At 36.1% G+C, this 144,179-nt stretch overlaps 3 protein-coding genes and 1 long non-coding RNA gene across 5 annotated transcripts; 1 reads left to right on the top strand and 3 right to left on the bottom strand.

Annotated features, from left to right (window-relative positions):
• Positions 1 to 54,848: 54,848 nt before the first annotated feature.
• Positions 54,849 to 68,933, bottom strand: LOC130647734 (protocadherin Fat 4-like). 2 transcript variants are annotated; one of them, XM_057453691.1, is made up of 9 exons: positions 68,796 to 68,933; positions 59,302 to 59,458; positions 57,874 to 58,112; positions 57,374 to 57,529; positions 57,042 to 57,242; positions 56,517 to 56,721; positions 55,940 to 56,226; positions 55,658 to 55,789; positions 54,849 to 55,561 (listed from the first exon to the last, which is right to left on the bottom strand). In XM_057453691.1, exons 2-9 carry the CDS (start codon positions 59,366 to 59,368, stop codon positions 55,382 to 55,384), a joined length of 1,467 nt encoding a protein of 488 aa, XP_057309674.1. In that variant the 5' UTR covers positions 59,369 to 59,458; positions 68,796 to 68,933; the 3' UTR covers positions 54,849 to 55,381. The 2 variants fall into 2 exon arrangements, with proteins under 2 accessions (XP_057309674.1, XP_057309673.1); XM_057453690.1 differs by lacking the exon at positions 68,796 to 68,933 and having other exon boundaries at positions 59,302 to 59,775.
• Positions 68,934 to 80,933: 12,000 nt separating this feature from the next.
• Positions 80,934 to 127,740, top strand: LOC130648116 (double-stranded RNA-specific editase 1-like). The gene is made up of 9 exons (XM_057454141.1): positions 80,934 to 80,978; positions 81,070 to 81,128; positions 81,178 to 81,569; positions 122,025 to 122,231; positions 122,366 to 122,730; positions 123,431 to 123,602; positions 123,836 to 124,572; positions 124,675 to 125,089; positions 125,256 to 127,740. Exons 1-9 carry the CDS (start codon positions 80,934 to 80,936, stop codon positions 125,870 to 125,872), a joined length of 3,009 nt encoding a protein of 1,002 aa, XP_057310124.1. The 3' UTR covers positions 125,873 to 127,740.
• On the bottom strand, positions 96,920 to 101,287 carry LOC130647293 (uncharacterized). Its single transcript, XR_008982842.1, has 2 exons — positions 101,032 to 101,287; positions 96,920 to 97,513 (listed from the first exon to the last, which is right to left on the bottom strand). It is a non-coding gene; the product is annotated as an uncharacterized LOC130647293 (long non-coding RNA).
• A 1,409-nt stretch (positions 127,741 to 129,149) lies between the features above and the next one.
• LOC130647153 (uncharacterized) lies at positions 129,150 to 132,098 on the bottom strand. The gene is made up of 3 exons (XM_057452911.1): positions 131,125 to 132,098; positions 130,471 to 130,625; positions 129,150 to 130,064 (listed from the first exon to the last, which is right to left on the bottom strand). Exons 1-3 carry the CDS (start codon positions 131,704 to 131,706, stop codon positions 130,004 to 130,006), a joined length of 798 nt encoding a protein of 265 aa, XP_057308894.1. The 5' UTR covers positions 131,707 to 132,098; the 3' UTR covers positions 129,150 to 130,003.
• Between the last annotated feature and the right edge of the window lie 12,081 nt (positions 132,099 to 144,179).

Here is a 144,179-nt window from a genome sequence, read left to right as displayed (position 1 = left end):
GACCCTATGAATAAGCAGGCGGCTCCTCTAAGTACCGCTGACATACTGCGCAGATTGAAGTTTTTTGAGTAGTTCATCCTTGGCCTCCTCTCGACCATTCGCGACAAGCTGCTGTCTCTCCCGTTCATTGATCAAGTCCACGATTTTGCGTGTTCGTTGTCGGGCTTGCTCCTTCAGCACCATGTACTTTTGCTTTTCCTGCATGATTAGGCTGAACTCATAGTCGCTGATCACACCATTTTCCACGGCTTTGCTGATAAGGTCAATGATAGAGTTGAGCTTGGTCCCTGCCAGTAGTCTTATTCCTTCATGCTTTTTGCTCTTGGCGTCCAGTCTCTTCCCGGCGACCCTCTTGTCCCAGACCTACGGCGATAGTGATCCCACCCATGGCTATACACAAGGGAGCTCCGAGCCCTGAGGCTAGCGCCCCCATTCCAACACCAGACGTGATGATGATGATACTGAGCAAACCATGGTCGCAGAACCTCACCCAGGTCCCATGCATCTTGAACTTTTTAGCGAGCTTGTCACGCTCTTTAATCTCAGCTCGCAGGTATTGATTTTCTTGAGCCTGTAGGCTTGTGAAATGGCCTCCTCCGGAGGTGCAGAATGTAAAGGTAGGTAAAGCTTCGTAATGTCAGTCATAATTATTCTATAAGCAAGTGCATGGTTAGACCCACGAAAGGGTTCTTTTCGTCTTGATACTCGTTCATGAGCATGAACTCTAACCTGTCTGTTGAACCTTAAAGGGGGAGGTATACAGGCTTTTCAAAATTCCATGTCACCATGTCTCCCCAAGCGTTTAGCTCTTTGATAGGAAGCAGGGCTAGTATATTGGATTTCCCACCATTTAAAAGAAAATAATCCGGATCCAGCTGGGAGCATACGAGTCTCAGCCGCTGGTGAACGTCAGTCTTGTAGATGCTGTCGTAGTCACCCGCGGTAAATGTTACAATATTCTCAAAGCCCCGTCCCATAATGTCCTGCAGTGGTTGATCGATTATCACACTGTACCCCTTGTTAACCCTAAGCCTACAGACTCCGTTCCTAAGTACAAAGAGCTTGATCCTATCCCCTGCTTGACTGTTGACTATGGCCGCGAGATCCTCGATTCTATACAAACCTGGCGCAATCGAGATGAGGACTTCTAAATCACTGACTTCCATCGACGTAGACCCCACCTTATGAATGTCGATCTCGCTCTTATTGAAGAGGTTCACCCACCTAGGGCGGATACTTATGGATTTTAGAGCGATCCTCGTGCTTTCCCCTAGATGAGGTTTGAATATCGTGGGGTTCGCAATGTCTGTTATATACAGTTGCTTCATGTTTCTTTAAGAAAAGATGAGCATTTACAGCTATAACCCGAAGGCAAAGTATACTCCTACGCATGGGAGATATCTCGAGAGACTCAAGGAAGATGACCTTTCAACGCAAGACATCGTTATTGACGCGAAGGGGTCCTCGTTCATGGTAAAATTCCCCAACATTTTCATGGACTACGAATACCACTCTGGTGCGGTATTGAATACCTGGCAAAGCCACCCTTTCAGCCTCTGGTCTACCCAGCTCAATTTTGCTACCTTTTGCGCAACGTCTGCATGTGGCATTTCCATGCAACATTTTAACTTGACATCCCCCCTTGTACGTGCTGTCTATCGGTTCCACGTCTACTTTCAGACTTGCAAGATCCTAGCAGAGCTTGATATTCCTCTTCCAGGCTCCGATGGGTTTCGACGTTTCAACAACCCTTACAACAACCAAAAATTCCATGCAATAGCTCGTGAGTTTGGTGTATCTGGTAGTGAACAAGATGGAAGAGCGAGAGTATTTTTAGCTCTTGGCAGAGCCATCGCAAAGATTATCCAGGCTCGGGCCCCAGTTATTTTGATGAAGACTCTTGAAGTCGTTCGATCATCGAGAAAAGTCAAGGGCTTACTCGTATAGGTATTGAACGCCTATCGCAAAGCGTGAGGTTCTATGCTTACTTGATACTCCAAAAGTCAAGCTAATGCGCGATCTGGAGTCATCGGTAGTGAGGGAAGCGCTATCGACGCTCAGCGGTTGTACTTAACAAAATTTGAGGGCTTGATCACAAGGCCTACCGATACAAGCAAAGAGATTGGTGAGTTCCAAAATGTACTCAAGTATGCACGAGCAAGATCGATTTTAGTGTTGCACATTGTGTCTATATGATCCCGAGTGATATGAACCTTCGCATTGGGAACATCGCTAATTTCACGAACAAAATCCTGATCAGTAAGGAGTATTTCAATATTGGTGTAAACCCACAGATCAACACTGACGGGTCGACTAAAGTCGCAGATCCAGGGCATACACAATCCCCTTTCCAAGTACCAAGGCAAGAAAAGGGTACCATGCGTTTGCCGCACCCTCCAGCAGCCTCATCGAAAGCGGAGGTTCACGATGATGGCCTTGCCCGTCAGGACGGAGCCGCAGGCAATACGGCTCAGCATGATGATTCCAAAGCCACGGTGATAACAGTAGGAGTAGGGCTCATTCTCGCATACATATGGTTAAAATAAGGGGGCTCAGTACATTCTGGTAACCATTTAGTTTACCAGAACGCTCACCACTCTCATCGATTCTTCCCACCCTTACTCCTCTCTTTTCCCACATAGGCAACAACAATACCCACAGCACCAGCGATAACCAGGTACAGATGCCTAGCTGCATACTCTACAATTTTGGCAGCCACTCTGAAGAAAATTGAGACAACACTGCCAATGATGCCAGGTAGTGCAGCACCTGCCTTCCCTGCTAGGTACTTCAGGAATTTTCTGAGTCTTTCAAGCTGTTTCCGCACAAAACCCTTTCCCCTCCGCCACCAGCACTGCCTCCTGCTACGGCACCCGTACTTCCAGTAACTGCCAGGACGATGGTAGAGACCAGTAGACCAACAGCGGAAATAACGCTGGCGATAGTCAGGTCCTGCTCCCGGAAAAAGGTTTTAAGCTTTTCAAGCAAGGGCATGTCATCTCCAGCAATTTTCATCAGCTCGGACTTAATAGACCTCAGTTGCTTAAAAACCTCGGAGGAAAGTAGACCGTGCCTACCCATTTCAGCCTTCTTATCTTCCTTCAATTTCTTCAATTCCTTCTGAAGATCATCAATATCCTGAAGCCTTCGCACCCCGGGCTTCTGCTTTTTAAGTTCTTTCAACCTACCCTCTTTCGTATTTATCTCGCCATCATATTGTACAAGTTTATCCTTCACCTCCTTAATAGTCTTCTGCAGGTTTTCAATTTCGAGCTTTAACTTTCTCATATCAGGGACCTCGATCTCATCGTCGATGCCCGCGAACGAAGTATCTACCTAACCCTTTACGTCACGAGCAAAATTTTGAACACTATCAATTGATTCCATCTCAATCGTCTCACCCTCCTCCTCTTTACCCGAAGCCTTCTCCTCACCCCTATTCAATAAAATAACATTAACCTCTAGCGCGAGGTTTTTGGCCTCTGGTTTACTACCCTTGTTGGGTGTAGAGACATACTTGGTGAAGACCATATCTCGAATATCTTGAGCCGTAAGGACCTTTTGTAGTGTACTTAATGCTAGGAACACGGTCCCATTCTCCTTCGTAACCCTTACGGCTTTAAAAAAAGCTGCCTCCCTTTACGTTTGAAGCTACTCCTGGTTATATTTATATCTATCCAGGTTTTATCCAGAGGTCCCATGTTCCAGTTATTATTTAGATGTGTGTAGAAATCACTTACCTCTTCTTCTAGTAGGGATTTTGTCATGATCTCTATCGAATCCCCCTGCTGCTCTTCCTGCTGCTCTTCCTGCTGCTCTTCCTGCTCTTCCTCCTGCTGAACCTCGGTGCTTGAACCCTGCTGAGCCTTGGGGGGCGTTAGGATATCACTAGGGACGTTAACGGGTCCTAGATCATCCATCTGAATGTTCTCTTCTGGCGTAAAGTCTTCGTTATCGTATCCTGGATTATCAGACATTTATTCAACCCTCATAACTCTACTAATAAGCATGTACGGAACCAAGCTTGATCCTCACATTAAAGACTATGCTAGCAATGAATGGCAAGAAGCAGCGTGTCAAGGTCTCGCATACCCCCAGTACGATCAATCAGAACGAAGATTTGTATGTCGACGTTCCCAACATGGGACAGAATGATGTAATTTTCCCCGGCTCTCTCAAACTCCTCTTCGACCTTGAACTTACTGGCACCAACACCAAGCACACTATCGTCAGCAACATCGGCAAGGCTCTGGTTCAAAACCTTCGCATAAATCTGAATGGTCACGAGATACAGAACTTTAGCGATTTCAATATACTCAACCCCAACGATGGTACCATCAGGGCTCTACAAGTAAAAGCTAGCGACCATGTAGGAAATGATGAACAAAAGACGATCGTGGCGAGTTGACGAGGGATCTGCCTTTTTACCAACATGGACTATATGACAGGTTACAGTTTGTCATACATTTTGCACCCTATGACCAAGTCATCAAAGATGCTGGTACGGTTGCTTCAGGGTCTACAGCAGCTAAACCAGCTGATGCTGTTTACAAGATCTCCAACATTTGCTTGGAATTTGATAAAGTGACAAACGAGGGGCTTGGCAGTGCTATGATGTCACGATACTCGAGACTATCCCTGCCCTATGAGCGTGTACTCCGCAGCAAGATTGTTACCATAAAGAAAGCTGTTACAAGCTATAGCTTGCAAATCGATACTCCTGCCAAGAGCCTCAAAGGTATACTCCTGTTGTTCGTAGATTCCGGGAAAATGAAGGCTTACTCTGGTGCCAACGAGGTCTTCTACAACCCCAAGATCGAAAAAATCGTCATCACGGTGGAGGGTGAGCCTAATGAACTCTATTCGCACGCGATGTTGCCGAGAGATCATCTGGAACAAGTCTTTGAACTTTTCGGTGATGTAAATAGCAGGGTGACCTTCGGTCAGTTTGCAACGGAAAGATACGCGTTGTTCATTGACTTCAGAGCAACCCCAGAGAATAGCTTGCATGGTAGTAGGTGACCCCTGCAGATGTTGTCAGACGGTATCATTCTCCATATGACCAAGAGGACAGATGGAACCGGGGATATCAAGTGCTACGTGTACTTGTTGCAAGATGCGCCAGCTGAACATTCTGGATGGCAGATAGCATAGTACGGAGTACTAAATAAACAATGGCTATTCTGGCAGTAACGGCAGGAAGAGCTGTGATTAACGCGTTGGCCTTTTCAGGCAGCAATTTCATGTTTTCAAAACTCTCAGGGCACGGGGGATAGGAGCGCAAAAGGCATGATAAAGCAATCGAACAGGTACAAGCTGCTTAAGCTCAATGGGTAAGAGATCGTCAAGCAAAAATCGATTGGCACAACAAGCAACGAGAGCTCCAGCGTGCTGCAGGAAAGAGTCTTAAAGAATTCGATGAAGCTATGAGAGAGAACTATATCGCGACCATAGAGAAGGCCCCAAACAACAACAGGACGGTGAATTGACGTTCATTCTTAGTCCCTGGCCCTTTTGGGTTTTGTCGCCTACAAGTTCGCCTAGCAGCTCCGCAGGGGCTGGATGTAGACGGGAGCGGAACATTTTTCGACATGTAATTAACATGTCGAAAGCACATATCGTTACGGCTGAAGAAGCTGAAAAGCTACGCAAAATCTATTATACTCCGGAGCATCACTGGACTGGGCGAAAAGCTATTAAACTACTTGCCGAGGGGAGTAGTCTGTCTAAGAAGAAAGTCACACATTGGCTGACGAGACAGCTGCTCTGGCTCCGACATATTTGACGCCCCAAGCGCATCAATTACCCACATTTCACAATCACGAAACCCAACGAAATGCATCAGTTCGACTTGCTCTACATGCCTCATGATAAAGTCTACGGTAGCACCTACAAGTATATCCTCACACGCATCGACGTGGCTTCGAGGTATAAGGTAGCGAGACCTTCGCGCACCTCGAAAGCGATCAAGCTCGACGAAGTCCCACTTGTGTCAAATCAAGAATACCCCGAAGAAAATCCTCTACCTGAGGATGGTTTATACTTGTATCTGCTGCAACCTGGCGAAGAGCATGGTGATCAAAAACGACGTGCAACGGACGCTTGGTGGGGCAAGAAAACGTATAGACTGGACCGTATCGTGACTGGTACCCGTCTCCTGTACTATTTGAAAGGTGGGCCTGATCGAAGCTTTGTGTCAGAGCGGTTGATACTAATACCAGAGGATGTTGAAGTACCTCCGGAGCCTGTTAAAGAGTGGTAATTTTCTCGAGTCAGATGGCCATTTCATCAAGTCCCCCGTAGCGGGAACTTCCTCAGTTGCCAGCTCTTGCAGAGCTGGAACTATGTTTCGCGTTGCTGCTAGGCGAACTTGTAAGCGTATTTAATGTGAGCCACAGGTTCACATTAATACTTCCCTATACAAAAAATATGTTCGGTATCCCTGGAGGAGGTTAAGGCTTAGCAAAGAGTATTTTCAAGTGTACCTCTAAAGGTTCATCCTCCAAACCTGTACTCGGATCCCATAAATACAGGGCTCGGTATAGAACGGATACCCATAGACGATACCGCGAATAACATCAGGTTCGATATCAAGGTCGATTTCAACTAAGCGTCTATCTTCAATAGGAAATTTGAGTATGTCGCTTATTTTTGTCAGATCTGCCAGATCCGAGAGTTTTAATTCGGGATTCTTGATAACCTCGCAGCACAGCATACCCCACCTGTTTCTTTTAATATTAACAATATGCAGGCCCCGGTCCTCAATATCATCCTCGAGCACTTCATCTTCCTCCTCACATGCAATTGTTGCCCACGGCTTTTCACCGGATGCTACTCTCTCTAGAAGCTCGTCATCATCTGGATATACAAACCCTTCGTAATATGGCCCATTTCTAAACCTAAAATTTTCCAAACACTGCGAACAATAACCGGTAGTTGACTCTGCCTTGATGCAGCCTTTTAGGGCGGGCACCCGAATATCGTAAAAGTTTCTAAGTTGCTTGCTTTGTACGTTTGCTTCCATCTTTTTGTTTTTGATATTCAGTACCTTTTAACATACAGCCGAAGTGGGCAAGTAGCGTCTATCAGGCGTGTTTTTGTGGCTCGTAGGAGCTACAAAAACTGTGACTTAGTCCTCTAGTTCTGGGACACCCAGCTCGTACAAGTCGTCTCGACCAAGATCGATAAGCTTGAAGTGGCATATGTATCGCTCCACGTGTCCTTCTTCGATGAACCTATTGAAGGTGTGTACGCCTTTGGGATTGTCAATGACGACAATCTCTTCAGACTTTGGAATTCTTTTTGAACCAACTCCTCATCCCAGGGATGTCGTATGCTTACGAAAAATCATAATAACATTGTCCTGCCTTAGATCCTGCGCGCGGCACATTGTTCGAAGTGTCTCAATTTCCCGAGATTGTTCTAAAATATATTTATCCATCCATTCGAGATCACCCTCCTGTGCGAGGTCGATGTCCTTTTCTTTGATTAACTTGCGCTGCTCCTCAAGTTTCCTCTGTAATTTTGCAAGACAAGACATTTTATCTTACAGTTTTGGATCGGGGATCGTGTTGCGAGGACGGTGCTCACGCTAAAGTTTTCCAGACCCTAGGGTGTTCTAGTCTAATCCAAAGGCACGCATGCTTGGACTTTTTCAGATCAGCTTTGATAGTCTCCCAGTCACTGATCATGTTTGTTTCTTCATCTATGAGCTTCATGTCACTGCGTTCGTGTGGGTACCAAACAAATAGCTGCTTCTTTTGTCGGCGAATATTCTTAGGCAAGGCGTTAACACTGCGTTAACAGCCACAGACTGTGTTTTCTGTGCCTCCCACTGATGGCAAGCTCAAGTAAGGATTGACATTTTTTGTCTAGATTATCGTCGGCGATCATGTCATCGACGATAAACAACGTCCCCTCGCACGCTAGCAGCTCCGCGAATTTTTGAATCCAGTCAAAGAGTTGATCCTTGGGGTCTATCAGGAACACATAAGGGTCTTTCCAGAGCGAGGATCTCTCTAGGTAGGTGCTATTTGTCGGAAATACGAACGACGTAAACATATACTTTGACTTTATTTGATTGTATATATATTTAGGTCATATTTTAGAAGAACCTCTTTCGTTACAGTCCTTTAGTTCTGAGCTGTTGGTTCCCACATTTTGGTCCAACCGAGCCGGATCTTTTATCCGCCTTTACCTTTGGAATCAATTGTTTCTGGGTTTATGTTACATTTATTAGTTTGAGTATAACATTATTGACATGATGTCAGCTTCAATTTTAAAAAAGAAGCGACTTGCACAAGATGTATTAAGAAATGAGCTGAACGATGTGTTTCACGAGGTTGAAAACGCGACCGAGTTACATTTATTGGACAGTTATATTGAAACATTGACAAATAGTCGTACTTCATTGAATGAGCTTAATGGGGAAATAATTGACTTGCTGGAGAAAGATGTTGAAGTAACAGCACAGGTTAGTGACAACTTCAAATTTGAGCGAATCATTGGGAGCTCGATTAGTTTGGCAAGGTCTAAGCTAGCAGTTGCTCAAAGTGCTAAAATTGGGAATGCGGATTTAAACCTTAGTGTCGGACAAGCAAAAAACATTGCTACTGCAAAACTTCTAAAGCTGAGTTTCAAACCATTCGATGGAAATCCATTGCATTGGAAAAGTTTTTTTGATTCGTTTATGCATATGATTGACAAGTCGAATATTTCAGACATGAAAAATTTTCTTATCTTAAGTTATATTTAACTGGCCCTGCTGCTGAAATATTGTCTGGGTTAAATCTAACCAATGATAATTATAAAGTTGCTGTCGATTTACTGAAAAAACGTTTCGGTGATGACCAAGTATTAATCTCAGCACATATGAAGGCTCTGCTTAAGTTAGATGCTGTTAAGGGAATTAAAGATGTCAGTGGTCATAACATCATCAACATCTCTATGGACCTGCACATCAACTTTATCTCCAATCATAACAGATGGTGTTAATACCGACTTTGCATTTTCAGCAACTCCCTTGTTTTCTCCGCCTTCAGATTTAGCTTTCGGAGAATTCACTGACATCCTTCCAAACAAAGAACTAAGGTTATCCACTTCTTAACCGCAGAAATAAGTCAACCAAACAAACTTCGATAAACTCACAACCTCAACAACAAAACAAACCCCACCAAACTTATAACATCAACAACAAAACAAGCTTCACCAAACTCTTAACAACAACAAAACAATTTCCTCAAACTCTCAACCACAACAAAACAATTTCACCAAACTCTCAACCTCAAAAACCAAATAAATTTCAATAATTCTAGCTGGTAAACCAGGACACTTTACCACTTTTGTTGCTGCCAAAGTAAGCGACACAATTTAACAAAACTCGTACTTGTTTTCAACGGCTAAAATAATTATACAGAAACTACCTAATATAAAGAATCAATAAGCATAGAAAAACAAACAAAAGCAACAGGATGGAAACACACACACAAAGAAAACAAAAAGGGGCTGGTCACACTAACCACAACTAAAATTTGATCAGCCCAAAAAGGGGGTGTGGCAAAATGGCTGACCAAAACAAACTATAGCCTAAGTGTGACCAGAAAATGCAAAATGTCACTATATAAATTATATAATATCTAATAATAAATATAAACTTACTGGTAAGTTTATGCCTAACTTATGCAGTGCAACAACAAGAACAATGTGTTTGGTAAACACCAAGATTGACAAATACTTGGTCAACACCAAGAATGAACGAAAATGACAGAAACAATTTTTTATGTCATGTCTTACTAGTAAGAAGACTAATTTCCAACTGACTGCAAAATGCAAAAAACATCATATATATATGTGTCCCTTGAGACATACCTAAGGCCATTACCATTATGTAAAGAACAAAGGTATTGAAAATAAGCATGCCTCAATGCATAACAGTCCCTAAGGAACACAACTAAATAAAATGAATCAAAAACCTTTATACACATGGAGACTCAGTACACTCATAAACATTAAAATAGATACATGAACTTTACACATAACTTTACATATAAAAAACATAAACAAACAAAGATTGTTTCACAAAGCATTTGACAATATTGAATCGCAAATTAGAAGTCTTCAAAACTTGGGTATAAAATCCGAACAATATGGCCCAATGTTAATTCCTATTTTAAATAGTAAACTCCCAGAAGAGCTTAGCCTGATATTGTCTAGAAAAATGGGACGTGGAGTTTGGGACATTGAACTTGTTTTAGAAAATTTGACAGAGGATGTTGAATGTTTCTATTTAAAGAGTGAACAAAGGTTGAGTATTGCCTCGTTTCGTCTGAAAAAGTTTGAATGTAATGATCCTGATGTTGAAAGGTATGTTTATGAAAATTCACTGTTTGACAATCTTGGTCCCAATCAGTTTGATAATGATTGCAAAGTTTTAGGTGTCTGGTGGAATAAAAGTCAAGACAAATTGGTTTTTTACTTTGAAACGTTCACAGAACAATGTTTATCTGCAGTTACTAAACGTGACATTTTGCATTGTATTGCATCATTTTATGATCCGATTGGTTTGGTCAATCCTGTATTAGTTAAGCTAAAGCATTTCTTTCAAAAGCTTTGTATTTTGAAGATAGAATGGGATACAGAACTGTCAAGTGAACTTTTAAATGAATGGCTGGAGTTGTGTCAACCTTTCTCAAAGTCTGTGCCAATCTACTTGCCTAGAGTTTATTGTTTTAATTCACCCAAAGATGAGATAATTGATATTCAGCTTCATGGGTTTTGTGATGCTTCCTTAAAAGCATATGGTGCATGTGTTTATCTTCGATTCACTAAATTGTCTGGAGCAGTTAAATGTGTTTTAACTTCATCTCGATCGCGGATTTCTCCAATCAAGCCACAGACAATTCCTCGGTTAGAACTTATGGGTGCACTTTTATTAGCTGAATTGATCAATTGTGTTAAAAATGCACTTCATTCCTACCAAATATCATCTATTTATGCATGGATAGACAGTACTGTTGCATTCTACTGGATCGTAAATAATAGAAACGAGCAAGTGTTTATTCGGAATAGAGTAGCAAAAATTGTCAGGTTGTTGTCACAAGATAAGTGGTTTTTAGTCGGTACCAAGGACAATCCAGCTGATATCATTCCACGTGGCCTTGATCCTGTACAGCTAGTGGCAGTCAACGTTTGGTTTTCCGGCCCTGAGTTTCTCTATCGATCTACAGATGCGTGGCCGAAACTGCGTACTGATCATAAAGACTTGCCAATTTCCGTTAATCTTAATGCTGGAAAGAATGCTAACAATGAGGTCTCTGCTGTCATACCTATTGGCAAATACTCGACTTTACAGAGGTTATTATTTGTCGCTTCCTTTGTTTTAAAGTTTGTTGCTAAACTAAAATTGTGTTTGAATACTGCTGCAAAATGTACCGTTAGTCAGCAAACTCTGAATAATACTTCATCGGTTGCAGATTCTACTGTTAGTCAACCAAATGATGATTCACTTGTTATGGTTGCAGATTATTCTGTAAGTCAACCAGAACATTTATATACTTTTAGCTCACTAGCCGCAGATTCTACTGTAAATCGGTCTGGTTATGTTAGTGATGTGGTTGCAGATTATACTGTAAGTCAACCAGAACATTTATATACTTTTAGCTCACCGGCCGCAGATTCTACTGTAAGTCGGTCTGGTTATGTTAGTGATGTGGTTGCAAACTATGCTGTAAGTCAACCTGAAGAAGAATTTGTCATGGTTGTTAACAACTCTGCTCCTAAAAAGCAGTACAGTATGCATAGTAAAGTGCTTGCGGACCAACAGGATGAACAGCTTGTTGCCCCACAAGCACCCCCAATAATTGAGCCTAATAATGATTTGCACGAGGGATTGGCATCCATTCCTGAAGATGATGATCAAGCTAAAGTAATTACTGGTATCAATCCAACTGGTGTGGTTTATTACAATGACGATAATATTAAACAGACTAGCGTTCATAGTTTTGGTAATCTTATTACTTCCGGTGATATTACTTCAAGTTTGCATATATGGATCACAGATTTGCAGAACAATATTCCTATCAAACGCTTGGAATCTTTAAAAAAACAATTAAATTGCTTTAGTGATGACCATGGCATAATTCGGTGCAGAGGCAGGCTTGAACATTCAAACTTGAACTATGATCAGAAATTTCCTGTACTTATTGATGGTGCACACCCTTTAGTAAAGCTATTGATTTTACATGCACATGAGAAAGTCAAGCATGAAGGTCCCAAATCAACATTATCACAGCTTCGTTCTCAGTATTGGCTTCCCAAGGGCCGCAGCATTGTCAAGCATGTGCTCCACAGCTGTTTTAGATGTCGATATTTTAATAGTAAACCTTATCGTTATCCGCTTTCACCGCCTCTGCCTGCTGATCGAGTTGTGCTGGATAGTCCCTTTAAAACTATTGGTGTTGATTATCTTGGTCCTCTTAATGTAAAGGACACGCTCTTGAATAATTCACATAAAACGTGGATTTCATTGTTCACTTGTTGCGCTACCAGAGCGTTGCATTTAGAAGTTGTTACAAACAATACTGCAAGCACATTTATACTCGCATTCAGAAGATTTGTTGCACGACGAGGTATCCCATCAAAAGTGTATTCGGACAATGGGAGTAATTTTGTCAGTGAAGAAGTCCAAACATTCGTGTCATCTATTGTATCGTTTGCAACCAGTACTGGAATAACCTGGACATTTAATCCTCCTGCTGCCCCTTGGTGGGGAGGGTTCTATGAGAGACTGGTTCAAATTACCAAAAGATGTTTAGTCCGTATTTTGTTTAAAGCACGTGTTACATTAGACGAGCTTATTACCATTGTTGCTGAAGTCGAATCTGTATTGAACCATCGACCATTAATTTATGTTACAAGTGAGATTGGTGACGAAATTATTACACCGAATCATTTGAACTACAGTAGACGATTAAATGTCAACCCATCAAGCGAAGAAAAAAACGATGTATCTAGTCATGTGCGTTACGAATATGTTAACGAACTTATGAACAATTTCTGGACACGATTTAACACAGACTATTTGAGCGAATTACGAGAACGACATAAGCTAACCTCAAAACGTCAAAGTCGAGAACTTATCAACGTGGAGGATGTCGTATTAATTAAGGACGATAAACTGTCGCGTTCCAAATGGAAAATTGGTGTAGTTGAATCCGTTCAACTTAGCAAGGACGAACAAATTCGAGTAGCAACTGTTCGAATAAGATCCAATAGGAAGAATTTGTTGCTGAAACGCGCGGTGAACTTATTGTACCCTGTTGAAACTTAACATTCGCGCCTTAACTTTCGCGGCTTTCGCGAAAGGGGGGAGTGTCGGAAATACGAACGCCGTAAACATATATTTTGACTTTATTTGATTGTATATATATTTAGGTCATAATTTAGAAGAACCTCTTTCGTTACAGTCCTTTAGTTCTGAGCTGTTGGTTCCCACACTATTCCACTGTATTGTAGGGCAGAGAATGACAATGTTGTCGAAATGGTGCTTGTACTCGTTCTCCAGGAGGTCGAGGACTCGCTGCGTCTTGCCACACGAGGTGGGCCCCGTGAAGATTGTCGTGCACGGATCTTTAACGATATTAAGGGTCATATTTATTCTGTCTGCCGGTAGCAGATAGAACCTCGCGTTTATTCCGAGATGAAGCAGTTGCCTTCTGATCGATTTTCGCTTACCCATGTGGGTTGCATGTTGGTGTAGTGGAGCCTTTCTAATTGCACCTCTTCGCTAGGGTATTCTTTGTTCTCCCTATACCTTAGCGGCACCTTGTGATCAAACTGCCACTGACCTCGATTTCCCCAATTCATCCCGCCCCTAAACTGGGCCTGGATGTGCTTCATGAAGGTGACAATATCACACCCCAGGTACTCGGTAGAGCTAAGCTCTCTATCATGACTTAGAGCAGAGCGAATCCAGGTTAGAATAAGTTCATACATATACCCGGGGAAATTGCACTCCTTCCACCGCAGTTTCCGCTTTTTATGAGGGCATCTGTTACGTTCCCGTGACTCCTTCATATTATCGATGCATTTAATGCACCATTTTGTCAATTGACCATTTTTCATCGCCTTGAAGGAATCCGGCAAACTGATCCTTTTACATTGTGTGCATTTTTTAACCTCCTCCATATTAACTCGTGTTTGCCCCAGGAGGAGCACAAGTGTGGTCAGTCTATTTAGGCTTTGGCACGATAGATGCAGGGATCCAACCCTTGGATACAGCCATCTCTCTCGAAGCACGACCTGCTAAGAAGTATGCCACCATCTTCATCACGTCGTTTGAATCCATTTTGGTGCTGGGGCTCGTAATGCCTAGGAATTTTTTGCCAGCCATGGCAAACGCGAACGTGAATCCGAGCTCCACGACACTCTCGTACAGCATGTCGATGATTTCCTTCTCTTTGAGTGTCACGTTAGAACTCATTTATTAGAGGTTATTTCATCTTGAAAAGGTCAATTTGCTGGGGTGTGGGCTCTCGCTGAGGCGCACGTGCCCCTCCGGAGCCGCCAGGCGATGGCTCCGGGTTTTTGGCAGACTGCTGCTGCATAGGCAGCTTACGTATAATGTAGTAGACCCTGAGTACGGCAAACAGGCCTCCGCCAAGGTATACGCTGCTAGGAATCTGTGAAGTAACTTTGTCAGATTCCTGATCCTCTTGTGAAGTACCCGCGACCACGTTCTTCCGTAATTCGACCTTGTTATTCTTGTTCTATTCGGCAAGTCTCTTGCCAGAGGCAACGCAACCTGGGTGCTTCTTCTTGGTTATGACTTGAGTAGATTCCTCGCTCATTTCTTATAAGTCTTAGACTTACAAAAGCATTCCCTGTTTTTTTTACTCGCGCTTGAACTCACCATTTTGCTCATGGTTTTTACCATCTTGCTTCAAGGAGAGCTGAGTGTGATTAATCGTATGCGCGGCAATAAGCAGAGGTGCCAGGAGCTTACCGAAGGCCGAGTATACGAGGATGCCCAAATCTGTCATAGAGTTCTTGATGATCGGATCTTCCTCGATATCTTGTCTCAGACCCTCACCACTATCGATGGAAACTACACTCCCTACAGCTTTCGTGTACATGCCAAGGTCCACACCAAGGTCTGGTCACACAAATCAGTGACCTAAAAGAATATTTTACGTATAAAATCGATCAAACTCGAAAGTGTTTTTCTGATGATTTAGTGGAACAGCTTAGACAAGAAAATAGTTTTTTAAAGGACGAATTAAAAGAATATAGGAATCTTATTATTCAACTTTGTGAAAACAACAACAACGTAATACAAGCACGGTCAACCAGAACAGAAAAAATCGATAATTGGCATAAAGTCCCCAGAGGACCACCATCAACAAAGTCAGGTAGTAATTATTATGATTATACTTCGAGAAATAGATTTGATAATCTTCCTCATGAGGTTTTAAACTTTGAAAACAACAACAACGTTACACAAGCACGGTCAACCAGAACAGAAAAAATCGATAATTGGCATAAAGTCCCCAGAGGACCACCATCTACAAAGTCAGGTAGTAATTATTATGATTATACTTCGAGAAATAGATTTGATAATCTTCCTCATGAGGTTTTAAACTTTGAAAACCCTAACAATACAAACGTTAATACAGACTCTGACAATCAATCAAGTGGAAGGTTTTTGTCACAAACTAATGGGTCAACAAATGCACGTAATATAACGTTAATTATTATATGTAAACACGGTTTCTTGGGGTGTTCCGTAACTTTAAGTGATGTCTCAAATAAGGAGCAAGATGGTTTTTCTAATGAATGTGATTTAGAAAATGCTAAACATTTGCGGCTTAGGCATCCGAATAATCCTTTGCTTTGCTATTTAAACTTAAATAGCTTAAGGAACAAGATAGTAGATGTTCGCGAAGTTGTAACAAAAATATCACCAGATTACTTTGTTTTGGCAGAAACTAAATTAAACCTTGAATTTACGTCTGCTCAATTTGATATTGAAAATTATGAAATACGAAACAGAAGGGACAGGGATAAAAATGGAGGAGGACTTATTGAATACGTCAAAGAAAGGCTGATTTGTAAGTAATTATCAAACCTTGAGCCAAAGAAAAATGAAGTTATTTGTTCTGAGATTACAGTGAGAACTAAAAAATGGGCCATTTTTTAGTGTATATAGACCACCAGAATCTTCTAACTTAAGTAACTTTTTTATTGAGATAGAACGCTCACTTGATTTGGCTTTCAAAACTTATGATAATGTTGTAGTCATGGGCGATATAAATATTGATTGTGATGACTCAAGTTCGACACCTACACCTGCGAAACCTACAGTTTAAAAAATTTAATAAAACAAAAAACATGTTTCACAAATACTCGTGCATCGCGAATAGATGTGTTTTTAACAAATAAACATGCATGTTTCCATAATTCTAAATCTTTTGAAACTGGACTTAGTGACCACCACCATATGATTTCTACTTTTATAAAGACTTTTTTAGTACGTTTAAAATCGAAAGAGATATCGTATAGGTGTTTTAAAAAATTTGATGAGCAAGTTTTTCTTAAAGAAGTGAGGAGCACAGATTTTTGTTGTGATAACATAGATCCAAATGAAAGTTATGAGAACCTTGTACTGAAATTTCGAAATATAATTGATAAACATGCACCTATAAAAATTAAATTAGTTCGGGGTAACGAAGCCCCGTTTATGAATAAAAAATTACGAAAAGCAATTTACACAAGATCTCGTCTTAAAAACAATTTTAACAAAAATCGAACAGATGAAAATAGGGCAAAATATAAAAAACAAAGAAATAAGTGTGTTAGTATGAGACGACAGGTGATTAAAGAGCATTTTAATAGTGGTATGGAGGGTGGCATTATTCAAAATAAGAAATTTTGGAGCACTGTTAAACCTTTCCTTACTAACAAATCAGGTAAGAGCTCTAATGAAATTATGATTGTTCACGATGATATTATAGTAACGGATGAAAATAAAATAGCGGAAATTTTCAATGAAGAGTACATACATATAGTTGAAAAATATAGTGGAGTTAAACCAGTGTCGCTACGAAATTATCAATCTAAAAATAGAAATGAAGTTATCTCAAAGATTCTGGAAACATATAAAAATCACCCTAGTATTCTTGAAATTAAAAATTCACTAATTGATCAAAATAATGAAATGTTGTTTAACTTTAAGGAAGTCTCGGAAAATGAAGTCTCTAAACTTTTCGGGGATCTAAAAGTAGGTGTGGCATCTGGAGAGGACAAGATAACGGCTAAAATGGTGAAGTTAGCAAAACCTTATTTGATAAAACCCTTAACAAATGCCATTAACAACAGTATTTGTCTCTCTGTTTTTCCAAGGAGAGACAAACGCGCTACTGTATCCCCTATTGATAAAGGTGGGAAAGATAAATTATGTGTAAACAACTATAGACCAGTCAGCATTTTAAATATATTTTCAAAATTTTATGAGAGAATAATTAAATCTCAAATTGTTGATTATATTGATAATAAACTTTCAGAATTTTTATCAGCCTATAGGGAATCATATGGCACACAACATGTACTTATAAGATTATTGGAAGAATGGAAACAAAAATTAGATAAACATTACGTAGTTGGTGCAGTTTTAATGGATCTATCTAAAGCTTTTGATTGCGTGCCTCATGATTTACTTATTGCTAAATTAAATGCCTATGGCTTTAGCCAGGATGCCCTACTTCTAATTTTATCGTACCTTTCTGACAGAGAGCAATCTACCCGCATAAATAATCAGCATAGTCTTTTCCAATTAATTCTGTCTGGAGTACCCCAAGGATCAATTTTAGGACCTATTTTATTTAACATTTTTATTAATGACTTTATTTATTTTATTAAAAAAGCCAGTGTACACAATTATGCTGATGACAATTCCCTTTCTGCTTTCTCAAACTCAATTTCAAACTTAATTAAACTTTTAGAATGTGAATCTAATATAGCACTAGTGTGGTTGAAAAATAACAAAATGATGGCCAATCCAAAAAATTTCAATCAATCATTGTCACCAGAGATAAATGTAACAATTGTGATTTAGTGGTAAAAATTGGTGACAATTTAATTAAAACAGAAAGCGAAGTTAATTTACTAGGAGTGACCATTGATAATGGCTTGAATTTCGACTCTCACATTTCTAAACTTATCAAAAAATCATCAGCACAATTGAATGCACTGTTTAGACTTAGCACGTTTTTATCTCACAAAGCCAAATTAGCGCTGGTACAAAGTTTTATATACTCTAACTTTAATTATTGCCCTTTAGTATGGAATTTCTCTTCATATAAATCTTTGTTGAAGATTGAACAAATTCAGAAGAGAGCTTTGCGTTTCTTATTAAATGATAATGATAGTACTTACGACGAACTCCTTTTGAAAGCAGGAAAATACCAAATGAGCGTCTAAAGACTTAAAACATTATGTACAGAAATATATAAGACTTTGCACGAACTCAATCCGACATACATTAAAGATATCTTTAAATTTCATGGGAGTGGTAGACCAGTGAGATCACAAAATGTTAATAATTTAACAGTCCCAAATATAGATACCGTTAGCTTTGGAACAAAAAGTCTCTCTTCCCTGGGGCCAAAAATATGGAATAAATTACCCAATCACTTGAAATCCTCAGAGTCTTTTAGTACTTTTAAAAATGCGATCAAAAGTTGGAATGGAAGTAAATGTTTTTGTGAGGTATGTGAATTGTCCCAAACACGCTTTTAGTTAAATTTTACTCATTTTTGTATATATAAAAATTTAAAAATATTTTCTCTCATTCAATTAATATTATTTAATATTTTTTCTATTTGCACTTTAATTTCAGTCGGTTTTGATTAGCACTCCTTTTTGGAGAATTTTTCTTTTCACGAAACTTGTATATAATGTACCGACTATAAATAAATTTACAAACAAACAAACAAACAAACAAATGCTGATCGCATGCGAAGAGAGTGCCTTGGCGGTCTTTTCCCCTTTCTCGTGGATCTCACGTTGAACGAATTCGGTATACGCTTTCTCGACTGCCCCGTCTGATGCTTTGTCAACAAAACCTTCTGTACATTTTTTCGGCAAAAGATGCTGTTTACCTTTCAGTATAGCATCTTTCAAAGCTTGTCGTTTGTCGAAGGGTTTCTGCTGGTTTTTGCGCGAGGGCTTCTGCTGGGGTAACAACTACATCAAATATATTAGCGAGATGTGACATCTTTATTAATAGCATCCATTATTAATAGCATACCTACAAAAGCAGAACACGATCAAGACGTACGGAAGAATTATTGCAAGACATCATGTTTATTTTCAAAACAAAACCCTCGTAGGGGATCCCTCTTGGTGTTTTGTTGTTGTTGTTGTTTGAACCCAGAGGGTTTTTGATTCTGCGAGTATACCACTCAGAAGCTTTGGTTCTCCATATCCGAGGTGTTTTCAGTGCTGTCCTGCTTTGCAGGTTTAGCGTACTTGCTCTTTATACTATATACAGAATGTCGTGCTTGTACAACGCATTAACGAAACCCACCTTTTTAAGTGTGAACTTTCAGAGGCCGTTCCTAGCACTAACATTTAACCGGCATTTTGGCACAATTCTTTCCCGACTTGCACAATGTGTGGTAGAAACCTGGGCGAGACGGCCGCCTCCAGGTAAGGCATGGTCTCGCCCGTCCATCCGTACCCTTCAGCCAGATCTAGGCCTGCTACCACAATTATACTATATATCGAGCTTCGCATATAGCTATTCAGTATCACCTTGAGTATTACCCGTGTGAAAATTCACGCATCACCGGTTAGCTCGTTTACGCATCATACAGAAAACCTCTTGATTAGTCAGAAATGTTTTTCATTTCTGAATGGATGAGGCAAATGAGTTGCTACCGCTTCATACTGATGAGGAGTGACTCAAAGTTGTGAGAAAAAACACAATCTATTCAACGCGACTTACAATTCCAAAGTACCTTTCTAGTACCTTTCGCTTATCGTAGAACACTGATAGTCCCAGCTTGTTTTGCTCATAAGTCACCATCCCCTGCTTTCGCACCCGGAAGCCCACATTTTTCGCGGTGTCTACACTACCCTTTAACGTGCTCATATACCTAGACCACGTCACTTCATTTTGCCTCTTGGACATCCCTTAGCACGAGAATTTCGTGCCTTCTTTCCCTTCAACGAAATAGCACTTGGCTGTCAAGGCAATCATCCGAGATCCTATAAATTCAGGTTTGAACAACCCTCCCGTTCGCAGGCGCGGATTTAGACTAGGTCAAACCTGTCACGCGACCTAGTAAACAATGCTGAGGATCTCATAACGCGAATTGGATCAACCTATGTGGGCCTGACCTATTTTTAGTCAGAAATTCTGAAATCAGCCAGTCTTGGCTCTAGGTTATCCCGTAAAGCTTTCACCGTGGACTAGAATCAACCTATGTCGGCCTGACCTATTTTTAGTCAGAAATTTTTAAGTCAGCCACTCTTGGCTCTAGGTTATCCCGTGAAGCTTTCACTGTGCACTATAATCCATCTATGTAGGCCTGACCTATTTTTAGTCAGGCAGTCTTGAACAAACCTGTCAAAATAGTTTCGTTTCTATGTATTAATAAGGCTTGTAAGGCGCTTTGGTACATATATCAGTAGGGCATACGGAAGATTCTTTCCGTTCTCAACATGGCTTGCAAGAGCATGAGAGAGCGTGTAAAGTTAGTTTTCAAAAACGTATGTTTTGATGAGCTACCTCAAATCATAGTCATAAGAAAAACAAACAATCTTTTTCTTATGACTATGCTCAAATATACGCTAAATTAATTAAGTGTTGCAAAACAACTTACTTATGGTTTTATCCGAAGAAATTGATATGGAGAGTATACCTTCCTGCATGAAATCAGAGAAGGATAGTTGTACAATTACGTTGAGGTGAGTTGTTTATGTTTATCTTTTGTTGTTTCTATATTAGCTATGCGTTTTTGTTACTATGACCACCATATCGTAGTAGCTTTATTAATGTAGCTAGCTAGGGAGCTATATGCTTTTTTTTTTTTAAATTCATGCATTTTATCAGTTAGGAATTAATATATATATAAGTGGGCTGGCTGGCTAGCTAGCTAGCTGTCTCAGCTTTTGGTGCTAATTTGGATCTCTTTGTGATTGGTGCTGACTTTTTACTAGTTATCAAGCTAGCTACACAAAATAGTGCTCTGATTAGAGTGCCTTTTTTTCTTACTCGTCAGCAACAAAAGCCTTTTTTTTGCTTTACATAGTTTTCCCATGAGGGGCTGGACACCGAACTCCTGTTCTTTTTGGAAAAAGGGGGCTAAAACAACTTTCAAAACGACACTTTGTGATGCTACTTCTATCAGATAAAATGATATTCGTCACAGGATTTTTTTATATTTTCTGCAGAAAAGTTGTCAAAGCGTGGCAAAAGTTTATTGGTGCTTGCACCAAACAGTCAGGGTGAACTGATAATTAGCATGTAACAGAATGTATAGTTAGCCGATGCAGGATAATTAAACATCTTGTAAAAAATCTGACAATTTTATTAATTCTTTGTTTGCCTTTTTTTTGTTTCAATTTGAAATTTCAACTTGCTGGATTTGTCAAACAAAACAATGACTGATTCTTTTCTTCAAAATGAAAAACTGCAACTAATCAGACTCTCCAAAAAGAAATTCAAATTCAAGAATTTGGATAATAAACGATAAAATTTGTTGAATTTAATATTAATCGATTTCGACAAAATACATCCTGTGTATATCGTCCACAGGTTTTACAGTCATGTATCACCTGCTTAGTACGTTACTTGTATAATAAAGATATCAAAAGCCAGCTTGATTAAATTTATATACATGTATTTAATATATAATATAACTTGTGCATCACATGGCATTGATTTGTATCTTTTTAATTCCCTCTTTAAATCAAAGAGGCAAAGAGAGGTTAAAGAGATAATTAAACAACCCGGTGTTAATCCAGTTTATGGTAAAATTGTGTTTCTCATTTTTAAAACGTACTTTCTTTTTTAGATCAGCTGTTATCCAACCATGCGCCATCAGCATGTTCAAAGAATCGTTAACAAGAGAGTAAATTTTGAAGGCCTAAAAACTGAAATATTTAAATGCTAATATGTATTTATTGCTGAATTAATTGAATAATAAGTCATTAAAATTAAACTTGTTTTAAAGTTATTATATTCGAATCATGTTCATACATAACAAGATTTGTATTCTGGAATTTCCAGAGTTTTCCAGATCAGTATTGAAAATATCCAGTTAAAGTTTTTACTATTATTTTAGAATACTATATATATCTAAAAATTATTATTTTTAATTTTTTATATATTAAGTTGTATTTTAACATTGCAAGTTAGTTACAATAATAAATTAAAATTAGATACTTAATGATTTGTTTACCCAATTCTCCGTTTTCAAGGTCTACCTCAAATTTTAGAATCTTCCGGGCTAATGACGAAATCTTCAAGCCGCAGGGCTTTTTGTGTTTTATTTGAAGTGTTTATACGGGGCTGCGATATTTATGAAAATGTTTCGTTTCTGTTATCAATATCTAAAACGTCTGTATACGAGGTTGTTTTTTGTTCCCGTTTAAACCTATTTCAGGGTTCGCAAAGCCCGTTTTTGCGAAAATTTCTGGGACGCCGCCCCAGACCCTGCTTGGGCCGCATCTACCTCTTTTTCGTCTCTGGTAAAGAGCTTGTTGGAGTGCCTCGCCAAGTCCTCAATCATCTTCCCGTAGAAAGAGTTACCCTTCAACTTTGCCGTATCTGCAGCGATACGCTTGTCGTCGCGCATCGGCAATCTCCTCGGGGAACCACGCGAAGTGTTTACCTCGGTGACTTTAAAACCGTGCTCGAGGTACCATTTTAGCACGGGTATGTACAACAAGATCTTTTCGTCTTTCATTAAACCCAAGAGCTTTTAGGTTCCGGGAACACGCTTGCACCCCGTCTTGGTCAAGTACTCGTGCATGTGCTCGGGGATTTGAACGTCGGGTATCTCCTTAACCACAAATAGCGAAGACATTCCGCTGAACTTGTCGTACAGCTCTTGGGGGACTTCTATATCAACTTGTGCAAACCCGAATAGCCCGCCCTCTAGAACACCTTGCTCCAGAGCCTCCAAACCCTCAACGGGGTCTGCCATTTTAATCAGCTTTTCCTTTCCGCAAGGGAAAATCTTCCAGCAGGGTACCCGGATAGAGCATGTTCGCGTCGTATCCGAGAATGGTCTTGCACTTATGAGGTTCGTCGTATGGGTGCGATCTGATACCCGTCACATCCCTCTCGTGGTACCGGCAAAAGACGATCGCTGGACCATCAACCATCCCCGTTCGCAAGAGATCGTAGGCCTAATTTTTTGTGCACTCCATACAGGTTTTTTGAACCTCTTTACAGACCTTGCACCGGGTTTTGGAGCATTTATCCTTACACTTGCACTTGCAGGGATCCTTCGGAGCGTAAAGCTCTAACCCGGGGTTCAATCGTAGAGATTTGTTCAAGACGTATCTCATCGACACGCCCGGAATGCTAACAGCATCCTTTAGTATGTCAATCTCGTCGACGTAGTACTGCTGCCTCGTCTTGTTGATAGCTTCGATAAAGGGTTCTACGTTGGGTAGGTTGTACTCACGCAGCCAATCCAACATAGTTATACAGCTTCGCTTGTAAAACTCTCCCCGGAATAGCTCGTACCCCTCGGGCGAGATTGTGTTTCCCCCGCTAAGACTACTATAGAAGTCCTCGTGCTTGACGGGGCCTACGTGGTTCAGCTTGTCGTAGGCCGTTAAGCATTCCTAAGGGAATACGAGCTTTTCGAGCCCACATTCCAGAGACTTGCACCATCCGGCGTAACTCATCCCGGGTGCGAGATAAGAGAGTTTTTGATATGAAGGAATTTGAACTTCGGGGTTGTGAGGAACATGTAGTCATTATCTTTTTTAGCCACGTTAATTTTCTCATCGTCTTCAGTAATTTGCTCAACAAAATACCGCTTGATTAGGTTAATATCATACTTTCCGCTATTAAAACCAATCACAGCCACTTGTTAACCCACTCGTCCCAAGCTTCCCGCTTAAGATCGGGGAGCATCTCAAAATCCTTGGGCTTCGGTACACACCTCTCAACTTCCGCGACGATAAGGGTCCGTCTTTTCTCCAGCTCCTCAACGAACCGCTTAACCAAGACCTTGGGATCATCATGCTCGATGAATATTGGTCTTTAGCGCAAGCTATCGTGAACCGCAACACTCACGGGGATATGTTCCGAGATATATGTTAGATTGGCTGTTTGCCTTTGGTGCAAAGGTGAATAAAGGGCTTCAAAATCAAAACAGATGTAATGACGGTAGGGCCGAAATCTGTTCCCGAAGCACCTCTTGATTTTACTGTGGGTTGTCGCACTCCCAGGTACTGACCATAGTGTAGCCACGTTTTCGGATATAATCTTCTTTAAACAGCGTGAGCTTGAGATTATTCTTATCTACGTTGGTTCTTCTCGGTTGACAGGGCATCCGTGCCATTTACAGCCGAAATACTCGTAGACTGTTTTGGTCTGAGGCTCGTACCCGTCGATTCTGTAGAAATCGGTCTTGTGGTACCCGCACTTAATCCCGTGTTCTCCACCGTGCCCACAGAGCGCGTGGTGTATGTGTATGTCTCCCCGTCTTTTTTGACATTGCTTCTAACTATTGACACGCCGCTGAAGCCATCCTTTTCGTAAAAGACTTTCTCGGACTGGCTCGGCATGCGTTTGACTTTTTCGCCTTTGCATCTAATCGTCGTCTTGACGCCTTCGCATTCGTTCTTCTTGTGTCTCGTGAGGTGGCAGGCTTGTGTGAATATTTGGGTGCAGGCCTCGCATTCCCAACCCCAAATCGAAACATATATCTTTTTGATGTAGAAGCAGTGACCATCCAGCATACCGAGGTTGATCGTGTCCAACCCCTCCTCGTGCTGATTCTGACCATAGACGAGCCGCCATGGTGCTTTGTCGGAGTTTGTCTTGGGTTTAAAAACACTGATGTTGATCTTAAATCGTTTAACGATACCCTCAAAGTCCACGAGCTTCGTGGCACGCACCTCTTCACGCTTTAGCTTGGAGTCTTCGTAGTACTCGCGTGCCAGTTTGAGAGCTTCCCGCGTGATGTATTTTTCGCGCTGCTTTCGTTCTCCCCGATAGTGCACCGCGAGGCATCTCCATAAGCACAGGCTATGGGTTCTTTCGTCGTCTTTGTCAAAACTGTATATACACCTTTTACCCCGCAACCAATCCGGCAAAGATCCGCATCCCAGCAAAGGCTCTCTCGTAGAGATGAGCTTGACTCGCACGTGCAAAAAGACTATTTTTCCCTCATACGCTCCCGGGGTTTCTTCTTCTTAATTTATTTAACGTCGGAGAAATAACTATGTACATATAGCTTCCTGATATAAAAAAATAAATAAATACATACTTATAAATATACAGGAAACTAATCAAATCCGACAAAAATTTGTTTATAGTTTTATGAAAAATGTATAAAAATTATGAAAAATTATTTAAATAGACCGAGTGACTGAAATCATACTCCTTTAGTTTCGTTTTAAATTTTTTAAGGCTGTTACAACTTTTCAATTCGGAAGGTAAAGTATTCCAGATTTTAGGCCCCAATGAGCGAAGACATTTTTCCCCAAAATTTTTAGTATTAAAGTTCAATGTTTTAAGATTATTTAAATATTGACTTCGTACTGGCCTGTTTGTTTCGCTGCGTTGAAAGATGTCTAACATAAATGGCGGATTTAAATTATTAAGAGATTTAAAAATCTCTATGCATAGATTTCGTATTCGCATAATTTTCATGTAGTTACTTTTGTTCTTGCTAGAAATGTACTTTTCTTTTCTCTCTGAATATCCGCTATCTACAAATTTTAGGGCTCGCTTATGGAGTTTTTCGACCCTAGAAAGTGATTTTGAAGATGAGAAATTCCAAATAAGTGGACAGTAGTTAAAGTTTGAATACACAAAACTTTCTGCTAAGACACTCTTAGCTTTAAAAGGAAGTATGTTTTTAAATCTATACAAAGCATTTAGTTGCGCAGATGCTTTCTTGCAAACCTCATTAAAGTGCTGATCAAATCTAAGGTTATTGTCAATTTTAACTCCTAACAGTTTGACTGTGTCTTGCGAATATATGTTTTTATCTCCGATTCTTATCAGTTTACTACTTGTGTTTTCTATCCTATCTTTGCTGATAATAATGCATTGAAATTTGTCAGGGTTAGCAATCATTTTATTTTCATGTAGCCATGCTAATGCCTGCTCAGACTCACCTTCTAAAATTTTAATGAGGTTTGGAATTGAATTGGAAAAGCTTGACAATGTATTATCATCAGCATAGTTGTGTAGGTCACTTCTGGTTATAAAAAGAAAAATATCGTTGAGAAAAATATTAAAAATTATCGGGCCTAAGATTGAACCTTGCGGCACACCTGAAAGAATCATTTGGAAAAGACTGTAGTGTCCGTTTATACGAGTAGATTGTTCTCTATTTGTTAGGTATAACAGGACAAATTTCAGGGCATTAATTTCAAATCCATATGCCTCAAGTTTAGCGATTAGTAAATCATGTGGCACGCAATCGAAAGCTTTTGATAGATCCATTAAGACTGCACCAACCACGTAATTCATATCAAATTTTTTCTTCCATTCTTCTAGTAAACGAATTAAGACATGCTGTGTGTTATAGTTTTTCCGATAGGCTGACAAAAACATTGAAAGTTTCGATTCTATGAAAGACATGATTTGATCCTTCAATATGTTTTCATAGAATTTTGAAAATACATTCAACACACTGACAGGTCTAAAATTTCTAATGCTATGTTTGTTTTTGCCTCCTTTGTCAAGAGGTGCTACCGTTGCACGTTTGGCTCAATCGGGAAAAATATTCAATTTTATGCTGCTGTTTATAGCATTTTATGGGCCAATCAGATATTCACTAGCTAACTTCACCCGTGGCGCCGTAGATTAGTGGTTATAGCTCTCGTACTCTGTGCGGGAGACCGGGTTCGATTCCTCTTGACGGCGATTCAACATGGGCGAGTGAATGTTACCATAGCCCCGGGTTAACCCAAACCATGTGAGGGAAATTGGGAAGATGGCACACTGTGTGGGCCGTTGGATGTTGCCGGGAGTTGTCTAGTAGAGCGCGGGCCCTAATTGGGTCTGGTTCGCTCAAAATGAGCATTGAATACTCTAGGACTCTCCATCTAAGCCATGGCCCCTCCTGGAAATAATAGACAGGGTATATCCCTCGATATTTGTGAGGCTAGCCATGTAAAATATGCACATCTATCTATCTACAAGCTTTGGGGGTATTTTGTCTCTACCTGGAGAGGAATTTATGTTTAAATTAGTAAAAAGTTTTTTGATTGTGTTGTCATCTACCTCCTCAAAATTAAAAAAAATTATATTTTCGTTGCAGGCTTTAATTTTGACAATACTCGGATGACTCTCGTATGTCTTAATTATCTCATTAATTAGTCTCTCTTTGTCTAAGGAATTTCGATAATCAATTGATATTGGCTTGGTTCCACTACTTTTTTCTACAATGTTAATATAGCGTTCATTAAATAATTCAGCAAGCTCACTGTCATTGGTTATCTGAGCACCATCTTTGATAATCATAATGTTATCATTGTTCAAACCACTTTTATTGGTTATAAACGGCTTAATTTTAAAAGTTTTATTTTCTACAATCCCAGAATGTATAACATTTTTAAAATACATTTTTATGGCTTTCTTTCTGAGGCCAACACACTTATTTCGTTGTTTTTTATATTTAATCTTGTTTTCTTCAGTAGGATCTTTATTGTATCAATTTTTAAATTTTGACCTGGTATAAATGGCTTGCCTAAGTTCTTTATTCATAAAAGGTGCTTCATTTCCCCTGAGCAGTTTCTGTTTTAAAGGGGCATGCTTTTCAATAATAGAACTAAACGTTTTTGTCAAGTGGTCGTAATTTGAAGCAGGGTCATTTTCATTAAAATCAAAACGTGTATTCCTAACATCAGAAAGAAACTTTCTCTCATCAAACTTTCTGTTACTTCTATAAACAATTAGTTTTGGTTTCAATCTTACCAGATGAGATCTTAGGAAAGTTGTAATCATCAGATGATGGTCACTCAGTCCAGTCTCAGTAACCATAGTGTTTTGAAAAGACCTTTGTTTATTTGTTAGAATAACATCAATTGATGTTCCTTGTTCACTTGCAAAACATGTTTTGTCTTTGACTAAGTTTTTTAGGTCAAAAGTATCGCAAAGAGAAGTTATGTAATGATAATTTATTATTTCATTTTTATTATGAGTATCAATGTTTATGTCCCCCATCACAATGATGTTATCACAAAATGAGAGTGTTTTGTTTAGAATTTTCTCCAAATCTTCAAAGAAACTTTGAAGATTAGAATGACGTGGTGGACGATAAAGGGTGATAATAGTCCATTTTTTGTTTCTGATGTTTAGCTCAGAACATATAATTTCATTACTTGTAAGGTTAGCTATGTTTATTTGCTTACAAACCACTCCCTTTTTTACATTCTCAATTAGCCCACCTCCATTTTTATCCCGATCTTTTCTAGATCTTAATTCATAATCATCAATAGTAAATTGACTATTTGGAAAAGTACTATCTAATTTTGTTTCAGATAATACAAAATAATCTGGAGCAAATTTCACAAAGATTTCCCTTAAGTCAATTATTTTTTTCCTTAAACTATTTATGTTCAAATATCCTATCAATAGATTGAAAGGATTTTTGATTCTAATATCACAGACATTTTTCAGAGAATTTTTTTAATTATATGTAGAATCATGTGATTGGTCAGTCTCAAATTGATCATTTAATTCCTTATTGCATTCAGAAGAAGTAACCCCATATGGATGTGTTACACCCTGGGAGCAGGATGCCGTAAGTTCAGTGCTTATCCTATCAGAAATCAGTATACATTCGTTTCTATAAAATCCAGACCTAAAAAATTATTTATATAAAATAAGAAATTATTAGCTAACAAAACTTTACCACTTTCCATTAGATGTAATCCATCTTTCCATAAATTAGATTCCATAATATTACTTTTCGATGGTTCGTTTCGATGGTTCTGTCGGGTGGTAAGTAGGCCTTGGTCCAAAACTCCGCATCTTCCAGATCGAACCGCTTCATCTCGCATTTTTCCATAAAGGCTTCGATTTCCGCCATGCTCGATAGTGATCCGGAGCTCTTGACCTTGTGGTAAGCCGATACGTCACCACCGCCTCTGTATATATCGCAGCTGAAACTGTAGACTACCTTAACGCGCATGTCTACGTGAGGCCTGATTTTTCGCATGATAGCCTCCGTCAGTGGTTGGTTGAGGTTCTTGTTGAACTGGCATGTCTTGGTGCGATTTCCATCTTCCAAAAATTGCGCGTCATTCTCGTCAAATATGTTCTGGATGTCCTCGATTCCCTCTGGGTTCGTGGCCTGCTTCGATTCTTTCCCGAACATGTGTTTGAGGTCGGCGATTCCCTGGTATTCAGCTTCGATGATGATCCGTTGGACGATTTGCCACTACTGGTGCCGACATGGTGTCGTATATTTTGCTTCTTGCGTTCTTGAACCAACTCATCCTGTTTATTATAGGTAGAGTTCAACTTCGAATAGCAGTCACACCTTTGAATAGGGACTTTCTCCTACTCGATTGCACATGCGTAGGATTTTGTTGATGTCAGCATTATCGCTAAGGCCTGGGTTGGGGATTATCGGTTTTCGGATTTTAATGGAAGATTTGTTGGATTTACCGGTTTTGGAGGTGGAGGGAGGTGGTGGTGGAGCTTTGTTTTAGCGCGACTTTTTTATGTTGAAAATAAGGTCTTGGAGGTGGTGGAGGAGCATTTTTTAGTGAGGTTTCAAAGGTGTCAAAGGAGAAAAATCCGACTTAAATTCATCCCTTACTACTACTGCAGGCAGGGCGAATCGTGAAATGGCCGTCAAGAAAGGGTGGTTGCCGGCAAGTATCGTGCCGAAGCCTAAATAGAGCGCCCGGTGAAGTTTCTTTCTCCCATAGAGGAGATAGAAATCAATATGGAGGAGGGGCCAAAAAGTATTCAAAATGCTCAAGATCTCTGCCCTTGAACCAGTTCAAGATGAAGCGTAACAGTCAACCAACGACGGCATGCATCCCTTGCCTTGATAAAAAGAGACACTGTTAAAGGAGCTAAAGCGCCGCCCCGGCACGTACCCTCTGCATTAGGTTATAGCTGTCTGTAAGGACCATATTGAGGCCCAGTTCTCCGAGGGGTATACTTGGGAGCTCTGCGAATATTTACACGTTCACCATAAGATATCTTTTAAATATCAGGAGACGGCAGGTCTCCGACGCTCGCCGAGGTTGCCAAAGCATTACACAAAGCGTATACCGCAATAGTAAATGGAGATCAAACGTTGTAGAGGATGCAAAAAACTGCTTCCCCTGACAAGTTTAAAATTAGGGGCAATGGTCGAACCAAGAGTTGTATAGATTGCCTGGCTAAAGCGAAGGCGAAGCGGGGTACCAAATGCAAGGAACATGTTATCGAACATGAAGTAGACCCTCTTGCCATTTATAGGGAGATTCGAGGGTTTAAACAGGATGAAGATTACCTGCTTTTGTATACCCTGTTCACATATGGCATTATATCCCGGTACGCCGAACTCATCATGGTACCCTCCGATTGCTGGGAAAAGACACTGCTCGTCAAGCAGTAACGCAAGGCATTGCGATGCCTACAGAAAAGGTTAATATATAATTCGCTACTCCTGGAATATAAGACCCAGAATACCAAGATCTGCCCTGCCTGTCGGGGGTCTTTGGTGAACAATCTGATTTGTTCAGGGTGTGCCGCAGTATACCCAAAAATACATTATCGAAAGTGGTCAAACTATTGAATAAAATGCTGAACGTTATTAAATAGACCCATACAGCAATCTTCACAGGCCCTACTTCTTGTGGCAAGACACAACGTGTCCTGGACCTCCTCGAGCAGGAGTATAAAAAACACTATCACAATATCATCATCCTGTGCCTGACTATACGGTGGAACAGTACCCTACCTCGAGAGGGTCCCGCTCTGGAAAGACCCCTGCGTGTTCATAATAGACCCTGGGAATGAGATGTTTGAATGCATAGCGAAACTATCCTCATTGCTGGCAGGCGAAGAAAGATTCTTCATAGTCGACTATGTCATAGCCGATGAAAGCCTTGACTAGCGTCGACAATCACTCCTTGAGCTTGCTATCAGTGGTAGGCATCGTAAACACAGTTTGTGGTTCCTAATGCAGTCTTATACTGCCTTGCCAAAGAATCTGAGGAGGCCCTGCTCCTCTGGTACCCCCACGAACGCTCAGATATGAAAATGATAGACGAGGAAACCAACATGACCTCCGATTGGGATGACATCAAGGCTGATCTGAAAAAGTCAAGGCATGCGTGCTTGTATGTGAGATTGGAACACCCTAGGACTTGGAAGATTCTCGAATGACCACGGTGAAATCCTCTGGGTAAGCATCGGTATATAGAAAGATATCGTCACAACTCACCTTGTTCAACGCAATACTCGCAGGAGCCATTGAGACCTTGTTCGATAAACAAAATCAGCCTCTGTTCAAGCGTGCCGATCTCGAGAGATTCCTATGTATTCCAAATGCTAGGCAGTATAGTCTTGATCGCAATATGACAATATCAAGAGGAGAAATAGAGGGTATGCTGGGGATCATTGGTGACTACACACACCCGGGTATGCTAGGAGGAGGAAAAAACCGGCATGATGTATTTGTCACGTTGGACGGGGCCTTGGAGATTACGCACCGTTCTAGAAAACCCAAGGCAGCAAAACTAATTAATTGGTTAGCTCAAAAAGGTGTTGAGAAATTACAGGATGAACTCAAGGAGCAGCGTCAAGCCCTTGAGGATAAGGATAATGCTCTGGTCTTTCTCAATGATGAAGTTGAGGATAGAGATAGTCAGCTCATGGCGTTGGGGGATGAAATTGAGGAGCTGCAGCAACGTGCCGTGCCCCATCTTGAAGATCCTGGAAAGGATAACAGTATGGTCATTATCCAGAAGAACAACAACGATCCCTTCCAATACCTTGCCATTTGTGGTCAACAGGGGTATATAGCGCAAAAGATTCGGAATAAGCTTGTTGACTACTCCAAGGGTGAGATTGTCGTACTAGCAGAGACTCCAAATGCTATCGTCCATTACAATTGGCTCCGAGAACGTGGATGTATTGAAGTAAACCCCGAGAGGGTCAGACATTTTAGGCTTGGTGAACACTACACGCATGAACGTCTCTTGGAGCTAGCGGAATAGGTGGTCTCCAAGGTGTACTCAGATCCGAGTACACCCAACCAAACACAATTTTTACTCTTGCGGGTAGAAAAAATTATAGACATAAGTGAGGCACCCCCCATGGGCCCCTCTATTGACCAGTTTGGCTTTGAGATATAAGATATTGTAATATCAAAAAGATGGAAGCCTATGTATAAAAACAGCAATTTGCAAGGGATTACGATATCCGCGTACCTGTACTGCGATGCTGCATAAAGGCAGGATCAGTGACTGGTTATTGCCCTACCTGCTTGGAAATTTTCAGGTATTGAAATGGGAAATACTATGAAGGATTTGAATACCTTAGCGACCTAGACCTTTTAAACAAGGTTTGGTCAGGCAGGAAAGCGTGGGGTACATTTGCAAGAAGTGAGATTGACGAGGAACTCGAGGATATAATTCAAACCCTGGGGCTCAATATCAAATAAGTATGGGGTACTCTGTTACGAGGTTATCAAAGATAAAGGCTTGAAGCTATCGGATTTGGATGACTTGATAAAAATAGGCGATACCCCCAACTTTTCGATATCAGATAGACGCCCGGTCGATATTGATTTGGAAAATGAACCTGATGTTATCAAATGTATCGTTTATGGGTACCCATTCTATACCGAGCCTCCTTTGCTGTATATAAGAGATCCGAGTAAAGAGTTGGAAGATGAATCTTTAGAGGTACTCCTGAAGATACTCTTTACCAATCCTTCACGTAATCCGGAGGCACCTGAACATATATATATATATATTTATATATATCCTTGATCATGTCCGCAACCTCGCTGGCTTTCTTGGTGCGCAGGGGTCTTGCTACTTTGTATCTCGAGGCTACATCAATCCCTGTCAGGATGTACTTATACGTATTGCCATACAACCGATCATGGGGCATGTACAACAAATCGAACTGATACATTTCATTTGGTGTTGTAACGGTAAAATGGGGGTAGTCTATACGTTTCGGACCCCTGATATGCCTGAGAAATAAGAGTTGACGAGACAACCAGTGTGTTGTCTTCTTTTTGGATAGACCGCTCTCCTTCGCGAGTAATTTTATGGCTTTTCGCCTGGTCCACACATGTTCTGGCATATAGTAAATTTGGCTTAATTTTTCAGCTTCCTCATTGGTAACAATGTGTGATGCTTTAGACATGTCTTTATTACACATGTTAAAAACGCGTTCTTACAAAAATTTGTAAGAAACGAACCCTAGCAGGGATAAGGAGCCAACAACGAAGGCCAGTACCCCGTCTTGTTGTTCCTTTGAAGGGGTATAAAAGTCTTTCAATTACGGGGCCCTTTTCTCTGAGGCAATATAATACTAATACATATCATCATCCAGCTCTTTTAGACTATTTGCCAGCGTTGAGCTGCAGTTTCCTTTGCTTGGCGAACCAATCGATCTTATCTTGCCTCCTCCTTATTCACTCTTCCTGGGCTGCATTGAGCTTTTCAACGGCTTCATTATGCCGTTTACGCTCCGCTTCGTCGTGCCCTGAGAGCTTGCTAAATAGAAAATTTGTGTGGGAGAATGCTAGGGCGTTTATGACCGCCCCGGCTACTATAACAGCGATAGTGGCCACCTTTATTTCCATGCTCCACCGAGTGAAACCCGCCATCTAAGATGTTTAGCTGAGCGTCTTTAAGTAGGTACATATAGCATATAAAATCCCCGGTTCCATCAGCCTTTTTAGTCATATGCAGGGTAATGCCGTCACTCTGTAGGGGTCTCCCACTACCATTTAGGGTATCGTCGGGAGAGGCCCGGAAATCGATGAATAACGCATATCTCTCGTTGAAAAACTAGCCAATCGTGACGTTAGAGTCGTAGGCACCGAAAATGTTAACGATCTGCTACAAATGGTCTTTTGGAATCATCGCGTGACTGTGCAGCTCATTGGGCTCCCTCTCAACAGTAATACCAATACTCTCGCTCTTGGGGTTATAGAACACCTCATTTACGCCCGAATAGGCCTTCACTTTCCCGGGGTCTATGAAGATTAGCAGGACGCCTTTCAAACTCTTCGCTGGAGTATCAATCTGTAAATTATAACTGGTATCTTGTTTCTTCATATTGACTACCTTGCTACGGAGTATCCTTTCGTAAGGCAAAGCGAGTCTTGAATACCTTGACATCATGGCACTCGCGAGACCTTCATGAGTGATCTTGTCGAACTCCAGCTTTGTATTTGTAATCTTGTACACAGCATCAAACAGAAGCTTTAGGCTGCCCGGAAAATGACATCATTCTGGGGCATGTTTGGGATGTTCACATAGAGGTCTTGGTTTTGATTGATGGTTGAGGGTATATGGCTAATCTGAACCCTCTGTTTCCTACCCTTAATACCAAAAAGCTGCTTTGTTTCTGCGTAGGGGTCTAGGGTCGTTCCGAATGCACTCATATTTATTATATAGGAAATCTTCTAATTAAATAGCTGATAATCCGATTTTCGCATGAGGATAATCTTGATAGGGACGATAAGGGTGATAAGCAAGATACGCCATCGATGCAACAGGACAACAGTCGGGTACACGTAGGCGATTGGTATTGGGGCTGGGGGAACAGAATTTAGAGGATTATGTAGACGTCCTTTATGGTGAGCTTGGCAAGCATTTAAATAGGACGCTGAACGAGAAAAACTATGATTATGTTAGGGTAGATGAGGGCAAAAAGCTTATTTTTAGGTAGATGACGAAGGAGAAACAAGTCTATAAAGAGATAGTACTTACGACTAAGACCGGCGAGCTAAGAGTTATTACAGCTATAGAAAAGGATATAGGTCCTGCGCGTATCAAGGCCTCAGGTTTTACCGACTATCAAACACCCAACAGGGGTAGTAGGGTTGATGTTCTTGATTGAGTAGGGGTGAAGAGAAGGCTTTGGGTATAGAGGAGGCTTCGGGTAAAGAGGAGGAGGGTGAGATGATCCAGATGGAAACAATAGAGGGTATTCAAAATTTTGCATAATATCAAGGAATTGAAGGGTAAAATTATTTCATTTGGTAGTGATATCAAAACAAAAGAGAATAAAGTGAAAGAACTCAAAAAGCAGGCCGGGAGGCAAAGGGATAAGGACATTGACACATTTGAGAAGGATATTGAAAACTTGAAGAAGAGTAGAAAGGCTGCACTGCGTAGACACGGACTACTTTCCTCCGAGATATTTAAGCATCTGGGAAATATCAAGGCTGAGTTGATGAAAATCGCCGGAGATGACATGTCTTTGATGGAGAAGCTTAAAATCCTCTTTAGGGAGCATGGTAAAACTATAGCGAGTATATTGTCTGCAATTGGGCTGTTGATAAGCACCATCGTACTCTCCGTCACGGGCGGAAGTGCCTCGGTAGGTGCTACAGTGGGAAGTGCAGCGGGAGGTGGTGGAAAAGGCTTTGTGGAGAAGCAGCTTGAAAGGCTCGGAAACTTCCTCAAATACCTGGCAGGCAAGGCAGGTGCCGCGTTACCCGGAGTCATCGGTACCGTAGTCTCCTTCTTTCTGAGGGTAGCGTCAACTATCGTGAGATATGCAGCCAAGCATCTGTATATGGCCATTGCGGCTTTTGCCGGGTTTGTTGTGCTGTATGTTGGAAGGAAATAGGGCTATTTTTAAGCCATATATAGGCAATGATGAGACATACCCCCGTTGTGATAATTGCGGTCTTGGTATCCTCATGCTGATTTTGGGGGGGTTCTTCAGGTATAGTAGTCGGCATGGTATGTTTTGGAGGTATAGGAGGTGTAGAAGGCTTTGGGGGTGATTTGATAACTGACACATGTCCGATTGTATGCTTTGGAGGTGGTTTGATGACCCTCTTTGTATGAACAGGCTTGTTATTCACATCAACCTGTACCCCCACACTTACATTGGCAGGTGCGATCAAAATATTGTTATTATACCCCCACAATCTTGCCTATGCGCAGGTTCAAATCGGAGGGAAGCATGTATACGCTTGGCATGACAGCAAAGTTTACCAGCGTTCGGGCATATTGCAGAAACCTTTTGGAATTCTGTAATGTCATGGCCCACATTCTCCTGACGCTGTACCATGGCCTCAAATTTTTGCAATAGGATCTGCCTTGCTGTATAGTTGTCTGCCCCGGATCCAATAAGGGATGCTTTGGCCCCTGCCTGTGATCCAAGCAATAGGAACACGTAAACCCGGATAATTTCACTTAGCTTGGTCAGACCTTCCGATGTTATACCCTGACTTGTTGGTATGATGAACTTGGCCCAATTCCCATCAACTTAAGGCCACCACCTACCATTTGTCAACGACGACATGACAGCCTTGAATTTGTACAGAGTATTGGGATCTGCACCGTATTCGCGACACACCTGTGCGTACCCGGAGGTGGAGTAGGGGTTTTTATACTGAGAAAACCCGTCGTCATACGGCATTGGGACCTTCATTCTTGCCAATATACGACGCGTCTGGCAATAGGATGGGATTTAAAGGTGGAGTTGACAAGGGGTACGGAACCCGTCATGTGCTTAGCAGAGATACCTAATGCCGTGGTTGCGCAATGGGTGGCGAAGTTAACCTGAATGTCCAACCCCACCCTAACGGGATCATTTAGCAAATTTGTAGGGATTTTTATGGCATACTTGGTAAACTCGGGGAATGCCACGGAGATATGCGACTCCGTCGATACGTACAGACCCTGATGTTCAAGATGTGCAATACCAAGTGCCCACTCTCTCCTGTTGGACTTGTACCTTGTCTTGGGGTTGTATGAGTACATGTTTTTCTTTGTTTTAAAACAAAGATGAAGCAACTCTATATTACTGATATCAAAAAGCCCACGATATTTGAGGACTATCTGGGACAGGATAGTAGAATAGCTTTAAAATCCATCAGTATTAGACCTATATGGTTGAACCTGTACAGCAACAATGACTTTACCATCCGCAAGGTAGGGACAGTCAAAGGGTGACTCGGATCGCCATTATGAACGGTCTGTACAAGATAGAGGATATTGCAAGTATCGTCAATAGCCAAGCGGAGGACAAGATCAAACTGTTTGTCCTGAAAAAATGGATTTTGTAGACTCCGTGTCAGTGACGGGTACACAGTGATGATTCATAGACCATTGCAAGAGCTCTTAGGCCTACCCTATGACCCCGCGAAAAAGTACTATACGAGTGGTGACCACGATGCAGTCTACAAGACCGACGTCTATATTCGACTACGCCTTGTTTGCCCTCAGTTGGATGAAGACGACTGCCTACTTGAGGGCAAAAAGTCTAAATTTCTTTCTTTACTTCCCACCAAGGAGTTAAACGCTTGGGGGATATGCTTACTTGGAGTTTTGATACCCCAACGTACCTTCCCTTGAAGGGCTCGACGGATCGCCTCGAGTTCATGTTGACGGATGAATATCACCATGAGAAGAACGTTTCGTTCACCGACCTCACAATGCATTTGCTGATAGAATAAGTGAGCGATATAGCTAAGCTGTACCCAAATTTACCGAGTGCACCTGCACAAAGCGCCGATATACAGGAGGAAGGTCAGGTCTTTAGGCTAAAAAAGAACGGGGAAATAGAGCAGTTCCTGCAAAATGAAATCAAGGAGCGGAACAGGCTTGCAAAGAAGTTTAAAATGCATAACACATGGGTACGCTTCTGCGACCATGGTCTGCTTGGCATAAGCGTCATTACGTCAGGGCTTGGTATAGGGACCATGGCCTCTGGTCTGGGAGTTCCTTTGGCCATAGCGATGGGGGGACTCACGATTGCGGCTGGGATAGGGCAAGCCGGTCTCCGGAACGCAACGCTTCAAAAAGGCTCCGTGTCAAATCCAAGAAGCATGAAGGTATAAGGCTACTCGCTGAATCGAAATTGAACTCTATCGTTGATCTTATATCAAAAGCCATTGAGAACGGAATCATCAGCGACTACGAGTTTACCCTCATTACGCAGGAGCATAAAAAATATATGTTATTGAAGGAACAGATGTGACAACGTTTTAATCGTATTGTGAATGCCATCAACGAACAAGAGCGTGCCCAGCTTATAGCGAAGGGCCGGATGAAAGGAGGAAAGAGATGCAGGATGAAATTTTAAAAAACTTTCGACCTGCGCGGTATGTAAGCGGTACCCAGAGTGCCCATCTGAGTATAAGCCTTAATTCTATATATTTTATAGGCCCTATAGACCCATGAAATGTATGGTTTTTAATCCTCACTCAGCAATAATTCTTTCTTGAAGTCCTTATACCGACATTCCGTAATATGTACCTGAGGGTAGCAGTTTTTACCTTGCATATACACCGATGAAATAGCCAAGATGGCACTGGCTTGGCAGGGCTCATCGTAGGGTACCGGCATACCATAGAATTTAGTCGTGATTGCATCCTTTTAGTATTTGAGTTTAGCGTTTACGTAACGGTCCTTTCTCACGGGCTCTGTCGTCAATTGCTCAGATATCAGCTTTTCGATCTTGCACCAGATTTGGCGATACTTTGCAACCCAATCACGGTACTCTTCAAAATCGAGACTCATTGCCGGTACTGCATTGGAATTATACCTGGTGACTCCTTGCGGGGACCAGATTTCGGGTGTTTTTACCCTGAGGGCTACCACGAGGTCTCGTGTATGGTAGCCTATAATGTATCGATTATCCTTACCCCCATTGGCAGGAATTGAATGACACTGTTAGATAGTCCACGTTGACATCGTTGATCAACCTCGTCCCCAGGGCATCTTGTATCTTTTCTGACCCCGGGACGGCGATACGAACATGGCCCTGGGGGAGGCTGGTCCGATATGAAACCTGATTGGCGCGGATATGTCAAATAATTATTGGGTCATACAAAACATTTTGGCGAGGCGGCGAGTCTGTGACTAACAGGAGGAAGCTGTTCGTATTAAAATGGCGGAGGTGTATCAGCAGTATCAGGTTTTTTTCAAAGTGAAAAATTTAATAAAAAGCATTACTAAGCAATGAGAGTATAAAATAAGACATCATAAAGTAATTCTGCTTACAAGACAATATTTCAATAGCTGGGAATGTTTAATAAAGCTAGAAAAGTAGCTAGCTAGCACACTATACCTAGCAAACTATCAAGATAAGAACAAAAGAAAGAAACTCAACTTGTTTCCAAGTGGCCAGGTTTGATTTGCAGCTTTTTGCAAAGAATGACGTTGCATAAAATTGCCGCCCATGTCCTTTATAGACAAAATAATTTTGCACAAAATATCGAAAATGTTTTTTTTACAAAATATATATACATTACGTCTTAAATTATATCAGGTTGTTATTAGTGCGCATGTTTATTACCTTATATGCTTTGGTTACTATAAAAGATATAAAAAGCCAGTAGGTTAACCGTCGGAGCCATTCTATCATTAAATGCACATTTATCCGGCCTAATTCAAGAAAATTCAAAGTGCAAAAGCTTCAGTAAAAAGATAAAGTTATTGACTTGAAACTTGTTAAGGAGTACTTTTAAACCTATCTGATAAAATATAAAATTACACCAGGCATAAAAAATTTAAAAAGCCATTTTGAGGAAGAGAAAAAGGTAGGAAGATTTTCTTAAACTGATTCTTGCTAGGCCTTTTTTAACACGCTATGAAGAGATTTCAGAAAATCGAACTCAATCAAATTTGATTGAGCGCTCAATCAGGCATATGGTTAAATCCAGGATGTTCTGAAGATGGTGGTAGATATTTAACAGCTCACCACTGTGATATATTATCTCAAGAGTTTTAAAACAAATTACAAAACAGTGAACATAAAAAATAACAAAAAAAAAGTCTAAACCGAGTAAATAGTTTATATAGCGTCCCATAACTTCAGTAAAAATTAAAATATTGACTTGAGATTTGGTATGATATGGTTTTAGATTGGTTTGATGAAATTGAGCCAAAAAATAATTCTATTATCATCATACATTCTGAGTTTCAGAATTTAGCCCTTTTCAGAGACGCCAATAAGCTTTTGACAGCATATCAATTTTGACCAAGATACAGATTCAGAAAATTTTAAAAGCTATTCTAACCTCAGAAATAGGTCAGATAAGATTCAACCTAAAATTATGCCAGTAAACAAAAAAATTAGTTGCAAGGAATATCTCTTTGCTGATATCTTTTTGTGATAGAATGCTCTTATGAGAATACTAAATTAATCTTAACGGTTAGCTAGTTTGGCATTTCAAATATTTTCCAAGCAGAATGATAACAATAAATAGATGTATATATCAATAAAAAATCGATTTTTGAACAGCAGCAGAATTTTGATGAGCTCTAAAAAGTGCGAATTTATGAAACTAATTTTGGTCCAAAATCCCCAAAATAATTTCCTCAAAAAATTATTCCCAAAACATTTGTTTCTCAAGGTAGCAATACTTTGCTGTTGGTAAAGTCGTATACCAATACTTTCTAAACTATTAAGGCAGTGATACATTAAATCGAGAAAACAGACTACACCTTGTCGTTTTCAATTTTCAAACCAGCATAATGCTCTTGATAAAATTTTTGAATTATTTATGTTTTAAACAGAAAAAAACCTTGTTTTTGTATAAATTACAATGCCAGGGCCATAAGTGGGAGGGAGATACCAATGCCAGCCATAAAGATCATCAATGCTGCAGTTCCAAAGACATTGAATTTTGATTGCTGACAGTTAACGCACATTTATTATAGTAGTATTTTTGAATTCGTGTTGTCGCGCATGTCTTGCGTCCCGAACCCGTTGGGGATATACTTGAATAGGTAGGGATACTTTTCAACAGCCCTGCTGCACATGCCTCGCGTCTTGAACCTGTCCGGCACATATTTAAACTGCTGGTGCTCCTCCTTAACAGCCTTATTCCACATGTCTTGCGCCAAGGCATGGTCCGGAATATTGTGAAACCAACTCATTTATATATACAGATTTCAACAAAGTCAGAGGATTTCACTCTGCTCAACTAACGCATCTTGACTGCGCATGCGTTGATTATTAGCATACTGTAGAGGGAATTTCCCTACTAGGTGCGCTAGAACTTTTTTGACTCATTTGCTGTATGATTTGATTTGCGTCGACTACTAGGGGATTGCGCTAGAAGTTTTTTGACTCCTTTTTGTATGATTTTTGATGACGTCACTGCTATGTATGGATATGCACTGACTATTAGGGATACTGCATGGATAAGCACTACATGGTACTGGATTTGTTGTGGTTGACTGTGACGTGTGTGCGATGTGCGTGCGCGGCTGCGCTCGAAGGAACATTTTCCTATCTCTTTATGGAACCTTATCTAAAAACTTTATAAAAACTTTAATCGTTAAAATAAAAACGTATAAACTTTAAAATGTATTGAAATATTTTAAGTAAACATTATTTTCTATAGTTAAATTGTCTTCAAATTCTACAAACGGCTCGTATATTTAACCGGACTGATATAAACAGTATCATTATGAATAAGAAATTTCTTCTTACTGGGATGGCGCGAGCGAGATATCTGTAGGTAACGGCCTTCAAAATAAAATTCAACAGGAAGAATGACATGCCAATAGCGATCTTGCAAATTTTCGGTAGCTTATCCTTTCTTCTTCACATGGACAAAATAATCAGGTTCTGCTGACATAAAGGTAAAAAGACTAACATAGGTGGGGTTACAAAATCGTAAATTTAAAAACCACGATCACTTTGTTCATTTAACATGCATTCTTCGTATTGATCATCGTCATAGTCATCATTTCCGTATTCTTTCGACGATGAACCTTTTGTACAAGCTTCGTACTCCAAGTTAAGGCATTTATCACAATCACACAAGTATTTTTTCATTAAGATTTTGGCTGAGTTTGGCTTGTATACAAATAAGTGAGCCATCATGCAACCTTTGATTCGGATACCTGTTTTCTCAAGTCTCATCTTATCAACTGTTTCCGGCTCAATATGAGGGTAAACTATTCTGCCATCATTTCTGAAGTCTAGGTAGTCACACATTTTCTTGCTGTTTTCAAACCATTGATCCAACCCAATGATATCACGTCGAAGATATGATTTAACTCCGAAGCTTGACAAATGATATCACGTCGAAGAAATGATTTAACTCCGAAGCTTGACATAGCGTCAATGAGACCTTTTCCATGTCCCACAGCACTAAAGATTCAAATAATTGTTTTTGTTGGATTTTGTAGGGAAGGGAAAGCATACTTTTGTATTGCGTTGGAGCATTGTCACTTTTTATAATGATCGTTTTATCTTTTATGTCTATCCGTTCAAATAAATCAACTAAAACTTCGTGAACAAACTGTGGATCGCGCCCTGTATCGTCACTCAAATGATAAAAATACGTTTGTTCACCTGGTTCTACAATTGAACAATGTAATGAGTACTGATTTCCATAAAACAAACAAAGCATGTACGATCTAGATATCACAGAAGTTAAAAAAACCGCGATTGCTTGTGCAGGGAAACGTTCTTAAAATTTTACTCCAGGTATGCTCATTTTTACGTTAGATTAATGATAGCTCAACTATTGCTCTTTTTCACACATCCGAGTTAAAATAAACTTTAGAATTATTATTATCATAATAATAACAACATTCCTAATTAATGAATTAAAGGTATACTACGAATGGAGAAATAGCAGTCATGTTTAACCGGAATTCATTCATGCAAAATATTGTAACTGTTTTTCTTTTTTGGTGCTTATTTTCAAATAAAACTGATAACCTTTAGAACATACTAACTCTAAGTGAAAGGGAAACTCACTTCTCTCGACTTTGCAAGTCCATTTTAAACAAAAAACTTTTGAAAATAGTTAAAATTATCCAATCTAGTGACTATATTGCTCCATATTTGCTCATTTTTTATATGCTTTGCTTACAATCTGGAACATTAAAACTGACCTATATTTTTTAGCCATTGTGAACATTCTTTACGGCTATAATTGCTAACATCCTTTGCATTGTCCATGTTTATAAACTTAATTAATTGATATCATAAATAAACTATATATACTATTGCATACAACGTTATTCTTCGATTTATTGTTATTTATCTAGCCAAGTACACCAAAACAATCGCCGCCATTATTATTTTTTCCCCTACAAGTGAATTCAGACGAACTTGATCGCGCCGTATGAATTTGGCTAATATGAAACAACTTTAAACAGGCCTTCCTGCCATATTTTTAATAACAAATGTTTTATAAAAAAACTGATTACGTGTTGTGCTAGGTTATTAAAACCAAGCCAAGCCAAAGTAGCAGTTTAAAATGACTATTTTGCTCCAAATGTGCTCGTTTTTTTATAAAAAAAAGGGTAATTGTTTTTTAAATCAAGCTATTTGTAACCGCAGAAATCATTTTTGTATCCGTAAAAAATGAATTTTTGTAAGACACTATTCCATTACAGTTAGTCGCTAAATTTATTGCTGCGGACTGTTAGCTCCAAACTTGCTCTTTTTCTTCATATTTTTTGTGTAATCGAAAGCAGTAATACCTAATAAAGCTATATCAATAAAAAGCAGTTAGAAAAATTGGGATTAAAATGAAAAAAAAAATGTAAAGATTTTTTACCTCAAATCTTATGAAAGACTTTTTTGCTCCAGTCTTGCTCCGGAAAAGAATGACTTAATACTCCGAAACAAAGCATTGTTTTAAGAAGGTAAAAACAGGACATAATTTTTTACCTAAAATCTTGCTTTTTTGCCACGCAAAAAAATGTGTCCTTATCTATGGTGGCCGAGAACTGCCACACGAAAAAACTCTGTTTAATTGCGTTTTCAATTGATTTATTTATTTATAATTTTATTAAATTTCTGTTTTTTGTTTTTTATTAACTCTTATTTTATTTCTACTTTCAATTTAATTAGCTTTTTCTATTTTAGTTTATTTCACTTTACATAAAATATCAGCTGCTTTTATCGAACATTTGGTTTCTATATTGTCATTAAGACATGTAGTGTTAAACAACTTGTTATTGTCATTATAAAAACCAGGTGTACCTGACACCTGGTTTCTATATTGTCATAAGGTCCTGTATTGTTGGACACGGACGTAGCTTTGTGCTTAGTCCCTTACCTTACTCAGATGCTATATTCGGCAGAAGTAATCAATTATTCATGATTTTTATTCTAAAGAGTAATTGTTGAGGCTGAATATTTTTGGTGAAAGATAATAGTATTTTAGCTATAAAATCGTGACAAGTGTGTTATAACAGAAAAAATATGGATATATAGTCTAAAAATAATCTTTTGTAACTAATAATGTAAAAACAATTTTTTAAAAGGGTTATTGTCACCTTAAGTTAAACACGTCGTTCTTATAGAAACGGAAATTTGACCTGCATTCATCATTACATAAAGAATTTAAATCAAGTTTAGAATACTTCCAATACGGAAAATCAGGGTTTTTTGATTTATTCTTATCGTAGAGTAAAACCATCTCTTCATCATCAATTAGTCCTTCATCGTAAGATAGCGATACAATCTCTCTCATTTCCCGTTTATAAGGCATAATTCAACTGATAGATGAACACCGTACTAGATAATTAGCGTCTTGCTTAACTATTTTAAAGTTACGCGGCAACATTGTAGTCCACCCCAGTCCCTCGATAACCGAAACCCGTAGTATAAACGTGTAATATCCCTAATTAAGCATGGAAATCTTAGGAAAATCAAAATACGTGTGTACTGTAAGACGCCATCTTTCTAAAACTAACTAGGTCGCACGCGTACGCGCTATTCTACCGAACAACAGCGGGGATGTCTATGTCTCTTCGGAATACCACATCTTTCCCCCAAGGACGTAGTCAGGCAGATATCCTGAAGGTCTTCTCTTCCTGTGTCATCCTCGTTGCCAGGGCATTTTGCCTTGTTGATAAAGCTGATAGCAGCGAAAAGACCCTGGAACAGGCTGGTCACATGATCGCTTATAATTTATGATAATTATACCCAAAAAATAATTTATGAAACAGTTCTTGCCCAGCAAAAATCTATTTCCGCCCCGCGCGGGAGTTTCATGTAAACAAGAATACAACAAATATGGCGGTCGATATTTTGTAAAGTGGATAAAAAGACTAGCCAAAGTTTTGCATCAACTTTAAAGGGGCTCGTTTAAGAAATATGTTAAAAAGATACTATTTTTAGTTCTGCATGATATAAAGCAAATTTATCTTGATAATTAGATTGATATATGTGAGGTGTTTGTCTTTCCCTGCAGAACTGCTGGTAGTTAGCTAGCTAGCGTACACCGTTCAAATTACGTGAACATCATAATTAATAGCTAGTAGCCATATAAACTGATGTTGTTAAAGTCATTACCCTACTTGGATACAAAACTTAATGTTGTTAGTCAATGTTTGAGTCTATTTTTATAAATATTTTGATGACAAGCTGGCTGTGTTCTCTTTAATCTTATGTTGGCAAATTAGCTATCTGTTACATTTTTAAGAAACCTTGTGTTGGCTAAAAACCATGCAGCTGACTTTCATCGTGACGTGTGCTGATTATAATCCCAAAACCTCTTAAAATAATGCAGGCGGTAAGCCGTGTGCCAGTCCATTCCAAACTTTATTTCAGGCGTCTTTTGAAAATGAAATTAAAATATATATATAACTTGCATGTAGTTCAGATTTAGAACACATTATACAGTACAAAAGTTTTTAACCATAATTTGACTTTCTTCACCTAAGGTCTCCATTTTTTTCCTGTCGATTTTCTGATTTTTTCCAGGCATGCCCAAGAATCTTTTAAAAATATAAACATTGGAACTCATATATAAGTAGGTAAATATGATGAGCTTATTTGATATACTCTAATGCTTCGAATAAACACCCCCTTCTATTAAACGCCCCCTCAAATAGACGCCCCTCCTTTTCAGTCATTTTTCAAATAAACACCACCTCGAATAGACGGCCCTCCCTCATAAGGGGCGTTTATTTGAGGCGATAGTAAAAGTATACTTACTTACTTACTTTTCTCCTAAATCTTAGTTTTAAGGTTGGAAATTTAGTTTTTCACTTTTAAAGTTCATTCTCTAAAACATGTGAATATCTTCTATTTTCTGTTGTGAAGATATATATTATAGGTATCCTTAAAAACTTCAAAAGAGACGAAGTGTACAAAATTTAATAAACGCCCCTCTCGAATAGACGTCCCCCAAAAATGTCAAAAAAATTATAAACGCCCCGGGCGTTCATTCGAAGCATTACTGTACTATACTAACCAGGCCAATGGAATGTAACCTGTAGTGTACTTTTTTGGCATTGCCTTTTAAATGAAGAAAGCTCTCACAAATTCTTCATATCACAATTTTATTCCTATTTATCTATATATATACTTAAAGCTTACCTCCCACTTCAAAAAAAAGTTCATCTTATTCTGTTTATATTATGTTGAGGATTTGTAATTTAACATTTATTAAGTAAAATTTGAAATAATAAAGCTAATATAAAGCCACATTTTCTTGTGTTTACAGCATGCTTCCTTCTCAAAAGCTGCCATTTTTTGATAATTTTTTTTTCGGATTAAACCCAGTTTGACGTCATCTCCCGGATAGCAAAAAATGCTCCCTGAACATGTTGCCGCAAAACAATAACTCAGGGAAAAAGAAGAAGAGTAAATTGTTGCAACTAAGATTAATTGTGTTAATGATTATAAAATGTGTTTTCGTGCTATGGCTTTTTGTAATAAGAATATTAGAAGTAGAGCTGGAAAGCATTCCTTTGCCAGTCTTCCAACAGGCAAGAAAAAACGAGCTGCGTGTACTCATTAACAGAGTCGGTACCTTTCAGTCGAGTTTTAATCACTAGAATGTTTTGATCAACGTTGACAAAAAAGGCTTTGGCAATTCTAAATCATTCTCTACTTGTCTTTGCATTAGGCCATATGAAAATTCTGGTATAGGTGCTCGCTCTTCTACGTTGCGTCTAAGACTTTTCTATTATATTGTGGTACACTAGGCAGGGGATTTACGGGATTTTATTTAGTTCTGCGCGCGTTGTTGATTCTTCTTTCTTTTTTTTTCTTTTTTCCTTTCTTATATTAATCTATTTTAATTTATTTTTCGTGTCGCGTTTCATTCTCATATCAAAGAACGCTATAGGCCTGGGATCGAGGTTGCTTGATTTGTTATTATAATAAGCCCAGGGTTGTGTTTTTGCACCCGTTCTTACTATGTTTACTTCCGCATGGTCGTGATTACGCTGCCAATAGTCTAGTCATAAAATGAAGTTTTCTGCAAATCTTCCTAATTAAAAACGCTTTCAGAGTCTAACTCTTCTAACCAACACAAACTCTTAGGGATCACAGCGCGGCATTTTTCGAATGAGTAAAATAAAATGTCGCCCGCAATGGTTTGCTCTGATAGCCCTAAATAGCTTCTTTTTCACTTTAAAATATACTTTCCGGCGCCGCAACCCGTCTCCTGTGGGCATTGAAGTCTCTACACATGTCAGAAAGAGCCAATCTGGTTCTGAGAGCATCGGAATAGCTAAAAAGGCCACGGTTGACTACTAAGCTATTGCTTCAACTTCCATTCTCATCCTCATATCAGCTTTCCCAGCTAGAGTCTGATTCACTGTCAGGTTTTGTAGACATTTTTCTGGCCGAAACTTCAAAACTAAGAAAGCTCACAACTTTTTCACGGGATCTCAGTTTTAAAAAGGGAAGTAAAAAACAAGTGTTTACTTATCTTTAGTATATACCTGTTACAAACTCATCTTCAGTACCCGTTACAAATATTGAAAAAACAACAACCACTTTGTCATATATAAAACCGCTTTGTATACAAAAACATGGGCCAACGGCAGGATCAGCGAAATTATCATCCGGGAGTTGACGTCACAAGCCCTCCCGCGAAGGAATTTATTTACAATCGGGACACAAGATGGCGACTGGCACGAAGCTTCTTCTTCGGCTAATATTTTACAACTTCAACAACGAATATCTTGCGAACAAATCAAAATAAGTACAAAAGAATTTTTTTTTTCGTTATTAGTACAATATTTTGAGTTGATTTTCGAATACTTTTTTTAAAGTGGGATGTAAGCTTTAAGGATAGACATAAAGAATGATTTTGTACTAGCTATATATACTTTCTAGGTTTTAGAATTTGAGCTATTTAAATATGGACCAAATAAGAACAAACAAGTGAGGTTTTTGAACAAATTAATTCTTCTAAGGCCAATTTACCATACTGAGAAAATTTTGACACTGAATTCAAATATTGGTCATTTTGGTTGAGAAACATCAGAAAATGTCAAGCATGTTAACCCAGATCTGAGAATAATCCATAAAATTATCACTACAGCCTGTCATTCTTAATTTTATTGTAAAAAATTAATTTTGAGAAATTGTTGTGTATATTAGAATAATAGCCATTGAATATGTCGTTTATAAATATGTGGTGGAGTAAAGCTGTCTCCAGGATGTCACAAGTTCGCTAAGTACCTACTGTATATAGTATATAGTCCAGCTAGCTAGCTATTATTGTTATTATTAATTTATTTATAGTTGACAAATTTACAAGAAAATGTAGCTCTGAGGCTAATTAAAGTCAACTTTAAAAACATTAAAAACAGTAAATAACTGAATATAAAAATTCTATAAGGAATACCGTATATACCATTTTTTTTTTAAGTATTTTAAATAATATAAATAATATGTCAAAAATATGTCAAGGCTATGTAGTGGTGGTTCCAGGAACTCAGTCAAACTTCCCAGGCAGGGGTCGAAAGAAAATAATATACAACCAGATAATAAGGTTAGAATATTCTCATATGATACCACCCCACCTAAACCGTCGCACCGCAAGACATGTTTAACTGAGTTCCCGCTCCACAACTGGCAAAGGAAGACAACGGGGAAACTAAAGAAAACCTAATTCAGTATAAAAGTTTTGCATATTCTGCAAGGACAATGGTTTGGAATCCAGTTTCTTATTTTGTTTCTAAACTTAATTAAAGTACCAGCGTTCCGATACTCGTTAGGCAAAGAGTTCCAAAGCTTTAACCCAACATTAGACAGTGTTTCGATCCCATATCTCACTGAAAATATTTTGTTACTCTTGAGTTTGTCCTTCCTCAAATTATACACTGGTTCAGGAAAAATAAAAATTTCATTCAACATTTCTGGACCTGTTTTTGTTTTAGCTTTATACAGCTCAGTAACAAGGATGCGTAAGTTCGTTTGGTGAATTGTAACTGTGCCCCTTGCGAAAACCAAATTGAAGTTTCGAAAATAATGGCTCGAAGAAGGTGTATATTTGGTCATACATGCATCTTTCATAGATTTTTGAGATGTTCGATAGGACGCTTACAGGTCTATAGTTCGCCTTTTCAGTGCGCAGTCCTTTTTTGTGTGTGGGAGTAATATCTGCGTTTTTCAAAGATGTTGGAAATTCAGAACTTTTTAACGATTGATTAAAATTTTCAGTAATGAATTGGCTAAAAATGTCACTGTTTTCTTTGATGATGTTAGTAGGAATATCATCTTTTTGCTGCGCCTTTTTTGGATCAAGTTTTCGAATGTATTTTTCAACATCTTCAAATGCAGTTTGTTTAAAAGAAAATTTTGTGTTGCTTTTTGCGCTTTTTCTTATCTTTTCTACACTAGGATGAGATTTATATTTATATATTATCGAATTTATTTGATCTTTGGGTCTGTTTTCATTACTTGAAGGTTGTATATTTGATGACTTTATGCCTAAATTTTCAACAACACTGCCAAAATAATTGTTGAATATTTCAGTAATATCTTTATCATGAGATATTGTAGTCCCATTTTCAACTAAGGTAATATTTTCACTTGTAACTGTCTTGTTAGAGAAACATGGTTTTACTGTTTTCCAGAATAACCTATTGTCAGTTATATTTTTAACATTAAGGTTGTTGAAGAATTTGTATTTACTTTTTCTTATTAGTGAAACACAAAAATTCCTTTGTTTATTGTATGCTAATTTACTCTCTGGAGTTTTATCCTTCCTATGCTTATTTAAAAGTTTTGATCTCTTCATAATTGCCTTGTTTATTTCTTTACTCATAAAAGCTGCCTGATTATGACGTACATACCTTTTCTTTCGAGGAGCATGATTATCTAAGATGCTTAAAACACTGTTTTTGAAATTTTCAAACATTTTAAAATCATCGAGATTTTTGTCATCAAACATCTTCCTGAGTTTCTTTCCAATAGCGTGTGTATAAATTTTGTGTAGGATTTCCACCTCAGGATATCTGCTGTAATAGTCGATGCATACCAGTAGATTTTCGCATGGACCGCATAAATCACATCCGAGCAGCAACCAAGGTTTTCGAGGTATTGTTATCATATCCAATGGAGTATGGGGTGTCAGGGGTTTAGTGAATTGACAGGAATGGCATGTGTTGACGAATTCCTCAGCTTCCTTGGACATGCCTGGCCACCAAACTTTGGAGCGATGTCGTTGTTTTGTGCGAAAATACTTTTGTGTTCCTCGTGTGCTAACTGAAGAACTCTGGTACGCAGCTTTTTAGGGACGACCACTCGGTCTTTGAACATGACGACATCATATTTGACAGGTGTGGTTTCTATGGAGCAGCTTGCTTGAATTTGCCTTTGAAAGAACCGGTGATGATGCAATCTTTCAATTCATTAAGTCGTTTGTCCTCTTTAGAAGCTATTTTAAATTCGGACTTGGAGATTGCAACTGGTTGAGTGCTTTCTAGCATAGCGTAAACATAGGACTCGACTCTGCTATCGTCCTTATGGTCATGGGGTAATGGATTTGAACGTGATAGGAAATCCGATGCGTTGTCGTCGCCTGGTTGGTATTGAACGTCAAATGAAAATGGTGTTAGGTACATCATCCATCTTTCGATACGGGGCGGTGGTTTAACATTAATGGGGAAGACGGGCACTAGCGGTTTATGGTCCGTAAAAACAGTGAACTTCATGCCGTACAGATATATCTTGAAACGATGGATTGCGAAAAAGATTCCCAGACACTCTCTTTCGATTTGGCTATATCGATTCTCCACTGGTGTAAGTGAGCGACTCGCGTAACTAACCGGCCTCAATGTTCCATCCGGTTGCCTTTGAGATATGAGTGCGCCTAATCCCGATGGTGATGCATCAGCTATGACGTGGGTTTCTACGTGTGGATTGAAATGTGCTAGTGTGTTTGCGGATATGAGTGGACGCTTGAGGGTGCTGAATACTACTTAATGCTCTGTTTTGCATTTCCATTCGGCATCTTTCTTGGTCAATTCTCGAAGGGGTTCTGTAATGGTAGCTAGATTTGGTATGAAGCTAGCACAATATGTGACCATTCATGAGCGTACTTCCTTTGGATTTGTTGGCTGCTTTAAGGAGTTTATAGTCTCTACTTTGACTAGGTCGGGGGATATACCATATACGTGAGTTCGTTCCTGAAGAAGTTACATTTCTTTAAGTTGATGGTGAGATTATGTTCCCTGAGGCGCTTTAATACTTCGAGCCTGTTGAACATTTCGTCTTCATCTTCAGCACCTATGATAATGCCGTCAGACACATTACACACTCTGTGCATTCCTTTTAGCACCCGCCCGATCTCGCGCTGGTAGATTTCGGTTGCGGCACTGATTCCATAGATGAGCCGTGTATAGCATAATATGCCATCTCTAGTAACAAAAGTAGTGAGATCTCTGGATTCCTCATCTAATGTAACTTGGTGGTAGCCTTAGTTGAGGTCTAGTTGGCAGAATATCTTGCGGTTGTTGAATCCATGCCGAAATTCTTTAAGGGTGGGGATCTGGTAAGGTTCCCTGATGATTGCTGTATTCGACTTGCGCATATCAACACACAGGCGTAAGTCACCAGGAGGCTTTCGGACAACTTTAAGTGGAATGACCCATGCTGGTTGTTCTCAAAGACACCCAATTGCAACAATCTCTTGATCTCTTCATCAACTTTCTGCTGTAAGAGAGTTGGTAGCCTGCGAGGTGGTTGCGCAGCAGGTGTCACGGTTTCATCAATTTGTACCTTGACTTTTACGTCTTCAGTTGGCCTAGTCCTTCGATTATGTCGCAGTATTTGTCAATGGGACCTTGCAGACGATTCTGACGTTCACCACTTGCGTCAGCGATAGCATTGATTTTTTCGTAGGGTTTTTCTTTCGGCGAGCCGAATCTCAGTAGGTTTAGGGCGATCGCAGCTTTACGGCTTAGGATAGGAACGTCTTGGGTTTCCATCACCAACACAGTGGTACGGGTGGAATATTGCCGGGACTTGAGGGTGATGTCGAAACAGCCTTTCACATCTAATGGTTCAGGGGAATTATAGCAGAACACTTTCTTTGTATATGGTCTGAGTTGAGGTGGTGGTTGTATGGCTTTCAGTTGCGATTCACAGACTATGGTTACGGTACTGGCACTGTCGATCAAGAATTTCACAATAATCTGGCCTATTGTGATAGGTATTAATGCTTTCTGATCACGTTTCTGGATAGCAAAGCAGTATTTATCATCTGGGCTAGAAAATGACTCTGATGCAGTTACGTATCCCACTGCCGCAGTCCTCTGGTCAGTCTCGACGTATCTGACGGTAGCTTTGGATTGGCAAACTTTAGCAAAATGACCAACAATTCCACATTTGTTGCAGGTTTTTTCTCTGGTGGCCTCGCATTTGTTTGCCATATGGTAACTGCTGCCGCAACGGTAGCATACTCGGGACATTGGTGTTTGTTGTTGGCGGCTTGGTCCGGCGTGGGCGGTAGTTGAGGGCGGACGACTGATTCCCGACTTTCGCATTTTCATTTTACCGAAGTCGAGTTTGTTCAGTTCTTCATCGTCGTCCGAGTAAGTCTTTTCGGCTGCCGGCGATTTTGCTTTCTCATATTGTTTAGCATGTCGATTGGCGATCTCAATGGCTTGGGCGATGCCAAGTAACTTGTCCAGATTGGGTTTTGGTTCCCTCAGCAATCACTTGCGTAATTTTGCCGAACGGCATTTTTCAATGACTTGATCCACGATCTCTTCGTCCTTGTTGTGGAATTCACATGTTTTTGCTAACGAACGCAACTTAGCGACGTAAGTCTCAATGTTTTCGTCGTCTTTTTGGGCGCATGTACGAAACACGTGTCTTTCGAAATGTTTGTTTTGCTTGAGTTTAAAATATGCATGAAGTGGAACAAGTGCCTCATCAAAACTTTCCCCAGTGTTTAAAAGGGTGTCGAAAACTTTTTGCACACTTTCCCCCGAGCAATGTAGTAGTAATGCTCTTTTTAGATTATGACATGTCACGCCTGCAGCAGCAATGTATGTCTTGAAACCGTATACCCAATTTGTCCATCGAGAACCAAGGCTGTTTGGATCACCTTTCGCATTGAAACACGTGGGTGCAGAAGTTCCTAATATGTTCGCCATTTTAAACACTTGAACACTTGTAAACACTTAAATAAAAAATGTATAATCAACGTAGGTATCTTTGATACTCGCAGCGCCAGTTGTAATATCCCTAATTAAGTATGAAAATCTTGGGAAAATCAAAATACGTGTGTACTGTAAGACGCCATCTTTCTAAAACTAACTAGGTCGCACGCGTACGCGCTATTCTACCGAACAACGGCGGAGCATGTCGGATGTCTATGTGAGCATGTCAGATGTCTATATCTCTTCGGAATACCACAATACGCCCCGTAGTTGTGGCTTAAGGTCCCTAATATCAAACTCACTGGGTTGGTAAAAACATATATTAATCATCACATAGCAATCAAGTCTACATTGCGTGCTGCCATTTAAATCCACACGTATCACAACGTATGCCGATTTTTATTATTATTATTATCAAGTAACATTTGTAAAAAAAAATTGTTCTTACTGTAACTGTTTTAATAAAGTTAATAAACCATAGACAGGACTAGCAGCATCACTTCATCACGTTTTGTAGAAGCTAAACGCTGGTATAAGAAGCAAAGAATTAGAAGAGAAACAACAGAAGCCTTTTTCCGTGTGACACGAATAATTCTTTGTAAGAAAGTGACCAAGAAATTGGACTGGGGTATCGAGTCAAATTAAAATACGCTAATGTTTGTCCCTACAAGCGCTTTACTCGCATTCCGAGACTGCGCTTTATGCAAGACGGTAACAAATTCTTTTCTGAAATCTCAAAGTGTTTTCTTTAATTTTGTCAAAATTGAAAATTCGCTTTTTGTCAAAATTAAAAATTTGAACAGAGTTTCGGTACTCTTACAGGGACTAGTCGTTAGCTCATGGAATTATCATGCGAAGGAAATTCGCCGTCAAAACAAGGTGGATAGTAATATATTGCATTTGCTATTACGTATGTCCATAACACGACTGTTTTGTTGTGCACAAACAGAAAACGGGTATTAATATTATTATAGAGATACAAGTAAAAACCACAAGCTGAAATGGTAAGAGGTTATAAACACAACTACTTTGGTACAGTCGGAATGTTCAAACAACGAGATAAAAACACATTGACGTTTGAGAGTGTATATACATTTTAAGTTACATCATAATTTCTATAAAACCTCTTTTCTTTTTACAATTTAGTTGAATATTATATTATAGAATATGGTTTCCACAAATTATCTTTGGTCTTTTTGTCAAATTAGTTCGAATCAAAACTGGTAAAAGCAATTAATTTGATATCAGTTTCGTTGCATATGGACTGTAAATTAAAATTTCGTTGTTTCATTACGGAATAAACAAAATTTGCAATAAAAAGATTACGAGATACTGCACAAGCAAAACAAGTGTCTCTAATTTTTCATTGTCAGCCGACAGATGGGAAACCTGCCCGTCAATAGTCTGTCGGACTCACACTAAAATTAAATTCATTATTCATTAAACCATTATCAACAAGTGACACAGTGTAAGCTTGTTTATTTCTGGTTACCATATTATCACCATTGGCACGTCTTTTACACCTAATGTACGATCGTGCAATATTCAATACATGCTACCAATGCAAACCTCCAATCTCTCTTCAGTTGCAACTTCTAAATTGCCTAATAATTTATTCCACTTATCACATAGGAAAAAGAGCACACAAGGCCGACAAAGCAACAATAAATATATTCCCTGTATATGCAGATGATAGGGAGTTGTCTGCTCTAAACGCAGGTGCGCTGGGCGAAGGAACAATTTGCACTGTTACTCTTGCTATTGCGTTGTAACCCTCCTTTGTATTTTTTTCTCTTGCAGATACCTAAAACGTTAAACACAAGAATTATTTGATATTTGTTAAATTTAAAATGCTATAAGGTACTGAAGCATTTTCAATCTAGAGAATAACGACACTTACAAAAATTATGATTTTATTTGAAGTTATGTTTGTCAGGTCATTTCGTAGCACTAAAACTCCAGAGTCTGACAAAATGTTGAAGTATTTGTCGTCGTCATATCTTAGTGAATAGATTATTTCGTTATTCTTCACCTAAAATGGATAAAATTTCGACACGGTGCTTAGAAAAGGGAATAACGTGTTTGTGAACTTCTGTCTGGTGTTTAATTCCAAATTGTCGATAAAGAAAGTAACAAAAATTAGTGAATTTGATAGGTCATTCGTTGCGACAACATGTCTTACCGTAGCATCTTCGTCCGTAGCCTTTATTGATTTTGTTAAAATTGTACCAGCATTGAGGTTTTGCTTTTCAGCCTTTACCAAATAACTTTCCTTGTCAAATTTCGGTTTGTTATCATTTTCATCAAGAAAAGTAATTTTGAACTTAATGGTTGCGCTCGATTCCGGTTGTGGTACTTCATATGCTGTTATGTTAAGTTCAATGTTAACGTAAGATTCCCGGTCGATTTCTCCTTCCACAGTGATAACCCCTGTCCTGTTATTAATGTGAAATAAACCGTATGGATCTCCTAGATGAAAAAAAAACATATAAACTTATCGTTTTTATACAACAAAACACGCTGCCATGGAATTAATTTCTGTTCCTTTCAGTTTCAATTTGATCCACAAAAACCATTTTACTTCACATGGTCCTGCCTTTTTCCTACAAGAATGTGGCTGCATGTACAAAAATACGTAAAGTTCAGTAAACTTTTGTAAATATTGGATGGAAAGTCCATCAATTCGTTATTGTTAAAAAATATCGTCAAGCTAAAACGTTTTACTTAGTTAAAAAATAGTGGCCACTTTTTCTACTCACCGGCTGTAATTGCGTAATTGATTTCATTATTAACGCCTTTGTCCCCGTCTTTGGCTTCCACCTTGCAAATTCTCTCTCCCTTCGGTACGTTTTCTTTGACATCCTTCTGACAAGAATGTGCAAGAAAATATGGCCGAGTGTCACCAACATCGGCCACATTTATGATAACTTGTGTTTCTCCCGACAGTTCAGGAATTCCTTCATCCTAAAACGTGAAAAATATTTTTGTGTAACTTTGTTGTCGTTACTTTGGTGAGAATTTTATCGTTCACCCAGTCGTTGGGGATATTAATTTATTTGGTTGTTCTGAGATAGTGGTAAATAAAAACTACGCGGAGATTAAACCACGGAACAAACGTTGGATATTATTTGTCCAATGATTAAACAAAAAAAGTTTCCCGTGGAGCAGATACTTTAAAACGTTAAGTCAGAAAAAAATAAACTAGAAATACATCTTCTTATGTTTCAAAATTTGTTGATAAACATCATAAATTAAACTCCTTAGTAGGAAAACGTCATTATTACCTTGGCAACGACAAATAAGTCGTATCTTGATTTGTTTTCATAATCTAAACCTTTAGCAACTGTGATAGTGCCCGAATTCTGATCCAATTGAAAATGGCCATGATCAGTCCCTTCTTTGAAGAAATAAAGAACATCTTTGTTCCAAGCATCATCTAGGTCTGTGGCAAGCACTTTTAATATTTTACTTCCAACGTCCACGTTCTAGAAAATTCAAAAGATTCCTTTCTATGTTATTTTGGTTTCATTCTTTTAGGTTTGGCGATATAAACGTTAAAAAAAACGCAACCCGAATTATCATAATACAACTTTCTTTCAATATCTCCACTTCTTACCTCAGGGATATCTGCGTGATATGTAGTTTTGTTAAACACAGGTCTGTTGTCGTTTTGATCTGAAATACGAAGCTCCACATTCAGACTAGCCTCGCGATTTATCCCGCTTTCAAAATTATCTGATGCAAACACCTTGAACCGATACGAACTCTTTTCCTACATGATAAGCAATTAAGGTTATTTGAGAGTGACTTTAGAGCAAAGAAAAAGTGTGAGATGAAGAGAGAGAGAGAGAGAGAGAGAGAGAGAGAGAGAGAGAGAGAGAGAGAGAGAGAGAGAGAGAGAGAGAGAGAGAGAGAGAGAGAGAGAGAGAGAGAGAGAGAGAGAGAGAGAGAGAGAGAGAGAGAGAGAGAGAGAGAGAGAGAGAGAGAGAGAGAGAGAGAGAGAGAGAGAGAGAGAGAGAGAGAGAGAGAGAGAGAGAGAGAGAGAGAGAGAGAGAGAGAGAGAGAGAGAGAGAGAGAGAGAGAGAGAGAGAGAGAGCGAGAGCCTGCTGTACATACCTCTCGGTCTGGCGAGATTTTTAATTTCAATTCTCCGCTACTTTCATTTATGGTGCAGATTTCTGAGCCCACTCCAGAATCAATACGATAACTTAGTATATCATTTTCATCGTCTGTTACACAATTGCTAATGTCTGTAAGTAGAAATCCTGGTCTTGTGTTTTCTTCAACATATAGTCTCAGTGGAGAGCAGTCTCTATAAAATCTTGGTTTTAAGTTTTGTGGAGCAGAATATTTTCCTAAAAGTTAAATTGTGTTTAAAAATAACACAAAACTTACCAAATTTTCCTTCAAACGTAAAAACTATCCAGGCTTAACCCGAATTTTTTTGACATTTGTGTCACCCGAAGGTTGAATTAACGTTAAAATTAAATTTTTCGGTTACTTAAGGTATGTCATTTATTTAAGAAAAAGTTATATTTAGACACACACAAGATATAAAATCTGACAATATTAAAGATCAAATCAATACTGATTAAGGATATGATAATAACTGCTGGAGTTTAATTTAATAGTTCTTCCTCAGGTATGTGCAGTATTAAGTTGCTTTGAAACTACAAAACTATAAAAATAATAGTTGAAATAATAAAAAGGACAAAAAAGGAAGTTTATTACAACAAAAGAAAAGCGATTCTTTACAGCTGGGAAAGTTTTTAATTTTGGTTTTACGATTTTCTTTATTTCTAGCTTTTTTCTCCAAATAAAAAATACAACCAAACAAACAATTTAAAAAATTTAATTTCCAGAGTTTAAGCAAAAATATTTTGATTTATTTTAATGGTGAGGAAAAATAAGTTGTCGTATTTCATAAACATCAATATCACATATCAATATCACAGTGCACTTTTAATAACCCTTTCCAAATTTAGTAATTTTTGTGAACAAGAGACATTAAAAATTTGATCGATTATATCAAATGAAATATTATGACATTTAAATGATCATCATCTAATTTTTCTCCAAAAATATATGTCCCTAATTAATCACTTTAATTACTTCAATTTCACTTGATTTTGGGTGCAGTCAAGTATGCTAAAACCTGAAAACATTTCGAGGTATTTAACTGCTGGGATGAGCGGAGGATTGACAAATGTATTGCAAACTAAAAAATAAAATAAAAACCATAAATATTTTGAGGAAAAACCTTTGCAGTTATTTTATCCAGATGACATGCCAGTGCAAGGTATTTTTTTTTATTATTCTCTTCTCAGATATCATAATACGCTGTTTCAATTCAATCGCAGATATTGTCTGGATGTTTCAACAGATTGGAACGCTTGATTTATATCAATAAAGTAATTAATGAGGGTTCATATAAACGCAGGGATACCAAAAATTAAAAAAATAACAACCGAGGGAAGGGGACGAAATTTCGTTACTCTGCAGTAGAAACAGAATAATGATACATTTAATATGAAAAGGGCTTACCCATTGACTGACTAGCTACGCCTGCATTCATTAGAAACAAAATGGCAGCCATAGTTTTAAACATCATTGTGATAGGTTGTATTTAAACTTTAAAATCTTCTCGATAATCTTTGGATTACAAACTTGTCAACGAATATTGCTCTAGTGTTTAATAAACCTAAAAGAACATGATATTTAGTAATAACTAATCCATTTACACTTCACGTCAACCTTAATTTAACTAATCCTCAGACATGCAATTTCAAACGATAAACAATTATATTGCTGTGATTGTACACTCATCGGAGACTCAAATCAATTTATCAACATGTTTTCAATAACCCATGTTATCTAGAGAATCAATCAGAACTTGTCATGTCAAAATAAATTCATCATGCTTGAAGCTATCTTTTACAGTTTTTCCTACATCTCATTGTGACCACCATAATGTCACTGACTTCGAGAGGTTTCATAATCTTTTTTAAATATAGCGATCAATGCTCTATTTTAATGACAAACTTTACGTTAAAGTGCACATTATAAGTCTTTTTTCTTCTATTCAAAGGTGTTTTAAAATACTGTGCAATTACGTCAATGCAAATTGGGAGGATATCGCTTGCCGATTTGTATGGAAATAGTTATTTTTCGTTGAATAATATCCGAAGGTATTTGTCTTTTTAGAGCATTAATATTAGAAATATTTGCTTTGTTTCTCTATTGCCTTTCATGCGACAATTCCTATTGATAAAAAATACTTCACTTCCTTCTAAAAAATATTTTCCTGCTTCTGTGCATACCTATATATGATCTCTTGTCGATAACAACAAAAAATGCTCGCTCTTTTTGTGTTCTTTTAAAACTGCGCTTCCCTTTTCTTCCAGGGAGGTAAAAAAAATGTCTTATTATAACGCTTCTTTCGCAATCTCCGTCTTTTATGTGAACTCTGTTTAGCAATACGCCCTTGGTTAGTAATATTAGAACAACTTCCTAACTGACAATTACAAAGACAGTGTGTTTAAAAGTAGTTGGTATTATTTTGATAGGCACTGCATTTTTTAAAAAATTCCGTTGTTTTATGCTACTGATTGTCACGAGTCAACGTATTGTCAAAAGCTAAAAACACCACTTAACCGCTCACTGTTTTTATGTTTTAAGACTCCCTAATACCCAGGCTACTTTTAACGTTTTAAGAAATAAGTTAATGAATTCACTACACGTTATCAGAGAATTTATTTGTGAAAGTGTAATTTCATGTACGATTGGATTTTCTCTGTTAAAAAAAAAAAGTTTTTTTAATGCATTTTCTCACAGCGAAAAAGTTCATGAAACAGTAAAATTGATTATTTCAACAGGACTTTTTTCATATCTAATTTCTACTGACGCCATTCCAAGAAAAGGGCAAAATAATTAAATGTCAATTTTGTCGCACTCTAACCATTCAATTTTGTATTAGTTTTGGAAATCAAATACTATGTTGGTGATATTAATATCATAGTTAATTTCCTATCATATTTGAAATATCTCCCATGCAACAACAACAACAACAACAACAACAACAACAACAACAACAACAACAACAACAACAACAACAACAACAATAACAACAAGAAAGACAAAAAGTATTAAGACTAAGGTTAAGGTATATTTATGTAGAAGTATTCATGTTTTTTTCCTCTTAATCCGGATACTAATTACTTAAAACGGTTCAATCAATATGTAATTAAAATACCTGTTATTATTCTCTAAAAGACAGGCCTCAAGTTCATGGGAAAATCCAGCACACACTGAAAAGGTCGTTATTTTTTTTTTCTATTTAGTATCGTCTAAGTATTATGAATCGTATTAAGATCACAATACCTCTACACGAGTTTCAATTTGAACAAGCGGACGAGCAGATTAAAACTGTTCAGCTGTAAAAATACTTCTTTTCAATGAAGTTAAGACATGTTAGAGTTAAAAATAAACTAATGTAAGCTCTACATAAGAAAAAAAATTATTTTCTTTCCTTTTATTTAAGTTGATCGGAGATACATTCTAGTACCATTTTTCCTACATCAAATATTCACATTAGCTCGCTTAAGCCTTAATACATATTAAATGTCAACAACGGATTCTGATAATAGCAGACAATCAAGAATCAAACACAATCTCAAAGTCCGTGTAAAACTCTTCCTCTTTTGCTACAAACACCTGCCAGCATCGATTTTCAATTTTTCTTTTAATACATTCCCTGTTAATGTCGCCGAAGAATAAGAAAGCAAACACACAAGCAAACAAAAATTTAAAAGTTACATCCTAAAAGATTGTTTTATTTTAAGCAAGTTTTTTTTTATAATTATAAATGTTTTAATAAGTCAAAACAACTTTAAGTGGCTGTTTTGTTATGAGATTTTATTTAACCTTCAGAGGGCATATTTGACAGAATATCTTCCCTGCCACTCCGAGGTTTCCCATCGTACTTTTAACTGGCTGGCTTATGAAATTTCCTTTAAATGTTCACCTGTTAACTTTAAGAAAATATTTAAGAAATGCAAGATTTTAACTACCTGTCTTCTTCTTCTTTTCTTGCTGAATCCTTTTTTATTTTTGACTACAATGTTAGTGTTTTATATAAAAATTTGGTGTGGGGGTGTGAGTGCGACAAAAAGTTATCTTGCCTTACATATCAACTTCGCATTTGTTTGCAGCCGGAAAATAATTAAAACAGCGTAAATTTGTGGGGACGACCACGCTCTGAATCTAATTAGGAAAAATGGAAGTTTTGTTACTCATCTGTCTGTCTTATGTCTTTATTCATTCGCCTGCGAAAGTCTATTTATTTTAATTTCTAACTAAAACTTGTTGTTAAGAAACCGAACGCTAGAAACTCAAATAAATATAGCTACTCTAATATTAAAAAATTCTAAAATTTTATTACTAATGCAGACACGTGTTTAGTGACGGTGTTTGATGCGAGAAATTTCCAAGTTCGAGCCATTCATTTTTTCAAGAGCTTGAGATTATGCATTGCCTTAATGTGGCACTCTTTGCTACGCGTGGTTGGATGCGCGCAAATGTTAACTAAAAAGATAATGGCGCCTTCAAGTTTAATAATTCTTATAGAAGTATCCAAAGAAGAAACTTTCGGTACTCTAAAATCATGAAACAAAAATGCTTTCCTTGGGTTGGGTTATTTCGCTGAATCACGTCAACATTTCAGATTTTTACACTAGAAAAAAACAAAAACAAAAAAAAAAACAACGTCTCTGTACATTTTTGAGAGCTTTAATGAACACTATAGAATAACGTTTGTATTTATTTGCCTGGTAAAGTTGACCTTCTGTAATGTTCTTAAAATTTCACTGTCTATTACTGGTTTCCTACAAAACATGTAAATAAATAAATACATGTTATAACAGTTATTCGTTAGTTAATTAATTGGTGAATTAATTTTGTGAGCTAAGCAGGATCCCGACTTAGCTTAAGCGGCGATCCTAGCGTTTTTTTTCTTTATAAAAGCACATTGTGCCGAATTGAACGAGACAAGTTTCTGCATATTTCATTTGAAAAAAAAGCACCCCCACAAACCCTTTTTTATATAAAGGTAGGACAATAGCATCCCAGCAAACGTCCTCTCCCGCCTTCCATACAAACAACCCTTAAAAATACCAAATTTCTAACCATGCTGGTCATTATTCTTTTTTCTCTATTGTACTAAACAATAATAAACATATTGTTTTAACTCGAAATTTTCCTCTGATATTACTATATAAAACATATTCTTATAAAAGAAAAAGCGGGTAATCCAATGGCGTTTTAGACAGAAATAAACTGAATTCGTTTTCGTTACTTTCAAAAAATTATTTATGTACATGTATCTGGGAGATACGCTTTCCTTCTAAGTTTGATAAATATCTCTTCTATATATTTAGGCAGCAGCAAGGGCCTATTTCTTAAAGGATTAGGTTTAAGAACAAAATAATGAATAGTTTTTTATTTTTACTAATATACATTCTGTTTTCAGAATAAGATTTTACACTTTTAAACACAAAAATGGATTGTTAAGATCTAGCTACTCGTATATGGATGGGAAGAGCAATTTTTAGGTGGTGAAAGAGGGAGCAAAAATATAATAGGAAATAAAATTAATGGAATTAGGGTAACTGCAACAACATAAGTTTTTCCCAATCTTGCAAAATCTTTATTCCGTTCCTGAAATTTGACTATATATTTCATACTTTTGTTAAAATATATCTACTTTTGCTTTCAAACGAGCACAATACGAACAGTCAAGGATAAAAGTGTATCAAAAAACCATCCAGCCTCAACTAGAATCGCGACGTTCTTATAAAAAAGCAGTTTTGAGTGTCCATATTCTTAAAAATTTTGCATTGTAAGCATTTTGGTGATTGCCGGATTCTTTAAAGGAATGCAGTTACAATAAACCTAATTAAAAAACTCACACATTTACATTCATGGTAACTAAATTTTCGTTAATAGTGATGTGTTTCTATGGATACCTAAACATAATAATGGCATTGTTGTTTGATCGTGCAATTATTATTACTTTTGTTCAAAAAATGTCAACGTTACTAATGAATGATGAAAAACACGTCGCAAAAATAATAAGTGTTTTTGTGTTTTCTTTGTTCGTTTTTATAACCATTTTTTAGGTATCGCAGCAAAGTAGACAAGTAATGAAAAACTGGAATCGTTTTATTTTACGATCGGTCTAGCACGTGGCTTGTTACCATGGAAACGTATGACATTTAGCTTTACTGTCGCTATGACTGAGTATGTATCATAAAAAATACTACGTTGTCAACATGGTATGTTACGTTGTCAACATGGTACAGCTATGTGTCAGCAAATAAGACTTAGCAGAGAAATGCTGAATAAGTTTGAACAGTAGGTATAGATATATTTTTATTATCTTTGCTTTGTCATTTTTTTATTTTTAATTAACAATATACTCCATATATATTTATACTACTTTTTGATATGTTTTATACTACTAGTGATAAATATTCAACCCAATAAATGCTAATAATGTATTTTTTAAATTTGTTTTCCGTTTTTTGTTGCGTTGTTTCTTTTGCAATATGAAAGAAAAGTAGAACTGTGACACAACTATACCTGCCACTTCAAATGAGAAAAAAGGTGTCTTTAAAATTTGTCTTTTATGACCCCTATGACATCTAGGCCTAAGAAAAAAAAACTTTCAGAACATTTTCGTATTTTACGAAAAGTTAGGCCGACAAAAATGTTTTTTGAATCCGTTATTTTTCTTTTTAAATTAATAAAGTGAGAATTATGAAAATTTAGAATGTTTTTTTTTAAATCTCTGTTGAGCAAAAAGTTTTGAAGTCATACTTAAGGTTGGATTCCATATAGCGGAAAAGTGCAACATACTTGTACGAAAAATGGATTAGGTTTTCGAGAAAAACTTTGCAGTGGGAAGAGTTTGTTCCCCCGCCAAGAATCAATTAATTGTTTGTCAAAAACAATCATGTCGTCACATCTTGATAATGTTTAAAAATTTAAATATGGAGTAAATTATCATTTTTATAAGCATCCACTACAACAACAACCATTGGTTATCCATAAAACTTGAATTAATATACATTTGGTTGTATTTTGAGACAGGACATCGAATACGATGAAAAGAGTACTATGACAAAAATATTTTTTTTTAATTTAAATGACAAGATAAATTCCTCTATGTTGATTAAAATTTCGCCCTAAATATTTTAAAACGATACGAGGAAGCAAGTTAAGTATACAAAAGGGGGAAAGAAGAAAATTCGAAACAGGTGTTCCAACTTCCACATTTTACAGCAATGTTCAGTTGTTAATTTTTTTTTCTTGTTTTATTATGATGCCTATAGATTGAAAAATACTGCCTAATTTCACACGTCATCAAAGTTTTAAATGACGCAACATCTACTTTAAAATTTCGTAATTCTTCTTGGGTCAAGAAAAGGGAGGAAATCTCCTTCTTAGCTACTGGGTTAAATACTTATATGAACTTTCGCACAAATATATTTGAAACTTTTTGCCACAAAAAAAGGAATTTTCATGGTTGTCATAGCAACGGAAAACTTTAATTGGATTATACAGTAAAAATTTTGGTTCTGTTTTTAACTGTTTTTAATGTAAATAATATGATTTATGCACACAGGACCGTGGACCTAGGAAAAGAAATGTACGGGCCATATTTCAGGACCTAGCTGGTAGGGTTTGACGTGTTGAAAAAAATGTTTAAAAATTCACCTTTCAGAATAATAAAGCTTAAAATTTTCTGTCTTGTTTCATGCAACTTTAAATGAGCCTAAATTGTTTATTTGTAAGCATTGAGCTAGAGTTCTTGTTACTTTTATTTCCAATAAATTTACAAAATTAAAATTAAACTTTATTTTGTTGTGATTTAGTAATTAGCTACATTTTATTAAAATTAATGACTTTGATATTTATTAAAATATTTGTTGTTACTATGGCATTGTAGTTACGTTATAACTGGTCCGGTACCCTGGTTTTGTTGTTTCATAAATAGCTTCATACAAACAAATAAACAAACAAACAAATAAACAAACAAACAAGCGAACAACTATAACAAAAATAATAGTTTACTCACATATAAACTCTTCAACAACGACATCACATACATTTGTATTTGATGCGTTAAATTAATATATTTTCTATACATTTTTTATGAAAACGGATGTACAAAAAAATCGAACCGGAAACTACAGACGGAAAATCTGAGTGGCATACCAAAAGAAATTTTTAAAAACAACAGATAAGTTTGACAGTCTGTAACAGAAAATCGTGGCATAAATGCAATTACAAAACTATTTCAGCAACGCTGACTGATAGTGCGAACGATATAAGATTTGAAAAGAGAAATAAGAAATTATAAAGATGCAATTCAACAAGGAAAAATGCGCAGTTAGTTTCGGTGTACTTTCGTTGCTCCACCCAATAAACAATTTTTGAAACAAACAATTTTATCAGCAACATTAAATTGTTTCCTCATTAAAAAACAACAACATTTGCTCCATGAATGCATTAATGAGCTTAACTAATTGTTGTTAGAAAGATACCGGAGTGGGTTTTATATGAGATAATTTTTGGACAGGACAGTGAAATGTCGAAAAGTTATGAAATAAGTCAACTTCGTCCGTAGGACACTTCTACGCCTCTGTTCTTTCGAAATACTTTAAGCGTAAAAAAGCTCAGGTGGCGAGGTTGGAATTAAGTTTGTTTTGATTTTTTTTTAAATTTAATATTTTTGACAACTCTTTTATTATTTCGTATGGTGCTAGCGGAAAGTTATGCCAGGCTCAAGGCTGTTTAGAACCAAGGATGTAAAATAACCTTGTCCTTGAATTGTGCTAAACAATAACTTTATATTTTCCCGACAACCAAACACAATAATGTCAGATTAAAGTGAGACAAAATGAAATGGTTCTCGATTAATGAACTAAAGGTGATAGTAGTCGAATACTACATTTCCACACCAACGAAAAAAGCAAAAACTATGTGAAAACATGTATGTCCTGTAAAAACAGATTTCTTGCCATTAAGAAAATTTGAAGTTATTTTAAAGATAACGCTACAAAGTATCAAGCGTGTTTAGCAAAATAACGGACTGGGAGAAAAGTGCAGAGTTAAACGGGTTGGTCAATTCCATAGCATAATAATTGTTTTAGAAATCGCTCAGTAGATCCTTATTTCCTGGAGATTAAAATTAAAATAGAAAATTAAAAAGCTAGATGCATCCACTTAGGGAACAAATGCCACTTGTACAATCCATCATACACTGGTTTCAATAACGGATTCATCCTTAATAACTTAGCTGCTAGGATGGGAGAGGCAATCTCTTTACTTATTTAACCATACAAGAAATTAGCAAATTCAAATGAAAAGATTTCATGTGGCGGAAAGCAGTCAACTAATTTTTCTCGAATTGTTCCCTTACTTAGAATGAGAGGGACATGAGCACCTTAAAGGAGAGGCGAACTGCGCTGCGGCACGGCTACTGAATAAAAGTTTATAATAATAAGTGTTGATTTTAAAGACCAGACTGATTGGCTTACTCGCCTGCTCCACAAACTATAACTATAAACCATACATTATTTTGTTTACATTTTTGTGAGTGCTGAATTTCTTATAATTGAGTATTTTTACGCATTTGTCAAACGGGTGGCTAAATTAAAAAACAATGGCATATATTTCTCTTTTTTGTGATGGTCATGGGGTCAATGTACACAAAGTGATTTAATAAGAAAAAGTTGAAGATCAAAATGGCAAAAATGTTGAACAACATGTAAAGAACATATTTTTATTATTTTGTACTACTTAACTTGCCAATAAAATAGCGAGTAAAGATAAAGAAAGTAAAAAAACAAGGAAGAAAGATGAAGCCACCATATTGCACGTTTGGTTTGTTATTGAAGGTTTCCGGTCTGTATATTTATTCAAATTTGGCGCCATCTCATGATAACAAACTTTATCGTTCGAAGTTGGTAGTATGTTGTGGAAAAGGGATTCAAAACATGAAAAAATATTGTTGTTGGTTATGACAGATATTTCTTGTTCAAAGAAGTTTAAACGAAGGTTATAAAGAGCTGTTACTACTATAGTACGCAAAATATCATGGTTATTTCAAGTTAAAGATGTTATTTTTGATGTTTACTAAAAAGTACATTTAAAACCTACTATTTTCACGCCATACAGCAATGGAATTTCTGTAAAAATGTTGTTAGAAAGATATATAGGTAGTTAGTCGTGAAATACAGTTTTTTATTTGGCATTATAGTAGTTATCTTAGCAGATTTTAGGATTTAGAAGTCTATATATATTTTTCTCTCGCCTCAAATTTATTTCCTGGCTGCCACAAAATAGTTTCTTGTTCGCCTCTCCTTTAAATTTCAACAGGTCTGTTATTTCTGCACAATGTTTTTGTAAAAGTGCGTGCTTAAACAATTATTTTACCGTCTTTTTCAAAATGGACAGAAGTGACTAAATTTTTTCTGGGTGGTTAACATTTTGTCCGACATTTTTTCGTCCGATAAAGGTTCCCATTCATTGTTCGGTAACAGAGATGTTAAATGTTTTAGACATAAATATTGTTATGTTCTCATGTCCACAATGAAGCTGTATCTCTATACAGCTGACAATATTGTACGTAAAACTTATAGACAAATCAAGATCGTTTGTATATAGTTTATTTTAAAAAGACAATATAAAGAGATGACTGTCACTCTGATGTGCGCACGAAAGTTAAAAATAATGGTGATCATAAGTTACAAAAGGTTATATACCCCTTATACCGAGCTACTACTATAAAAAACAAAAAAATGAAAAAACTGCTGGAAGAAACGAAAATGCGGTAAAAGTTGAAATTTGTACAATTTTGTATATTAAGGTTAATTTCGGATTCCATCCAAGAAATAATTGTAGTCATAAACATTACACGCAATAAAGAAAAAATTACACAACAAAAGAAATAAGTATAAGAAAAGTCTGCTTACTTTTTTCTCACTGAAGATATTTGTTTCTTGTTTGAAGCGCATGTAGAAATGACATTCGTTGAAGACGACAAAACAAACATTGTTTACCTTATACTCTTTTGTTTTTATTGTCAAGATGTTTTGCTTTTTGTTTGTTTGTCTCTTGTCTCTGTCTTTTTATTCAAAATGTGTAAAGCGCCCCGACCTTTTTTCGGTATTTGTAGTTCATTATCTTCAACCATTCGTTCATATACTATTATACTGAAGAAAATGAAAGGAAATGCTGAACTATAATAGGTCATTTTGATTTACTGAAAATAAGTCATTTTATCCTTCTTGTCAGTGCTGATATTCGCGAAATCAAACATTCGTGCAGATCCTAGCTGTGAAAAATTGAATGACTGCGGTTTTTAGGCTGCACGAATTAAAAGAAAGGAAAGAATATACAAAACATGCTTGTTAAATAAAAAAGGATTTCTTTAATCGATGTTATAAGTTATAAATTAAAAGAACGTCCCGCTTTCCATTTATTTTATAAAATATAAAATAAAATTAAAAGTTATAGAAAAATTTTGTGTTTAATTTCGCTTTTTAGTTATTTAAGTATCCGCCAAATAGCGCTTTACCTGCGCGAATTTTAAGAATATTTAGAAAACACCTTCTCACACAGTTGGGTTAGTATTTCTTTGCAAGAATTATATATGATGTATGTTTACTTAGAATTAAAAAATAAAAATGCATTGCTTCATGTTCCCTGCAGCTTACAACAAAGCCAATTTCATTCTGTTATAAATTACTTTGCATCACAAAATTTTTCCCACGATAATACGTGTCCACAAAAACACACCAAATCACGTTATCAGTCGACAAAGGTACCAAAATCAGAAACGACTGGGAAAAAGATCGGAAACGACTAGAATTCTTGTTGTTATCAAACACGTCTGACCATTTAACCTTTCTTCAAATAAAAGGTATAAAATAAAGCTCTCATTTTGAATCATTTTAAAAAGGATGCGTTAGCATTTGCAACAACAAAAGGCTTTATAACTTGTTCAAATATAGACATTTCGCTTCGGCTAAGATACACAAACTAAACCTCAAATGAAACAATTCAGGACACGCTAATGATGTAAAACCTTTTAAACAAATATTGCATTCATTCCGCCGTCGCTCTTTTCATCTAACATAACGCACACGCGCCATATTTCGTCATGTGTACTATTGAAATCTCGAGAAGATTAGGACAGTTGTTCTAATCGCGTGCAACTTTTTTTATCCTGCGTTTTAAATCATGGATTAAATGTAATATAAATATGCAGACTAGGTATAACTTTATAATTAAAGTAAGTAAATACATAATCCCTGTATTGCTTTTCAAATTGTTAGATTTCACTAAGATGCAAGATCAAATCAGACCCTTTCTTAAAGCTCTTTTAATATCTGAACATTTTAATAGATTAAACAACCCTAAGTTACTTTAACAAATTAAAATATGTAAGTTTCATCATCTGAATAAAAGAGACAAAGAGCCTATCTTTGGCTGCTATCTTTGGTAGTTTAACCGATTACTAAATAACAAATAAAAAGATAATGTTAAGGGTATATCCTGTCAGTTGTCACCAGAAGGGACCATAAAAGCGGGAGTAAAAAATTTTGTTGTATGATGATGGTAGGAAAATAATTACTTCACGATGCTCAGAACTCTTAAAAAATATTTTCTCTAAAAACAACTAAGGTTAATCAAAACAAAGATTTTTTTTTATCTCTCTAAGTGTAAATATTTTATGCGTTTAAAAACATACTTAAACTTCTATTTTATCGATCTGAGCCATTAGGCCTTCTTAAAAGGCTGATCGGACGATTTTGATGTTTTTCTGTCGAGTGGGTTTGTCTTCACAGCATAACATTGACCAACCTTTATTTTATTATTACCTGTATTTTGTTTATATTTTAAAACTCCATGTTAAATAAGCGATAATATAGCTGCAAAAGATTCAAGAAAAATAAAGAATATACATGCTCTTCCTTAAAATAAGCAGCATCAGTTAAGCGTGCTCGAAATTTTAGCTATGAGCAACGTCACATTAAATGCGGCATGTGTTTTCTCTTAAGAAACTTTTCCAAATTCTAGACCTGTTCGCAAAAGTTAATATCTTGCTTGCACCTAAACTTTTTTTTCTAAATCAAGCCACGGAGGGACCTCGGGGCTAACTTCTCAGTGGGTCTCGTTTCGTTGTTTTTAAAATTTGTCTCAGGAAATAAAAATAGCATGCTGAACATGACGATGACAACATTTTCGTCACCTACGTACTGCTTCGGTTATGATCGGTAGGTGTTTGTATTTTCAGGAATTAAAATTAAACTGCAGGAGTTTCGGTCTTAAACGTAGTTACAAGCTTAATTTTTTTTGTGGCGTCACAAATCACCCTCGTTCCTTGAGATTCTTTTTTGATGTGACGAAAGAATTATTAGTCATATAAAGTCATATTAACGAAGAAAAGTATTTCTGGTAAAAAAACGTGATTTTTAGGCTATTACGACTTCTCGTTTAAATTTCTCTTTGAGATAATATTTAAGGTGTCTGTATGTCTGTGACCAACAAAGTGGATGTGTTCATTTTCGATGATGTCTTATTTGTAAACTTTTGTGACGTTACGGCAGATTAGTAAAGCCATCAACCCCTCCCAGGGCTCTTGTACTTTAAACACTAATATCTCTTCTACCGCTCATCGATATTACATGGTTCTATAGACGTTTATAAGACTATATATTTTATAGACATTCAAGCTCAATTTTGTATGGGCATCGAAACAGATTTTCAAAAACTTCAACAGGTCATTACTGACCTCAGCAACATTTAAACTTTCTTCCGCCTAAGCAGATTTTTTCACAAACTTAAAAGAATACGGAAACTGTGTGTGCCTTTTAGGCCACATAAGTTAGAAATAGTGAAAATAACTGACGCCATCACCTGATGAGTTGTAATGGACATTGGTGAAAATTATTGTTCTTTTTTTTAGCTAGTTTATGATTCTTTCTATCTCTTATAAAAATGAAATTTGTCAGGGATATCTTGAGTCCGTTTCACCTTTCTACCGCCAAATTGCATTCGCCATTTCGCGATACAGGTTTGGGAGAAAGGATGTTTATTCGATTACATTGTTACCTGGATGTTTTTTTAAGTAATCTATGCTAAATTTTAAGGTTGATGCTTTTTTGGAGAAATATTTGCATTGATGTTTGATAAATGTATTCGTGGCTCATACCATACACAGCTACAAATTGGTTTTTTATTTAATAGCTAAGGCTTATTTTTCCCATTTCCCTTCTGTTCCTCCAAAATCGTAATAAATCATTAGAGGAAAGTCTCTTTATCAAAAGTTCTTTCAGCTACTGACCAGTTAAATAGTTCTAACCATACAGAGCAAATCGCAACACCAGTTTATTTAAAATATAAAAAAAAAATTTATATACAAAATAGTTACACAGAAGTCTATCAGCGGACTATTCCACATGATTTTCATGTTCAAGCAATAACACTTCGTGTTATTGCTTGAAAATGACATCTGGAAATGTCTATATTTTTTGGGAAATGAGTTTTGTACCAGTCAAATTGAAATCGCAAAACCGTACAAACAAGGTGCATTGGTTCTAATTTGAAAATATTTAGGATTTTTCTAATTAATGTCATTTTTTTAATCAAACATTACCCCAAGGTTTTTCACTTTCTCGCACCTCTTTAAAGGAACAATTTTGTTCTTAAATTAGTTTATTTTTGACAATGTCGTAGTATTTACCTGAATTGTAATGACTGCGAAGAAATTGATTTTATTATGTACATGTTATTGATTTTTAGATTTGATAAATTTTCAGTTTCTTTGTTTTAGCCATTTGAGTATGTTCATGCTCTTGCAACCATAACAACTACTGTATTATTGCAGCTGTAAAATATTCTTCATATCCTAAAAATGTCCTGGAAGTCCTCAAATATCAGATACAAGACGGTTGGGTGTTTCTGGTTTGCATCTCAGGTTGCTGTTCAGTACTGTTTCAATTCCTTCCTCTTCAGATGTGATTGTAGAGCAGATAAATAAAGATGCAGCCTTGATCAATGTGTCAGTAATCAATGTTGGGTTAAAGTCGCGCAACACTGCAGTGTTGGAAATTCCTGCAAAATTAAATGTTCAAAAATGTTCCATTATCCATAAAGACTTTGCTTCAATCGTGTCCCTGTTTAAAGTGTCTGGAACTAATAGATGAATACAATGCCACAATTTTTATTTTCCATTGAAAAGGGTCCTAAAAGATAAGTGAAAACTTTGAAAGTAGCTTCCGACGTATGTCCTCATTTAAAATTATTCAAAGATTTCTATTTGAAACGTAATAACGAATCTTATAATAGTTTTGACGACGAGGCTGACGTTAGCGTTAAAAATGACGACAATTCAAACTTTTTTCCTGATAAAAAGGTTTGATAAACTCTTTTTTCTGCTATAATTCTGGCATTTACTTCATTACACTACAAAATATTTAAAATAACAAGCTCACAGATACGTTCTCTGGTTCAAATCCAGCTATTCTTAAACAGAGATAGCTCCAGGAGTCAGAGCGTCGCTTTATGCTTAGAGAAAATAAGCCATATACACTTTACTATTTACTACAGTTAATAAGTTTCTTATACATTGTTACCTGTCGTAGTCGAAACATGTGTTTAATGAAGAAATTGGCTTTTGGTAAATAAATTTGAAGTGTTCAAGCAGTTTTCCACTAGGTTGCGAGACAATTTAAAGATGGAATTGACGATGAAAGTGGTGGTTGTGAATTCATACATGGTATGGATAGAACATGTTCCCGTTAGGTCTTGTCGAAAATGCATAAATTACATATGGATAATTTTTCTATAATTACATAACTCGAAAATCATCTCTCTCAGCCAGTGTTTTTTTAAAATTTCACCAATGTCTAAATTACTTGAAGATAAGCTTCTCACAATAAAGTTTACCAATGTTCATTAATTGGTTTTTTTGCTTGGGTTTCAGCGCATAAAACTGATTTTAAAAATTCTTTTGTCGATTCTATCGAGTGTGTATATGGTGATGACATCCTTGACACACCATTAAAACGTCTGGACCGTTGCTTTATCTTTTTTTAAAACCCAAATATTTCAACCAAGCAAAAATTCTGCTGAAGAAACAGTTTCAAAAGCTAGGCGGTAACAATGCTAAAACTTGTGAAATGTTTTGAAACCTTATGAGTGAATACGCTCTGCCTGTGTAACAAAGAATGATTTCGAATAATTTGGACAGTAAAAAGCTTAGTTAATTATTTTCTAATGCTATCTTTAGATGCTTCCGTTGTTACAATATTACGATTTCGTTACTGTGATGAAGTTGCGGCCTTTATTAAGAAGGCTTTCGAAAGGAGCTTATCTGCGCACGTTCCAAGATTGGGTGCAACTTAGCAAGAAATCCCTTGTTCTTAATTGCATATTATTGTACCAACTACGTTTTTATGCATCAGAGGTATCCTCTGTGCTTTTTGCATCTGCATTGTCAACACCGTCACAATTACCTAATGATGATGTTATGCTATTGCTAAAATATCCCATAGCATTTATCAAAAACATAGACATCCATGACTAACCACAGGATACAGCCCCTATGTCAGGCACCTACAACCCTGCTAAGCAGGACCGAGCTTTCTATTTCAACAAACATGGTTGCTAGGTTTGGAACATGGAAAGTACCTCCATCAATGCTAAAGAAAGTATTCATGTCAATTTTGAGGACTGTCTTGATATCAGTTGTCAAAAACAGTATCCTTCGATTTCGAAAAAAAAAAGAACAACCTATGTATTTTTCTGGTTTTGTCCGTTACATGCGCATTGGTATAGCTTCCATGCGATTCCAGGAAGTGAAGAGCAAAGAGATCCTTTAACATCGCTTTTGAGCTCTAGCAATAAAGCCTTAGATGATATTTTTTTATGACTTTGCTTGCTCTCTATCAGAATATTGTAAAAATAAAAAGTCTTTTCGTAAAAACGAGATTCTTTTATGATGTTTTACACAGTTATACTCACGAATCCTTCATATATAACCGTCTCGAAGCTTCGAGTGGGGTTAATTTACCAATATGTGAACAATTCAACAGCTATATTCAGAACATCAAATCATCCTGCAAGCTCATTTCTCAAGCGCATTTTGCCTTATATTTACAATTCTTTATCCATTTGTGGAATGTATCAAAGGAAGAATCGAATAAAAGCAAGTTGATAGTAGTTGTTTCTATGCAAGGCGATATATAAAACGCACGTTGTTCTGGTAGATATTTTGATTATAGCTAGATGGTAAATAGGCAGCTAAATATATTTTTTATTCTAGTCCTTCCTTTGTAAATGATTATAGATCTAATTTGCCGAAAATAAGAAACCATATCGTAAATAACAAACGACAATACAAAATCTCGAAGACAATATCAAGAATTTTTTGTTTTATACTTCGCATCCGTACATGCAGAGAATGTTCTGTTCTTAGGTGAAAAATATTATCATAGGTTTATCTTAAAGAAGCTCTTTTTAAGCCTAAATTCAACGAAACGAGAAAAAGGCGAAATGCCCTGGGAACGATGTTGCGTATAGGGAATGTTTGTCTTCAAAAATTTTTTTTTTCGCATACGAAAGTAATTTAACTCATAGCTTGCGTATGGATTGCTTCACGACCTGAGAATTCTCTCTTAAATGTTTTATAAGCATAATTTGCTAAAGCGCTTTATAAAAATATAAAGCGTACATATGTATGGATGTTATCACACCATTGCAATGGAAATGACAAAGTAAATGTTAGTAAGAAATGTTAGACAGAATATTTGCGGTATTATGATTGAGTTCATGAGTCGATTAAAGTTAAATAGCTACAACTTTTTAATTTAACCCTATTTGGTATGGGGGGGGGGGGTGATAAAGTGCCCGCGGCATTTTCAAAGTCTAAAAACTTTTTAAATACTGGATGAAAATACCTGAAATTTTGTGACTTTTCCTAACTTTTATTGGACTTACGGAAAATAAAAAAAAATATTTCCAATACATGTCCTGTCAATGTCACTTTGTCCTTTTTTGCAGGTGGTCATATCAACTTTTTTATTGTAGTGCTAAAAATAAATGCTTTCTAAACTAACCAGTTGTATGAATATGGGATTATGTATGTGATAGTGACAAAAGTCATCATACAATATTGACATGCATACTGTGTAATTTGCAGAACATATAACGGGCCTCTGCGGGTTTTTTCGGGCGAATCCTTATATTTTTTTCAAAACGCCGAACTTGCCCGAAAACGCCCGCGCTTTTTACGGCGTATGCGGCTTGTCGGCACCCTCGTACAAGCACTCTCTTCCTCGACACACTCTTCAAAATCAGTTCGTAATGATTTACGTCTCGCAATTTTTCTGTTTAACACAGCACTCATTATTACTAAATAAAAACAGTAAACACACTCTCGGAATTAAATAAACTTAAACTCTCGTACGAGGCTCGACAATACTCACACCTGAACAATTATCAATGTAAAATAAGCAATTATCAAAACAAACCTTCGTGAAACGTTTTAATCATAACAGCCAAATCCCAACAACAAAATATAATCATGCTAAACACTTGTTTAATCGAATAAATAATCAATGTCCAAATACACGAATCCCAAATCAACAGTCAATGTTTTAATCTCCGACAACCAATAACAACAAAACACAGCAAATCTCGTTCATGTCTCATACAAAATTCAAGTGTTCGATACGGTCGATAACAACGTTTGTAAGAACGGATGTTTTCACGATAATTTGTCGAACTAAATCATAAGTAATATCTTCTCGTGTCCCTCATCGGGCGCCATGTAAAATCTTGTAAATAATAATGGGACACGAACGAATGAAACACGTGTTGTCTGTTTGGCGTCTATTTACAACTAACAAAATATGCGCACGAGGCAGAATATATAAAAGAGGTCTAAGTACAAGAAATAAAAAATAAAAGTCTGGGTACAAGTTGTACCGAACGTTTACATAGCTAATGACGTAAGTGCATATATATATATATACCAAGTTTTATTCCATGACAACTACTAACACTAAGGTTCTCAAATATAGATTTTTCAAAAAAAATTCTTGAAGATTTGAATTCTGATCGATTTCCATTTTCTCCTTAGAGAAATCCTTTGTCTTTATACCACCTGTTAATGTTCCTAATAATATCTTACATTCTTATATTACTTTTTTAATACTAGTACTGGTAAATAGTTTTAAAAAAGATAAAAGAAAAAGAATTTCCAAGAAAGACATAATTTCTTCAACCATTGTCTCATTATGACGTCATCATTTCCTGTGATGACATGTCAACCTAAATATTTTGTCACTAATTAAGTCACCACATATTGATGCTTCTTTGTGCCAAGTTTTGTCACTTAAAACCAAACTGAACAAAAGTTACATCCCGCGGACACTTTATGCCCCCCCCCATACTTTCAAGGGTCAAAAAAGCCCATACCAAATAGGGTTAATAAGAGCTGCAGTAATTTATGGCCAGATAAATACTCCGTTTACAATTAATCAGAGACAAAGTTAAACTCTAAACTATTTTAGATCATGAGTTAGCTACAACATCGAATCATCATGCTTGATGTGGAATCATGCCATTGATCTTTCTAATATAACGTTTCGCTAAAAGTAAAAAACGATAACCACAGCACATATCTCTCAAATTTTGCATTTAAAATATCATCATTTAAAATATAAAATATAAATTTAGAATGTATAAGTAAGCAGTTGTATAAACTAAAAGAGATGAACATTGGGGAACCTATATCCCTTAAAAATACAATACAATTTTAGCACAAACTCTCATTTGTTGCAAGAATACTTCATTCTCTACCGTTCGCACTATCTACAAACTAAAAACTTAACATGGCAAAACATAAACAGGAATATATAGTTTAAGTTAGCTAAACGTTTGCAAGAATCTTATCATGCAACATAGACACCTTAGCCAGCTACAGCTACTCATCCCAATGGCCTCCAATGTAACTAGCAGTAAGAGAAGTGTTCAGTGTAAAAAAAAAGCTGCCACTGTGGAGCCTCGTCTGCGCATGTTCCAAAATTGAGTTCAACTTGACAAGGAATCCCTTGTTCTTCTTTCTAATTCGCACAACATGCCTATCAAGGGTTTCAAGATTTTTTTTGACAAATTTCAACGCGAAGCAAACCAAAGGTCATTATGGTGTTTCTCTCAGGTGTTTCTCTTGTCAGGACCAGAACATTGTGCTGCACAATACCCAAATAGGTTCTTTGGGTTGCAGTCATCACCACCACAGTTTCAGGATGCCCTTCCAAGAGCTTGGACGACACACATGGAAGCCTCTGCAGTCGTTTCAATCGAGGGATCACCTGTAGATATCTCTGTACCTTTGTACACAAATGTCAAAACTACTCAAAGAAAATACCCAGCTACATCCCGGCCTCCTAAATCTGGTTCCAGGTTTTGTCCTATTACATTATTGGTCACTACACCCATTATGGTTCACGTTTCAAGTCAACCCTTATCTTCTCCCCTTAACAGAGCCCTACTGGATTTTATTATTCCTAATTTTACTTTTGGATTTAGGTTAGGATTTAATAACATCAACCGCTGCTGTCAGAAACAATAAGTCTTTTCCTTGTCTTAGTGTACATCAAGAACTTAAAATAATACATTGATGATTTTATCATTATCCACCTTTCCAAACTACCCTGTGAGTTTTTTGTTGACACAATTATAAAAGTATTTTCATTACTTGGAGTTCCACTGGCTCCTGGAAAATTTATTAGTTCAGTAATTACTTACCTTAGCAACGAAAGATTAGGCTTCCTAAGGAAAAGTTAAGTAAGCTTATGTCTACGTTACTAAAGTGGAGATCCAGCACCATACGTGATTCGTTGTCATCTTTGGATCCCTTTTCTTTGCTTACAAGGTAGTCAAATGCGGTCGAGTTTTTCTGCGACGTTTGATTGATTTGTCCTCCAAGGTGATCAATTGCATCATCACATTTCTCTATCGGTCGAAGCAAGGAAAGACATTCATTGGTGGCTTGAATGTTTGCCATCCTGGAATTGGATGGCATTATTCCAGTTTGAGACTATTTTGTATAATAAGGCCTGAACTATATACAGACGCATCAGAATTGGGCCTTGGAGGATATTATGATGGTCGGTAGTTTTTGTTACCCATTTACTTGCAGCACCATTATAGTATCAGTTTTTGTGAGCTATTAGCCATTGTGGTTGCCACATCTTGCTGGGGTGAAAATTGGGGCAACAAAGAAGCTGTCTTACGCACAGACAATGAAGCCATTTTTAACATTTGGTAAACAGGGTCATGTAAATGCAAGCACACCATGTCTTTGATTCGAAAATTGTTCTTTTCACTGCCCAGCGAAATATCAATCTTTTATTGTTTCACATAGCTGGGAGTTCCAACTACGCTGATCTATTTTCTTGATATCTGGTCACAAAGTTCAAAGCCATATGCACAAAAACAGATGTAGCTCTCACACTTATCCCAATATCAGAGTTCTTTGAAACGTTATTTTTTATTACTTTAGCACATTCACCTAATACCAAGTCTACATACATATCCGAAATTCACAGGTTTTGTAATCAATGTTTCCATTAAAAGAGCTTCCCTGCAACTTTTCGTTTCTTTCCTGGCTGGACGAGGAAAATTTTCTACAATCAAAGTGTATTTGTGTGGTATCCAGTACCAAAGTAATGGTTGCGGTTACAATGGAACAATTGTTTTATGTCTTGCGAGGTATTTGATGTTGTCACCCTTAAACAGTCAGTCGTAGGTTGCCCATCACTCCTGCTCATCTTAATGAAATGTTGATATTTATAAACCAAGTCCCAGGTTTCTCATCATGATGAAGCCTTGCGGAAATGTCGCCTTTTGCTTGTCCACTCAATTCCTCGTTTAATCCAGCAATCTATCTGGCACTTTCTGATATTACTTTTTCCCTGTGGGAGAGTTGCCTGTTTGCTTATTAAAGCATCCAAAAATAGATCCCTTATGGAAAAGAGTCAACATCCGACGGGCTAACATTGGAGGAAATTTATGTCCTGCTAATGAAGTTAGACAATACCTACTGCTTTAGGGTGGCAAACATGGTCCTTTGTTTGTACTGTCTAATGTTGATTTTGTCATATGGAAATACGTTTTAGCTTGTTTAAATCTTACAATTTGGACCTAAATACACATACTATTCGGAGCGGTGGTGCCTCTGTAGCAACCTCGTGCAGTATTTCAGAATCCGTCATTAAAATTCTTGGTAGGTGGTCTAGTGACTATAAACTATACGTGCATGTCTCCAACAATGTTTTGCTAGAATGGAGCGGTAGTATGACACGCCTTAATGGTGTTACTGAATTATGGGACACACAATTCCTGTAACCTTGTGTATGTTTCTATTTGTGTGGTATTTCTATGATGCTGTTGTAGTTATGTACGGAAGTTACGGGTGTCATTGTTATGACATTGTACTTATGTAGGGAAGTTGTATATATTTAGTACATGGTTCTATTCGTGCCCTGGGTGATTTTTGTGAAAGTTGTTATCTTTACTACCATATTTGACTTTCTAATACTGTGGATCAGCATGGATATAAATCTCCACCTGTCATCCTGTCCAATTGCTTTAGCTACACGGTTTCCTTGAGGTGATTAAATTTGTTTTTGCTTTAGTCCAATGGTGGTAGCAATTGGCCTACTTTAATTTAACTTAAAAAGAGATAAAATATGCTGGACTGCCTTCGTCAGCCTGCGTTTTGTGATGTTTGCGAACTCATGATAGAAGGGCAATTTTACACAAGTAGTTGTAAAAAAGAGAGAAATGAAACAATGGGAAGTTGTAAAAATATGAGAAAAGGAAAAAATTGCGACAAAGTAACAAGTTGTTTAAGACAAGATAAGTAAGTGTAATGACTCGTGACGCTTCATGAGATTAGAATAGGTGTCGACTGAAAGATTTTATATAAAAATGGTTCATTTTTTAGATAGTTATCTTGATAGGAAATTTAAGGAATTTTGACATTAGGAACTAGAATCCTGGCTGTTAGCTATGGAAATTATTAATACCACACAATGCTTACAGCTAAGTATAATGGGGGTGAACAAAACAATGAATCAGTAAGGATAGCAATGTAAATAATAAAAAGACCAGTAAGAATAATGCCTGACATATTTTTGCTATATTAACAAAATTCTCTTTAAAAACAAGCTCGTTGGCGATTCACAAATCTTTGTGAATCGCCAACGAGCCAAATCAGAATCGAAATTGTAAACATTATACTAAGAAAAATGCGCTAAAATATTTTTTCTGGAGAAGAATAAAAAAAAAACCATGTTTTTACTTTAAACTTTTGTCGCTCATCCTACTTCGCGATGGCATATTATATGGAAATTTAATAGTCGCTTGTCCACTAGGATCGCTTAAGCCCGAGCGACCGGCTGGGTTCTTTGCACCCGTTCTAAAAACATGGTATCCGAGCTGTGATCGTACAAGTTACAAATCAAATGCGTCTGAGGTTATTTATACAACTTCAAAGTTCTTGAATTGTATGCAAAGAAGAATGGGTTGGCCCCATTCCAACAAGAAAAGAAAGGATTTCGAAGAGAAGATGGCAGAAGATGGACCTGCGAGCAAAAAGTCAAAGAAGCATCCAGTTATGGAATTAAACGAGAGGTTTCCCTCAATCGAATATTTATTTGTTCAAGCAGGTAGCTACGGTCTTATTATCTTACCTTATTCTCTTAATAAATTACATATATACTTGAATGGAACTTATGTGGACCAAGTTGCAATGTAGCTACCTATTAGCATAATTTTAGTAAGCGGTTCAGGATAGGGAGCTAGTTAGCTAGCTACCTTACTCTAGACATTTTTCCACGTTTTTAATTTAATCTCAGGAATCACTAGTTTGAAAGACCTGTGAAACAACCAACTTAATCAGAAAAACAATGGGAAAGATATACCTATATGATTTGGGAGACTTTGATGACTTTTCGGCATTGTGTAGGGGGGGGGGGACTTTTAAATATGCTGTTATATATATACAGTATAATAGATGGATTGCGGCGTGACGTAATGTTTTGATTTTGCATGCAGAATGAACATGCGCATGCATGTGCACAGGCAAAAAATATAAACAACAGACTGCAACGATCAATAATATTAAGTGTAAAAAAAACAACCTACTGTAACGTTGGTAATGTCTGGTCTTAAACAGAGAAGATAATAGTTGAGAAAAAATAATTCAAATTCAGTGATGATTCATTCCGTGCTTAGCTCTCGTTGAGGTCGGACGTATCTAAAACGCTCCGGTCTTGGCGCGCTAAGTCGAAGAAAGAAAAAAGAAGACTAAAGCTTGAAGAGCTCCTGCTTTGACAGCTAAGTCCTTTTTGATTTATTATATATTGTACTGCCTTCTTTACTTCATTTATATCTTTTCATTTCTTTAATTTGTTGTTTTGTAAGTTTTTAAATTATTGTTTTTGTTAATAAATTGTTTTTATCCCAGTCAGTTTTTTATCCATCTATCATCTAATATGGTAGCTTTGCTGTGTTGTGGGTTCCTGCTGCTCCTTCTGTGTAACATCATAAGGAAATGGGCTTGCCTCAGATCCTTCAAACATAGTTTTGGAAGAGCACATAACCGTAGAATGATCTCTCTACGACTTAAAAATAACTTTACTCAGGTAGAAAACCCCACATTTACGCTAAAACTGATTTTTGTGTTCGTTGTATTTTTGAGCAATACAAAACCTTCGTTCAAAAGTAGCTCACCCAACAACAACGAAATGAGTCGACTAGATAAGAGTTTCTTTTCTATCTCTTCACTTGATGCCTGCAATAGAGTTTCTGAAAGCCAGCTCACTCTCCAATTAAAATTAATGGCTTTATCAAAACTTTAGCCAAGCAGGCACAAGTATTTCTATTTTTTAATCCCCTTGTCAGGGGACATCTGCCTCAACCCAGGTCCTGGACGAGGTGGCGGTGTTCTAATTTTTGTTAATGAAAACTTGGATAGCCACCTTTTGAAACATCTTCGAAAATGTTGAATCACTATGGGTGAAAGTGTGCCTGAAAAAAACTAAACCTATTTACGTGTGTGGGGTTTACAGGCCACCTGGAGGTAGTGATTTGCAGAGTACCGAAAACCTGTGTACTCATTTTAAGCAGTGTTTTAACAAGCTCTCAAAAGAAAAAGAAGTTTTTATCTTGGGAGATTTTAACTGTAACATGCTTTCAAAATATGCTCTTTTCTCCAAAATATGCTCTTTTCTCCAAAATAAAGGAATTATGCTCCACTCTTTTCCTAAAACAACATATTACGGAGCCTCGTGTTACTGAAAATAGTAGCACTCTTATAGACTTGATACTCTCTAACAGTTCTTGTATTTCTAAAACTGGTGTCATGGATTTAGGCATCAGTGATCACAATTTAGTTTATGTGATCAGAAAATTCAAAAGGCCAAAATTTGAACCTAAAACATGCAAGGTTCGTAGCTATAAGAACTTCAGTGAAGAGGCTTTTCTGAAGGACCTCGGGAATTTAGACTGGTCATATTTTAATAATTATGATGACCTTGATGAAGCATGTGAGAAACTGAATAAAAATGTTAAAACAGTGGCTGACAAACATGCCCCTTTCAAAACACATAGATTTTCTGGCCGTGTTGAGGCATGGGTCACTGATGAATTAATAATAGCCATCAAAGAAAGAGACTTCTTGAAACGGAAAGCATCAAAAACAAAATCCATCATAGACTGGGAAGCTTTCAAACAAAAAAGGAACCAGGTAATAGGTCTCAAAAATCGACTTAAAAACGAGTACTATATTGACGTTTTGCAGGACTTTCAAAAACGGCCAAAACAACTTTGGAAAACCCTAAAAAAACTGGTTCCTGATAAGTCAGTCAATACTACCTCGATAAAACGAGTAGTCCAAAACGATGGTACAGAAACTTCTCACCCAAAAGAAATTTCCAACACATTCAATTCATTTTTTGTCAGTGTTGGTGCCAAACTAGCCTCTAAATTTTCTTCTGACACTACTAATGTTAATCCACCTGTTAGCGGACACGATTTTCGGTGGGCTCGTATTGAGACCAAAAGTGTCGAAAAAATAATTAGTTTACTAAAACTTAATAAAGCTACAGGCTTGGACGGAATTGGTTCACGACTGCTAAAAGCAGGTTCGTCAGTTTTAAGTATTTATTTATCAAGTCTTTTCAACAAATCTTTATTTACTGGTTATGTACCTAAATGTTGGAAGACTAAAAGGGTCTCGCCTATTTTTAAAAGTGGCAATAAAACAGATCCTACTAATTATCGGCCTATCTCCATTTTGCCAATTCCTATGAAAATTTTTGAAAAGTTAGTGCATGAGCAAATGTCTCATTTTATTTCTGAGCACAACTTCCTGAATGACAGACAGTCCGGATTTCGAAAACTCTTTTCCACAGAAACTGCAGTAGTCGATGTCTCTGATTTTATTCTTACTGAGCTCGACCAACATAACTTTGTTTGTGCTGTGCTCATTGACCTTAAAAAAGCTTTTGGCACTGTTGATCATGAAATTTTGTTAAAAAAACTATGGTGTTTTGGCATCAGAGATGCTGCCTTTGACTGGTTCGAGTCCTACTTAACGGGCCGAATGCAGCTGACTCTTGTAAACGACACAGGATCAGATCTGCTTCATGAAGATGCTTTTGGGGTGCCGCAGAGATCTGTGTTGGGGCCCCTGCTCTTTCTTTTGTATATTGATGACTTAAAATCTGTCATCAATTCAAACTACCACCATCTATATGCAGATGATACAATAATTATTTCGTCTCATAAAAACTTGGATACCCTTGTCTCCCAGGTCGAGTTAGAACTTTCGCAAGTCGAACTCTGGCTGAATAATAACAAAATGACTATTAATACGGACAAAACTGAAACAATCTTTTTCGGCAACCACAGCCAGTTAAAAAAAGTTGAGAACAAAACTATCAACTATATGGGTATTCCTTTGAAGGGGAGCGAAAAAGTTAAATATCTTGGGGTAACATTTGATCAAAAAATGCAATGGGAAAAGCACATTATTGACATAAATAGAAAAATACTAATTAAATATTCTAAAATTAGAACCATTGCATCCTGTTTAACACCTCACACAAAAAACCTTTTAATTAATGCACTTGTCATGCCATATTTCAACTACTGCTTCTCGGCATGGGCTTGTGCCACCCAAGGTAGATTGGGAAAACTAGAAAAACGATTAAAATGTGTCCGTACCTTTCTTGGGAAAGAGAGGGAATATTCAATGAATAATTTACTCATCAAAAACGATGCCATATTAGTTTTCAAAGCCATGAATCACATTGCTCCTGATTACATGCGCTCAAAATTCCTTTTGACAAAAAACTGTCATAATCATCAAACAAGAGGAGCTTCAAAAAACAGGTTCACACTTCCCTTGGTCAACACGGAATTTGGCAAAAAAGCCTTCCCATTTAGAGCTGCAAAAGTGTGGAATAATCTTCCAGACCAAGTGACCTGTGATGGAAGTCTGCTTTCGTTTAAGACTTCCATCTCTAATGTATTTGGCAAATTCTAATGGAGATCACTTTTTAACTTTTTAATTTTTGTTTTTTATTCTTTTTCTTTTCAATTTTCACAGATTATAAATGTTACTCTGTTTGATTGAGCTGAGGCAGTCTAAGGTTTATCATTTTTTGTTTCTTTTTTGTTCTAGTGGCCCCCAGTGGAAACAATCCACTAACTATAGGTTTTTGTGATTTTCTGGGCTAGCCACTTTAAATATTTATTATTATTATTATTATTATTATTATTATTATTATTATTATTATTATTAGTATTAGTATTAGTATTAGTATTATTAGTATTAGTATTAGTATTATTATTATTATTATTATTATTATTATTATTATTATTATTAGTAGTAGTAGTATTATTAGTATTATTATTATTTATTATTATTATTATTATTATTATTATTATTATTATTATTATTATTATTATTATTATTATTATTATTATTATTATTATTATTATTATTATTATTATTATTATTATTATTATTATAATATGAATATTCGGATAGATTTGCATCATTTTTCTTTGCTACCGTAGGATTTCATATCCTTATTAGAAATGCTTTTTTGTCATTATTTGGACAAGATTAGGATAAATACCGATTATTCGAATAAAAATCTCATTTATTTGGAGCTGCGTTATTTGGTTATTGGTGTGTTTTCCTTTTTGGTAATAATTGATAATAATTGATAATAATTGATAATAATTTTCCAAATTGTTATCAATTATTTGTCAACATATGAGCGACTCGCCTAACGGCAACCGGCCTCATAATGGTTGACAACTTCATAATAATTGACAATTTCGTAATAACTGTTGACTCGACCACGGATTTGCATTAATACCATATCAAATAAAAGGTATTGGTGCCAACCAATTCAAATATAGCGAGTAGTTAAGGTTAAAAATTACAGGCGTGCAGGTGAAATTATTGCCACTTTGTTATTGGTATACTAAAGTGGCACCACAGCTATGTCCCCAGGGCCATCCCATTACTAATAATTAAAAGAGCCCTGGGGACGAGGTTGATGGTACCGAAATTAGCCCCTTCCAATCACGTTCCAAACGCCTGTTTTTTCTTTATTTATATCAGGATGGAAAAAGTTCGTCCCGATGTCAGAAAATATACAAGTTACTACCGTGTAATCAGATTTACCATATGAAAACTGATTTTTAATTATTTACCATGATTTACTCCGGAGTTCAGGCGGTATATTTTGAAAAGCATTAAGTAAAAAAGAAGATGCCGGCGGCTTTCGCAGACACCCGGTGATATTCGTTTTATTCCTGAGAAAGGTTTCTCAGCCGGCGACAGGGTATTACTTTCAAAGAGAATTAGTTATGCTTTGGTTAATCGCTTTCTTCTTTTAGGCGCCCCACACTTGATTAAACGCCCCCTCTTTCAATAATCTTCTTATAAACTTGCCCCTTCAGAGGGCCTTTTTTCGAAACGAAAGTTTCACCGATAAGATAAATACCTATACTATATGAAGTATGGAAAGAAGATATCACCGACGTTGAACGCTCTTAATATAATTGGCGATGACGATATTGATAATGATGTAGATATTATGTGAAAATATATTTATTCCATCGGGAAAAGAAAAGAAAAAAATACAAACATTTATTGAGCGCCTTTTCTTATAAACGCCCCCTTCTAATACGGCCCCTATATAAATCGAAAATTTATTAAAAACCCCAGGTGTTGATTCGAAGAGTTACGGTCCACACGGGCATTAGGATCTGCGATTATATCTTTACAAGAAAAACTCAAAAGGTTGACAAATTCGGATAAAGTTAGCACAGCCATTTTTCTTCTAATTTTGTACCTTCGCGGGTTATGTTAAAGATTGTTTGGTAATGCAAGCATCGCAAAAAGCGCGAGTGGTGAATGCAGCGCTCTTAACATGACCTATGCTCGTGAGAAAAATCTAATTCTGCAGCCTATCGACGTTTAGAGTAATGGTTAAAAATTCGCAAGAATCTACTTTTTTGTCGCAGAGAGTCAAAAAAATTCGCATTTCTTTATCTTCTAGAACATAATGTAAGAATGAATAGAAAATAAAAAAATTGTCAAAAGTACAGGTGTAGTGAACAGGTATTCGTGTATATGGTACGACTAATAATAAATCTCATACAGTCTCATCTCAAAATAGAAAAATGAGAAAAACATTAAAAAACAAAATAAAATAACACAAATGCCGATATGTGAACAAACTTATGGATCAAAATTTAATGACGCCATCCTAAATATGCAAACTGTGAACCAGTGCTAGAAAACAGTGACGTCACAATTGACATTTACTCCCATACAGCCTACGCGTATTCTTTCCCGAAATACAAGACATCTTTTTACTGCTGGGAATTGTATGACCTCTTTAAAATATGATCCGTTACAACAGCAAAATTTAGCTTTTCGTTAATAATATGATAAAATAGAGACGCCCGGTAACTTTTTTTCGATGATACCTTAATGGAATTAGTGTCGTAGCATTAAAGAAGTCACAATCAAATTTTGACGATAATTTAAAAAATTTTTAAGCGTACGGATAATAATAGTCGAAAGTTCCTTAAGGACATTTCTGGCAGAAAATTTTGCACGAAAGTGTTTTTCAAAGTACAATGACATGAAAAGATAATTTAAATCAATAAAAAATTTCTACATGTAACCGATATTTGACTTACTGTCATTAGTATTGTCTAAACAAAAGTTAACTTAAAAGTCATGGTTAATAAATTACAAGAAGATATTCGTAACTCAGTTCTTTTTTCACAACATCTGTCGGCCATTATGAAGCTGAACGCAAAGTAGTAGGCTTGTCACATCTCTTGGTGCTGAAAAAAAAAATTGTGATCCAACAGTATATTTTATATGAGCACAACTTAGACAGGTAAAAAGTAACCGCCATCTGTTGTAAGGATCAAAACAAATCCCAATTTCATGACAATGGGTATGGAAGTATTCAATCAAATTCGCCACTGTAACACACTATAGACTAATAAAAAAGACAATCGTCGATCAACTTACCTTTCTTTTAGATTTTTTATTCTTTCTTGTTCTTTCGTAGGACAATCTAGTTCGGATTTGGCTGAAAGAATACTTTTCTAGAAGTCCTGTACCGTCAAAACATTCGTCCACTCTATCTTCAGTAAGCTTTCCGCCCTTGATTAATTTCTTTCCTCGAGATACCGACACATCTAAGTCACTTTCTGAAAACAAGCAACGACGCTGAGACGGAGACCTTTTCATTTGTTCATCACTCTGAGTTTGACATATACTTGTCTCGGTGAAGCATCTATTGAACTAATTGTCTCACATTTCTACTTAACAAAACCATAACTAATTTCCTCAATTTTAAAAGCGGTTTCTATTTCACTCACTTCTTTTTCAGACCATAACTTCCGTTTGTTTTGCGAAGTAGGGGTGCATACTGATTGCGAAGTTGCTGTTTTATCAGGTGTAGTAGTTATTGGTCGGTTTTTGTCATGGTAATCACTCCCGTAGAATAGATCTGTAACCACATTCGTCCCAATACTGGCTGACTTTCTCATATTTCTTATGTAATAATGATCTTCCGCCGTACTCTTACTATGCGCCATCAGGTTGGCAACTTCAGCGGTAAATTTGCTTTTATTTTCTCTTAATCCGGTGCTTGTGGATTTCCTTATGATGTTCGCAGTTAGATTTTTTGGTGCCTCTTTGCTCTCAAAGTTTCCTGCTTTCTTCCATGCTAAATGCAATCTTTTACTTACGTCACCAGAGTTAATTTTCTGTCCTGACCAAGTTACAAAAACATTCTCAAATTTTGGAGATGTTTGAGGTCTTGCTTTTATGACGTAGATCTTCAACAGTTCGTAGTTCTCTGTTGTTAAAATCACCTTAGCCGGACTGTAGTGCTCAACTGTCTTATGATCCCACACTTCTATGAGCCATTTCCCATCTTCTTGCAACTCTGAACTTTTGAATTCTGCGATTGTTATGTTTGACGTTACGCCTGAGGGTGGTGCACTTGTAAAGTGGATCTTTGTGTACAAGTGATCCCTGATGAGGCAATACTCCCGGTGTTTTATAATGTTTCAAAGACCGCAACAGCATTTTCACTATTATTATAGCGTTTTACCTGTTCTTCATCAACAAGCATCTTAAAATTTTCAACAGACTTTTATGTTTTAAAATATTTTCCTGCCTTTTATAATGTTTCCTCCACTGTTTAATTTTTTCAATTAATGTGTGCGTGTCTCTCCTCTTTACATTCGCCATGACTATGTCTTCTGCAAGTAAAAATTCGCAGAAGTCTATCAGCGAGTACAGATATTAATTGATACTTGAGGGGTTAGTTCCTTTAGCACCGCAATGTTTGACGATATACAGATCATGGAAATCCGTTTCTAAAAACGATATCCAAGTCATCTTTCACTCCAACGGCAACAAAAATTTGCCGCATGTCACCAAAGATAACGGATATTGAACTCTCCTTTCGGTTTCTGTCAGGACCAATCATGTAGTTGAAAAATAAGGCTAATACTTTTTAAACGTGGTCCCAGACTAATTGCAAGGCTCCAATCGGTATTTTCGTCAATCTACCAATCGTATTCTTCTTCACTTTCGCTGGATGTGCATTCCTTACCTGAACTCTCATAACTATCGGGTGAACTCTGTGAAAATATACCTTCTTCATTTCTGGAGTCCTTCTTTTTACCGGGGTTGATCCTCATGCGTCGTAAATGCAAATATAAAAGTCCAGTTGTTTCTGTGTTCAAACTTATCGTTATGTTTTGAGCAGATGATTATTCTTTATGTTTTTTAGAGATTTCTGGTTTGCTGTTTGACGACTTGTTCTACATCAGTATTACCAGTATTAGTTGTTGAATTCGCAGATCTATTTAATGGTGCTGTAACAGTGTGTGATGAGACGATGTTCCGTAAGCACAGCTGTAAAAATCCAGTTGTTTCCAAATTCTTATCTACCATTGTGTTTTGTGAGGAAGGATTTTCTATATCTTTCTTCGAAATTTCTGGTTTTTGGTTGTCTTGCTTGGCGACAGTATGATTGGTCAAGTTTGCAGGTCTATATAATAACGTTGTAACAGTGTGTGATACCGCAAAGCTCTGTTCTTTGTGCGCCATTATTAACTTTCTTGGAGACTCCAAGAGGTTTTCTGGCATTATTTCCATGTTATATCTAACAGCACTCTTCAACAAGTCGTAGTAGAGCGGACCTCTAGGGATTTTATGTTTTGTTGATAAATGTTCAGACATATTTGTTCTTACTTGCAGACAATTATCAATCGGGCAATTTTTTTTTACATGAAAATTTTTACTTTTGTTATCTTTATCTCAGTTTGTAGATGTTTTTCATGATCTAAGGAAGATTGGTCGCAAATCTCACAATACTTCTTAGGCACAGGGTCACAGCATATTTGAAATTCCTCTTTCTTCTCCTTTTGCATGGAAAATAACTTCTTTACTCTCATCGTCAAAGTTAAAATCTGGAATGGCAAAGTAACGATACACCTGCGGTCGATATGCTCTAGACTTGTCTTCTATTTTCAAGTACGGTTCTTGAAGCATCTCAGCAGAACTATCGATGGACCTAAAGAGCTTTCTTTTGGCAACAGGAGAAACAGAGGGATTTACTTTAAATATTTCTTTCCCGGCCGGATCGGATTGTATCTTCTTGTCTGTACGGACCTTCTGAATTCAATACACCTTTCAATACTTCTCCAGCAGTAACAGTTTTGTTGTTTTAGCTTTAAACGGTTCTTCAGAAGTTTTCATTTTTAGCATGACTAATTTAAATGGCTTTTTATATTTGTTGTTATTTCTGCATGGCAGAAACTTTTTCAGTTCACCTTAGTCGTACCTCAGTTCTGTATTCGGTGATATATCTTTAACGGCAATCAGGCAAAGATGTGGTCTGTTGTCGCTCAATTTCAACATCATTTTACAATTTGCGTATTGCGATGGCGAGTCATTCACAAATCTGGCAACACAGTCCGATCCAGGACCGTCTATGCGTTTTTCTTTATTACCGTTCTTGAAGTAAAACAAATAACTGCCAACGTCGTCTGCGTATGCCATTGCCCTTTCATTTGCCTCAGTTGCACTTAATAAAGCACTGCGGTATGTTAGGAGGGCATCTCCTTTTCTGTACGTTTGACATGAAAATACACCATGTCCTATAAGTGATGATAATGATATTGTTGCTCCTATTGTACAGGCATTACTTCTTACAATAAGCAATGACTACAACTTATAATTACTTAACCCTATTCGCTCCAGGTTTTTTTGTACATATGAAAGGGGAGGGGCGGGGTGGATTCCACCCCCTCCAAAACTTTTTATAGGCTTTTCCAAATTAGATCAACTTGGCACACTGAAACATAGCACGTCATAAAAGAATCAAAATGGCAGCAATAACTTCTTGCTTATGTCAGCACTTTTTCTGTGACATCACCAGAAGCTTGAAATTTGTCCAAAATACCACTATCTGCTTAAATGCAATTACTTTACTTTTAGAACAAATTATAATACTCTGTTTAAAATTTCAGGTGAAATCTGAAGTAATCGGAAAATCGGATTAATCACGTGTCCAAACTTCAAAGAATAATTCCCCTTATTGGAATACAATTGTGTTGCGACTTGTCAGTTCCAGTTTATAAGTATTTAATAGAAATTTAAGGGGTGGGTTCAAGTAATAACTAATATCCAAAGCTCTAAAAGGTATGGCACCTAAAATTTTGGTATGCAGGTGGTAAATAGATAAATATAACAACTCAGAGGTATCATAACCTTGTAGCCTAGCAAAAAGAAGTGATTAAGAATAAACCAGCAGGAGAGGCGGAATCCGTCGTGCCCTCGGAGATGAAAAAACTGCGGATTTTTGAAACATTTGCGTGTTTCATGGATCATATATGCGAAATATTATTTTTCTGTAGGTTAGTTTAATAAAAAAAGTATTTTTCGCTCCCTTACCTTACTAAATATTACTAACAGGATCTCTATTTTTTTATTTCTTTTTTTTGATTTCGTTCATTTTCATTTTAGGCTCTAGTTTTTTCATTTTTTTTACGTGGATTTAACTTAATAGATCACGCAAATAATTTATGTAACTCACTTAATCCTTTATCAACGAAGGGGGTGGCACATTCCCCGTCTTATGTTACCTTTCTTGCTACCATGGATTGATAAAGTAAGCTACCTGAGTTTTACTAAAATCTAATTAAACAAGATGCTGTGAATTGATTAGTTCCCAGGCCTTCCTGCCCTTGATTTATTAGCCATTATTTAGAACTATTGATATACTTCTTTGGGAATCCTTGTAAAATAAAAAATCGTATAACTTTTGTTCGTCTCAGTTGAGTGTTTAACTAGAACTAGAAATTTCGATTCAGAACTCGAGGACTTAAGTGAACACATATATTCTCGTTATTTTTCGGAATCTTGATGACGTCATAGATAAAGTAACATAAGCGTTTGCCGCAATTTTGTTGCTCCTATAAATTTTAATCATTTCACTAAATTTCATCACATTATTACCCTATCATTAGTTTTCTCTGGAGATAGTTTGATAAAAAAATCCAAATGAATTAGGGCTAACGTACACTAACGATTGAGAAAAAAGAACTGTTCAGTATAATACATAAATACTTCATATGATATAAAAAATATTCTTTATATGAATCGCATCGCAGTGGAGGGAATTTGCAGTTGGCTGAACTAAGAAGTATTTGACAACAAAAAAACTACATTATTTGCGACGAAGTACAAAGTTCTCCTAAGTATATACAAGTTTAACAGTAACCATAGTTACAGATTAAATACTAATTGTATAAATACAATGGAGTAGATCTAATGTTGTTATTAAACTGGGGACTATCATGAACAAACTCTCTTTAATCTCTAGCAAATACCAGTTGTTACGATGACGCGACGTCTCACCTATATAAGTGGCGGTGCAGACAATGCACTTATATTTGTAAATGACGCCTGACTTTAATTTAATAAGAAGTATTTCATTATTCAATCATACCTATGAGAGAATCGATTTGATAATGGACAAATCCACTTCCGTCTGACAACAGTGTATCCCTCCATGGCCTAATTGCATAATTTCTCACCCAAGAACAAAAAAAATATACAACAATTAAAATGTTTGCCTTAAAAAACACAAGATTAAAATAGCGTAAATAATTTTTTAAGATTTTAAGGGCGCTTATTCGAAAGTAGCGGTTATTCGAATAAGGGAGCGCTTATTTAAAAAATTGAAATTTTATTGTTTAAATGTTTTTGCTAAAACAAATATCTCTTTTCCAGCCTCTTCTATATCAGAATTTGTAACACCGAAGGGGGACTTTTCGGACACATTCCAATTATCACTTTAGAATGTCCAATTTCTTGGTGTGGCCAAAGAAAGAGAAATAGGGAGGTTGGACTTGTTGTGCCAGCCATGTACAGTGTTATGACAGAAAACAAAGAAATCATTCAAAACAATAAACTCAAAAAAAAGGAAAAACGTAACCATTTTGAGATGAATTTTGACTATCAAATAGAGATAAAAAAGAGAGCTGTGTACTTATAAATGCTATTTTCTATTTTATAAATTAATAAAAATTTAAAATAAGCGCCCTCTTTTGTTCCTAATTTCATACTGAAATAACCGCCTGGGGGCGCTTATTCGAGTAGGGGCGTTTTTAGGGAGGGGTCGCTTATTCGAACATCGACGGTAAGTAACAAAAAGACACGTGCCCTCGTTCTGGAAGAAGTCTTCTGGAAAAAAATCGACAAACAAGCGAGGTTTTTCAAAGTTGGCGTAAACATTTTATTAAGTTTTTAATACTAATGTATCAGTATATCTATCACGCAAAAACATATCACACCATTAGCACGTGAGTAAATTCTTTAGTCAAGAAAAAATTGTAAGAAAATCTAGACTGAATTCAGTAACAAAAGTCTACCTACCAGTCCTTCAAAAACGTACACTCAATTTTGGACGGAAAAATTCATGATATAGTTTTTATCTTATTGCTTATTTTGTGTTATAAACGCAAAATCTCCCATAGCACTAATTTTCTCATTCTAAATGAATTTTGACAAGAACGCACAAAATGGAAAATATTAAATACTTGAAAAACAGCGATAACGGGGGAAAATTCGAAAAAAAATGTGGAGCGTAACTAGGGGTAATATTAGGGCACTGTGGGGTAAATGGGTGTTATTAGCAAAATGTGTAATGGTTCTGAAGTATTTGCACAGTACCATGAATGAAAGCACTGATATATCAAAAAATTAGAAACATTTTGAGATAGTGCTATTAATAACGGGCGTGTTATACCGTATGCTTGCCGTACCACCTGCTTCCTGCTTTTCTAAAAACATCATTTCGTCCTTTTTTTAAAATTAAAAAATATCGCCTTTGAAAAAGTCACAGACAGACAGACAAAAGCTCCGTATTAGTATAAGAGATAAAGAGATAGCTATCGGAGGTTCCACGGCATTGAGTTACCCGTTTTAATGTTCCCTTGGCCTGAATAGATTTAACAGGGCAATAATATAATCAGTATAACTCGAGTACTCGAAAACTCGAACATCTCGGTTGGTAGAACAAATTTGTCCGTCTATCGGAGGAATTTCTCTCTATAAGTCTTTTTAACTAGAATTCGAACATTCAAATGTTTCCAAATCGTTCGATTTTGAAAACATTGTCAAAGCAACCAAAACTAAAACAAAACAACCAACTCTTGTGTTTAATGATGTGCAAGATGGCGCCTGCAAAATGGAGATTAAACAAGCTAGAGATTAAAAAACAAGGACGTGGAAGAAAGTAATAAATATAAACTGACTACTTTATTGGAAAAGAAGGGAATATCTTCTTCAAGAGAAAGCACACGTTGTGGAAACTTCGATTAGTACACACGGGAGCGAAATTCGCTCTCTTAAAGTGAAAAAATATATCGCCTCAGACATGACTTTCGACTCACGTTCAGACAGACAAAGTACGGGTTTTAGTAAGGAGACTAATCTTTAGCCCGTAGAAAATCTAACATAGGATGACATAATATGTAACGATAACCAAAACAAGCCGTTCATTTAAGTCTGAGTGAACGTAAACGTCTTTTTTTGACCGCGGCAAAAAAATATTTGAATTATCGGTCGATGTCTTCTGAAAGTAGTTGCGTCCTATAAGTATTACTGCGAGGATAGAATTCAATTATTAAGACTTTACTGAAAGAATTAAATACTTTGCGTCTACTGGAATAGTCCTTAATCGATATCGTCGCGATAATACGTTACTTTAGCATTTAATAGATTCTAAAATGTCTCACCGAAATAGCCTGGAATTGAGCTAATTACGATATTATGCTACCATTAAATAGAAATTATTGTATAACATCTACTGAAATACGGGTTCCATTCAACTGAAATACGCGTTTTAAGAATAGCACGGCCTTATTTAATTTTCCCGCAAGTGGAGCAAGGCAGGACAATGACCCACCGTTCTCGGTAGCAAAGCCTACAAAAAGTGCTAAAATGTAAAGGCTAAAATGTAGAGACTCTTTTTAGAGAATTACAGTTTACCTTGGGATGTTTTTTTCTTATATATCAGCATCTCATTTAAGCCTCTCAAGTCTTGTTTTATAGCAAAATTATATAAGTTCCAAACATGCCAAATCCAAGGTATTTCGGAAATTCGCGAATTATAACAGGATACTAGGTCTAGAATTTAATACTGGTGCCCAAATGTAGACGAAAACCTGTCGAGATAAGCAATAAATCTCTCAAAACTCCTTTTTAGATCTTCTTTTATGCTTCACTACCAAGAACAGTAAGTTAGGCAAAGTCAAACTTGCACCACTTACGAAAAAGATTAAGTATAGCTGCGCTAATTCCGAAAAGGCTAATAGCATGGAATCGAGGCTCTTAATATATTACGCTAATTATACGATGACATCTTCAAATATTGCTGACGTACACACCTTGTCGCACCACAAGTCAAAAATTTTTGCCATTTAAGTTCGGAAATCCCGTAAAACAGGAAATCTTAAGATCAAAACACTTATACTTTACAATTGCAGGTGAGTGTACCACCTAGTTTTTAAGCAGAACCGATTTTCAAATCGATGGTTTCCCTTGAATTTCGCCCTTATACTCGTCCTAGAAATTTCGCATCAGTTCCCTGGAAGATGATTCAGCCTTAAAAAATTCGTTTTGCTTAATCCACACACGCGACGCTTGAGAAACATTAAAAGTCGAAAACGCGCCGTGTTATTCAGCTATTTGGTTTGGCGTTGAGCCTCATATTTTGCCTAGAAAGGAATAACTATTAATATCCTCGTCAATTTTTTTCTCTATAACTTCCTAAACGAATACATTGAGGACTCAACACATTTGACGTTGTCGCATCTGGATTTACGCGTGCAAATTGTGCCAACCGAGTTGTGTCACAGAATCCCAGGTATAACAGAGTAAACAGACATAAATTTATTTAACGTCAATTAAAAGGATACAAATGGAAATGTCACCTCTTGTATGAAGTCATGTATAGGATTTGATAGAAGAGTACGACTACACTTGGCTAAATTGACGATATAAAAATAAATAGATCTAATAAAAATAATAAGACTGTGAAGAAAATGAGTTCATACTTTCAGCTTCCTTTATACCGGAAGCACATCCCACAAATTTGCTCCAATGTAGGATACCGTCTGTAGACCATGTCGTGCGTTGCAATTAGGTCTACCTGTCAATTTACATAAATCTGTCGTCCTATAATACAAGTAGCTGCATAAAAACAGGATTGCAAATGAGTTTTCGTACGTATTGTTGGTCGGACACTGTAGTTGACAAGCAAGAAGGCTTTTATGGAAAAAATATGCAACAATTTGGAAACTTTCTTCGTTTATTGAAAACAGTTTTCAATATGTCATAGTATTTGACGCCATTTTTTTCAAGTATAATTAATCTTGCTGCACGCTGACGTAACAATGGCGACATATTTTTAACAATTTCCAACGGTTCTACCAATTTCCATATGAACGGTTAAAACATTTGGAGGGTACACTAAAAAATGAAGAAAAAAAATGCATAAGCAGACCTGCAAAATATGGATAATAAAACGTAAAAGTTCTAAACCTACATTTAATAATTTACATTCTATTTGATCTTCTCGTATTTAAGTTACTCCAGAGTGGCCACTTATTTCCAAAAAAATAAAGGAGCTTCCAGAAGTTCTCTGTCCTTTCTCCAGAAAAAATTCGTTTGACAAAAACAGAAATTTCAAGCAAAATAATAATAAGATCACAACTCACTCAGTGTTTGTTGTCACACATCTAAATGAACAAATACTGAGTGATGCAATTCTATCCTTTCAATCCATAATAATAATAAGATCACAACTCACTCAGTATTTGGTGTCACATATCTAAATGAACAAATACTGAGTGATGCAATTCTATCCTATCAATCCAAAATAATAATAAGATTACAACTCACTCAGTATTTGGTGTCACATATCTAAATGAACAGATACTGAGTGATGCAATTCTATCCTTTCAATCCATAATAATAATAAGATCACAACTCACTCAGTATTTGGTGTCACATATCTATATGAACAAATACTAAGTGATGCAATTCTATCCTATCAATCCAAAATAATAATAAGATCACAACTCACTCAGTATTTGGTGTCACATATCTATCTGAACAAATACTGAGTGATGCAATTCTATCCTATCAATCCAAAATATTAATAAGATCACAACTCACTCAGTATTTGGTGTCACATATCTTTAAGAACAAACACTGAGTGATGCAATTCTATCCTATCAATCCAAAATAATAATAAGATCACAACTCACTCAGTATTTGGTGTCACATATCTAAATGAACAAATACTGAGTGATGCAATTCTATCCTATCAATCGAAAATAATAATAAGATCACAACTCACTCAGTATTTGTTGTTACATATCTAAAAGAACAAATACTGAGTGATGTAATTCTATCCTATCAATCCAAAATATTAATAAGATCACAACTCACTCAATATTTGGTGTCACATATCTATATGAACAAATACTGAGTGATGCAATTCTATCCTATCAATCCAAAATAATAATAAGATCACAACTCACTCAGTATTTGGTGTCACATATCTATAAGAACAAATACTGAGTGATGCAATTCTATCCTTTCAATCCATAATAATAATAAGATCACAACTCACTCAGTATTTGGTGTCACATATCTATCTGAACAAATACTGAGTGATGCAATTCTATCCTATCAATCCAAAATATTAACAAGATCAAAACTCGCTCAGTATATCGTATCACACATCTAGAAGAACAAATACTGAGTGATGCAATTCTATCCTATAAATCTAAAAGAATAATAATATCACAATTGACTCAGTATATTGTATAATTAATTGGATTAATCCAAAATAATAATAAGATTATAACAGGCTGAGGTCACTATAAAGTGTTTCATGGTAAATATATAAACGTCACAATATTTCGGAGAAGTCTTCCATTTACAAAAGTAAATGCTTTAATTATGAATCGTAATACCATCTATCTTGTGTCTTCTGAAGGTTGAAAAACAAATTTAACTGATTGAGAAAGGAAATATATAGCTACTGCTTTTTTTCTTTCAATTTGATCAGCTTTCCTGTAGAAGCCTAGATTACCAAAGCAGTCTCTGCTCTGTGAAATAATAGTTACCCGCCAAAAACAAAAATTAACAGTGGATTAATATTACTCCAGATAATTATATACAAAAAAACCATACCTTTTTAGACTTTATTGGCTTTTACAACCAAGAAATAGAAAAATAGAGATGTGCCATAATCTTTCGGTACACAAAGAAAGTATAGCTTAAGATCGCTGTATTGTGTTATATATAAAATATAGCAATTGAAACTAAATCGTGGTAAAAAATTATTGTCCGTTTATTATAAAAAACATAAATTTTCAATAGCTTTCGTGATCGTTAGCGCTTTTTAGCTTGAATGTTACAAGAACAAAAGGCTTCATCATGTCTTATTGTTATGGTTCACGCATGATGATAACAATAGAAAACAATTAAGGATACTATAAGGGTATAGACACATATTCAGTATATTCATTATTTCTCAAAAATTATCTTTTTCTTCAAAATTATTTATTGAATATAAAAGCAAATTAAATTGTCTATAGGATATATAAATATAAAATTTGAATTTTTTCCCCGTCCGTTTTATTTTTTTTCTGCGTCATATTAATCAATCATTATAGCATTACCATAGCAACAATACTTTGTCACATTTTTTTAAAAAAGCGTGTCGTTTGTTTTTTCCATTTTAAAAATGTGAAAAAATGAATCTTTTGTGTTTTAACCTCACTTTTTCTTTAAATAATCAAAATATACATAAAATGTGACAAAGTCATTTGCAGCAGGAATCGATGAGCTCGTGTGCAAAGTGGAGGGGAGTTTTTGACATTTTACGTCATGTATACATCGTGAAAAACAAACATCTAAAATTCCTCGTAAAAGAGTTTTTTGCAACATGACCTTTGCTACAATAGATATATATATATATATATAACCTGTTAAAAAAAAAATCTGTTGTGCTGAATGTCAGTTGGTATAAAAAAACAAACAAACTTTCAAAACAAAGTAAAATTAAACAGAATAAAAAAATGACTCTAGAACACGCTAGAAGAAAACTGATCAAGGAAAAGGTTTTCTTGCGACATTAAATCTACGAAAAAAGTTTAAAAAGTATGCTGAATAATATAGCTTGTTTAGATAATATCCACACCGTGATCGTTAGAACTTGTAGAATGTTCAAAGTGAGACTCACACATAAAATTTTTTGTAAAAAAATATATTTATACCCTCAAAGTATCCTTAAGTTGATATGTAAACAAAAGATATGTGAAGGTTCTATGTGAAGTTCTATTATGTAGATTTGAGTTTGTTATGCAAGGTTGAAAACTTTGCGTACACGTAAGAATAAATTTAAGCGGTACTGTAACTTGTGTACACATGACCCACTTATGATGGTTTCTACTGGTAACATGAAAGAATAAGTCTATAGTTACACTGATTAAGCACATTTTATGAAAAATTGTATGCTCAACAAAATGTATGCAGGCTTAAAGTAATCTATACACAGATAACAATGTTTCAGTCATCATTATATTGCCACAGAATAACTCTATAGCTAGCTCTAGTTAGTATTGAAGTATCATTTACTAGCCATATTGCTAGCTAGCTAGCTAGCTATATATTTCTCAAAGCATTCAGCCTACCCACTTCCAATTCCTAGCAAAACTCATCCAGCAGCTAGAGCTGAAAGCCAGAGGCACAGCTCAGCTAGCTGGATAACATAACATAAATATAAATTGCTTCCATTTACCAACGAGATAAAGAAACTTGTGGGTAGCCACGAGATTAAAGAAATATATATATGAGCTAGCTCTAGCTAGCTAGGTTAAAAGACTTGACAGTGAACAGAAACAAATATATGTATGGCTTAGCTAAATAATATAAAAGTCCACATCAACTAATGACCTTCGTGTACTACTTACCAAAATAAATAAGCAGTAGCAGTTTATATATCTGCTCTTGCTCGTCGTCCGCCTCAAGGTGCCATTTTAGAAATGTAAAAAATTACACGGCAGCCGGAAATGATGCAAATCTATCCGATAGCGATGCAAATCTATCCGATAGCGATGCAAATCTATCCGGTACCGATGCAAGTCTATCCGAACGATGCAAATCTATCCGAAAAGTGATGCAAATCTATCCGAAAATGAAAAAGCATATTCTTATTATTATTATTATTATTATTATTATTATTATTATTATTATTAGTATTATTATTATTATTATTATTATCCGTCTTGGTCGGACACTTTTAGATCTCAGAAATTATTGAATAGTCCTGTGTTTTTTAATCCACGAGCATAACCAACCTGTTTAACCTAGCTAATTCACTGACTCCTGACTTAGTTAAAATAACTACGTAGACATAAATCTGTTTCGCCTGGCCCTTCGTCGTTGGTAACCAGGTCTTACACAAGAAATCCAGCCATGCGATTCTTAACTAATGCAGAGGTGAACACCGACGGAGCACGGATAAAGGAAGTCTGCAAAACTGCACTTACAGGCGGAATAGACATTTTATCATGGATTTAATTGTAGATAATTTCTTCATTTGACAAAATAATTGGAAACAATAGCAGGTCCGAATTTAATGGATTTTTTCTTTATGCCTGTAAAAACGAAACCCATGGGCGGTATAAATTTTTCTGTAAAAACTTTGTTAAAGTGTAGCTGATCTTTCTGAATGAATTTTGAAGTTTTATTTAAGCCACGTGGATAAAGATTTTTTTTTAATTTGGAAACAAAGCATATTTTTTGCCTATTTGCTTGTGATGACCTGAAAAATAAACAATAAATATGAAAATGACAGTATAGTCATGCATACTATTTCGGACATATAGAAAAGGAAGTTAAGATTGAGAGAGTCGCTATACCAGTAGACGCTCGATCATCGTGTTTGGGGTTCACAATTTAAAACGTCCCCCACTTTTCTACCGCAAAATAATTGCGCAGCAAAAATAACCTTGGAGCCCGTATCGCAGGCGTAACATTCTTTGCATATGCGTTTCACATCGCAGGCGTTACTTGATTTACACGTGCGAATCAACGCACACCTACTCAAATATTCCTGAAAAAGACTGACTTATCTATTAGTATGCTAGCGTATGCAGTCCTAATTACGTAATTATCTAAACAAACAGCTCTAGTAATGATCTGGCAACTCTGCTTGCCGCATAACTTCATGGTTTTGACTATAAGTTATCCCTAGAAAAGACTGCAAAAATGCAGTGAACAAGGTCGAGCAAAAAAGATATCGACTAAAACGTCCTATTTCTGTAATTTATGTCTTAATTCCGTGATGTTTTTTTTCTGATGTAAGATCCACTGGAATTATTTCTAAAGTCTTTTTATGATTAAAATGGTTGCAATACTTGGCGACTTGTCTTAGATGGAGTTAGTAGCTGCTTTAAGCATCGCCATGTACGTTTTTCTGATTCTAAAAAAAACTAACATGACATTAGGAAAACTTGGTGAAGCAAATTACCAATGCAGGCCATTCATTGAAACAAGTGTGATCTCACGCGCACTCACTCGCACAGTCGTAAAAAGATTTACGAGTGCTTTTTATCGCACTTGTGAATTTTTTCTTTTTCTAAAATATTATTTAGTGATGAAAAAGGCTATTATGCTGATTACATAACATTCATTTCTTTGATTTATTTAAAAAGTATAGAGAACTTTAAAGTCAGACCCTTTCCTTCATGCCGACACTCTTATGCTCGGCTGGTGCATTACACTGAGACTCAAATGAAAGACGGAAGACCATTTGGAAGCATGCCACAAGTCGGTCCGACCTTCATCGTCACAGAATACTGCGAGAAGCGTGCCCACCCATGCAAGTTAAATATAACCAGAACATGGGAGAGGTTAGGTGTCATGTGCCTTAATACAGCTTTCGGACGAATGATTTCGTGATGTAATACCAAAGAAAAAACATGTTGAATAAAGTTTAAAAAATCTTTCTAAAAGGGGAAAGAAATATATTTAATGCCAAAAACATATAGCGAATCTGCCAACACATCATCGCGTTCAACAGTGTTTCAACCTTGCACTTGTGGTTAATACGTTTTAAAAAATTCATTTCTATACAGCTTAAATAACATATAACGTTACGGTAAACAAAAAATAGTTAAGTGTGAATCACACTTGCAAATATTAACATCGCACTTGTAAATTTTGCTTACGAGTGCGATTTTTCGCACACCATAGCACCGTAATTTTTTAGCGGGTGCTTTTCGTAGCTCTGGCATAGTTTTATTCAAGAAATGGCCTGCCAAAGCGGATCTGTGAAGGAGAGCAAAGTAAATATTTCTTAAAAATGATATCCAGCCTGTCTAGTTTCTTAATAATATAGGTTTGTTTGGTATTTAATGAATGATTACAAAGATAACAATAGATTGAAATGTCCCAGCAATGTTTAGAGTGTGTTGTGTAAAGTGCCTGTGAAAATAGTAATATGGTATATCATAGATATAAGGCTCAGGATATCATGTCAAGGCCATCTGTTCTTGCCAGAGGAAAAAGAAAGTAACTGAGAAAGGTGAAATCACATGTTAGGTGGGGTCTATCACATGTGCAATAAAATTGAACAGATAATAAGTATATCTCACAATGTGTCACAATTGGAACCAACCTTGTATACTGTACAAAGTTTCTTATATATAAGGTCAATACATTAGTCATATTCCTAAACCACATTAGAATGGGGGAGGGGCAACACAAAACAAAACAAAGAAGATAAGAACAAAAAGCAGGTGGGGCCAAGACTTCCTGTCCACACTGATCATACTCAAAGAGGGTAAACAAACATGGTACCCCCAGCTGCATACTACATATATAAATATACTAAAGCATATGTGTTATAACTTCATGTGAGCCATCTCACACTCACCCCTGCTTTAAAAGAGGGTTTGGATGTTTTCAATGATTTAACGAAGCTTGATTTTATGGATCTTATAACGTATTGTTTCATGTTTCAATGTTACCATAATCGTTATTTGAACCAACTCGTATTCGAATCGTTTTGACCAACGTGGAATCAACTTGACCAACTTGACAGTCTTCTCCAAAGGAATGGAAGATTTAACCACCACAGATTACATAAAAATACAAAAATCATTAGAACCAAACTAAACAAATTTAAAAATTTTTCAGAATCAGACATTTTTCAGATCACATTTGACAGAGGATCAATTCCGGCAGATCGGATGTCAAGCCAAACAGCTTAACAGTTATATAAAGACTTCTTAGAAAATCCTTCTTTTCCAAAACTTCGCCAAAGTTGTTCAAAATAGTGTATATTTAATTCGATTTTTATGCAGTGTTTTTATATTTTTTTCATAGAAGAAACTTGTGTAGCATGTTGTTGACTTCCCCAAAGATAATAACTATGTCCTTGTAGTAAAACTAACAAGATACTGTTGTTGACTTTACAATAGATTTAAACTCAACTTTATTCACACAACAGAAATACTTTGAACACAAAGGTACTTATGTGATTTTGCCACCAAGATTGTCAAACGTCATTCTTCTAGGTGCTCGTCGTTGACGTTGGGATCTTGTATTTCGTATGTGTTGTTGAACATCACTCGTTGAATTATGTTTTTCGTCATCAACTTTTGCTATTTGATCGTCTGTTTGTACTTGGACATCATCTTTAAATACTTCTTATTCTTCCGGTTGTCTTTCGCCTTGTATTTCAACATCGTCTTCTTCAAATACTTCTGTTTCTTTAGATGGTCTTTCAGCGAGATCTCCGTTCCTTTCATTTAATTGTAGATCTTCAACACCTTCATGTAATTGCTCAGTACCTTCCTCTCCTCCCTCCGAACTTGTCAAAGCTCCGTGATTTTTCTTCTTTGGAATTTCTAGTGGTAAGAAGTCACACTTTAACAATAGATTCCGGTGAAAACTTTTCTTGGTTTTCCTTCTTCATTTTCAGAACAATTTCAAACACAGGAGTTTCCATGGATTTTGATTTTACTACATGGACATGCTCTTCCCAGTGTGATCTAAGTTTACCTGTGCCACCTTGTTGGCTCAAATTTCTTATTAAAACTCTATCTCCTTCATTTATCTCTTTACCATGTGTTTTTATTATTGTAGCTATTTTTTCCAGATCTTGAAGATTTTGATGCAATTTGAATGGCAGATTGTATGGATTCTTTCCATTTCTTAACAAACTCTGAAAGTTTCCTCATTCTCAATATCATCTAGACCAAATATTAGGTCGATGAGAAAACGTGAATGTCGGCCAAACATTAAAAAAAAAATGGTGTAAAGCCAGTAGATTTGCAAATGGTACTATTGTAAGCGAATGCTAATTTTGGCAATTCTTGCTTCCAATTCTGTTTGCTCTCTGATGGTAGAGTTTTCAGCATGTTAATAAAAGTACGATTCATCCTCTCGACTTGTCCATGGTATGGTGTGGTTCGTGAAGCTTTCACCCCTGAAAATTCATGTAATCGTTTAAAAAGAGCATTGTTGAATTCTTTACCTTGATCGTGATAAAGACGTTCTGGAAAACCAAATTTTGAAACAAATTTGTTAAGACTTTATCAGCAGCGTTTCTGCCTGATTTGTTTTTGGTTCCAAATGCTTGGGTAAATCTGGTAAAATGGTCGCAAATCATTAATACATATTCATAGCCTCCTTTACACTTGTCAAGTTTGAGGTAATCGATTGAGATCATTTCGAAGGGTCGAGTAGAAATGATTGGAACTAGTGGAGCTCTATCAGCAATGTTTGGTTTCTTGTCTTTTATGCAGCGACATTGCTTCTGTATAAAAAGGTAATATCCTTTGCCATACAGGGCCAATAAAATCTTTGTCTAGCCAATTCTAGGACTCTTTCTGAACCAAGATGAGACATTTTACTGTGTAACTCGTTATACACTGTTTTGTGATATTCTTTTGGTAACACGGTTTGGTGCCCGTAATTGCTTGTATTTCGAACTAATACACCATCTTTAATTTGGAATTTCTTGAAGTCTTTGATGATTATTCTTGTTCTTCAGTGGAATTTATTTGGTCTTATGGGTTTCGTATCAGCTTTAACAGCTTGTGCAGGTATTTACAATATCCTCAAAATTAACGGGATTCCTGGATAAGTAATCACAGTCTGTACTTGATTTGTCTTTACGATATTTTATAGTAAACTGGTAATTTGCCAAATCTGATATCCATCTTAAACCTGTGGCATGGACCTTAGCTGTTGTCATGACATAAGTTAAAGGATTATTATCCGTATATACTTCAAACGGAGGTTCACAACCAAGATAATCCTTAAAACGTTGGGTGATTGCCAATTTTAAAGCTAGAAACCCCAGTTTTACATTGTACAAATGGTAATTCTTTTCACTTGAGGTTAGAGGACGGGAAGCATAACAAATAACTTTCATCTCACCCTCCTGCTTTTGATATAGTACAGCACCCAAACCTTTCTGAGAAGCATCACAGTGGACAATAAAAGGAAATTGAAATCAGGAAATGTCATGACTGCAGGTGATGGTAAAATTGTTACCATCATGTCTAAAACAACGTGGTGTTCACCATCATCATCATCATCATTCTCGGCTTAACGTCCGTTTTCCATGCTAGCATGGGTTGGACGGGGTATATTAATGACCCTCTTCCAATCTGATCTAGACTGTGTTAGATCTAAACTCAACTTCCTCTCTATCAAGTCTGTCCTTATAACCTCCTGCCAAGTCTTTCTCGGTCTGCCTCTGGGCTTTGCCCCAGGAACTATATTATTTTACATTTTGATTTCTTTCCACCTTTGTCTTGTTTATTTACACTTCTTAGTAGATCATATAACGGTTTAACTTTTCTCGTATAGTCTTTGATAAAACCACGGTAATAACCTAAGAAGCCCAGTAAACTCCTTAGATCTCCAACCGTAGATGGTGGATTTCGAAATTTATGAATATCTTTCTTAGATGCTGGATCTGCTTGATACCCATCTGAACTGATGACACGTCCTAGATATATAACTTTTCGTTTAAAGAAATTACACTTGTTTGCTTTCAGCTTGATTCCCTTTTCCTTCATTCTTTGAAGAACAGATCTGACATTTTGAAGATGGTCCTAAAATGTTCTACTATAACATAATCTAGATATGCAGAACAAACAATAACTCTTCTAGACATTCATTAATGTAACGTTGAAACACAGGTGGAGCATTGGTTAAACCAAATGGGATCCTTAGCCATTCATAAAGGGCCCAAGTTGTTGCAGATGCAGTAAAATGGTGCGAATTCTCGTCCATAAAACCCTGATGATAGGCTTTAGTCATGTCAAGGGTTGTAAACCAGGACTGACCTCCTAATCCATAAATAATGTCCTGTACCCTGGGTATGGCAGATGGCTGATTAACGATACCAATCAAAACTTCTTTTTTTAAAATTATTTCATGGTTCGTAGGATTTTCAACAAACACCGTGTCGATTTGGGTTTTTCCTCTTTTAACTCTCACTAATAAATCCTTGAATGATAACTCCTCATCAAAATCACCAGTGACATTTGGCTCGAACAACATGCTAGTTCATTTCCATCCATTACAATTTTGGTTTTACATTTTACTGAAACTCAGTGGTTGGGCGGTAGGATTGTTTTGGTTCTAACTTTAACATCTCCTAGGACATCTCCGAGTTCATGAATCAGGTCAATGACGGCTTCCGCTTTTTTATGATTGAGACACGGCAATGCAGCATTTAATAAGAGTGGCAACGGTAACTCCCAGTTTAAAACAACGTGCTCCATAACGTTATATCCGATAAGGGGTAACGCGATATTGGTTGGTGTAACTAAAAATGGTACGGAAATTGTCTTGGCTCCTGCGATTGTCATGTTAATGGTAAAACACCGGCTACACATACTTCCGTATTATTTGCCGCTTTTAACGATATGCCGTTTGCATGCTCTGTGAATTTCTCGATAGGTACAAAATTTACGTTTGGCGCGTGGTTGTCTACCCAGCGTTGACTAATTAGGCTTATCATGGAACCGGTATCCCATAAAACCTGACAAGAAACATCGTTTATTTCACAATTCACTATGGGTTGTGTTCCAATCAACGTTACAAGTTTGTTGGCCATTTTTGGGGAAATGGGGGAATTTTGAGACACATAAAAGTTTTTAAAATGTTTCTCTCTTTCCATTAATTCTAATTCCTTAATGGCACGACATATAGCTTTGTGGTTATTTCTGTCTTGCAATTGACACTCTTTGGAACAATGCAACCTGCAACGACAATTTGAACATCTATATTTTACATTCTTTTTACAAACACAACAATTTTTGGAGGTCTTTACAAATTCAGCTCCTGACCTCCCGACTGGAGCCTTATCTAGTTTTTTCTTCCCATTTGTTTTGTGGGCGAAAGGATTTACGGTGTTCAGTTGAACCACACAGGAAACAATGACTACAACGTACAGATAAATTCTTTTTACGACAAGTTTTACACTGGTACCTTGGACGAAATTGTTGATTTTGGAAATTTGAAACAGTAGCTCTTAGTTTTTCGACTTCATTGTTTACAAGTAAGAGTTTTCCCAGTTGTGCCTTGACTTCTTGTATCTCAGACAAAAGTTTTGTTTTGGATGGATCATTGGATATTTCAGCAATTTCAATTTTTCATTTAGTAGATGTTTTTTCTAGATGCTCAGTTTCCTCAGAAGCGATTTAGTTTAATTTTTGTAAAATATCCTCATCTGTTAGTAGTGGATACTGTCTGAAGAGCGGTTTCAGTTCGAGTCTTCATAATCATTTCTAAGACCTGTCAATATGGTATGCAAAAATCGGTTCATAACCATTGACTCTTCAAACGGACAATCTTCCTCTTGCGAAATTAAAATGACTTTTTATCTTAAGCTCATTAAAAGCACAACAAATTCAGGTGCACTTTCGTTAAGGTTTTGTGATGCATTGGTAAATTTAGAAAATAGGGTTGCTGCATTTTTTTCCTTCAAGTACAAAATTTTTAACAACTGTTTTACTGATAAAAAGGTTCCACCCTCTAGATAGGTTCTAAGTGGGTTTCCAGTGTTTATAGCTTTAATAAAGCCACTGACAATTTAAGTTTCTGAAAATCCTTGTTTATCTGCACTATTAATTTGATATGTCAAACGGTCCTTTTGTCCTGGTGTTCCTATCGATCCACTGATTTTGAACTCTCTTATTTTAAGAACAGGTTTGGGGATATCATCTTCAAAAGTTAAACGTTCTTTTTTTGTAAGATTAAAGTTTGGAGAGTGGTGATTTGGAAATGATGTGGATGTAGCAAACGTTGTAAAAGGATTGTGTTGATTAATTTTGGAAGCAATTTCATTAGGTAGGTTTAAAGGTTTTAAAACATAGGTTGCACGAAATGGTTGGAAGGTTCGGATTTAGTAGTCGTGATATGGAGTTGTGTGGGTTTTTGAAAATCTTAGATGCCTGCAACTGGGTTAGATTCAAGTTCTTCAGAATTTAAGTGTCTCAACACAAGTCTAAGGACAAAAGTATGATTACCTCGCTTTTCATCAGGTACCTGGATGTCCAATCTCAAGGCTACACGTATGAGGTCGTCCAAGGTAAGTACAGAGTACATACCCATCAATTCACCCAAGATTTCTTTATCATTCTTCTCTACTTCTCCTCTTGTACAAAGTCAATCAAGTCTTCCTACATCACCACATCCAATCCTTATCAGCACACACCCAAACAGCAAGCCACAACCAACATAACACAGCACAGCACCACAATCCACTAGTTGATCAAGACAATTCTTCTTTTGGTTGACAAATAAGTGGCCCCACACTGGCCATCAAATGTTAGGTGGGGTCTATCACATGTGAAATAAAATTGAATAGATAATAAGTAATCTCACATGTATATCTTCTATGTATCAATTGGAACCAACCTTGTATACTGTACAAAGTTTCTTATATATAAGTTCAATACATTGGTCATATTCCTAAACAACATTAGAATAGGGGAGGGGCAGCACAAAACAAAACAAAGAAGATAAGAACAAAAAGCAGCTGGGGCCAAGACTTCATGTCCACACTAACCATACTCAAAGAGGGTAAACAAACATGGTACCCCCAGCTGCATACTACATATATAAATATACTAAAGCATATACAGTACAGTCCAGATGTAAGCGTACGCGTACGCTCAACTTGCAAAAATAATTGCTTTCATTAAAAAAAACAATAGGATAGCGAGTTCCTTTCAAATTGCGCGAAAATAATTGCTTCGTGTTAAAAACAAAAGCATAGCAAGAAACATTGTTTAAAAACAATACTCTGCGCGAGAAAAAATTAAACGCGAAGGCCATTGAATTTTTTTTTTTTAACAAAACGAAACTAATTATAGTAACGCGATTTTAATCTGATATATTTAAAAAACACAAGCTCTTTTAAAAAACAAGAAATGCAATGATCTAAATATTTAAAAAAAAACTAATGCTACTTTTAAAACTTTTAGTAATATTTCTTTATCGTCGAAATATATTTTTTAACATGCGAAACTTTTAAAAGTTCTTTTTATAAAAAGCAACGCTTAGCAACGCAAACGTGAAAACCCTACGTTCGGGACTTTTCCCTTCGCGATAAGATTTCGAAAACAAATTAAATTTTAATACCGAAGAAAGAAAAAATCTAAAAATATAACTTTTGACGTTTTATAGTATCACCTACATTTTATTGTTAAAAACATTGTCTTTGTTTTTTTTCAGCGCAACAGCTCTATCTCTTAAAAGATTTAAACAATGTATCTGGCTGTCTATTTAGTTTTCGCGCAAATCTTTTATTTTATAAAACTATCAAACAATGGATCGCCATGTCACATTGATAGAGTTGATAACATTTTAAATACTTAAAACACTATCTAACGAAGCTTTCCTATCGCCGTTCTTCGTTCTTTAACTTTCTAAAAAATCATTTCTATCGCCGCTCTTCGTTATTAAACTTTTAAAATGTGATATAACGAATCTTTTCTATCGCCGTTTTTCGTTTTAAAACTTTAAAAATGCGATCTAAAAAAACATTTCTATCGCCGTTTGTCGTTTTTATACTTTTAAAATGCGATCTAAAAAAACATTTCTATCGCCGTTTTTAGTTTTTAAACTTTAAAAATGCGATCTAAAAAAAAACATTTCTATCGCCGTTTTTAGTTTTTAAACTTTTAAAATGCGATCTAAAAAAACATTTCTATCGCCGTTTTTCGTTTTTAAACTTTTAAAATGCGATCTAAAAAAAACATTTCTATCGCCGTTTGTCGTTTTTATACTTTAAAAATGCGATCTAAAAAAACATTTCTATCGCCGTTTTTCGTTTTTAAACTTTTAGAATGCGATCTAAAAAAACATTTCTATCGCCGTTTTTCGTTTTTAAAATTTTAAAATGCGATCTAAAAAAACATTTCTATCGCCGTTTTTAGTTTTTAAACTTTTAGAATGCGATCTAAAAAAACATTTCTATCGCCGTTTTTCGTTTTTAAAATTTTAAAATGCGATCTAAAAAAACATTTCTATCGCCGTTTTCCGTTTTTTAAACTTTTAAAATGCGATCTAAAAAAACATTTCTATCGCCGTTTTTCGTTTTTAAAATTTTAAAATGCGATCTAAAAAAACATTTCTATCGCCGTTTTCCGTTTTTTAAACTTTTAAAATGCGATCTAAAAAAACATTTCTATCGCCGTTTTTCGTTTTTAAACTTTTAAAATGCAATCTAAAAAAACATTTTTATTAAAATTAAAGTTTCAATCTTTGTTAAAATATAATAATTTCTATCTCTTAAAAGCTTTATTTAACCCGCGCAACCAACAATGCCTTCTCGCTAGTTTATTTAGTTTCCACGCAAAACATTTGTTTAATAAAAATATTAAACAATGGCTCTTCGTGTCACATTGATAGAGTTGATAACATTTGCAATTATGCTATTGGGAATAGTTATGTTAACACTATTTAACAATAGTTACGCGCAGTTATAATAAGCTATTTTTTCTTCGATAATCTTTTGTTTATTACGCGCAAGTTAATGACTTATAAGACTCGCAAGATAATTAATAAGAACAAAAGACAAACAACTACCGCCTCCGAGAAAAAGGTGTGAAACTTGAGCGTACGCGTACGCTTACATCTGGACTGTACTGTATGTGTTATAACTTCATGTGAGCCATCTCACATTCACATAATTTGAACGGTATACGCTAGTCTAATATGGCTTAAATAAGCGAATCACAGAATAACTAAGACTGTGTTATATTTTAAATGCTGATACACGGTTTTTATTCCCTAGTCCTGTCGTCTTTTGTATTTTAAAAGAAGGAGTTACTTAAAATTTTAAATACGAAAAATAGAACAAGTTTATGAGAGCCGAGATCAGTTTAAGTTGCTATAATAGCACGAGCATCGCTGGATTGCGGTAAACAAGTCACAATTGACGTGAAAAATAAAATACTATGTTTATTATTAAAATGGTTGCAAAACTTGCCCACTTGCAGCTCAGACTGCTTCGAAAATCGCTATTAGGAATATTTGGAAGAGAATTAATGTATCTGTGAAAGATCAATAAAAATAAGAGCAATAAAAAGTTTTTCCAAAAATATAGGTTTGTCTTTTATATATTTAATGACAAATTAAAAAGATAACAATATATTAAAATGTCATGCCCTAACGTGCACATATTTTCTTATTGTATGACCTGTCCATTCCGTAAATTACACAAGTTTCAGCACCTTTAAAAATTAGATTTACACATTGGTGAATACCACCATTAATCGTAGCAACTGGCAATCTTAGTAAAAGAGGCTGGCTCTTCTTCAATTTATTTATTTCTGTTCATTATGGCTTCAGCTGAGCAAGGACAGAAGGCAAAGCATTTGCTTTATGGTGTAGTTTGATCACCAAAACATCCAGGTAAGAACTATTTTTGCTAGGTTATATTGAGAAATGTGTGCTATACCTTAGCATGATTCAATATAAGCTTGTTGCTTAGGTATCTAGCTGGGTACCTAGCTAGCTAGAAAAATATCAAGACAGAATATTTTGGGTGATGATTATCAAATGTTATCTCTTGTATACTTTAATTGGAGAAACTTTCGCGAGAGAAACTTGATTTTTCGCGAAAGTTTATCTCGCGAAAATGTGCGAGTTTCTTCATTCGCGAAACTTTATCTCGCGAAAGTTTCCGAATTTCTTCATTCGCGAAAGTTTACCTAGTAAGCCTATTTTATCATTTTTTACCAAAAACGCACAAAATACTTAAAAATCTTATTTCAAGAATTATGCTAAGAATTTTGAAGTTTTTTTCTAACTAAATAATTCTTGTTCGCGAAAGTTTATCTCGCAAAAATTTGCGGGTTTCTTCATTAGCGAAAGTTAATCTCGCGAAATTTTCCGAATTTCTTCATTCGCGAAAGTTTATCCAAAAAATTTCGCGAATTTTTTTTCTCGCGAAAGTTTCTCCAATTAAAGTAGAAGCATTCTTTAGGTAGGTTGAAAAGTATTACGAACAGCCAGTTAGTTTGAGCAACATTTTATTACAATTTAAAGCACTTTCTGGCCTCTAATCTGAAGCATTAACGAAATATTTTCAGCATCTAGCTAGCAAACGTACCTAAAAATTTTAAATTACTTTTCTTACAAGTTATAAAAAAATCGTTCGCCCATTACTGCTGTAGAATTTAAAATTTTATTTGAAAAAATTTTCACCCTTTTTAAAAATGCCTAAATTCTAAAATTTAAAATATTTACTTAATGCAAAATTATTTGTTATGCTAATTCCAACAGACAGGTCTAAACAAAACGTGGTGGCTAATTTTAAGTCAATATCTCTTTTTGTACCAGAGTTATTTCACTTTTTACTTTCACGAAATGGGCCTGATAAAATACAGTCATGGCTAAATTGCTACTGTGGTTAAGTCAACTCACTGTTTTTTCACTATTCAATATGTTAACATTAAATAGATGTCAAAAGTTATCAAAAAGGGATTGCATTCAATGTAGCAAATATTGCGTCTTTTGTCACTGACTTGTTTCCTGAGTGATTAGATAAATATGTATGTATATATATATATATATATATAGCACCAGCTTCAAAGTTTGTCCTGAAATTGTATTCTTGTTCCTCATTTTTAAGAATTCTTTCTTTTGTAGATCAGCTGTGACCACAATAGCCACCGTCAACATTTCCAAAAAATCTCGAGTAAGAGAGTAAGTTAAACAAGAGCCTTATGGCGCGAACACGGTTGAAGCACGCACATGATCTTCTTTGGCACGTTCAGCATTTGGTATAATTTTTTACCAAAATCGCAGTGTGTGTCGAAAAATTTTGAACTTATGTTACTACGCAAGTGATGATGCATTGCACATGTTCGCGAAAACACGCAAACTTCCAAAATATCCCGATCCACCGAAATTTAATCTGAGCAAAACACGGCAAAAATTTAATTTGTGCATTCGCAAAAAGTTAGTGCACTTGTCCAAAAATGGTCATGCGCACAATAAGGCTGCAGAAGTGTTTATCGTGCGTGTGACCATTTTTGGACATTTGGATTAAATTTTAAAAAACGTCATAGATGACCTGGGTAAGAGTCAATTGTGTGTGATAAATAAAAGCCCCGGGCGTGGCTATCAAATCCAGTTTTAAATTTACGGACCGATTTATGTTAGAGCCAGACCAGGACAACCAATTTTGTATAGGCGTTAGCATTATGACATCTAAAAGCCCAGACGTGATTCAGAGGTTTTGCCGAACTATCAAAACCGGGAAAATTGGGGTTTAAATTTAAAGACTGACTTGTTGGAGCTAGACTGAAACAGTCAAATTTGTATAGGGTTTAGAATTATGACTTCTAGTAAAAATATAGCTGTTTTTGTCAAGAAAATGCTTTACAGCTGAAGGTTATATACAAAAATATGCCAAAAAGATGGATGGCTTGAAATAACTGTTGATAATCACTGAGGAGGAATTTCCAGACAAATATGGAGGATAAAAATGCTTCGAAAAATCTCTCCCCAACAGTGATGATTGATGATTATTTCACTTATATAACTAGTATATGTGTATAGCATAAAACAAATATATTCACGGCTTAATACAAAGCAAGCCAAAAGCATGTCTTGTTACTTTGTTTGTTAGTTACTGCTCCACATTTACTACTTTAAATAAGCCTTGAAATAACTGTTAGACGTCACTTGTGAGAGTGTATATTTTGCTTTAAGGCGGGAAACTATATACAGAAAAAGTACACTCAATCACAGGTGCAAGGAGTAAACAAAACAAAGCAAGTCGTGAAACTATAGTTATATACATTATGAACAAGCCTTGAATATTTGTTAGACATCAACCATGAATGACTGAACTTTCTGCAGGCTTGTTCATATGTATGAACAGAAAAAAAAAGTAACAAAATGTAACAAAATTCAATGCTAACCAGTAACATGCATATGCACTGCAAGACTTGAAGTAACTGATCTTTCTGTGTAAGTATCTATAACTTCCAGTTCATATCTAGCAACTATACAGAATGTACTACATATATGTGGTGTACAATAGTTAATTTCAAAGCTTGCAGTGCATCGAAATTTAAAAGCAATGTTTATATTTAAAGTTTAGAAGGCAATGACAACATTACGGTGATTAACAGAAATCACAGATTTTTCATCTAACAGCAAAACCTTGCATACTTGGTCTTCATCGTCAACTTCAACACTTTCCCTTTTCGCTAGGAGATATTGGTTAAGCTGAGTGCTATACATAACCACTTCTTGTCCTTCATTCGTTATTAACTGGATCGTAACATTTGATGACAACGAAGAAAATTTTGTACTATTTTTACATTTGGCGCAACGAAAAAAATCTTGTCCAAGCGTGGATTCTTCAATTTGAGTAAAACACCGAGGGGAAATGCAAGGACTTCTTTAGCTGATATGGTGGAAACAATTGTTTTATTGCATTACCTTTCGCTGGTTGTAGTGATAACAGTTTCAACAGGGGTTGAATTTAACTCCCGTACGGAAAGATTTTGTAATTCATAGGTACCACTCGTGCTCAGCTGATTTGCGATTTTACTCCAAAAGGAAACCAAAACAATCCCACTGTTATGGTTAACGAATGTATCAGTTCTTTTTGCAGACGAATCCATAGTTGAAATAGCTACATTATCAATGTCAATATATCCTATTATAGTAACCATCTGTTTATCATAACCACTATCAAGCACAGTTTTGATTTTTTGACGTTTGGCAACATCTTTTTTGATGTTTTTGTGAGCTTTACACTCCTCCAATGTGGTCTTTCTATTGACTTCAATGTCCTGGAGGCTGTTATCTTTCCAGTTCGCTTTGGGTTTATAATTAACCAACTTTACGAAATCATGGTCTATTCGATGAAAATAAATTGGTTTCCGCATAGCAAATTTCGTGAGTCACTTACACTGTGTTCTAAACTCCCAAAACTGCGAATAGCGTAGTTGCAGAAGCTTGGATTTGAAACACGGATCTCCACTTCGCTACAACCGTGAAAAACCCTAGATGCTGAAACACTCAAATGCTAGTATCTTCATAGAGGAACAAATTAATTGTTGAACTTGGTTCATTAAACTTGTTTAAAAGTTATTATTTGTACTGTGCGATAAATTTTCATCAATTTTACGTGACAGAATTTGCATCAAGGAATTCAGAATGCTATATGTATATAAAAATGTAATTTTTATTTATTTGATTATATTGTATGGAATTTAGCTGTGGTTTAAAAATACAGGTTATTTAGAGTAATAATTGTGAGTTTAATTTTAAAATATCAGAAAGAAAGAAAGAGAGAAAGAAAATTTGCTCGCTTCATATTTATATTTTAGAGGGTCTTTCAAAAACCTGATTTGACATAACAAATGTACTTTTTTACACTCGGTCCTGCTAAGGTATTTTTCAGTGTTGAAGTAGGTAAATAAGTGAATGCTTCTGACCTCACTATGGAGGCTTACAGCGCCTCTCTACACCACCCTAGCTGAATGTTTCGCTCAGTAATTCTCCTGTATCCGCTCCTGGTATACGCTACCCATAAAAATTATGTGCTATTAGATTGTGCCAAACGAAAAGCATGTTTGATACACACAGTTCTTCTTGATACTCAAAGTAAATATTGACTTTCTCTCTTTTTTGCACCTATAGTAAGTTCCTGCAGAGTTTAAAAATTACGTTGCATCGTTATTAAAAACCATCTGTAGCTATAAGATCATTGTCGACTTTTTATTTCGTTTGTTCTTGCACATTCTTCAAGCTAGTTCCTATGAACACTCGTGCTATATTCAAAACAACTGTCATTTAATTTAAAGTAAAAATAATAGTGACTTACGGCTGTGTGGAAACAATAAAGATGTTTTTTATCGTTCATGCTTTTTTGTATAAAAACTTTTGATTAAAAATTGTGTTGCACTCTTTATACTCATGCATATGTCTTTTGGGACATTATTTGTTTTCTATCCCAAAAATAAATGTCATATCAAATAATTGTTCTCGTGGCTCGTTTTTCGACAAAAAAAAGAGTACTCTATCGTATTGAACATTGAAGTTGCAAAATGTTTGACGTTATTGGCGTCAGACATTTGGTACCGCTAGTAACTTTCCATCTGTGAACAAAAAATTACACTGTTACTTTGTGTAAATTGGAATTCGCTTTTCGCTTGAAACATTAACTTCAAAAAAGCTTTTGTAATTTGAGATTTGCGGCGTGGTTTCAATGGAAATTCCGTGATAACTACTCATGAATATTGAAAATAAGTGATTCCGATACTTGGATTGGTTTAACGGATAGACAAATTTTGAAACTTTTGTTTTCAAAAATTTGTGCGCGTTCGAAAAGTTATTTCAAACACTTTTTAGTGAGGATTCTTCTTAACTTCTATATTAATCTGAATTGACAACAAGATTGATCGAGTGATCTTTCGTCGCTGTTGTTGTTGGGAAAGTGACATTTGTTTAAAATTAAGAGTAGAAGAAAATTAATGAACTTTAATGACGGTGTGAGAAAAACTCAACAAAGTTTTTTAAGGGGGTAAAGTTTTAGCGTGTTCATCGCTCTTTACATTTAAGCTTGTATATCGCTCTTGAAGTTTAAGCTTGTATATCGCTCTTGAAGTTTAAGCTTGTATATCGCTCTTGAAGTTTAAGCTTGTATATCGCTCTTGAAGTTTAAGCTTGTATATCGCTCTTAAAGTTTAAGCTTGTATATCGCTCTTAAAGTTTAAGCTTGTATATCGCTCTTAAAGTTTAAGCTTGTATATCGCTCTTGAAGTTTAAGCTTGTATATCGCTCTTAAAGTTTAAGCTTGTATATCGCTCTTGAAGTTTAAGCTTGTATATCGCTCTTGAAGTTTAAGCTTGTATATCGCTCCTAAAGTTTAAGCTTGTATATCGCTCTTGAAGTTTAAGCTTGTATATCACTCTTAAAGTTTAAGCTTGTATATCGCTCTTGAAGTTTAAGCTTGTATATCACTCTTAAAGTTTAAGCTTGTATATCGCTCTTGAAGTTTAAGCTTGTATATCGCTCTTGAAGTTTAAGCTTGTATATCGCTCTTAAAGTTTAAGCTTGTATATCACTCTTGAAGTTTAAGCTTGTATATCGCTCTTAAAGTTTAAGCTTGTATATCGCTCTTAAAGTTTAAGCTTGTATATCGCTCTTGAAGTTTAAGCTTGTATATCGCTCTTAAAGTTTAAGCTTGTATATTGCTCTTGAAGTTTAAGCTTGTATATCGCTCTTGAAGTTTAAGCTTGTATATCGCTCTTGAAGTTTAAACAGTTTATAGCCTGAATTTTTTATAAACTTTATTATTTTACGTAGATATAAAATAACACAAAAATAAGGTCGATGTTTCGACATAACGTCAAATACCTTTTCGGATGTTCTTCTTGAAAGATTTCACAAAAGCGATTTAAATTACAAGCAAATTACTCGTGTTTAATATATTAACGTTTTAGGCATTGCATTTCATATACAATATACAACGTGTTTTCTTGCGGCTGTGTGTTAATTTGTCACGAAAATAGATGATCCAATCGTATATATATATATAGATATAGATATAGATATAGATATAGATATATATGTATATATAGGAACGCCGATTAAAGCTGTAAAAAATTTTTGTGAAATTTTGATCGAACTTGACTTTTGTTAAAAAATCTCTAAATACTTAAACTCCTTAAACTAAGCCGACAATTTCATCGGTCCCGTTGTTTTATGATAAAGCTTTAACGAGTTATGCAATATTTATATTTCTTTTTACAATGGCCGACAAAAGTTAATGCTCAAATATTTTCGACATAAAATTGTTCATATTTTTACATGCGCGTAATTAATTTCCCCGGCAGAGTTTTTTTAATTTTTGCAAGGACTGACTTGGCGGAATACACTACAATTTGCGAAGCGCATAAAAGAATATTCCGATTTTAATCTGATGTTGATGTGAAGTGAATTGTTTTGAATGAAAATCATCCTAACACCCGAAGATTTCTATTTTTGCTGTTCAACTTTTCGCTGTTTTCTTTGTAAAATTTGATGAAGTTACAACTTCATTTTAATTAATTTCTCAACTGAATTTATTTTTAAACTGTAGTAGTATTAAATTAATTGACATTTGTTTAAAAAGTGTTTTGTTGTAAATTAGCTTGTCCCCACTGCTCAAAAAAATAAAAAAACAAGAAGCCCTGGGGACTCTAAGAATTTCCGCGCGCTACCAAAATATTTGATGAAAACCTGCTAATTCGTTGTGTTATTGTGCCAAACATTGGAAGGGGTTTGGTGCATGAACCTCTGAAGATAAAGCACACCAGTGACATTATATCTTACAACAAACGCAAAAAAAACGAAACGTGTCATAGTAAACTCACATTTTAAAAGAAATTGCTAACAAAAAATACAGCCTATCATTCATGGTTGAAAGTCTTGCGACTGAAACGTTTATGGTCTTAAATGGCATTAGTTGACAAAAAATCAAAATTTTGATGTGACCATCATTTTCAGCATACTTTTTTATTAACTGTGTCAATTTTTGTCGAAAATAAAGCAGTTTTAATTTTTGGATAAATTTTGACCTGAAATGACATTTAGGTGACAAAAAATCAAACTTTTGTACCATCATCATTTTCAGCATACTTTATTTGTTAACTGTGCCAGATTTAGCCGAAAATGAAGTGGTTTTAATTTTTGGACCAATTTTGGCCTAAAATGGCATTTAGGTGACAAAAATCAAAATTTTGATGTCACCATTATGTTCAGCATACTTTTTTTGTTAATTGTGCCAAAATTTGTCAAAAATAAAGTAGTTTAAATTTTTGGACCAATTTTGGCCTAAAATGACATTTAGGTAACAAGAAATCAAAATTTTGATGTCACCATCATGTTCAGCATACTTTATTTGTTTACTGTACCAAATTTTGTTAAAAATAAAGTAGTTTTAATTTTTGGACCAATTTTGGCCTGAAATGACATTTAGGTAAGAAGAAATCAAAATTTTGATGTCACCATCATGTTCAGCATACTTTATTTGTTAACTGTTCCAAGTTTTGTTGAAAATAAAGTAGTTCTAATTTTTGGACTAATTTTGGCCTAAAATGACATTTAGGTGACAAAAATCAAAATTATTATGTCACCATTATGTTCAGCATACTTTTTTTGTTAACTGTGCCAAATTTTGTGGAAAACAAATACCAATTTTGGCCTGAAGCGTCAATACTAGACTTCCCAGTAGTTAAGGAGCTTGGGTACGAAGTTTACATCTGTGATTGACCAACGTGAAATCCCAGGGTCGATTTTTTCTCAAAAAATGCTCCGAAAGAAAAAAACGACGGTTTTAAAGAATTTCCTACGCCTTCGGGCGCGGAAATTCAATAAAATCAACGTGCAAGAAATGGGATGGTAACTTCAATATGGTAAAATTATGAAAAGTGTTAAGTGTTAAATAGTTGCTGTGGAATTATCATCACCAGGAGCGCTCTGCGTTGTCAATAACAATAACAAGAATTATACGACTTTTTTATCTACTTTAGATAAACATTTTTTACATGAAAAATTTTTATAAAGGACAAAACAACACGGTGTCTCACCGTGTTGTTTTGTCAAGAAAACCTCAAGGAACTTTAGTAATAAATGTCCAGGACTGAATAAGGAAATTCACTCTTTGTGTGAAACTTTCACACATTTATAAGGCTCAAAATTCTACTCAAAGTCTATTCGTATTTGTGAATTTCCTTATAAAACTAAACGTGCATAAAGTGATTGTTAGCACGGCTTCTCAGAAAAAATTTTGAGTTTTTCCTCTTCCAGATATAAAGGTAGACAGGCTGATCAGAACTGAGTACGATGTAAGAAATGACACGAAAAAGCCACATCTGTTTTTAATTAGCAGCTCTTCTTTCAGTTTCAATAATTTTTGAAAACCGGAATTATTAAAACTAAAGGGTGTGAATATTTGAAATTATATTCGATAGTTTGTGTGCAATGTGATAGGTGTCACGTGACATTAATAACCAATAAACGTTGACGTCTCGAACTTTGCTGGGGACAACAAGTTAACGGGTGTGTTTTTCCGTTCCCTTGTAACAATGTAACACCTTGCGACAGATGTTCTCATGCAACGTTTGTGTGTTTTGCGTCTTCTGAATTATGTATATTTTTTTCACAGGAGAAATTAGAAAAAAAGGAATTCTTCAATTTTTAATGATTTTACATTTTCTTTTGCATGTTTCTTATGCGACCCTATATGTATGTGTGTTTTCTGCTTTATAGTGTTTAGCTTTGTTTTTTCTTATTTTATCTGATTGTTACAAGTTTTGTACACACATCAATTTCCTTCTCATCTTCTCTTACTGCCATCATCAAGTTTTAGTTACATCATTCACGTGTTAGTTCGCCCATTTTCTTATTTCAGGGCCAGTACACGAGCCTACGTTTAAAGCTTACACAATTCTCAACGAAAAATCGTTTGAAGGAAGTGGGACGACCAAACAAAAGGCAAAGCTTGATTTAGCAACTCGAGCTTTGGAAGAGCTTGGTGGTAAAGAGGAAGTTATCAAAACTGAGAGGGAGGAGAGCGAATACTTTTTTGAACACTACCAACCACTTAACCATACACTATGTGAGTATGCCATATATCGTAATACAAACATTTAATAAAAATTTTTAATAAAATTTTTAATAAAATCCTTTTACTCCTGCAACGTGGTATCTCAAATTTAGTAGGAAAGTTGTATTTTTTATTTTGTTTTTCAGATCAGTCAACTTCTGGCGTGGAGGGGAAGTATATTGATTTCACATCTGACGAAGAAATGCCTAGTCACGACAGAGACCGTCCCTTGTACGCCCCACCTAGTGTCCGCAGTCCTACACACCCGCCGCCTGATAATCCATTCCGACGCCCGGGTGCCTTACTTCCACATCAGGCTGTCGGGCGGGGCTTTCCGGAACTGTTTACTAACCCTCCTGCTATTAACATTGAAAAAGCGCGTTGTTATCCCGTTATGGTGTTGTCGGAAATCTTTCCCAATATGAGATTGAATTGGTGTGAAGGTTCCGGACAAGGCGATCGGCAGTTTAAGGTCGAAGCTGATGTGCAGAGCAAAAGATTCTTCGGAGAGGTTTGTATTCCGTCTTTTTCGTTCTAAAGTGAAGTGATGAAATAGACCGAAGTATCTTGACTTATTAATTAACTTGTATGTCGAAAACGTTCTCGCGAGATTTAATTTTCTTAACCCTATTCGGTCCGGGAAACTCATTATGACGGGGTGGGATCGGAATCCATAACTTTGGAGATTTTTTTCTAATTTGAATCGAATTTGGTACACTTGTAAGTACGTCATATTAAATTTATAGACTGATTCCTCTTGATGAAATAAAGTTGTGTTGTGAGTTTCAAGTTTTAAGAGTAATCTTAACGAAAGTTTTTTTATTTTCCTGATTTTAAGGATTTCGTTGTTTCGGGTAATGGCCAACATCTAAGGTTCTGAGAGGTATAGGATATAAAAATTTGCGGTGCAATAGATAAATGTAACAATTTAAACATAGAAACTTAGTAAGTATTAACCATTCAACATAGCAAAAAAAGATTTATTAAAAAAAATGACAAAGGGGTGAATAAGGTATTATTGACATTAACTGACAATAGTTGTAATATAAATTGTTTATATCGTCTGCATTTTGTATAGCAAATATCTGTTAATAACCCTTTTTGCAGGGAAACTGGTAGTTCACCATTCGCGTTAGGGAATATTGTAAAATAAAGTGCTTGTTTAAAGCAGTTGTTACGTTTATTCACTTCTCTTTGTTTCTTCTGTTTAGGGACGAAGCAAGAAAACAGCCAAACTTAATCTTGCAAAGACTATCCTTTTGTGCATATATGATATTCACGACTTTAAAGACGCGGAAATCACAAAAAAATCCCCCAAAGTAAAACCGGAAGAGATTCAACTAGAAAAAAAGTTTCCTCTTACGCAGCTCAAAGAACTCCTCCGTATGTACTAATATTAATAGAATTTCTGAACGCGCTAGTGTGTATATGACTTTTTTTTCACAAGGGTTTGATTACGTTTTAAATTCAATCATTTTAACCAATCCAGTAAAATTTAAATATCTTTGTGACGAGTATATAATTTTTATTTTCCACTTGTAAATTTTGCGTTGGCCACGGCTCAGTTCCCCCTTTTTTACACTGAAATTTATTTGTTGATATTGGTTAAATTACAGGTGAAGATCTTAACATCGAGGTTATCCAGGAAGAAGCAGAGCCAGACAGCGAAGAAAAATCATACCATGCTACTATTGTGATAAAGGGCGTGGCGTACGAAGGTGTCGGTAAAAACCGGAACTTAGCCAAACTGCGAGCTGCTAAGAAGGCTCTTGATGTGATACGTCCTAAGAAGGATGGCATGGCCGCATATGAAGATGCAGAGAGCAGCACTAAAGTTAAAACTATCGACACGTCTCGACATCCGACAATGGTGTTTTACGAACTTTTTCGCGACATTAAATTAGATGAAAGTGAGGAAAAGACTGCACTTGGGATCACAGAGTACCATATCAAGACACAAATCGAAGGAAAGGTGTTTAAAGCGAAAGGCTCTTCAAAAAAGAGAGCGAAACTCAGACTAGCGTTGTCGGTGTTGGAGGAGTTGAAAAACATCGACGTCAACGAGTGGACGGCAATCGACTTAAAAGATATTTTCGAAAACAAATCGACCAGCAATCCTGCGACCAATCATCCTATTGTTCTTTTGCTGAAGTTAAATCCACAAACCCGCTTCGAAGTATGGGAAGATTGCGAATGTAATGCATCCGTTAAATTTAAAGCGACCGCCTACGTGGGAGAAAGAGACTTTATCGGGGAAGGTCCTAACAAGAAAACAGCCAAAACAGTAGCTGCGCGGGAGGCACTAAATACCCTGTATGGTATCAATCCAGACATTTACACTGAGGGAGTAAAGGTAGAATGTCCTAAAAACGACGAGCCTAAATACGAGCTTGCACCTGGGCTGTGTAACATGATCACGAAAGCTGTACAGGAAAAATTTTTAAATGTTTTTCAGGGAGAAACCCAGTGCAAAGTGATTGCCGCCTTTGTGTTGGCAAAATGCGAGGATACAAATTCTACTCCTGATTTGCAGGTAGTAAGTATCGGTACCGGTACAAAGTGCGTAACTGGTGACCAGATGGATCATAAAGGACAGACGTTAAACGATTGTCACGGGGAGATCATCGCTTGTCGGGGATTTCGACGGTATTTATACAATGAACTTTTTTTAGCTGCTGGAAACAAATCGAGTACGATATTTGCACGACAACCTAACGGTAAATTTGCGTTGAAACCGTCTGTACATGTCTATTTATTTGTGAACACGGCTCCTTGTGGAGATGGAAGGGTGTTTACATTACAAACTCATCAGCAAGGAGCGAAAAACAAAACTGCTGGCTTGTTAAGAACGAAGATTGAGAACGGACAAGGTAAGTCTATTCTTGTTTTACTCTTGTTGTGTTAACCGATAACGATCACCTTGTTTTGTGTTTTCAAAAGGTTTGCGCTGCAGGTTTACTTTTGTTTGCTAATCTCCCTTCACCCGAATAAATAACTTGTACGATTTTGTGTGTAGCTATAATTGGCTATTTTTAGGGACAATACCTGTGCCAGAGAACAATATACAAACATCGGATGGCATCTTGGAGGGAGAGCGGTTGCGCACAATGTCTTGCAGCGATAAGATTCTTAAGTGGAATGCCCTGGGTGTTCAAGGTGCTTTACTTAGCTATTTCACCGAACCTATTTACTTGCAAGGTATTGTGGTAGGATTGCACTACCATTACGAGGCGTTGTATAGAGCGTTGTATAAAAGAGCTGGGAGGATGAAGGATTGTCCCGAAGCCTACGCACTGAACAAACCATGTTTAGGGACGCCGACAAATGCAGATATAAATCGCGACACTTCAAAAGCGAACAGCAACAGTTTTAACTGGTACAGCGAGCAAAAAAACGTGGAGGCAGTGAATGCAACGACAGGAAAAACTGTCGTCCAATCGCCTTCGAGACTTTGTAAATTGAATTTTTACGACCAATTTATGCAGCTTATAAAAGCATTCAGGCTAAAATTGAATCCAAAAACATACCATGCTGCGAAAGTTCTGGCGTGCGATCACCAAAAGGCTAAAGAGAATTTTTTCAAGGCGTTGAATGATACCACGTGTGGTAAATGGATTGGAAAGCCTTACGAACACGACATGTTCGGTTATTAACGTGTTGGTTTTTACTTTATCTTGTTTAGATATCGTGCGCGTTGACTAAGCGAATAAATCGTACGCATGATGTAGCCTGCATATTAACACAGAGACGTTGATTGACTCAAAGATATACGTGGATAAGATAATTGTAAAGTGCACCTCTAGAGTCCCGCCCAACTACCCAGCTCGGTTACAATGTTTAAAGATCGATTCCAATCCGTATTAATGAAAAAAGTGTGTGTGGTTTATACCTGAGGAGTGGAAGCTGTGACAGAAGAAAAACAAAATGCGGAGAAGTTGAGAAATGCGCGAGATTAATTAGTCATAGTACAAGATAAAACTTTGAACAATGGTTTAACGTTTCTGGAGTGATGTCTTTAGAATGTTGAAAATATTTTCAGGTACTCGTAGCTGTTAAGTTTTCTACAATTGACTTTGAAGAGCGTCTGGTGGACCTTAAAAACCTGTATTATCCATCATTTTCCACACAAACATCTGGAAACGTTGAAACATCAATATTTCGAAAAACATCTGTCTATGACACATTACCTCTCAGTTTTGTTTTAACTTTTTAAAATCTTCCATAGTTTTGAATGTCCAGCAAGATAGATTTTGGCGTTTATTAAATTTCTTGTGTTCAACTATGTTTTTTGTGTATGTGACCAAAAAATGGCGGGAAAGTCTTGAAATAGTTAAACAACATATTTAGCAGAGACGATGTTGAACGTTTTTGTACCTTGTTAAGCAAGATTTTTTTTATTTCGCATGTTACGTTGCATATAAAATCTATACTAACTAACGAAGTTTCAAAGTTTATTTTTCGAGCGATTTTTTGTAAACTTTTAATATAGTGAAGTATTACTTGTGGATCACAAAAAAAGAATAGACACCTTTCATCATGGAATGGTGTGTAAAATGCTTTTTAGGGCGTACCAATTTACAATAAAATGGCTGTTCATCCTAACAAAAATAACAAGACATATATTAAAAATAAGATATAAACAATATTATATTGAGAGAAATAGAACAAGAGAGACAAAAAAAAGCACAACTGATGGATCGGTATAAATTGAAGCGCATGACAAACTGGAGAAAGGGTTCGTTTAAGAGGGGCGTTTATTAAAAAAGTGTCTTCTTACTCCTCCAAGATTAGACATTGCCTATAGATGTTTTGGCAGTATGTTATTATTATTTCATTTTACTAGTTGCAGACAACAAAATAAGAACAGTTGCCACTGAAAAAAAAAGACAAGGGCGAACAACCAAAATTAATTTTTCTTGTTACAAATTATAAAACATACTCTGAGAATTTAAAAAATAAAGTTTCCAAGTAGAAAGATTTGTAAGGTTTCTCAGTGTAGAAAAACATTGCATATAATTAAACATCAATTTCCCGCAAAGATCTCGCCTTTGCTACACCCAGCAAATAGTTTTAACTTTTTTGCAGAAAAGTGAAATGAACATGTTAGTTCTATCTTGATAGCTCATAGAACGATCGAAGTCTTAAAACATTTCTGATGGCAGTGTTGCGTGATTTAATGTTCTTGAGTGCATTTACATCCATCTGACATTTCGCCAACAGAAAACTATCCTATGTTCAAAAACAGGACAGTTTTTGCATATTTTTTTTTTTTTTTTGAAATTCAATAAAGAAATGCTGACATCATCACAGAAATAAAATTTAGGCCGCTTCTGCAAAATACGGGCTATCAATTGTAATGTAAGAAGTATATTTGACATTTAATAACCTTTCTTCATTCTCTCATCAAGCATTTTCAGAGTGAACGTAGATAACATCAATGAGCAATTTCAAAACCAAAAAATATTAAAAAGTCATATTGTATTAACAGTTAAACGTTATAAATAAAATGTTTTCCGTTTAAGTAATTTTTTGTTGTTGTCCCCCCAACAATTAGCCTTGTGATGTTTTTAAAAGGGTGTCTTTTACATTGTAAATTCATAATAGCGTCCTCATATATGACCTCGTTTTGATGGACCTCTTATATCGTCTGTTCTCTTCCCACTATCTGTTTATCTCCGTAGAAAAGCTATCTACCTGGTAATCAGCATACATGTAATTATTATTATTTATGCAACCAATCAATATCCGAAAGTCCCAAAATTTCACCACTAATTTCTTTTTCGTCAAAAGATTTTAGCATCGAATCACATGGTCAATTAATTTGTGCCTAGTCAAAGAGGCCCGCGGGCACTTATATTCTTCCCCTACCCAACCTGGGAGTTAACCGTAGGTGGGTTGCGCTTGTTCGAATATGGACGCTTATTGAACTTTTACATGAGTGTGCTTAACAAATATTGGACTCTAGTTCAAAGTATTAGGGTAGTTAAGTTTGTTTATGCCACATTTATAATTAAACATTTTTTGGCTGAAACAAGCGTTTATGATCAGCTACATAAACAATTAACAAACAATCTGAGAAAGTTGTGAAATCTAAAAACTAAACTTGTGAATTGTTTGAAGTCGTGTAATCATGCATCATTACATAATCAGTACATAAAAAAAAATCGTGAAACTGAACATTAACCTCCCGCAGGAAATTCCTAATTTGCCCTGTCCACCAAAAACTCCATGAGGAAATTTTTATCAGTATAATCTACCATTTTCGACAAAAATGTTCAAGTAAAATGCGCCAAGGTTTTAGTGGCACGTCAATTTTTGAAATATTAAAAATACTGGTCAAGTAACACCTTTGATTTCTAGCCACCAAATAGGGTAGCTGAAAGCTTGCTTTTATCTCAAAGAAAATTTAATATAAAAAAAAATATTCTTCTAATTTTCCGCGCATGTTGTTATTGAGGTCTCGTGAATATCGCCTTTGTTGTTTATAGGCTGCGCGTTAATCATTAGAGTCAAATAAAATGGAAAAGATTTTGGACACGCGCGTAAAATAAGAGGAAAATAAATTACGATTTTTGTCAAAAAATGACCCCTGCTTGTAGAGAGCGCGTTAGATTAGAAGTTTTACGATAATAAGCTGTGTTCCGAGAAATACTTTAAGTGGAGTGGATATAAAATTGATATTCAACAAGAAGGGGCATCTGCTGATTATTATCTAAGAGGATTCTTCTTTATTCTCTAGTGCAGCAATGTACTTCAAGTGAAAATATTGTCTAATATTTGCCATAACACCAAATTTTTGAAAATTATACTTCCAGTAGGATGGGCAGCACGTTAGAAGACTGTGATATGCAACATTTCATTCGTGGAAGCGTACATTTCAATATGGCGCATGGAATGAAATATATTTAGCGCCAAAAAAGGATGAGAAAATATGTTTAATAAGAATATATTTATAAGAAAATATTTACAATATTTATATTTACAATATAAGTACTAACTAATAATACTATATACAAAAATGAATAAATACATTAAAAATACATGTTTTTGTTATTTGTTTTGAATTTTTAAAGTTAGGGTTTACTCCGTTAGTTTGCACACACTTGCTGGAAAATATCACAAATTTTGTTTGTTTGTTTGTTGTTGAAATTTGATGATTAAATTCGTATATACAAATCTTGTGAAGGATTTTGTGAAAACGTGAAAATCAGATATAGGATATTTACTTTTTTACACAAAGTTATAAAAGGGGAAAAGTTTTTATCAAAAAAGAAGAATTTCTTTGCTAAGGTTTATCATTTGTTTTTTTAACAAAATAAAATCTCAAACAACAAGACGACTGTGTTGAGATGACTGAAGACCTGAAGAGCTTATCACTTACTAGCAAAAGGTTTCAAAAAAAAAGGTTTCAATAATGTGTTGCATTTTTAATGTTTACTGCTTTTGTAGCGACTCTGTACAGTCGGAAATATTTCTGACAAATATAATAAAGAAAAGACATCTAATAATCAGGATAAAATATTTTTTACAAATCTTCGTGCGTTCACTTTTGTGCAAATTGTTGTGTAAAAATTATCCCTTTAACAAACATTCAATTTTGAGAAAGTTTCCAAATACAACTTCGTTAAAGTTAAAACTTCATATAGCCTGCCACAACATATTCATGAAATCGCATTTGCATCGCATTTGCAGAAACTGAGATTGCTACCGTTATTTTTAACTTAGAATTAAAAATCTTTAAAAGCAGTAGATATAAAAGTTGAATTTATCTTCAGAGCAAATCTTTATCTCCTTGGACGACCGTTCATTCCTTCGTCAGGATCTACGATTGGTGTTTTACTAAATCTAGATAGAAATGAACTAAATTATACTTTTGGAAGTTTCGAAGACCAATCTTAAATTTTTACGGCAATTAACGAGCCTGTCGTTTTCTAAAATTCAAGGATTAATTTTCTAAACATTCTAAACATCTATGCACGTTTGCTATGTCACCACACTTCTTGTGAGGCAAACTCGTGCTAAGAAACACGTATAGTTCCAATAAGAATGTTTTCTTTGTCATGTTAAATCTGTTAAAAATAAGAACAACTAAAAATGTACAATTAAAAATACGAAGCTTCTTACATCGTCAGTAAGTGAGTTATATACTATTTCTAATTGTACATTTTTAGATGTTCTTATTTTATTTTAATACTTTGCAGGACCTAATTTCCTAAACCAAAATATAATTGGTATTTCACAGCTTACTTACACTTCTGTTGGAGTGCGTCCCGTAATTGAAAGGTATATCAACAAAGACGTCACTGCTAAAATGGCCAATGTTATCAGAAAGCATGCCATTCTTCGTTTTGCTTTTGACCATGGTGTTTCTGCTTGAACAGCTGCTGCTGGAGTCGTATTTTCCTCCTAAAAAAAAGAAGAAAAAAAATATTTCGACTACGTCTTGGTTTGTACATATGTATGCAGAATAAACTGTCATCTAACAAACCGTAATATTCGCAAACGTTGTACATTTTTTGCCAGAAGTTATCCATGAAAAAGGTACTTTCTTGATATCGTGGACTAAAAAAACCACGTTTAGATACAATTTGCAAGTTGCACCCAATTTTTCTTTAAATCACGGGAATTATTCACGTAAAATTTGCTACAATTATTTAAAGTGAAAAAGCGGTTTTCTTTGTTTCGCAATAATTTATAAACGCAAAGCGCATAACGTTTATAGAAATATGAAATTAATATTCTTAATTGAGCTACTGAAATTATTACTATCAACGCAATGTTTTTTAAAATCTTACAATTACGCAACTTCACTGCAAAAAGAAGCCCTGGGGACGATATTTAAGAACTATGGTACAAAATGATTTGTTGTATGATGTCAAATATAATAACATCGAAACATACTTACAAGATCTCGAATTTGTTTTCCAGTCACATCTTGATATTTAGGTGGCTCGTCTTGGAGTATATACTCTCCCAAACTATCGTAAGACGGAAGTGATTTTCCTGAAGCAAATGACGCGTTTACGTAAAATGCTTTCTTTTCTTCAGTATTTAATGTTGATATCTTTTGTTCAACAGGGTTATTCATGTCACTGCCACTACTTGTAGTTTCGTTGCTACCATTGAAATCTGCACGTGCTGATGCATCATTTACTCCAGCGTTCTCTCCATGACAATTGCACGAACAGCCACTGTGCGTCTCGCTTGCATTACTTTCCTCGACTTCAATACTTTCTTCAATTTCAATACTTTCCTCAACTTCGTTATCGCCATTATCTGGGAGAATAACAATAAAACTACCTTCTTCTGAATTGTTCCTCTCAATACCAGTTTCTACCACACCATTTTCATTTGAAGCACCTTCTGAACTTCGATCTTCTACCACGTTCATATGAATTTCATGGTTTCTATCACGTCCTGTGTTATTTTTAGACTTCATATGAAAATTTGCCTCGTTTATTTTAGGCTCAGCAATAGCCTGAGACATTCTCTTTCCTCCTAACAGAGGCTTCTTTTTATGTTGGCTATCACAATATTACTAATATGCAATCTAAAAAATCATAACTCATGGTAAGGTAAAGTATAATAGCTGTTTTGAAAGCTTTTTAACGTGTTCAAAAAAATTATGAAATACCTACATGTCTATACAAAGTAACATATAAAAATCTGGGAGTGGAAACGCAAAGGAAGGATAAATTGACGAAGAAGGAACTTCAGCGTTCTAATTTTATGCTAGATTACAAACTATATTTGACGACAATGATTTTTTAAGAAAAATATAAAGCTTTCCAGACATGATATTTGATTTGATAAACTATATAAACAAATAAATAAATACTAAAGTTAACATAGAGGACTTTCTGTTTTAACTTTATACCACAATCTTGACTATACACCACGAAGTCGAACATTCATGTGGCATCAAAGTTTCATTGATTTGCTAGTGTTCTGATGTGTATTAATTATTGTTTTTAAGCTTCATCATGACTTTACAAAAAAACTCCTGCGTAGATGGATTTCAGTAAAATGGTAACTATGGAGTAGGCTTACCTATACGTGCAATAATTCCATCACTAATGCTTACAGAGTGGGCTGAGATTTATTCATAATCTAGACAAAACATGGTGTCTGTTTTCCTGCTTGGGTAGGTGCTCAGACATTAAATAAATATACAGGGGCGGCGCCACAATTTCCAAAGTGAGGGGGCTCAGGCATAGTGTGAGATTTTAGTGACAATCAACGAGCCAAGCTAGTGCCGAAACAGCTGGGGTCCAAGGGAAGCTGTAAGCCCCTTTGACCCCAGCTGGGGTCCAACGCATTTTTGCAGTCCTAAAACACGCAAAACAGCTATACCTTGGGGTCCAGGAGGCGCTGTAAGTTAGATAGCCTGTAGGTTCTCTGGTTGGATAACATCAATTTTCAGGCGATGATAGAGACACTTATTGGTAAAAAATAAAAAATTATTACTTAGCAAAAAACTGTGTGTGTGTAAGGGGGTGGTGGGGGGGGGTGGGTGGGGGGGGTGGGTATTAGTACTCAGTATTAGTAAAGTAAAGTATTAGTATGAAAATTTTATGTACTGATTCTTTGCGAGGATTGTTATGCGTCCGCTGGCGGGAAAGTGCTCATTTTTTACTTCGTGTTTTTTATCATTGAGTGTTTGCATATTACAACATTGTGTCAAAAACCAACTCCAATGATGGAGGGCCTAATTATTGGGCTATTAAAATCAAATTAAAACCAGAGGAAGGAACAACGATTTTGTCAGTGGTGACTTTTGCGTGTAAATAAAAGTAAAGAAATATAAATTTGTGCAATTAAAAATAGCGCGTGTTTATCACCACTTATCCTAGTTTTTTATATTTGTATCGTTTTATATTTTATCACAAGTCGATAGGTTTAACCCTTCCATCAACCCTAAAAGGGAAAGGAAAGGAAAGAGAGAAAGAAAAAGGCATTAAAATAACTAATGATAGGGTTTTTAAAATTAAATTAGAATTACGTTTGTAAAAAATATATTAAGGAAAGGAATATGCACAGTATATTTTGTATTAGATATTGTATGACACTCGCTTTATTTTTCTGGACCGACTTCACAACAGCTCTACAATAAGTGATAAAGAAGTAAAGTCAATAATAAACAAATTATTTTCATTTGAAGTACAAATAAGAAGATAAATTATAAAAGAAAGAATTTAGGGTACAACCAACTAACTATTTATTTAGCATTTGACGAAAATTACTCCAGAAGTGTGCTTTCCAAAAGTAATCGAATCTGCATGAATCGGCGTATTTTTTATTTTTTCATTATATTCCAATTAAAATTAAACACAAGCACAAAGTCAATCAAGTTCTTTCCTCTTTCCATTTTAACTACTTCCGCATAATTTTTTTATTTTTGATAAAATCAGTGACGCATAATATCGAAAGTGCAACTTGTTCACGTGACTATGATGCAACCAACCTCGTTCTCAGGGCATTTTGACATAATAGTGAACTTCATAACAGCGACAACTTTGCCCCCTCCCCTAAAACAAGGATTTGGGCAAAAAACGGGGCGAAGATGCGTCGTAATGTTCTCTACGTCAATGTAATGAATTTTGGCGGATATCAATTGTGGTGAATTTTACCCCCTTTGTGAAAATTTGTCGCACAAAACAATCCCAGACTTTTAATAAAACAAATTTTGTTTCTAAACTGTAATTTTATTTTTTTTCGCAAAATAAATATTGCGCTAGAATTAATCAAAAGTAAACAGAAACTACACAAGGTTTTAGAACAAATCCATAAACGTTTTCGTCTTTTTTTACGAATTATGGAGGTGTTTTATTCGCATCTGTAAGACAAACGAAATTCCAAAGAAATCCCCTGCCGCAAGTCTACCCCAACATCATGCAACTAACCGCCACAAGGGCGCTAATTTTAAAGGACGCTGTATTGAGCGTTTACGGCACGTCATTCTAAAATAAAAACAAATATGGCGACCATCCTAAGCATGCTACGACGTTCTAGCCCATCAAAAATTGCATTTCTCACTTTAATAAATATTGTTGTAGTAAGTTCAAATAAAGCTGAGTTGTATACAATGCAAAATTTTGATAGTGTTAGATCCAGCTCTTATCCACATTTCGTGATGTTTTATGCTCCATGGTAAGGATTTTTAGTGACGCTACACTACAGTGATTCTAATACAAAATATCTATGACTTGCCAATGTGTACAAAAGTTAAAAAGTTTGCGCTTTTTTTGCACATGCGCAAGCATTTCTGTAGGCAGAAATTATAAACAACAGACCACAGTAATCAAAGAAATCCATCCAAAAAAGAAATATTCGCTCAAAATTAGTGAAATTTTTTAAGAAGAATTAGAAGAATATATATAGTTAAAATTTAATTCCAGTTCATCTTGAATCTTATTCTGCCTAAAAAAGTCTTTAATCTTCATTAATAACTATTTTACCCTGTGCGAGTCCTGCTTTTTTGCCTACACAAAAGTGCGCGCATGCCCATTGTTCTCAAAATAAAATAAAAATAACTACATCACACAGAAAGTGGTCTAGCTATACAGTTTGTACATAAGGAAGGGTGATGCCAGTGATAGTATATGTTGCCAAAAGCAAAAAATTGTCAGAAAATATTACTTGGTACCGGATAAAAATCATAAGAAAGAGGAACTACAACAACAGGCTGTTGATTTGAAAATAGGAACGTAAGATAAAACACGATTTATGAAAACAAATAAATAATTTTTTCTAGTTAGCTAGCTAGCTAGCTAGTCTCCAATGTTCTTATTTTGTTATGTAATCTTAAGTCTGGTTAATTTTATTCTAATGCCTTTACATTGACCAGTGTGTATCGCCAAATTGTATCAAGAAAATAATAAAATAAAGGTATATATACACACAGTGTGTGCATGAGGATGGACGACTCACTGGCGTATATGTGCTTGAAATACACATATACGGCTCATGCAAGGCACGCAAGCTCATTGTTTTCATTTAAATTTTGTCGAGAAGAAAGCTATATTCTGTCGTTGTACTCTCGTTTATTATTGGTAGGATTTTATTACAGCTACCTATATATTTATGGAATAAATAATATAAAAAACAGTTTTTTTTCAGAACTCTTCCACTTACCATTGCTCGACATTAAAAGAATAAATTTCACACGGTAATAAATGTTTAAAAAAATGTTGTTTCGGGTTGATTCGGGTTTCTCCAGCAAAAAAAAGTTTTTTTTAAATGCTGGAAGTCGTTCGACAGCCCTGTGGTTTTTGTGGCAAGTCGGCACCTTCGACAGTGTGCAGTAAACTCAAATTAGGCTATGATTGTCTAAAGGCTCATTAAAAGATTTACCTCTTCTAATAGAATTGTTGTATCCCACAGTGCAGCTGCCATCTTTACTTATTTGTTTTGCTGAGTCAGCGCAAGTCTCCTCTTCCAATTCTTAGATCCAAGATGGCAGCATCCCTTCAATTTGTATTCATTTATGTAACGATTTGATCCATTCATATCTCGACTTTTAATCGACCCTGAAACATAACAAATGGCGACGAGGTAGAGGAATAACTGAATTCACTATATCCAGTTATATTTTATCGACAAAGCCACCGAATCACAGGAAAAATCGAAGACAAAATGGCTCTCCAAATCCCTGCAGTACCGGCTTTCAATCCAAACGGCGATCAAAACACATTCAGTCAAAGATGGAAAAAATGGAAGAAAGCGTTTGAATACTTCCTTATCGCATCAGGCATCAACAATGACAGCAGAAAAAATGCACTCTTGCTACACCTTGTGGGTCAAGAAACCCAGGACATATACGAAACTCTGGACGTAGAACAAGAAGAAGAAGGTAACTTATACTTAAATTCAATCACTGCATTAGACGAACATTTTAGTGTCAAAAAGAATATACCTTTTGAAAGATCACTTTTCCGCAGAGCCAAGCAACTCGTAACAGAATCGATAGAACAATACGTCACGCGCCTAAGACAACTGGCAATGTATTGCGAATATGAGCATGAAGTCGACAACAACATCCGTGATCAAGTAATTGCCACATGCCATTCATCAAAACTACGAAAACGCCTCCTAACAGAACCGAACCTAACCTTAGAGAGACTACAGCAATTATCCAAAGCAATGGAAGATGCCAGTCACTTCAACAAGACCATAGAAGAAAATAACAACAATGCTTCTGGATCATCTTCCACGGCTGAATCAACAAACAACATCGATCATGGGCGTTAAAACAACAGGAGACATCGTAACAATAACAACAGGCAGAATAACAACTATCGCCAAAACAGCAACAACCGCCAAAACAACAATGGGCATAGCAACAACAACAATCGACGGAACAGCAACACCGCATTTACACGATGTGGAGCTAGTGGTCACCGAGCTCAAGAATGCCGCCGCAGCAGAAACACTACCTGTAATCATTGTGGGAAAATCGGACATTTCGCAACCGTCTGCTTCCAAAAAACCAAAAGTTCGATGAAAAAAGATACCACAATCGTCAACATGCCCGTGCAACAGAAATTGACAGCTCAGAAGATGAGGACGATGTTTGCTTCTTTCAAATTAGACAAAAAATCGCCAACATTTCCTGTCACCATCAATGGATGCACCGTCGAAGTCATCATCGACTCAGGTTTCACACGGCTCAATCCAATCGTACCTGTGGCCAAACCCTCTGGAAAAATTAGACTTTGTCTGGATATGAGACAGGCAAACAAAGCAATCATACGTGAACGTCATGTAATACCAAAGATAGAGGACATTTTAACCGAACTCCATGGTGCCATGTACTTCTCAAAGATCAACCTGACCGAAGGCTACCATCAAATAGAACTCGATGAAGAAAGCCGTCACATCACCGCCTTTGCGACACATAAAGGCTTACATCAATATAAACGATTGATATATGGAATCAACAGTGCTTTTGAAAGTTTTCAAAAACGAATTGAAGTTGCGATCAGTGGTTGCCCCTGTGCGAAAAACATCAGTGACGACATCTTGATTTGGGGTACCTCCATCGAGAACCACGACAAGAACCTTGAACGTGTGTTCCAGCGACTAGACGAAAATGGCCTCAAAGTCAACCGAAGCAAATGCCGATTCGCTGTTACTACCCTCACATTCAACGGTCATGTCTTGTCAGATAAAGGCATCTCACCTGATCCTGCTAAAATTTCAGCCATCCAGCAGATGAAAACACCGAGCAACGTCACCGAAGTAAAATCGCTTCTTGGAATGGTCAACTTTTGCAACCGCTTCATTCCAAATTACTCATCAATCACAGCTCCAATCAGAGATCTAACAAAGAACGACACACCTTTCGTATGGAGTGATGATCAAGAAAACGCGTACCAACAGCTTCTGCTAGCACTCACAAAAGCACCAACATTAGCATTCTACGACCCAAAAGCTGACACCAAAGTCTATGTCGATGCTAGTCCGCATTGTCTGGGTGGTATCCTCACACCACAACAGAGTGACCAATCCTACCAATCGATAGCATATGGTTCTCGCGCATTGACCGATACAGAGTCACGATACAGCCAAACAGAGAGAGAAGCCCTTGCTGTACTCTGGGCTTGTCAACACTTTCACTATTACATCTACGACAACGCTGTCACTATCGTCACCGATCACAAGCGGCTTGAGAAAATGCTGTCCGATACTTCAAATCCACCACCGCGTATCCAAAGATGGTTGCTTAAACTTCAAGCATATGACACAACCATAAAGTATGAACCAGGAAAGAACAATCCAGCAGACTACCTCTCAAGACATCCACTTCCTGCTACCGCAGATACCATCAACGATGTGGAGCAGTACATGCGAATGTTGACAACCGACACAATACCGAAATCGATGTCCACTCAAGAAATCGCCAAAGCAACTCTTGAAGATCCTGACCTACAACAGCTATACACAGCCATTCAATAAAACAATTGGTCCAAGAACAACGCCTTTTACTGTATCAGAAACCAACTTAGTACGTGTCAAGACATAATTATGAAAAACCATCAAATCCTGATACCTAAATCACTACGCAGAAAAGTCCTTGACATTGCGCATTCTCAACATCAAGGCATCGTCAAAACGAAGAGTCTACTACGCGAAAAAGTCTGGTGGCCAACAATCAACAAAGAAATTAAAGACCTCATTAATTCATGCCATGCATGTCAAGTGAACACTCCCAGCAGCAGAAAACATCAGCCTATGGAAATACCATCACCACCAACAAACAACTGGGAACATCTAGCAATTGACCTTAAAGGACCGCTTCCGCCGAACAACGAGTCAATCCTTGTCATCATAGACTATAAAACTCGATATCCTGTAGCCATTACCATCCGATCAACGACAACACAACATGTTATCAATTGTCTCGAGAAAACCTTTTCTATGTTTGGATATCCTCGCAAAATTCGCTCCGACAACGGTCCTCAATTTACATCAGCAGAAATCGAGCAATATTTTAAAGAGCAGAACATTCACCATGAACGTTCATCTTCCTATAATCCACAAGGTAACGGTGAAGTAGAGAGATTCAATAGGACGCTAAGTAAAGTCATAAAATGTGCAATCACTGAACAGAAAGACTGGAAGAAAGAACTTAACCACTTTCTTCTCATGTACAGAACCACACCGCACTCTATCATCGGCGTTTCACCAGCTGATATGCTCCTCAAGCACAAACCAAACAACGGTATACCATCATTTGAACCACCTTCAGCTATAGAGAACACTTCACAAGAAATGGAAAAGAAAAGAAAAGCCAAGATGTATACCGATGCCGCAAGAAATGCACAACATCGAGACTTCGAAGAAAATGAAACGGTTTTAGTCAAACGCAATAAATTCAAGTCAAAACTTGAAAGCTTTTATGAAGAAACACCATACCGTGTCGAGAGAAATCATAGAAACACCGCCACCCTGATCGACCAGAAGAATAGAACGACAATTCGACACAAGAGTCACATCAAGCCCTATCGTTACGACTTCCATTATCAACCGAGTCGATCATCCAATATAGCCGAAGACACCGACACCGACACTCACATTACTTACAGATGAAGAAATCAACTTAGACGAATCTTTTGAACCTATTGCATATCAAGAAGACTCAGATCATGAACATGATCCAGCATATTTTACTAGATCGGGTAGAGCTATTAGACTTCCTGGATACATAAACGACTTCAAAGTTGGAGATTGAAATTCATTTTTATTTTCACGACATATATACACGGTTATATTTACATGGTTATATTTACGATATATTTACATTTGTTTTTCTGCGACAGCCTCTTTGTCTTGCTCTTTGCTTCTGGGCAGAATCCCATTTGGGGAGGGTTGTTGTATCCCGCAGTGCAGCTGCCATCTTTACTTATTTGTTTTGCTGAGTCAGTGCAAGTTCCCTCTTCCAATTCTTAGATCCAAGATGGCAGCATCCCTTCAATTTGTATTCATTTATGTAACGATTTGATCCATTCATATCTCGACTTTTAATCGACCCTGAAACATAACAAGAATATCAGCATGGATCCTATCTTTTATTGCATAGTCACAACAAATTTCACACAATTTTGACCATAAGCTCGGGTGAGTTTGTTTTAACACCCACATAGTAAACAAAAACAAAATTATTTTGGTTTTGTTCTTCATAATTATTTACTCTATGTAGAGGTACCCCACACCTATATATATATATGTGTATGTGCACAAGGGAGGCTGGTCAGAGTCAGAAAATGAACAATTTAGTGTGTATGTATGTACTTAATGGATGACCCCTAATTTCCCTCCCCTTCTGCTTGTAATTTTGATAAATTAGAAAAAGAAAAAACATTGAAAACACAACCAACAATAATATTGCATGGTTTTTAAATAGGTGATCTTAACATTTCAATTTTGAAAAATTCATGATTCCATCCACTGCTCCCACCTCGATCTCAAAAATAAATTTTTAAAGTCTCTCCCTCAACCAAAACTATAGTCTTTCCTTGCAGGTATACTAAGTTCAAACAAATTTAAAACAAATTTGCTTCTTATACTTCTTTTTAAGCTTTCCTTGAAATTGACACAAATACGAATATCTCTCTGTAAATTTAACGTGGTTTCATCAATTATTTTTTTTTTAATACAAACCCTGAGTTACTTTAAATTCAAACCTTTTTTAACATTTAGGTGCGGTCACTGTAAACGTATCCAAACATTGTGGGATAAATTTGCTGAAGAAAATCATAGCAGAAGACGCTTTAAAGTTGCAAAGGTAGATAAAAAAGCGCGTTGTCTTCATTGCAATTTTCTTCTTTGTGTTCAACAAAAAGAACACACCTTAAAAATATAAAATAGCACTTATTTTTCACATGTAGCTTCAATAATACACATTGTTTCTAATGTGCTTAGGACTTTAATTACACAAATTTGTTCTGATGTTCTTTTAATGTTCTTTGTGTTTCTAATGTGCTAGGATTTTAATTATGCAAATTGTTTGTGGTGTGCTTTGGCCCCAATATGCTTATGACTTTAATTATGCAAGTTGCTTCTGATGTACTTAGAACTTTAATCATGCAAATTAATAAGTCAATGCAGTAAAGGACATGTTAATAACAAAATATTTTCTAAAAATAATGTTGTTTGTTTGCATATGAAGGAATATTGCTTCATGGTCTTTTGTACATAAAACAGTACAACAGTACGGTCTTTGTTTTGCATTTACAATTTATAAATTGTAACAGCTTGGTTAGCCAGAACTTAGAATTTTTATCCCAAAGAATTCATAAACATGTACCAAGTTTAATGACATAAACATCAATATTTCTGGTAAAACAGAGAAGACACTTTCATACAAGTATGACATCATGAATAATCCTAATGACATTAAAGTTCATTTCCGTGAAATCAATTTTTTTACTCAGTAAGTCTACTAAGAATTAAAACTCTATCATCAGTAACGCTTAAGAACTATAAATTTACTGTGAAGTTGCAAAAATGACCTATTTTGTGATGTGTGTGACATTATTTCTGATCCCAATGACATCATCAAATTAATTTTTGACCTGAAATCTGTTTGTAGTAAGACTTTCTACAAGCATACAAGTCTTCGGATTTGTGCCCTGTGGGCACGTGTTACACTAGACTAAAAAAGTCTGGTGTTAATAGGGTTAAGCCAAAAAAATATTGTTTTTCAAAAGAAACCAAATTTCTTAAGCAGCACTTGATACATTTAGTTGTAAAATACCGTATTTAGGTTGACTGTACACAAACGACACCATTGTGTGCAAGTGAAAGTATAAAAGCATATCCAACGTAAGTTTATGTTGTGTATTATTGTTGTCGTTGCTGTTTATGCCTTTATTTATTATTTTTGGTAATATAAATAACTTTTATATAGTTTTTTTTTCAGGGATTACATAGGAGGGTTGTTGTTTTTATAGATTCCGTTTATTTAACGACCATAAGAAGTACACATATAAAGGAAATCGAAATATTGCCGGCCTTAATGAATTTGTGAATATGAACATAAAAAGCATCAAAGATTGGCAGGTGAGGAACTATTTGCTTACATGTTCACATTATCATTCTTACATACCTTTATAAATGAGATTGAAAGGTTTAACCGCAACACAAATTTTCTCCATTTGTTTCATTAATAGAACTTAAGCTTTAGTTCAGGGCCTCTGCCAAAGATTTGTGTGTGTGGTATGGTGTTTGTGGAATGCCATATGTGTTCCCTGTAATTTTTTTAATCTACTGGCTTAGTGTCTTGATATAGATACAACCCCTTTCAAAAGTAAAAAAGCCTTATTTTAGTGTTTAGTCTTGAGGACAATTTTGGATTGTCTAATTTGCAGAAATACTATAAAGGACTTATGCCTGAAATTACTTTCTTTTAGTCAAATTCAACCAATAGAAATGAACATCCTTGATATATGTAATGAGAAATACGTTTGCATGTACATTGACGCTCATTTTAAGTCTTTAGTGTAATTCCATCAATTAGGGTGTAGTATTGTGAGCATAGCAAACGGCGAAATTTGAACTGAGAATAAAGCATAAATCGATTTTCGCGTCTTCACGAAAGTTAATTTCCCTATTGAGATATGTGATCAATGATTATTTAAATAATACAGTTTAGGTATATCTTAAGCTTAATTTTTTGCTTTAAGTAAACAAAGCTTAAAACAGTAAAACGTTTGACGTTGCGATTATGTGAAACACATGCAACGTTCATTTGAGTTTTATTTGTATAGGTTCCAATCAACTCTGAACGTGCCGATCATGAGATTAAAGCTGAAGTGAACAGACCTGTCAAAGCGAAAGTATTATCTAGTGATACTTTTCAAAAAGAGATTGAAGAAAAATTGGCCTTCGTTGATTTCTATGCACCATGGTAGGTTCAAAATCGTAACTATAGTTAATACTTTTGTGTATTAAAAGTATAATGTCTCACTGCAGAAGATTAAACATTAACCAATTATGGCAGCAGTATTATTTGGTAATAAGTGACCAACATTTTTTAATAATAATGATATAGTTGGACTTTTAAAGTCATCATCAGGTAAAATCTAAAATAATAGTAAAATTAGTTAATACAGATTAAAACAAAAGTGTCTACAACATACGTTCACTAAACTAAAAAATATTGAAATGATATTAAAATTTTATCAAATGGCTATATGTATGACTTTTAAACTTGTATGGTTTTTAAACTCGTTTTTTATATTTAACGATGCCTTAATTTCACATATAAAAAGGGCTTCCATAATCATAAGTGTCGTTGAGACTTCGATGTCGACAAAATTTTAACTGTTTCCATTGATAGTATACATTCGCAGCTATTAAAATGTAAGTCCACTGGACTTGAAACTCTAGGATGCTTCTTTATGCGGGTGATAAAATGCAAACTTGATTGACCGATATAGCGCGAATTACATCACGGACAACAAATTTCTTTAAAAGTCGAAATATATCGTTATTATTAAAAATTGTTGGTCACTTATTACCAAAAAACCAATTAGCTGGTTTGTTTACCACGTACGGAATTTCCAATATGTATCATTTTAGGTGTCCTCATTGTGTTCAACTTGAACCGGTGTGGAATGAGTTAGCCACGCATTTCAAATACGAGTCTGCAATTACTATTGCTAAGGTAAAAATATCATACAATAAAGTTGTCTTCTGATCGACTTCTCATAAGACGTTACTCTTCATGTGCTGTACACACGATATCTAATCTGTTTTCTAGTGATTGAATTCTTTTTTTCTTGTTCTTTTCTTGTTATTTCCATAACATATGGCTCTTATTGAACATTAATGTATTTTTTCTTTAGGTGGATTGTACAGCAGAACCAGACTTATGTCAGAGGGAAGATATAACTGCTTATCCATCATTGAATTTATATAAAAATGGCCAGAAGGTGTTTTTTTTGTCTTCGTTTTTTGCATAAGACAAAATATGTACGTAGTTTCGTAATTATCTACTCGTCAGTATGGTTTTAATGAGAAAAAACCGAAAGTGAAATCTTGCGATGTTTTTTTCGTGTAATAGTTTCGAGGCTTTACTCACAGTACATGAAATTTAAAGAATTAATATTTGCCAATAATAATACGCTTAAAATGAATTGCTTCATTTTTTGGAAAATAAAATCTACTGCTATTTTTGTCACCATAGATATCCAGTTACCAACATTCACGTGATCTAGGAAATCTCATTCAATTTGTCGAGTCAGCTTCAGTTGGCGAGGATGATGTAACAGTTCCAATGGAAGAATTTCTCCCCATCGAACCAGAAGACGTTGAAGGAGAAGACAGCAATCATATTGTAAGCATATACTGGTGTTTCACTTAGACTATTCGAAACAATTTTGTGCGAATATTTGCGGAATAATTTTGTGCGAATATTTGCGGAATAATTTTGTGCGAATATTTATGGTGAAGGGT

Source organism: Hydractinia symbiolongicarpus, chromosome 6 (genome assembly GCF_029227915.1).
Source record: "Hydractinia symbiolongicarpus strain clone_291-10 chromosome 6, HSymV2.1, whole genome shotgun sequence".
Classification (NCBI taxonomy): Eukaryota; Metazoa; Cnidaria; class Hydrozoa; order Anthoathecata; family Hydractiniidae; genus Hydractinia; species Hydractinia symbiolongicarpus.
Note: the sequence above shows the minus strand (reverse complement) of the source record. Positions and strands in the feature narration are given on the sequence as shown.

Bases quoted from the DNA above. Each gene is read 5' to 3' on its own strand.
- LOC130647153 (XM_057452911.1), bottom strand. From the start codon at position 131,706: ATGTCTCAGGCTATTGCTGAGCCTAAAATAAACGAGGCAAATTTTCAT. The intron at 130,626-131,124 runs GTAAGTATGTTT...TCTTTTTTTTAG, and splicing joins GAAAACAAATTCGAGATCTT to GAGGAAAATACGACTCCAGC. The intron at 130,065-130,470 runs GTAAGTAAGCTG...ATTTCTATCTAG, and splicing joins GGACGCACTCCAACAGAAGT to ATTTAGTAAAACACCAATCG.
- LOC130648116 (XM_057454141.1), top strand. From the start codon at position 80,934: ATGCTTACAGCTAAGTATAATGGGGGTGAACAAAACAATGAATCA. The intron at 81,129-81,177 runs GTAAACATTATA...TTTCTGGAGAAG, and splicing joins GCCAAATCAGAATCGAAATT to AATAAAAAAAAAACCATGTT. The intron at 122,232-122,365 runs GTGAGTATGCCA...TTTGTTTTTCAG, and splicing joins ACCACTTAACCATACACTAT to ATCAGTCAACTTCTGGCGTG.
- LOC130647734 (XM_057453691.1), bottom strand. From the start codon at position 59,368: ATGATGTTTAAAACTATGGCTGCCATTTTGTTTCTAATGAATGCAGGC. The intron at 57,243-57,373 runs GTAAGAAGTGGA...TGAATTTTCTAG, and splicing joins ATCACGCAGATATCCCTGAG to AACGTGGACGTTGGAAGTAA. The intron at 56,227-56,516 runs GTGAGTAGAAAA...TTTTTCATCTAG, and splicing joins CAATTACGCAATTACAGCCG to GAGATCCATACGGTTTATTT.